The sequence below is a fragment of the Scomber scombrus genome, chromosome 5 (genome assembly GCF_963691925.1).
Source record: "Scomber scombrus chromosome 5, fScoSco1.1, whole genome shotgun sequence".
Classification (NCBI taxonomy): domain Eukaryota; kingdom Metazoa; phylum Chordata; class Actinopteri; order Scombriformes; family Scombridae; genus Scomber; species Scomber scombrus.
The window spans coordinates 25,149,312-25,258,826 of record NC_084974.1 but is presented as its reverse complement, the minus strand read 5'-3'; the positions used below and the strand labels follow the sequence as shown (position 1 = coordinate 25,258,826).

General features: G+C 41.3%; 5 protein-coding genes across 6 annotated transcripts; 3 read left to right on the top strand and 2 right to left on the bottom strand.

Annotated features, from left to right (window-relative positions):
• The first annotated feature begins 12,792 nt into the window (after positions 1–12,792).
• Positions 12,793–15,556, top strand: fzd9b (frizzled class receptor 9b). Its single transcript, XM_062419426.1, has one exon. It carries the CDS (start codon positions 13,222–13,224, stop codon positions 14,977–14,979), a length of 1,758 nt encoding a protein of 585 aa, XP_062275410.1. The 5' UTR covers positions 12,793–13,221; the 3' UTR covers positions 14,980–15,556.
• Positions 15,557–36,972: 21,416 nt separating this feature from the next.
• On the bottom strand, positions 36,973–51,684 carry baz1b (bromodomain adjacent to zinc finger domain, 1B). Its single transcript, XM_062419539.1, has 21 exons — positions 50,999–51,684; positions 49,570–49,686; positions 48,335–48,479; positions 48,019–48,211; positions 47,571–47,692; positions 47,123–47,320; positions 46,847–47,035; positions 45,413–46,697; positions 44,959–45,126; positions 44,720–44,858; positions 44,352–44,575; positions 43,982–44,099; positions 43,777–43,875; positions 43,190–43,367; positions 42,742–42,927; positions 42,471–42,618; positions 41,749–41,896; positions 41,477–41,592; positions 40,597–40,727; positions 40,350–40,456; positions 36,973–39,786 (listed from the first exon to the last, which is right to left on the bottom strand). Exons 1-21 carry the CDS (start codon positions 51,115–51,117, stop codon positions 39,120–39,122), a joined length of 4,797 nt encoding a protein of 1,598 aa, XP_062275523.1. The 5' UTR covers positions 51,118–51,684; the 3' UTR covers positions 36,973–39,119.
• An 866-nt stretch (positions 51,685–52,550) lies between these two features.
• On the bottom strand, positions 52,551–55,695 carry bcl7bb (BAF chromatin remodeling complex subunit BCL7B b). The gene is made up of 6 exons (XM_062419216.1): positions 55,552–55,695; positions 55,010–55,085; positions 54,828–54,915; positions 53,662–53,820; positions 53,225–53,328; positions 52,551–53,066 (listed from the first exon to the last, which is right to left on the bottom strand). Exons 1-6 carry the CDS (start codon positions 55,662–55,664, stop codon positions 52,995–52,997), a joined length of 612 nt encoding a protein of 203 aa, XP_062275200.1. The 5' UTR covers positions 55,665–55,695; the 3' UTR covers positions 52,551–52,994.
• Positions 55,696–56,164: 469 nt separating this feature from the next.
• On the top strand, positions 56,165–60,268 carry LOC133981020 (uncharacterized protein K02A2.6-like). Its single transcript, XM_062419907.1, has one exon. It carries the CDS (start codon positions 56,165–56,167, stop codon positions 60,266–60,268), a length of 4,104 nt encoding a protein of 1,367 aa, XP_062275891.1.
• A 3,849-nt stretch (positions 60,269–64,117) lies between these two features.
• Positions 64,118–108,120, top strand: hip1 (huntingtin interacting protein 1). Of its 2 annotated transcripts, XM_062418808.1 has the most exons (32): positions 64,118–64,135; positions 66,419–66,547; positions 83,123–83,186; positions 84,155–84,297; positions 84,470–84,526; positions 86,082–86,162; positions 88,578–88,654; positions 89,478–89,539; positions 90,766–90,906; positions 92,062–92,119; positions 92,296–92,371; positions 92,672–92,815; positions 93,405–93,502; positions 93,729–93,801; positions 93,946–94,129; positions 94,751–94,839; positions 95,050–95,166; positions 95,360–95,461; positions 97,211–97,405; positions 97,591–97,738; positions 97,847–97,933; positions 98,087–98,194; positions 100,220–100,356; positions 100,540–100,650; positions 100,832–100,890; positions 102,383–102,476; positions 103,294–103,394; positions 103,663–103,768; positions 103,955–104,078; positions 104,218–104,279; positions 105,148–105,265; positions 105,358–108,120. In XM_062418808.1, the coding sequence occupies exons 2-32, from the start codon at positions 66,431–66,433 to the stop codon at positions 105,366–105,368; spliced, it is 3,144 nt and encodes a 1,047-aa protein (XP_062274792.1). In that variant the 5' UTR covers positions 64,118–64,135; positions 66,419–66,430; the 3' UTR covers positions 105,369–108,120. The 2 variants fall into 2 exon arrangements, with proteins under 2 accessions (XP_062274792.1, XP_062274793.1); XM_062418809.1 differs by lacking the exons at positions 64,118–64,135; positions 66,419–66,547 and adding an exon at positions 73,127–73,611.
• Positions 108,121–109,515: the final 1,395 nt, after the last annotated feature.

Below are 109,515 nucleotides of genomic sequence, written 5' to 3'. Positions count from 1 at the left end.
TCTAGGTCCACTTACTAGCTTTTCCCAGTGTTTTCAACCACATATAATGGTGGAGCACTTGACATGGAAGTGAAGGGGGGAAAAAGTTGGTAGGTGGACTTTGTTTTTGGCAAACTGAATAAATCTTAATGCTCAATTTATACTTTTTTTTCCTGGGTATTTATATCTTACTGTTATTGTCGTCTACTTTAGTTGTCTCTGCACTGTTTACACAGGACGGTTCTTAAAACATATTTTTTAATTGGAAAATATTATGTGCTGCTTGAGGATTAATCTAAACATTATTTACAGCAAACGTTTGATCACATGGATTCAGAAGCTAATACAAAATGGAAAAAGTGCTTACATCTACTAAACACTACTACCATTTATAGTTAAAAAAGAAATCAAACTGATGACTAGATTATATACTAGAGGTAAGAGTCACAAGTTTTATTCAAGTTCCTCAAATTTATGTGTGAAGTGTGGGGTTCATGATTAGCTTACACACGATTGAAAAGCAATTGGATGAAAAAACCAAGAATACATTTTGATTTTTAAAATCACACCGGAGCTTTTTATCTTCCAAAGAGCTGAAACAATAAGATATTGTGTGGGATGGCATTATTTTTTCATCTCTTGTTTATGAGAAATTAATTTTAATCCACTGGTGGAAAAAAGTAGAAGCTCTTATTTGCAGATGTTAAGTGAAATATTAGGCATGAAAGAATATTTATGAATCCCTTAAAGATGCTGTGGCAGAGCTGAGGAGTGTTGAAACCAGTGAGGAACACAAGACAGAGAAGTAACCTATGATGTACATATTATCTTATACGATCTGAAAGGATATCATGAGATCGCTTCTTCCAACTAGTTAGATCTTGTAAGCAAAACCCTGTGATGGAAGACATGAAATTCAGTAAAAACAATTATACAAAAAAAGAATAATAGTTTTGTGATAATGAGAAAATGAAACCTGAGAAAGAAATTCACAGATGTCCCTCTGTAACACGACACCATGTTGGTGGGGGATCCCTCCCCTCACTGAGAGTCTAAAGTCGGTGGTGTTACGTAGTTGAGGAAAGACTTTATCGCAGTGCTCTGTTGTGTTTTGAACAGGAGTGTTGTGCTTTGATTTGTTTCCTTGTTTGTTTTCCATTCAGAGTTGCATCCATTTGCTTTTGATAAGTCACATGAAGCTATTCTGGTCTTCAGTTAAGATTTTTATGCATGATTGTGATGACATTTGACGAAGGTTGTTTGTATTGCAGGTATTCAGTTCAGTATTACAGTAAAGGATTGTAAAGGTGTTCCTGATATTTTGCTGACCACATGTTTATCACGTTGCATTGTCTATTTGATTTTTTTTTATTGAGGGATCAGTTGAATTACCATCCAAATAAAGAGCCATGGTTTGGATCTTTTTATTTCAAAGCACAGCACGAAGTATTGCTTGCAGAGAAAAATTATGCCATGCTGCTACTTTATTGTCACTAACTTATGTTGATAATGATTTGATAATGCAACACTACAGACAATTATACGCACAGGAATGTCAGCAGGGAATGCGACGTCTGGAATATCAACAACTGCTTCCTGCTGCCAAATGCATAATCAAGTTGTTTTGGCATCTACCAGCTATCTAAAGCAGCCATCTTTCAACTATCCTAAGCAGCTATCTTATGTCTCCGTCCCCTCCGACATCAGACAGGGACAAGACAGTGAGAGGCAGACAACACTGGATACACTGATAGTGTAGGAGTCTTGTTTTCCCATGTGCGTTGCCAGGATGTGATGTATAAATAGGCACCAGGCTGCTTGTGTGTGAGTGCAGGCTCGAGTTATGTGACTATAGCTTGATAGGCACTGTATGTGGCTGCGAGCGGACAACCATGGTGGGACGGGGCTGTCGGTGTCTTCTCATGTCCCCGAGATCTGAGATGCCTCTCCCAGGAGGTGGTGACGGGCGGCAGAAGGGCATGGATTCAGAGTATTTTGGTGTTAATTGAGCTTATTGGCCTGCTATTCACAGCCTTGACATGTGATTGATTTAAAGGCTGGCGTGAAACTGTGACAGAGCTGACCTCTCTGGTGGCGGCTCCTTAGATATGGCCTCAGCAACCCACAGCTGTGAGGAAATAATCCTCTCCCTTCATTTATTTATTTATTTTTTCAAAGAAGAGTGAGCAATCCGCTCTCCTTCTGTATTTTATTAGTTTTTCCGTCAGTGCAGAGAGAAGGAGAGGAGAAGGGAAGGAGAGAAGGGAGAAATGAGAGAAATGAGAAGGCCTGGCAGGCTAGGAGTTGAACCTGTTCACCATGGATGGTTTTCAGACTGGTGCACTGGTTAGACCAGCAGCTATTAAACATAAACCAGGACATGTGTACTCTGTTTATGATAAGAAAAATACTCTATTGCCTAAAACTGCTGGGTTTCAGAGGGTTTTTCTATTACTTTTAAAATGTTTGATTTGATTTGGTGTAATGAAAATACAAAACAATTTTCATGCTATTCGGGTATGAGGTTTTTAAAAATGAAATTAAAAAATCTTCACAGTCATGTCTATACAGTTAATATGAAGCTACCTCCAGCAGCCAGTTAGTTTAGCTTAGCATAAAGACTGGAAAACAGCTAACCTGGCTCAGTCCAAAGATAGTAAAATACACCTATTAGCACCTTTATAAGAAAATTAACACATTATCATGTTTGTTTAATCTGTTGCTATTTCATGAGCATGTATGTGCCAGACTGTGCTGTACACAGCTTGATGCTGAAGTCAATTTGGAGGTGCCTTTAAGAGCGATGCCACCGACAGCTGCTAGATTTTGGCTCCAACCACGCATTCAAGAAGCGTCAACTTCTCTCTAGAAACACTAATGGCGCTTTTCCATTATACAGTTCCAGCACTACTCGGCTCGACTCGACTCGGTTTGGTACCAGGAACGACCTTTTCCATTACTTCATAGTATCTCCTCAACGTGGGCGGGTTGTCATAGCACGGCTGCGTGAAACTGCCGTGGCTTTGTTTTATACGCGACACAAACACATAAAAAATGGAGGACATTGGGGCGATGGTGTACTTGTTGCTGTATGTGGCTTTTTGTCACACACAAAGCAAGAGAAGAGAAACGAATCGCTGTAACGCTGTTGACTCTTCCAGTGACGACTCTCTGACCAATCAGTGGCCGGCAGTCTGTTGACGTCACATTTTAGTATCGGCTCGGCTGGCTTGGATCCTCGGCAGAGCAGGTACTAAAACAGTACCAGGCACCAGGTACTATCCCTAATGGATAAGCAAAAAAGAGTAGAGTTGAGTCAAGTTGAGCCAAGTAGTGCTAGAACTGTATAGTGGAAAAGCGCCACAAGTTAAGATAATGTTTTTTAATGATTTGCTATGGTCTCAAACATTTATTTCAGACCATCGAGTAAGTGTGAAGGTGGTTGTTTTGGAAATCCTTGCTCCTTTAATAAGATTTGAAGACTAAGGGCCTAATTTACTAAGATCCCAAATAGTGGGTACTAAATTGCGTGCACAGTGCAATAGATTGCGCGTCTCGTTTGCGTTTTGCGGGTGATCTACTAAGAATAATATTGTAAATGAAAACAGGTGCAACAGGGTGGAGACAGCAGTATTTAAATGAGGGTTTTGCGTGTCTTTATGGAGAGTTTGGACGAGCAGAAAGCCCGCAAGCGCAAAATGAAATGTGATCAGGTTCTAGTGGAAGAGGTTAACAAATATTATAACAAAAACAAATATTACCAGAAAAACCGACATATGGGAGAGTATTTGTGACGAAGTCGATGCTGTTAGTAAAACCAAAAATATTCCACTCCAAAATGATGGTGGAAAAACTCTGTCCTGTGTGTATTCTGTCATTGTGCCTTCGTCTCCTCCTCTCCACAGTGACAAAAGTCATCTGTGCCCAGTGCGCAGCCGGTTAATACCTGCCCTTCAAAGGTATTATTTATAGACGCAGTTACCGTCAGAAAAAATACCTTCAGGTTTGGTAAATCACAATGCGCGTGCTAAATAACATATTTGCATTTTCTCCTCCCTGTATTTTGCACACTGGGGTTGAAACGCCCCATATTACATATTAATTATGGCAAACGTACTAAATGGACAGCGCATACTACAGTATCTTGCACAGTTGAAAGATGCAAACCTCAGTGCGCTGCATTAGTATATCAGCTTGCACATTTTTTGCGGGTGATGTGAGGTTTGCACACGTTTTTACACAAGCAAACCTTTATTAAATCAGGCCCTAACAGTTTTAATGTCTGCACTATGGATGTTGATTGACAGCTTTGATTGACAGCTGGCTCACCTGCTGCTCCGGGACTCACAGTCTACACTCTATGGTTTTCAGGCTTTATGCTAAGCTAACATTGCTGGTTCCAACTACATATTTACCGCACTGGTACCAATCTTCTCATCTAACTCTCAGCAGAAAGGCCAATAATCATATTTCCCAGGATGTTGAACTATTTGTTTAAACTGCATGTGAAAAGTCTAGATATTGAAACTATTTACCCTGTTTTCTCTGTATGATCTCAAGTGCATAGAGAGCAGGAGGTTTAGTGAGAATATTTGAAATCCAAGTAAATCTTTTCATATTTTTTCATTTTATAAGTGCAGTCTCTAAAGTTGATTGACAGGCCTTGACAAAATAAATAACAACTGCACGTGTTATTTCAAGAGAGATATGCTACTTGTTCCTTTAACCTTGTTCACTTCACACACACACACACACACACACATACCCCCCCACCCTCCCACCCCCAGTCCAATTTTAGTCCTTCCAGCCTGGCTGACAGTCTAAAGTCGTTCGCTAGCTGCACTTCGATCCATAGTGAAATACAATCAATCCCAGCACTTACCAGTGCAGGACGCCTGCGGAGAATTCAAATTCTGGGAAAGTAGAATATAACATCTTCTCCAGTTGTACAACCTTGGCAAACAGACATTGTTTCTTCCACTATCCACCCACAAATATTTTAACAATTCAAACAACAAAATGTCATTGTTTAGGCTCTCCTCCCCTAAAAACTTTATCTGTAAATACCTCTAAATCATCTGACCCCACTTTCCCTCTGCACAAATCCTCAGCCATTCAAAACACACCCACCCACGACCCTCTGCCTCTCCACTACGGCTGTATGACCATGCAGTGGTATTGCTTTCAACTGCATTGCTCCCCAAGGACATCTGAGAGTGGACGTGAGTGTGCCCAGAAACTTCAGCCTTTAAAAACAAAGCAAAGACTTTTAACGGTTGCAAATTGAACTATTCAGCTTTAGACTTCCATTGCAAACACACATATCCCCACATACCGCATGCAGACATGCATATGCACACATATACATGAAAAACACAATCACATCATTATATTATTTCATTTTGGATATGGATAAGCAAGGGTTGTAAATTATAATCCACATTTCCTGAGGACATACTTTGTTTTTCTCTGCATTCTCTGCTAATACATGCTGTATATAAACTTTCATGACACTGTTGATACTTTCACAAATCCCTCTGACAGGAACTGCAAAACCCCATTTATTTTTTGAAAATCTCTCAAAAATGTTTTGCTCTCTTTGGCACCTCATGCTCAGTACACATTTACAGTGGCTATGTGTGGACACTGAGTCGAGCTGAACCGGTGAAAGTGTTGACATTCAGACTTCACGGTCTCTCAAAAGTATGGATAAACATCCTGCAGTTGAAACGCAGGGATACGCTGAACGAATTTAATATACCTAAGTTTGAGGTACTGTAAGAAATATGAAAATTACTGAGGTATCCTACAAATACAAATATACACCAATCTTAAAGTTTTTTTTCTTTCCTTTGAGGACACTTGGTGGTTATTTGCTCTTCGATTCCGTTGTAAACATCTGTAACTCTATTTTTATATTTCTTTGTTTAGTTTGGTTGATGCTTCAGCTGCAGGACTGAAACCCTATAGCCCTCATTCCCACAGGGGCCATTTTGAACTTATGTCACAGTCAGGGTGGATAGTTCAGAGTAAGTAGAGGCCAGCTGTTGTGTACCAACTGTTTAACTATTATGTCTAGACGCACTGTTATTCTCTAAGTCTTATTTCACAGATTTTTCAGTTAAAAAAAGTGTAGTTAGCATGGATAAATAATGAATGTGTAAAATATTAAGGATGTTCTGGCTTTCTATGTTACTTACAAATAAGGCCAGTCAGACGTCATACATGACCTCCAACACCCGCATTTGTCTTCTTGTAGGTCTCTTGTTTTACAGATGAACATTTTTGAATATGAATTGAAAGTATCAAAACAATAAAAGATAATAAACTTATAAGTGTGCAGTTGTAAAACGGTTTATCTGTGGTGTCTCCTTTGTTGCGCCTGGCTCAATTAATCTCTTGCTGCACCGCACATACATTACGTCATTGGTTGGTATCTGTCTCAGCCAATCAACTATGGCCAAATATGAGTCCTACTAGAACCCCAACCATTTCTTTCTTTACCCATAACTACTTTCAACTATATGCCTAAACTTAACCATCTGAAGGCTTACACCTAAACATTATCATTGTTGATTTTACCTAAACTTTTCAGTTTGGAAGACTCATCACATACTGCTACCACCGATAATAACCCCAGTGGGATCACAGTGAGTTGCACTGCTTCTGGTGTGCTTCAGGTGCCCCCTCTCACTCTGAACAGGAGACTGTAGGAAATATATCCTATTTATATGGGGCATCATCTGGCAACTTGTAGAAACCTTTTTAGCAACAAACCGCCACTGTCCTTGGAAAAGAGTTGGCAACATGTCGCCTGTAGCCAGCTGGTAGCTGAGACAGACAACTTCTACATTCAACCAGCTGTTGTGGTCGTGTTTCCACAATTGTTGTTTGATTTATATGATTTCCACACTCAGTTCTGGACTGACACTAGTTTTATAAATAGGTCAGTGTAGATTGAATGTTTAGCTGCATGATATATTCTATTACAATAAAGCATACACCATGTACTCGCTATAGGCTGACACAGTAGTATGTTGGTAGTACAAGAACAAGGAATTACTATTTAACTGATTGTTTACTGTCAAGAAAAGATCTGCACCAGCTCATGTGCATCTGTGAGGCTTTGGAACAGCGCTACCAATTTAAAATCTGAAAACTTCCCAAATAGCTGCGAAATTGTTTTCCAAGGATCTATTACTTTTATTTCTGTGTTTCAAGCTGCTATTTCACTTTTTTCCAGCTGTGAGTAGCTCCGTAACTCCTCCATTGCTGTGCATTGCACTGTGGGACCATCAACAACACACTAATAAATCAATTGGCTCTAGTATCCATGCTGGCATTATTAAGTACACTTTGTAATGTTTCAAATGTGAATACAACCAATGAAGATAGCAGGTCTAATAGCTGGATTATCTTGGATACATTCTTATTCAAAACGATATAAATATTTGTATGCAAATACATTTCAACAGGACTTTAGAAACTTTGTAATGACACAGCACCATCATATGCTCATTTAATTTCAGTTGCGCTGACATTTTGAGGGTATGACAGCGGTGTCCTTCTTGCTACCTGCCACAGGCTGTGAAGGACATTATCTCATTTCAAAACACTGGAGGATGAGGAACACAGATGGGCTGAGGTGATGAATCAGTCCCATTCACTCAGTCACCTAATAGCGCTACATAAAATTACATAACAGTAAAACTGAGACATGTGTGCACACTGTTCTTTCATTACAACAAATAACAATTTCAAATAGTGGATTTGGAAAGAAGCGAACGATGTCACTTAAACAGACATCGTAACTCTGCGGCCGTGATTAGAAAACAAGAAAACTGAAAGTCCAACGGCTGCTAACTTTCACTCGTCTCCTGTGTCTGCTCGTTCTTGTAGCACGGCATAAATTACAGATTATTACTACACAACACGAACAAAGACATAATTACATGATCCAAGGCTCAACAATTCACCATTATACTCGCTGTCAAAGGCAGTACACTGGGCCAGATATATTGCTTTAAGTGTGAGGTGTCTCTTATTACATCCATAACAATCTCAGACAGCCTGTGTCTCTGGGATAGTAATGTCATGCCGGGCTGTGGCAAGGCTCTCCCATTGTTCTCCATGGGATGTTTATAGCTTTGTGCCTGATATATGATAACCAATAAGTAAGAGGTAGTAATTACAAGGCCCACACTCCAGCGGATCGCCTGATGAATGCGTGAAATAAAAGATGGGGGTTCTTTGTGGAGGCTGGTTATTACAAAGACATACAGAGGCTTGAGGTGCGGCAGTATTATGTACGAGAAAGAGTGAGTCAAGGGTAGAAATAAATAGCATATATCCATTTCTTCCACCAAATGGCAAAGTAAATAGCACTGACCTTCTTAAAACAAATCTGCTGCAAGCCAAAAAAGTCAAAATATTCAGTTGCACATATTCCTACTCTTTCACCATTCTCTGTTCAGGTCAGGAAGAAATAACATAATTAGGTGAAAAAAACACACAAAGAAAAGCACAATAGACTTCTAGAGCCCCGAACACAGAGCAGCGGTGCGGTCAGACCTTATGTCTCCTAAGATAATCAGCAGCACTGTGCCATTGATTCTTTATGGATGTCACCCCCAGGAAGGCAGAGGAGAATCAAAAGCCACCTAAACTCAATGTATTCAGTCATTTAGAATTAAACCCAGTAAATGGAATCACAATGGATCAAAGGGATACTTTGACAGTTTGGGAAAAATGCTTTCTGCATACTCTGCCTTGTTTGAGAGTTACAGCAGACTAGAGGATTGATGCCGCTCTCATGTTTGTACAGTAACAATTAACCTACAGCCAGCAGCTGGTTAGCTTAGCTTAGCAAAAAGACTGAAAACGAAGGGGGAAAGCTAGCCTGGCTCTGTCTAACAGTAGCAAAATCCGCAACATTTATAGGAGGTTATGTGCTGGACTATTTCTTGGCTGGGCTCGGTCACTCCCTGGAGTGTTGCTTGGCAACCTCATGGTGACGATAATTTACTGCAACCAGCCAAGAAATGCTCTGGCACATAAATCATAAAACCACAATGTATCATTGTTAAACTTTTTTGTATAGAAGTGCTTGTGATGGATTTTATTACATTCGGACAGAGCGAAGCTAGCAGCTTCCTTCTGCTTTCAGTATCTGTGCTAAGCTAAGCTAATCACCTGCTGGCTATAGCTTCAAATGTAGCTTTCAATCATGAGAATGGTATAAATCTTCTCATTGAACTTTTGGAAGTCCTTTAATTGATAAATTATACAAAAATATTTTTGAGCAGTTCAAACATTTCCTAAAATGTTGTACTATGAGGGTCACTGAGCTCTTAGTTCAGTTTAGTGCAGACTGAAGGCCGATTAACTATAATAAAGACTGCTTCAAGAGTCAGACCCTGATCCGCCAGTGCTCCCACCTTAAGAGGCATTGTGACTTGGATACTAATGTGCTCTGATATGTGTTTCTTACCTTGGAGTGAGATATCGCTCAGATAATAATCTTAGGCCTTCTAAGGGCACTCTCAGGCTTCTCCAGCCCTCTCCAATGACCCCACGTCTTTGAAGTGTGAACTTGAAAATTTTCAAATGGCGAGGCTGCAAAGTAGTTATGGAACTTCAGTCAAAGCATTTCTACTTGATTCACCAAAAGCCTCCGCACTGACGTACAATGAGATATCATCTCAGAGTCTGGAATGTATTTCCTACCCCGCTCGATCAGGCTTAATTTGAAGTTGGAGGCTTTTTTTTCCTACCTGACGCCAGATCTGATAAAGCAACACACAGCCTTCATCTAGCTCAATTTGTCTTGTAGAAAGCACAAGAAGAAGAGATTTCCTTTCATAAGGCAGAAGTATATTCACAGTCTGATAACATAAAGTAGAGTTTTAAGTGGCAGTATTTTCACACCTCATTGTACAAGTAAGATCAAATATTGTGGGAAGAATAAAGTTGTTTTAAAGGAATAGTTTCACATTTTGGGAAACGCTCTTGTTTGTTTTCTTGCAGAGTTAGATGAGAAGATCAATACCACTCTCGTTTCTGTACTGTAAATATAAAGCTACAGCTAGTAGCTACTATCTTATCTTAGAATAGCATAAGGACTGCACATTTTAAGCTTACTAATTAAAAAATTAGATCTTGTTTGTTAATTAATGCTTTTAGAGCCAAGAAATAGTCCATATTTTAAGATTTTTAGACAGTTCTGTACAGATTAAACTCACAACACATAATGTGTTAGTTTTGGTCTTAAGAAGCGCTGGTTTGCTGATTTTGTTAGCTTTGCATTGCATTCTTTATGCTAAGCTAAGCTAGCTGTTGGTTGTAGGCTAATACTTAAAGGAAAAACATGATAGTGGTATACATTTTTCTCATCTAACTTGCAGCAAGAAAATTGATCATTGTATTTCACAAAATGTCAACATTTCATCAATACATTTGAATTTTCTGTGTCACAGGTCATGTGCAGTGGGCAAGAACATTGTGTTAATTTCACACGTTCAACATGTCAGCATTGATGTACATTTTATAGACATGTCGTTGTCAGACCAGACTGGAGCAAAACTGTCTTCTGCAGACAGTTTTAACACAGGGGCTAATATAGACAGTATGCAGTTGACAGCCAATTCAGTCCTGCAGGGCCAGAGGCCAAAATCCTTGAGTTCCACCCCTGTTTGAGAAAAGATCAAATACTCAGTGCAACAGCTGTGGAGCTGCAGGCTCTCCCCATTCAACCACTAGATGGAAACAATAGTCCTCCACTGAGTGCAATCACTGCTGAATTCACTTGTTGCATATTATGCCTGATTCTGTGCACTGTTTTGTCTCTTTTTTCATCGTGCCAATTCAAATCATCCTATTTATGGATTCACTGTGCACGTGTCTTTGTGTTTTTTGGAGAGACCATCATCAACCGGTTCACCTTCAAACCCTTACCCAGGCTGAAGTGCCCCTAGCAAGGCAGTAAAATCCCTACAGCAGGAGTGCTTTTCTTTACAGAAGAGAGCTGTCCTGCAGGGCTCAATAAAGTTTCACATTATATTGCATGAAACGTTAGCAGAAATGGTGACAGAGTTATTGTGAGTCAGCAACTGTAAAAACGCCACTGGGAGTATCATTTTACCAAAGGAGCGCATTATTTTCTACAACCTGGAAGAAAATAAACTACTCAGCGCTTGACTCAGAGCAACAGAAGCAGAAGCTTTTTCTTCCATAGTGCCAATAATTAATTAGTAAAGGATAAAAATCATTTCAGCTCCATTTAGTCACAGTAAGAACTGTATTCAGGTTCAACTCAGAAGTATGTGTACTAGGCTATACTTAAGCATCTACATTTTGTGGTGGTTTATACTTCTATTCCACTAGATAGGAAATGATACTACTTACCCCTCTATACTATACATTTCTAACAGTCATTTTTCAGCTGAAGGTCATAAAAACCTTCAATAAGCATATACTAAAATATTTAAATGCTGGTTTAATGTTAATGCATCAAGCAGTGGTGTAAAGTAACTGTTCTTGAATTGTAAGTGCTTTTACTTTACTTTAGTATTTCCATTTTACTTGAACATCACTATATTTTAGACGGCTATAACATACTTTTTACAGCACATTATCCAACAGCTATAATTACTCATTAATTTAGAGATTTTAAAAACAAATAATAAGATGTTAATATAATGTATTGCTTCCCCTGAAACTACCAGCTACAATATTAGATTCCTGCTTACATGTTAATGCATCAATAATAATAATAATAATAATGAAATGTGTCACTGTAAAGAAACAACAAGAGTCACAGGCCATTGCACTGCTACGTATACAAAGTGCTTTTACTATTGATATTTAATTACTTACTTCCATACTTTTACTCAAGGCTGGATGGGTAAAACGGGCAACTCCAACCTGGGACCCCCTTGGAATCCAGCCCTGCTTTTACCCAACTACACATTTAAGTGAAGGACTTAATACAATACCTGTAATACTGTGGGCTATTTTATGGTAGTGCTCATGCAAAATATGTGTATGAATGAGTGATAATGATTCAACAAAGCCAGGGGTCCTTCTGCAAAAAGAATAGTGTTGGAGAAAAGTTTCAGATCCTTTCCTTGAGTAAAATCAGCGACACCACACTGTAAAAATGCTCTCAATCACAAATACAAGTCCTACATTCAAATTAAGTAAAAGTATGTATTCAATATTGGCTAAATGTAGTGACAAAAGCATAATACTCTGCAGAAAAATGGCTCTTGTCACTGTTACACTATTGAATTATTATGACTGATGTATTTATGTGTAAGTAACATTTTGGTCAGTTGCAGCAGAGCCTGTAGGCTACCTTTGGGTAGTTAAATCTATAATTGTGATTCATATTTTATAGGCTCATCAGTGTTTTGTATCTTGAGACTTAATCTATTACAAACTAGTCACTATAGCTGTCCAATAAATGTAATGGATGGTTAAAAATGACTTTAGTTTGTAGTGCACTAAGAAACCTGAAATGGGCATAACTTACAGGCTTTAAAAAGAGAGTGGGGCACTTTCTGTTTCTGTTTTAATGAATGCAGGATTGTTCCCTTTAATGGGGTAAAGTAAAGGCTCTAGTGCTGTCTAACAACTCACAGCAGAAATAGAGGTATTTGACCATCCTCCAGCATCTGTCTGATAATTTTCCTTGTGTGGTGCGCCGGGTGAAATGTGGGCGTCACGGAGCGTCCACCCCCCCTCCTCTCCTCTGCGTCTCCCTGACTCAAGTCCCGCTGAGCGGCTCTCAAACTTCAGTGTCGAGCCTGAAAGCGGAGGACGAAGAGTAGGAGCCGACAGACAGACAGACCCGCAACAAACAGCACCATAAACCACTTTCATATCTGCGTCCCCCCCGCTTCAAAACGGTCACCAAGCTTTAAGGATTTACGCGCAGCTCTCGGAGTTTGATTTTGATGATTTTTCCTCCATTGTTTGTCGAAGTTTCCGACTGTCACGTTTTAGTTACGGACCTTTATCTCGACTATCGGTGGGATTAATCGTTTTAATTCAGGACTGACAGATAAAAACACTCAGCTGCTACGTGTGTGCAGCTGTTTTTCGGGGTGTTTTTTTCTAAAGGAGCGGTATTTGGATAACCATGGGGAAATAGCGGGGATCTCTCTGCAACCGACCCCGTGCTTTTTGACTGCTTCATGCTCGTTTTTTAAAGACAGAGCTCACTTTTTTTTGACTAGAATAATGAGCATGGATGGTTGTCCGTTGAAGGTGGTGATTTTTCTGTGGTGTCTGCTGGTGATTTCTGGCTCCAGCTTTGAGATCGGCTCCTACGACCTGGAGCGAGGCAGACCAGCCAAGTGCGAGCCCATCGTGATCCCCATGTGCGAGGGGATCGGCTACAACCTGACCCGCATGCCCAACTTCATGGACCACGACGACCAGAAGGAGGCTGCCATCAAGCTGAACGAGTTTGCCCCGCTGGTGGCTTATGGCTGTGATGTGCACCTCCGCTTCTTCCTCTGCTCCCTCTATGCCCCCATGTGCACAGACAAAGTGTCGACCTCCATCCCCGCCTGCAGACCCATGTGTGAGCAGGCCAGGGAGAGGTGTGCACCCATCATGAAGAAGTTCAGCTATACCTGGCCGGACTCACTAGACTGCTCCAAGCTGCCCACGAGAAATGACCCCAATGCTTTGTGCATGGAGGCCCCTGAGAATGAAACCAGGACGGAGGGCAAGAAAGGTGAAGGCATGCTCCCCGTGGCCCCTCGCCCCAGGCAGCCGGGCACCAACAGTGGCCGGTCACCAGGCAGTATCGGCTCATGTGAGAACCCCGACAAGTTTCAGTTCGTGGACAAGAGCCAGTCGTGCGCGCCACGCTGCTCTCCTGCCGTGGATGTCTTCTGGTCCAGGCAGGACAAGGACTTTGCCTTCATTTGGATGACAGTATGGTCCATCCTGTGCTTCATCTCCACCGCCTTCACCGTCCTGACCTTCCTCTTGGAGCCACACCGCTTCCAGTACCCTGAGCGGCCCATCATCTTCCTCTCCATGTGCTATAATGTCTACTCTGTGGCCTTCATCATCCGCTCAGTGGCCGGGGCTGAGAACATCGCCTGCGACCGGGAGCACGGCGAGCTGTACATCATCCAGGAAGGGCTGGAGTCCACAGGCTGCACCATCGTCTTCCTCATCCTCTACTACTTTGGCATGGCCTCCTCCATTTGGTGGGTCATCCTCACCCTCACCTGGTTCCTGGCAGCAGGGAAGAAGTGGGGCCACGAGGCCATCGAAGCCCACAGCAACTACTTCCATATGGCTGCTTGGGGCATCCCAGCTCTGAAGACCATCATCATCCTCACAATGAGGAAAGTGGCGGGAGACGAGCTGACAGGGCTTTGCTACGTAGGGAGCATGGACTCAGGGGCGCTCACCGGGTTCGTCCTCATCCCTCTCTCCTGCTACCTGGTTATTGGCACCTCTTTCATCCTCACCGGCTTTGTGGCTCTCTTCCACATCAGGAAAGTGATGAAGACCGAGGGCACCAACACTGAGAAGCTGGAGAAGCTCATGGTGAAAATTGGCATCTACTCCATCCTCTACACTGTGCCAGCCACCTGCGTCATCGTCTGCTACTTCTACGAGAGGCTCAACATGGACTACTGGAAGCTGAGGGGGCTGCAGATGAAATGCGGCTCGTTCAACGGTCACAGCAGCGACTGCTCGCTGCAGACGTCCGTGCCCACCGTTGCCGTCTTCATGCTGAAGATCTTTATGTCGCTGGTGGTGGGCATCACCAGCGGCGTGTGGGTGTGGAGCTCTAAGACCCTGCAGACCTGGCAGGGCCTGTGTAGCAGGAAGCTGACGGACAGGACTAGTAGCAGGAAACCCTGCAGCGGCGTGAGCTGCGGCAGCACGCACTGCCACTACAAATCTCCTGCTGTGGTCCTGCACATGGCCAAGACTGACCTACACTCAGACAATCCTACACACGTCTGAGACGGTAGTGCACTGACAGACAAAAACACACACACACGGACACTGCCAAAAGCAGGCACATTCACTGACACTTTCACACAAACACACACACACACACACACACCTCTGCCCTGTGTAAGGAGCTGCTAAAAAACACTTTATACGAGGAAGAGTAGTTGAATTAAACTGTCAGTTACTCCTCTGCTGCTGCCAAGGGACACGCAGGTACAGGATGAGAAACTATCCATTTAACAGTATTCAGTGCATAAAGGGAAATGTTCAGTATTGTTACCCACATGTTTCTGTTCCTTAGTGTTCTGTGCAGTAGACATGCCCGGTGTTGCAAAGCAAAACAAAAAAACAAAAAACGAGAGGCATCTTGGGAAATATTCTCCTCCGTGAAAGTGGCATGATTAGTTGTATAAATCTGTATAAATGTTTTATTTATTGTAAATATATTTAATTTAAGTTCACCTTGGCTCTTATCAGATTATTGTTGTTTAGATGCATTTATTAAAGGTCAAGGGAAATATGGTGCCTTTTATGAAGAACTCTTCTGGTTCTGGCCTTTTGGAGGATAATAAATTTGTCAAATTCATGCTGAAGTCTCTCGCTGCCTGGTGTTGTCATTTTGGTCTCATGTGAATATTTAACTGTTTAAAGTGTTTAAGTAGTCACAAATGATTGTTATTTTCAGTCTTGCTCTGATTTCCCTGCTACACCCCCCCACCCCCTTCACTCCTCCCTGCCACCATGTGTGGTGTCTTCTAAGTGCATGCTGCATCCCAGAGGCATCCCCAACAATAATCCTCAAAGAGAATCACTGATGAATAGAGTGACAAACTGTTGCAAGAATTAATGTTTGCATCACCGCCTTTAAAATGCAGGAGCAGCCTGCGGAAGAAGATATTTCATTAATGGCTGTTTTAATCCTTCCCGAGAATCGCTGTTGTCGCCCTCGCTCTGCTTTATTTGATCCCTGTGAAAACACTCAGCACTTTGATCTGAGAGGACAAATCTGCATTGGATTTCAACCTTATTGCATGGTTTCACTGATGGATTTAAGTTTATCACAAGCACTCAAAATTGTAGATAGATTATTAACTTAATATACAAGTTTGCATGTGGTTTTTAGTTGTTAAAGGTTAAATTTGCTTATGCTAAGCGAGTGAAGCCAAATTCCATTACACAAAAGATCCAAATTTCCACATTAAAATATCAGAATTTCATAAACTAAGATTTGGCTAAAAAACATAAAAACAATGTACCTTTAATTCTTCAAGTCACTGAATCACTGACTGATTCAGAGAAAAACTATGCATAACATTATTTTCATTAAATAAATACCCCAAGTTGGGTCTTGCAACTAAGTTTTCAGTAATAAAGTCAATTTTATTATGCACAAGAGCCACCATGTTCTCACATGGTCCATAAAAAAGTGAAAATAAATAGCTTTTACATTACGGGACTTTAACAATTTAAGTGCCAGTGTAAATTGCAGCCACACAGAACAAGTCGCTTCACGGGTAAAACACAGTGGAAATTACAGTGTTTGACAGCAGTGGAATTGACTGTTTATTATGTCTGTGTGTAATTGTGTGCTGTGTCACAGGCAGCAGCAGCAGCACATGGGAGTGATAGCATGGAAAAATGTGATGACCAGGAGCTTGTTTTCATACGCGGCGTCATCACATTACTGGAACCTCCGAGTGTGAAGCAGCAGGCGTGTGCTCGCTGACATCTCCAGAGGTTAAAAGTTGTTTTGTTGTCATTTTTCCACCGTTTACATTCCAGCAAATAAGATTCATGTTTTACAGCTTGTGCAGTGAACATGTTAGCATTCATTTACTAAAGACACACACAAGGCCAGATCAAAGTTGCATTATGTCTCTGTAGTAAATTAACCACATTTCCACTTGTGTGGATCTGTGCAACGCCTGAGTTAATTTAAATTACTTATTCCTTCCTCCTCCAGAACAAGATGTGGGTTAACTACCAACATCCTCTCCTTTTTGTTTTCATTACTCAGCCATTGTAGACGTTGTCCATGGCTTGGCAGGCAATCGCTGCAAGTCCTGGACTCTGACACTTTGTGGATCACATTTAACTATTAAAAAGGGCTGTTTTGCTTGGAGAGCGCTCACGGCCAGAGTCTCAGCTGGTGGTGTTTCAGCCACATGTTCCAGTTCATGGGCGCCTGAACGGGGGCGCGTGCTTCCTCCCCAGTTTACACTCCAGTGACATGACCCAGAGAGGCCAAACACTTGCTGTGTGAGACACAAACCAGCTTGTCCCACCTGCGCTGAGCTGCGCTGATTAGATAGGAAGGAGGAAGCTGCAGAGGGTTAAGGACATGGGGGTAGTGCAGAGGGCAAGTTTGTCTTTAGTCCTCTGCTGTAATGCTTTATTTCAACTTTTTTTCTCAATTCTCAGCATTTATTTTTCAATTTCCTGCCCCTTCTGCATTTTTTACCTATTTATTGCTGAATATGACTAAAACAGGTTTTAAAATTTACAGATCAACAGAAACGACTTGTTATAGCAGTAACAGGATGTCTTTGCTGTTTCTTTTTCCACAAATATGAATTCTATCGCTACATTTCCAGGTCATTGGCCGCTATTTTTAGCTTCTCTCTTTAGCAGAGGAAAGGAATCACACAGCACTCAGATAGAGGCAAGAAAGGAGGCTCATTCCAAAAACAGAGTTTGTTTGAGCTGTGGTTCCTGTGGCGCCAGAGATGTGGCTGCCGGGAACACCTTCCCTTCTCACACACACACACACACACACACACACACACACACACACACACATAAACACACACACACATACACATACACACACCTGAGGTCTGCAGCACTGGAGCAGTGCCAGCCAATCAGTACCAGGCTAGTTCTCAACAAGAAGACCCCACCCCATCTTCCAGTAATGTCCAATTTCAGGAGTAAGTAAGCTTGGTCTCGCTCGAAAGATTTAGTTTGGCTGAGTCTCCACGCTGTTTTTCTTCTCTTCTGGCTCAGGAGGTTAAATAGTGTCAGAGTCAGTCGCACTGAGCAGTTAGTTTGTCTGGGCCAAAAGTGAGACTACTCCCAGAAAAGGCAACACTTTTCCTTATAGCTTTCTCAGGAATATTTCATTGTGTTGACCGTGAGACGAACAGCGTATTTATTGATTCTGAAGCCACACAGAACAGGAATATTTACACAGGATTTGTACAATTTGTTTTTTATAAAAAGACGTAAAAACACCTCAGCAGTTATCCCGCTTCAGCTGCTGACACCATGTTTTTGTCTCCTGAGGAGAAATCCGTCCATCTGGTCATGGGTCTGATTAAAGGCGATCATTATGGCATCAATGTGCCTCCCTCATAGACTTAAACCCCTGCCCACCCCTGAGGGGAAAAAAAGAGAAAATAAAGCATCCTTCATTACCCTGCCCTCCCTCCTTCTGCAGTCCCCCACCCCCCTTGAGCACTATCCCTTTCCTGTGCTGTTTTGATGTGTAAATGAGCGCATTGAAAACCTGCAGGCCCCCAAAGAGATGCTTTCCATGAAAATACGGCAGTCAGAGAGCACCAGAGTTCACACAGCTCGCAACCGGACTCCAATCAGGCACCCAGTCCTCGGTCGCTGCTGTCTCGCCTGTTTGAACAAGACACAAACACACACAATTGTACAGACGCACAATGACTTCTATCATTATGCAGACATAAACATTCACATGGTGACCTCTGAGATGAATCCAGAGGTAAAAGCACATGGGTGAGTGTGAGAATTTGGCTTTACAGTTACTTTTTTGGTTGAAATGAGGATACAGTGTCAAGTGTCTGAAGTGGATGAAGAGATACAGCAGCTGAAATCTGTCCAACAGCATTTATCACGTCAATGAAATGAAAGCGCAAGACAGACATTAAAAGTCTATCATTGTTTCAGAGTACATTGGATTGTTCAGTGCTTTGGTATTTCAGAAGCACAACAGGGGAAATACTTGAAGGTTTTTTATATCATTAAAAATGACATGTTCTAATTAATAGCAACACTTCTATCAGGAGTTGATGTACAATTATATAAATCAAAACCTTTCTTTGTTTTCCCTCTTTATTTTGTCTGTTAGCCGTCTTTCAGGATTAATTTTTCTTTCTCGGGTGGAAGTTTTTCTATAAAATTTCTTCTAAAATGATTTAAAAAAACATCTAAAAGTGTCACTACTTCAAAACAGGACTTTTTAAGCTGAACCGGAATAAAAATGACACTTGACTCAAAAAAAGTTCTTTGTATTAGAAAGACATGAAGCAATTTCACCTCCACTTGCAGATTTTGCTCACTTATACTTTTTTCTGCAGTGGGAATATTCTAACTGCACTTGATCTGAGCTGAAGGACGTAACTTTTCAGTCTCCATCTCCAGATATCATCCTTTCATCTTGATCTGAAGAGGTTAGAGACACGACTGGAAGGAATATGTGCCTCAGTCTAAATCAGAATTAACTTGGTGCTGAATGTTTAACTAAAAAAACCTAAAAAAAACATTATTTAAACTTGAATTAATGCAAATGTACCCTCAAATTAAAATGTGTTAGAAGGAGCACTGTTGCCGGGGGGGGGGGGGGGGGGGGGGGGGGGGGCACTCAAATCATCACATATATTTCAGAAATGAAACTGGTGGTTTCGAGTAAATGAAAAGTTTTGCTTCCTCGTCTTTACAAGGAGCCTGTGGGTTGTTTCCAAACGCAAATGATCAAAAATAGGAAAGAGAGATCCATTGTAAGGTTGAGATGTTTTTTGTGACATATCATGCCAGCACTTCCTCACATCTGTATTGTTTGTTTGGGAGAGCTGCACTTGCAGTCTTTGATGACATCTTGCACTGCATCATTTATGGTAAGTCACTTTGGAGAAAAAGCTTCTGCCAAGTTAACGTCCAAGATGTCAAAGACCAGTCAAAATGGATGCAAATGTGTCACAGCTGCTAACAGAGAAGAGTAAAGGTCAGGCAGATTATATTACGAACAGAGTTCAGGAGGAGAAAGTTTCAAGAGACAAGTTTCCAGCTTTTCGCTGTATCTTTTTTTTTCTTCTGTTTTTTCATGTCCTTTGATCAATAAGAAGAAGACAGAGAAGTAAAGCCTTCTCATCCCTCTGTACTCATTCCTGTGCTCTGTCTGCCTGTGGCTGAAGGAGAGATGAATCAGTGAACAGAGGGAGGTTCCACCGCTCGCTCTCGCTCTCTGAAGCCAACAGCATTGCTGTGATCACTGTTAATCTCCTTTGCCACTCTGTTGCCATCTCCTCAAATACATTCATCTCATTTCCAATAGTGTTCACGGCCTCTTCTTCCTTTCTAATTAGGCACCGTCAAGATTTCAGAAGTCACCCTTTGGTGTTATGCAGAAGGCGAGATCGCTCTTTGAGCTAAGAGGTCAGTGATGGCAAGTATTTGTTTGAGGGTTAAATCACAGCAGGCCTTTCATCATTTTGTTATGTTGCACGATCAGAGGCTTGGGATTATGTAGGTCAGACGTTGGAGAGTGAGAGCGCCCCTTTTGTAGCTGCCATTTTTATTCAGTTGCTAGGCAGCACCCGCTCTAATCTCTTGTACCAAAGAGTGTCTCCCCGGAGATAAAGAGAGGGAGCAGGAGTTACAAAGGACGAAAAAAAATGTGAAAACAGCATCAACAAAGAACACAAACCCGTGCAAAGACTGCTTTTAGAAACACTCTAAAGGGAGGGAGTGTAAAAGGAAAGGATGTAGGAGTCTGAGCTCGGCCCTGAAACCTGCTCTGGCCCTCCTGAACATCTTTAAACCCCTGTGGTTTTGTTTGAGCCATTGACTGGATAACCAAAGGAAGATCAACCAATCACATGAATGCAGTGCATCACAATGTTCATTCAACATCCAAATCTGCATTGCCTTGCAAATGCAGGAAAACATCATTTTAACTTGAAGATACACAAACTTAACTCCATAGTTTAGCTTTTAAAAACACCTCAAATCAAAAATTGTTCCAGTGGATCTGTGACAGCAGGATGGTCGGTTTGAGTCACAATTAGACAAATGGTTTGTCAACAGGTACTGAAATGAAACAGAACCACCCAGATCCACGGATGGGTCGTCTGGCAAGTGTGTCTGCTGTCACACCGCCACTGCACCCCCATCCTAAATGTGCTCATGTCACGCTCCGCCATCAAAGGCTCCCCCCTCGGCTCTGTGTTCTGAGAGAGGAGGCACAGCCCCCCCTCACGCACTGATTCCCCCACCCCTCCACCAAGCCCCGGGCTCGGTAAGGATCTGCTATTCTCCCTTGCATTTCACACTCTTTGATTTGGAGTTTTGAAGTTTGTTCTTGTCTGCCATTTTTTCTCCTTTTTCCGACTTGTTTCATATTGACTGTTTTGATTCATGAAGTTTCCAGATGATATGCTTCAAACTCTTCACTGCTGATGCTGATGTTGCCTTTAATCACATGTAATATACCTGCTTTTATGCATTTAACTTAATAAATCAGTAAGATTTAGAGGTGCTGGTAGGCGGATTACCTGTGCACAGCATCTCTATGCTAAATCGAGCTAGTTAAAAAGTTTAAACTAAGCTGACCAACTACTGGCTGTAGCTCCATATTTCCTGCACGGAAATGACAGCAGTATTAATCTACTCAACTAACTCTTATCATGTTGGTGCTAGATTGGATCAGCCAGAGGCACGATTTGCAAAGCTCCCAAGAGATTTGTACACTTGAGGTTTCTTCATTGTGTGCATAACCCCAACTCAACAGCTGAAATACACCAGGCATGGATGTAGATGAGGCAGAGCAACGTTTTCTACCTGCTAACAGACTCCATCACTGTCACTGCATGCATATTGAGTTTTACCAAGTGATAATACAGTTGGTTATGCAGGGTTTGGAAGCTGGAGCTGGAGGTTTCTTTAAGGATTTTTTCTGGCATAGACACCTTTATTGACAGTAGAGAGACCGGAAATTACGGGAAAGAGGGGGGGGGGGGGGGGGGGTGACATGCAGCAAATGACTCGAACTGGAGTCCACTGCGTACGTGGCTTAACCACTCGACCACCTGCGCGCCTAAAGTAGACTGGTTTAACTACAGGATTTTCTACCCCCTAATTTGATTGATATAATTATAATATCAATAATGTGCATGTAATTAAAAAAAACTTTTTTAAATTTAATGCTATGTAGTTTTCACCGTCGAGGCCCACATAGCTGCACATAGAAAAAATAGAAAGAAATAAACTAGCTGAACAAAAATTGAGATGAGCTGTGTGATGCATGTGTCTGTGCTGGTGTAATTTAGTCCGTAACTCAAACCTTAATCCTAACCCCTAAACGCATCCGCAAGAGTTTGTCCCTCTGACTGATCCAACCTAGCATTTATTCTCTCAACACGGAAGCAAAAACATTTTTTTGAGTGAGTGGGACATTTTTAGCAGTCTCAAACAGAGGAGTGATTTTACTCCACCAGACCATCTGAAGGTATAAAAGTCCTTTGTGTAGTAGCCCAGTGTTTGTATGGAGGGGTGTAATGGGCTAATTAAGGAGAAGTGTGTGTGTGTGTGTGTGTGTGTGTGTGTGTGTGTGTGTGTGTGTGTGTGTGTGTGTGTGTGTGTGTGTGTGTGTGTGTGTGTGTGTGCACTATTTCTGCTCTTAGTTTCTTCAAATGAACATGTTAATTAACTCACGTTTGTAGTTTTTGCACAGTGTAAGTAACTGGTGAGGTTGTCCAGGGTTGTTTGTACTTTGTGGACAAAATGAGACAGAAAATTCAACGGGACAGTTCGGGGCAGTTCAAACACATTTGGCCCAAGAATTTCCTATCATCAATTAAGCTCTTTTTCCGGCCAGGGCTGTTGACTCAGGCTGATCACTGTACATTAGCCAGTCCGTGTAGTAAAAGGAACCAGCTGGGGCCACACTCACTCTAACACTGGACCTTTTGTCAAGGACTCAGCCCCCCTACAAGTAAAATAAAAACCTTGTTGCATGAGAGATACTCTTTGTGTGGAACCAGACATTGTTCCTATTGTGGCATGTCAAAGCTGACATGCCAGGTCCAACACGGTGCTGAATAAACTGTGGTTTGTGTATATACTGTAACTGTAGGCTGTGGAAAAGGAGCAAGGCAGCGGTCTGTGATGATCTTGGCAGTCGGTGAGGATTTGGCATGCAGAGCAAGAGCTAGAGCAGCAGCACCACATGCAGGCCTTTCCCTCAGGATAATAACTGCTTGTGGAGCAGAGAGGGAGAAAACCTGCAAGGATCAGCCTTCCTGTTCACACCCCATCATGCATGAGCTGGCAGGATCTTTGTGTTGTTATGGTCATGAGACATTTCCTGTGTGTGTTTTGGGGTTGCATCTGGGCTTGTTTACAGCCCAGGGTTGAGCCTCATTAAGTGGAACATGGTACAAGCCGGATGTGGGGGGGCTCAAGTGCCTATTAGTGGGGCCGGCCTGTAGCCCCAAACCAGAACCCAACTGGGCCAGGTGCTCCACGCTACAGGCTGGTTTCCACAACACAGCCAAACAGGACTAAACAGGGCTTACTCATTAGAAAAGTGTGCATCATTAACTTCTACCAAAATCCCCCCTCGACAACTCTGCATGTTTTATTGTCAATGCTAATTTGTCGGATTGGACATCAGATTTAAAGGATAATGCTCATGATATTTGATATTTTTGTTTTTGTCAACAAATTCTGTGAAAAGACCAAAACCAGCAATGTATTAGTCTGTTTCTCGGTATTTTATGACTCCATACGACTTTATGACTACCTTGTCTGTGGCTCTGTTCCCCAAACACACTGGTTCCTGCTGAAGACATGCATCTCTAATTTTATAAAACAGCAATGAGCTTTGCATTTGTTGAGGACTATTTTAAGCTGCGGATTAATACACATTTGGTGCTCTCATGAGTATTTGCGACAGCAGGATGGTGCCTGTGTGTGTCTGTGTGTGTTCATCATAATGAAGGAAAATGTCGCCCAGTGCAACAGTGTGGCTCACTGATGAGTTTTTAATTATTTTTAGATAACAATAGAGCTATATGGCACAGAGGAATGTGCTATTTCAGGCATTGCATGCACAGATGACACTTGTTAGTAGGATCATTTAATTGTTTTTGGTCTTTTAATAGGTTTATCAGACAATATGGACAATATTGAATCACCAAACACATACTTTAGTGGGGAGTTTATTGCATGGTGTGAGCAGGTAAAGTTTGAGCACTGTGTGATCATGCTGAGGTCTCCTCGATTCAACCTTTTTTTCTGATTGTGCATGTGTAAGTAACCATTCCTCATTCATTTTTGCATGCATAACTATGAGACCCTTCAAGTCCACAGGCCCCTCTTGGGAGCAGCGGCTATATGAATTCTTCCACAGCTCCAGCGTGAAGTGTCCTGCAAAGACCAAAGCTTGGCAGCAGAGGACAAAGCAGAGAGGGATTAGCGTCCCCCGCCTTTCTACTCATGCACACCCACACCGTGTAACACTCAACATAATCAAACACTCACCCAGTGTGACACACAACACAACCAAACACTCTTCTGGGGCTGCGCTACTAAAACAAACCCTGCGCTGGAACCCCAGGGGCTGAGGAGAGCGGCGGAGGAGCAAAGGAGGCGGATGTGAGGGGAGGCCAAGAACTCTGGGTGTTTATGCTGAACAGCCATAGAGTGGGAAACGCACAGAACACGATCCCCATGTTTTCCTTACCCCAGCTAATCCGACAAAACGACAGAGGGAGCAGATTCCCTTACAGAGAAAGCTGCCACTTAGATATTTATCCTTGCTAAGGCAAACATCTGGCCCCGGCGGGCTCTTTTCATAGGGCGATATGAGTGGGTGTGATACTCTGCTACATTTATTTGGGTGTGAAGTTTTAATTAAAAGTGAAAGCGATGCCAGCCAGCCGACCTCCCCAGCTTTGTCTATCCTCCGAGCATCATCTGAGCGTGGAATGAAGACAGGGAGACATAACTAGAGGAAAAGAGACAAACAGATGGCAGGAAAAGAAGAAAATAGACAAGGAAATGCAGAGACATCTAGAGGAAGAGATGCAGACAGGAGATATAGAGTAATTTATCTGCTCAAGAGGTGCTCACGATGTGAATTTGTGTTACTGTTTGTTTTCAGTAGCAGTCAGATGGAACTGCCTGAGTTACAGACAAAGTGCCCGTTGCCCCCACACACAGAGAGGAGGGCGTATTGCTTACAGAAAAAAAAATCTGCTTACTCTCCAGAGTCTGGTTTTCCAGAAGCAACCTTGCATGCAAGATCACCTCCATCAACAGGCTTAGAGCGCATTAGGGATCTTTCCAACACAGAACCAGGTATCAGGGAAACTAGGGGAAAACTCCTAACATCTATCCTGTTTTGTATAATACACATTTCAGAGTTGTATTTCCTCGATCTTTAGAAATATTTTTGCAAGATATTTTTGTTAAACCTGACAATGCTGCAGCTTTTGCATTGTGGTCACAGTCAGAGCAGCAGTTTACAAGTGAGACTGAGCTCATGTTGTGTTTACCAATCGCCTCCGGATACAACCGCTAGGGCCTCATTTATGAGCTGGCACTTAGATTCCCTCATCACTTTACACAAAAAAAAACCTCATTGTACGTACACCTTGTTTATAGCAACACAGGTAATAAACCTAAACCTTCCATCTATCAGTTGTAATTGCCTCAGGAGGCAGACAGTGTGTGAATGAGCCTCGGTGCCCCCACGTGATAAATGTTCCAGACGACTTTTAATTGAGGCCGGGGCTGTTTGCTGATGCAGAGCAGGGAACTTTTTTTACATGTGTCAAGTTAAAGTTTACAAAATACAAATGTAGATTTCTGTATGCAGCGCAGATTTTGTTTACATTGTTTAGTCATCAGACCTACTGGAGAGGAGTAGCATTGATCATCTCATCTTACTGTCAGAAAGAAAGCTAATTAGCTTATTATGCCAAAATGTTGATACCATTGATTATGATATTAGATTATGGTTACATGCATATATGATCAGATTCAATTGTGAGATGGAGCATTATTTCACTCAGAACAGCAAGGGCGTAGGTTTGGTTTTAACATTGACATGGATACTTTTTGTCGGGCGGCCAAAATAAGCTGTCGTGTATGGGCCCTTGCTCTCTATCTCCTTTTTTCTCTTTCATATGCACACATAACTCTGCAAAAATTAAATATATTGGCTGTGTATTTGCTCATATAGCCTGTTACAATAAACATTACAAGACACATAACCTATGTTACTGTAGGTAAAAATCAACTATCTACTGTAAGACATCTTTAAACCTCACCTGAGATTCTGAATGTCTGTTCTTACATTTTGCTGGCAACAAATCAAGTTTAGATCAACTCAATTTTGGGTTCATTTCATAACATTTATATTATGTCAGTACACTGATCACAGATCTTCTGTAAAAAGGACCAAGATGATATCCCCAGTGTCCATTTTTACTCTTTAGCATAGCACTTTAAAAAATTACAAACTTGGCAACTCTGCATAGATCTTACCAGCAATGTAATGTGGAACTGATTTGAATGACAAAATGGCTTGGACCATTCAGCCACACCTTGGCATTGGAAGGGACATATCCCTGCCATCCAAACTCAAATCCAGCCCATCCTTACAAGAAAAACTACAGTGGTCCAAAATTCACCAGGCAAAAACGAACTACAGTTACCTTTATGCCATCTAGCAGCCATAGTAATTTTGACCCAGCTATCTGTAGCTAGTTATATTAGGAGCAGATTGGTTGGGTGGATGGCTGGATAGATAGATGGCAAAAAGTGGACTTAGCTACAGGGGAACACTGTTCGTTTCCCATTTCCAACGGAAAGTGTCACGTTTCCAAGTGCAAGTTGGGACAGTTTTTTAAAAACCATAACTTTGATTGTAGTAGTGTTTACTGTTGCCATGACGAAGAAGGTTGTGTAACTTTAGGGAAGCAACTTTAACCAACACCACGTTTCAAGTGACTGTTTTGACCCAAACCATGATCTTGTCCTAACCCTAACCAAGTTCTCCTTGTGAGGCAGCTCGATTCGGAAGATCACAATATCTTGAGATCAACCGAGAATCCATTTTGTCAGGCTTCAAGACACTGTCGCAAATCCAGCTGCCTCGCAAGGTAAGAGTCAGGTTATAACCAAAGTGGTTTTTGTGCCTAAACCTAACCAGACCTTAACCACAGCATTTTCACACCATAAAACGTCATTATTTTTTACGATTAGGCCTACTGCCAATAGAGGCAGCATGTTTGAAAACACTCCTATGAGTCGTTCTGGAGTGCAGGTACAATTGACCTATGTGGTTGTTTCATTATGAGGATGTGTTGCCCAAATCTAACCCCATGCATCTTATTTGCATTGCACTTTTAGGCATCAACTATCCGACATGCCATATTTTATTCATTACCTTATTCTTGTAAAAGCTAAAACCAAAAAACTAGGATCCTCTCACACATTGTCTTCTGCCTCATTTTCTCAAGCCTCTGAAAAAAACATTGTTTCTTGGTTGTATCGCTGACAGATGTCCAGCGTATGGATACAGTAATGAGTCTCACCCCACCTGACTGTCTGCTGAGCTCTTTGCTAGGAAGAGTCTGGACTATCATGTGTTACCTGGCCATGGCTCTCAGTGTGAGGGGATGTTAATTGGTGGTGAGGCGCCAGTCTCTCCCCACTCCTCCTCTGGCGTCAGTCAGCGCCAGGAAAGGTGGCATAAAGCCTGGCCTCGGAGCACTCCAGACTCTGTGGGTCCAGAGGGAACCAGAAGGCACGATCCAATGTGTGAAGGTCATCCTTGAAGTGTACACCTGGCTTGAACTTGTATACTTGAATGGAAAACCTGCCCAGAGCGCAACACAGGGAACTTTTTCTTTCGGGAAAACTTTGAATAAAAGGGTGAATTACTTTCAATTTAAAAGCCAGAGTGCCTCAAAGAAAACCTCCTGTCTCCTGCTTAGAGCCTCGCAGAGTTCCCTCCTGGCTGATTGGAGTTCATCCAATATGCATGTGTGTGTGTGTGTGTGTGTGTGTGTGTGTGTGTGTGTGTGTGTGTGTGTGTGTGTGTGTGTGTGTGTGTGTGTGTGTGTGTGTGTGTGTGTCTCTCCTGGCTCCTGTCTGCCGTCCGTCTGCCTCCCCTGGATTGGACTCCTGTCGCCTTCGCAGTGAAGGGCCACTCAACCTGGGTGGATATTCTTTCCCTCACATCTGCTATGAATTTACCAGAGCCAAGCCATTCAAAGGCTCCTTTATGGAGCCGTCAGCAGCCCTGTGACTGCTTCCTATTAAGACACATGCACACTTAGTTCACATGTACACCTTCACGCACACATATATACAGCGCACATAGGTTGGTACTCATGCACACATTTACACTCATGCTAACGTTTAAATAAGCACTTTTATGTGGGGTGTTTTGTGTTTTTTTTAGTCCCTTTTTTTCTGCGTTATTGTCACACACATAAATATAAAAACACATGCACACACACACACCTCCACTTTCTTACTAAAACCAAAAAATCTGAACTTAAGTCAGCCCCAACAGCTGCAGCCTTATTTCTTTTTTTGTTTTTCTTTTTTTAAGTGAATCAACCATGCATAGTGGAGCAGTGCAGGGGTGGCTATTGGGCCATTACACACTTTAATCTATTTATTGCTGTCACCCCCCCCTCACTAGGCATATGCACACTCCAGAGAAACATGAGCTGTGACAGCAGCAAGGCCATCGTGTAACTTTAGATAGATCTGATCTGGAGAGAAAGGAGAGAAAATTTGAAAGTGCGTAAACTGTGCATGCCATGATCAGAGTTCAGATCTGCAAAAAAGATGCTTTTAGGGGAATAGAATGTGGTCTGGTGTGACAGAATATATTCTTCATTTGTTATCTTTAGCTAATAAAGCAAGATTATTTTTTTAAAATTAGGTAATGCTTTAGATTACTGCATGCACAGTTTAATAATTCCCACAGTGTAACCAGTACAGTAGTTACCGATACATGCAGGGCACAAGGGAAGAAAATATGAAATAAGGGGATAACAGTCTGCATAGGAAATTAATAATAATTTCCACCACAGGTACTTTTTAACTAACTTGTACCTATTCTAACATTATGGGGGACAGTATGACCTACTGAGCAACAATTCAGCATTTGGGAGAAACTTAAAGAGAACTACTACAGTATACATTATTTTTAAGTTCCTATATTGTTACCTTCTTGTTCCCTAACTTCACAGCTTGTTCCCATGTTCTTACCAACATGTATGAAAAAAATGAACATATCAAAAGCGTGCATACTGTGCTGGTACAACGTTACATTGTCAGTTGGGAATAATTGAACTGTACTTAAAGGGCTGTAATCATAAGTATTAACAAATACAGGTCTTATTTATTTCATTTATTTTCAAACTTAACTTCATAAACTAATCAGCTGCTCGCTGAAGTTTTAAGTTTAGCTTCCTTTAAAATCAAATTTTTTGTAACAAGACACATTTTTAAGTGTAAATAAGACTCACAGAGAGAGGGTAAAACTGGATTCAGAGTACATCTGCATCAGGTGCATGTGTTGTTAGAGAGCTCATAATTTTGCATATTTTTTTTTAAATCACTCCATGTGCCCACTCAAAACAGTAGGAGGAAGTTAATTGGCTTTCTATCATCCACTGCTAAGCTTGAGAAAGAATTCAGAGATATATATATAAGCCTATTCAACATTTTGGATCAGTGGCTTGACTGAACGGTGAGATGAATCCTCAGTATGAATCATGAAAGGCTCCAGCCCACTTATTACGTCTACAAGTTTGACTGCCTTTCATCTTCCCCGTAGCGCGCTCATCCAATTGTTGTTGCTGCCATATCTGGATCCCCGAGTTCAAAGAAATCCCTGGCTGATTCTGAGATTATTCTCAATGGTAGTTTCTCAGATTGCCTTTAACATTTATATTCAGATTTGTGAATTCATGTTAATCTTGAATTAAAATATTATTGATAAAGAAGGGAAGCTGCACGTGCCGGGATACCCGACATTTACCTTTTTGATGAAAAGCCAGATGGAGCGTATAAGCACTGTAAGCAGGCAAAGTGTGCATCTTGGCACTGATGTGTGTGTGTGGTTGCAGGAGAGGATGTATGACTGATATGTAAATGCTGCTGTTTGGAGTCTGGTCTAAAGGAAGACTCGGAGTGTTTCAGAAGAGTGCAGGATCCCCTTTGGGATGAGAGCTCTGTGTTCCCAGGAGAAAAGCCATCCTCTGAACTCCTCCGTTTCTGCACTCACTCGCTTTTCCTCCCCTCTTACTTTGGTTATATCATCAAAGGGAGAGGCACATCAGTGGAGAAAATTGGGGGAGAAGGCTCTGTTTTGTGTATAATGCATTAATAATCATTTGTACTTGTATTTAAAGCAGAAGGGAGAGAAAAATGTAGGGCATGTCGCCTCTCCGGTCATATAAGTTGATTTTGGCAATGAGTTTTCAGGTCACCTTTATGCTCTCTGAATGATTATGTTACTTCTCTTCCCCTCTCTGTTCTGGCAGACTGTCAGGATTTTTCTGTCTCTTTACCCCCTGTCCTCGATTTCCCGGTGCGCGTTCCTGCAGCTGATAGACTATTGACTGAGCTCATTCTGAAGTGTGCCATGATATGACACAAATCCAGTTCACGCTCACAGCTCAAAATTCCCTACATGCAACGCAACACCGACTCCGGCAGGAGAACCTGACTCACTGTGTCATGTTGTGTGACGGCACCAGTGGGACAGGTGTCAAAAATGCAGCAAGTAGGCCTTCGTATAACCTCATCTCAGGCTGAAGACCCGTTCAAAATGTAGAATAATATTTATACAGATTTGTTCTCTCTTCCAGGATGAAAGGTAAAGATGGGTGACAAACTGATGGAAAGAGCAACTGAAAGTGTTGCAGTCAAGTATCTACAACTCTGCTGGAGTGATGAACACCATTCTTCCAAATATATTCCTTCATTTGTTGTTTTCATGCCGGTGATGGAGAGCGCTGTCCAACATGTCGCTCCAAAATCTCTTGTGACAAAGACAGCAGCAGGCAGACAGCAACCTTCCAGCAAGAATATTTAGACGAATTGTTTACACTTTGTTTGTTTGCATCAAACTTTGGGGTTTTTTTCACGAATCTGCTACAGACAATACTAGACAAGAGAGGGGCACACAAACTGAAGATGCTGTCTAATAATAGATGAATAACATAAATACTATAATCCGCTTAATGTAAAGCAAACAAGTTTCTGCTTGAATTCAAACCGTTTTAGTAACATGACTGAGACCTATTTTACCACATCAGGTTTGTTTGTCATATATTTCACAACACAAACAGGTGTCTGACAGAAATTATTAATCACTGTAAATGATTGCTGAAATAGGTCACTGGTCATCATGTGTCATAAGGTAACACAGACCATACATTTGCATGTCTTTTTTTTGCCAAATGAGTGTTAACCAAAGATGCTATAACATTTTTAGCCCTCAATAGGAAACATAACATTTATAAATCAAAGTTTATTTTTGAATAATTAAAAGAAATGGAAAAAGCAGTAAAAACATTTAGGCCTGCATTTCTACCGTGACCCCCCAGGTTAACAATAGTAGGGACCCCACATGCTCTGTATGGAAGTATCTGCATTTCTTATGTTTCTCCACTAATTTTTTGGTTTCTTTTTTCCCCTAAAGGTATTCAGAGGTTAAAAACACTGAAAGTCAACAAACTGTGCTTCAGCTAAGATAACAACTAGAAAAAAAAACACTAAAAACCAAGAAACAGTTAATTCTCTGAGGGGAATTATCTTGGATGTGAACATGAAACATTTTCAACCAGTCAATTCTAAAACTTGGGACATTTTGATTCATTGATCTAATCGGTTCATGTTCACGAAGTTACTCAAAACTCAGCTTTTTATAACTGCTTTTAATGTTTCCAGCTACCTTATGCCTTCAGTGTGTTTTCAGTTATCTCGGATCTTTTTTTAACTCAACGTGTAAAGTTTTTTTTGAGTGTCTTCAAAGTCGCTCTCTTAATAGAATGTATTGTTATTATCATTATTATTATTATTATTAGTGGTAGTAGTAGTAGTAGTAGTAGTAGTAGTAATGGTATCATTTTAAAAAGGACAAAGGAAATCTAAAACATGAAAAGAATAACAGTTACAGCAGCTTTTTAAATGTTTGAAACACTAAAGAGTATGCCATTAGATTTGATTATAGATTTGTTTCATTGTATTTGAGCATTTAACATCTTTATCGCCACTCCATGAGTACTACTAAATGATTCACCTGTCCTGTAATGTGGTCATAGTAATGTCAAATTGGACTGGCAGCACATCATGTCTGGTGGCATGAGAGTGAGAAACACACTTGCTCCCTTCTTGCCATATGCCCTCTGCACTGACTTGGACCTGAGGTAAATATTTGCTGGGTGGGTTGCTCCGCTGTGCTCCCGTGCACACACACACAGCGTGTGGATGGCCCGGTCATCCACTCACTGCTGTCAGTTTGCACAGGGTTCAAAGATTAGTCTGAGCATGGCCAGTGTTTGCTTGTTAGAGAGCGGAGAGAGCACCTGCTGCTGCTCCCGCTATGACCCCACAACTGTCAGACTTTGTGATATAAGAGCGGAGACCACTGAAAAAAACCTAAAAACAAAATCCCTATTATTTGTGTTCATGCATCTAGACAATTAAAATCAATGACATATGTCCTGAATTGACCTTATGTTGCTCAGCAGTTTGTCCTGTCAAACCACGCTGATCTGCTACTGCAACCAGTTAACACACACACACACACACACACACACACACACACACACACACACACACACACACACACACACACACACACACACATAAACACACACAAAGCAAATTATTTACAAGAATTACTTAAACCATGTGTGATTTACAGGAATATGCTGCGAGACAGATTTGGTCATCATCATCTTGACACTATGTTTCTTTCAGGTACAAAGGAGATCGTGTGAACTGAGCCTCCACGTGATGTTTAATACGAATTAGCTTATAATGTCTCTTCTTTTGAGACTCTCCAACATGGTGAGAACTTCCTTAAAGAGGTTGAATGTCGCACAGGAAAAAGTTAATGTATGATTTTATAAGTTTAAAGGGGACATATTATACAAATTTGCAGTTCTATGTTTTTATTCTGGGGTTCAGCCTCTGTCTGAAATAGGCCGTTTTTGGGCCTGTCTCGTTAAGCCCCACCTCTCTCTAAGCCCACTCTCTTCTGTTGTGTTGTGTTATGTTTTGTTCCTTTGAAACTGCTCGTCAGCAGCCATCCGCCAGTTCCTGGGGTCACATCAGCAAACCAACAAACAAACTATAGCAGTAGGATTTAACTATTATTCCTTATTCCTTATTCTTTACTTGACATGTCAATTTAGATATAACTATACATGTTCGAGCCAAAATCCGATCTGAAATGTGTGACAATGCAATGAATATATGGAACAACCACAGCAACAACCTTAGCAACCAAGAACAGATGGCCAATTCCCGGCATGCACAACAACCTGACGTCAGTTTGTCAGCAAGAGTGAAAAAACATTGCAAACAAGGGATTTAGAGCAGCTTGAAGCCCTGTTTTTTGACTTGTGTAACAAAAATATCTGACATCATAACAGTATTTAAATAACAGAAAATTACAAAAAGCATGATGTGCCCCTTTAACGAGACATAAAGTCATATTATGTCAGTAGTGAGTATGAGCAGTTTTCATTTGGTAAACATTATTATCTCTAGTTTTGCATTTTACCATTTTTCATCATTGTGAATAACTGCTGTGTTTGAGCATCAGTTTGATATCCATGCCATCAGGTCATGACGTCGCACCTGGTCCAACTGATGGAAGTAACAGATTATGTCACTCCTGCCCAATAAGAGATGATAAAAAGATTACAAGCAAGCAAAGGTGGAAAGCAAATATGAGACATGTTGTGAGCTAAACCCTGAATTACCATTCGCTGTATACAGTCGACACTATATTGATGATCGTTTGAGAATTGCATTTACAGGTTTCACAGGTTGTATTTTAAACAGATGTAAAGAGGAGTTATACATCACATAAACAATATCTGACTTGTACATGTAGTTTATGTCTTCAGTAAAAAACTGCAGCATAAATCAAACAGCATAGTTAACTCAAAAAAGGAAAAACTAAAATATGATATTGACATAAGTATTCAGACCCTTTACTCAGTACTTATAGTTGAAGCATCTTTGGCAGCGATTACAGCTTGAGTCTTTTTGGGTATGACGCAACAAGCTTTGCACACCTGGATTTAGGGATTGTCTGCTGTTCTTTTCTGCAGATCTTTTCAAGCTCTGTCAAGTTTGATGGGGAACATTGTGGACAGCTATTTTCAGGTCTGTCCAGAGATATTGGACTGGGTTCAAGTCAGGGCTCTGACTGGGCCACTCAAGGACACAGGTGTCTATTAGCCATTCCTGTGCTGTCTGGGGTGTGTGTTTAGGGTCATCGTCCTGTTGGAAAGTAAATCATCAGCCCAGTCTGAGGTCCTGAGTGCTCAAGAACTGGGTTTATTAAAGATATCTCAGTACTTTCCCTCACCCCTGACCAGTTCCACAGAAAAATACCCCCACAGCATGATGCTGCCAACTCGCTACACCGTTGGGATGGCAGGTGTTGAGCGGTCCCTGGTTTTCTCCAGACAAGACACTTTTAATTGAGGCCAAACAGTTAAATCTTGGTTTCATCAGACCAGAGAATCTTGTTTCTCACAGCCTGATGGTCCTTTAGATTTCAAAGACTTTCTTGCATCTTTCACTAAGAAGAGACATCTGTCTGGTCACTCTGCCATCAATGTTGCAGTGATGGTTGTCCTTCTGGAGGTTTCTCACATCCCAGCACAGGATCTCTGGAGCTCACCTCGACTGACCGTCAGCTTCTTGATCACCTCTCTTACCAAGGCCCTTCTCCCCTGATTGCTCAGTTTGATCAGGCGGCCAGCTCTTGGAAAAGTCTGGGATGTTCCAAACCTTTTTCCTTTTATTATGGAGATCACTGTTCTCTTGGGAACCTTTAACACAGCAGCAATGTGTTTGTAGCCTTCCCAAGACCTGTGTCTTGACACAATCCAGTCTCTGAGTTCTGCAGGCCTCGAGTCTTTTGACCTCATGACTCGGTTTTTGCTCTGATATGAATTGTCAGCTGTGTGAGAGGTGTTCCTTTGCAAATCATGTCCAATCAATTGAATTTACCACAGGTGTACTCCAAACAAGGTGTAGAAACATCTCAAAGATAATCAAGAGAAATGAGAAGCACCTAATTTCAAGTGTCAAAGGGTCTAAATATTTATATCAATGTGATTATTCAGTTTTTCCTTTTTAATAAATTTGCAAAAATGTCTAAAATTCTGTTCTCATTTTGTCATTGTAGGTTATTGACTGTAGACTGATGAACAAAACACAATGTGAAAAAAGCGCTGTAAATCAAACTGTACCTGCAGTATCGTTCTTGCTACATTTCAGGAGTGTCTTTGTGCTACATGGCAGCACATACAGTCATTGACTGCCTTGACTTGAACAGGGAGTGAAAGTTGGGTGATGAATGCGTGTCTCAGCTATGTTTCACTGCGTAGGATGCACCATGTGAGGAATGAACAATACTTCACACGTTGCATGAGTTTGGAAAGACCCAGATAGATCCACCGAATGTCAAAAAGTTAATGTATCATGCCTGCATTGCGTTATGTTCCAATTTAAGAGCAAAGTGATACATTTTTCAGAGTTCATTAGATGGTCATTCAATTCATGCAGAGTTCATTTTAGGATGTAGCAACTGTTCAGTTGGTTTTGGCTCCATTTTCCGAAAACGGCCAGCAGGTCTTCTAATAGAAATAACAACAAAATGGACGAAAAGGTACGATATCTTTCCAACAATCTGCCTTCAACTTCTTTTCTTCTGGGTCAACATCATGGACATGCAAACCTCTTTATTCTTTTAGGGCTTCAAATGCTGCAGTTACAACATTTGAAGTGGTGAATGGATGGAAATGACACACAGCATTCTTATCTCTAGATTACCTTTTAGCTTTTATACTGGGGGATGATTTGAAGTTCAATGAGGGAACATGAAGCACCAAAGTGAAACATAACTTTATGTTATTATAGGCTAGTTGAATGCAGCCACCACCGTGGTCGTCGCTCACTGTCACTAATCAAGTGCAATGTTTCCACCGACTTCTCTGACCTCTGATCCATCTTAGCCTTGTAACACCTGTTGCCAAATTACAGATGGCTCACTCGCTGTCAGCACCTCAGTAGACATTTCAGAGGATCTCGCTGTCCTACTTGCACTCTCCTCTGCTCCGGACATCACAGACAAACGCTTCATTTTGGCTGTTTACTGTGGAACTGTGCGGTTTTCCACAATTTACCTTTAAGGGCAATTTTTTCTGTTAGGAGCTCCTTGTGAAACTGGCTCGAAATCATTATTTTGGTCCATAAACAACCTTAGAAACCACATTTAATGGCAGTCTAGACATTGTAACAGCCTTGCTTAAGTATCTGGTGTTTCTGGAGTCTGCAGATTTCTACTGGCCAAGGTGGAGCTGTTCATTCTTCAGAATCGGTCAATTCAACGAAAGGATTTGAGCAACATCTTGAAAATGTCCATGTAACACTTAATGTTGCACCTCACAGTTAAATAAATCGTAATACTGGATACTGAAATAGTCACGTGATTAAGTCCAAACTCAAGCACAGACAACTTGGTCTTTTCCACAAAGTATTTGCACAGAAGTTGCTCATCCCTCTCTGTGAATAATGAAACCATTTGTGAGTTTTGGCTTCATCACATCATATTTGCAGCTGATTGTGCATTGAATTGATGATTCAGATGTTCTGAGGAAGAGTCGACAACAGAGAGAAAGAGATCTGTTTGATATTTTATTAAAAAGTAAATAAGACATCAGTCAGTGGTCACGGCTAGCCCATTTTCCTCCCCAGTGGCCTATCACAAGGTTTACATATGGCAGTGATGTCTGTCTCACCTGGGGACACTCGTTAAGGTCAACACAAAATAAAGCAGGGAGAACTACGGTCTTCGTCCATAGCCTTTATTGGAAATTCTTTACATGTGAATCCTCTGAAAACCTGCCCCAACCCACCTTTAGAGACTATAAATATATATATAAAAAAAGGAAGTGTAAAAGACTTTTGCAGTTCCTCCAAGAATAAAGAAAGCATATACAGTCAGGTCTCCTCTTGAGAAGGGCAGTCACTTTTTTGCTTGTTGGTTGAAATGTCAAGCAATTATAAGAGTGATTGTAACAACTGTGATCATGTCAGGAACAAAGCCGAATTAAAACAGAAAAAAAAAAAACTGGGAGGGGGGGGATTGACGGCAAAGTAAAATCAAAAACATCAATGATAACAGCACTAGAAAAACAGCACAACACAGTACAGACAGAAGAGGGCAAACCAACCACTGCCTTTATATATATATATATATATATACATACCAGTATATATTCACTGCTGGCAACCTCACAGAGAAACTACACAGACACTTCTGCACGTTCAAAAGTGTTTAGAGAGGTTGTTTAGTGGGTGTTGTGTCTCATTCAAAGAGTTGCTGCAGCAGTTTTCCTGCCCTGCGTGACTTTAAAGTAAAGCAGCTTTGTGTTTACTCATAAAATTACCACATCTACACAGCTTCCACACAAAGCAGCGACAGTCAGGTGTTACAACTGTGTCACGGAATCGCCTGGGAGCTGCTAGGGAATATTTTTCAAAGTGCAGGAGTAGAGCGCCACCTGGTGCCTCTGAGGAGCTGGTTTCACTTACTGTATGTCACAAAATCCATTTAAATGAACAGGGGCGTTAGGTGTTTGCTACAAAATGTACAGACGACTTATACAACTATTTCTGCTGTGACAAATGTGTGAAAAGAAATATCTGACATGTTCTCTGCATTGACTAGGAGAGCCCCAGTTGAAACTTGCAATTTATTGGATGTGATTAAGATCAACTCACAAGTCTCATTTACAATACCAAATAAAATGTGCAAAAAATATCAAATATTCAAAATGCCCATTTTCTTAACAAACATCACATTTGTTGTTTTTAAACACTGTTTACAAATGTTTATGCACATAATTTCAATAAAATGTGGTCCTGCAGCTGCTGGCATAATAGTTGCACTTTACACAAAAGAGTGCAAACTGATGGAGGGTTGAGGTACCGGTTCTTTTAAAGTGGCAGGGCACTACAGAGGAGGAAGGCTGCTCAGCTCTACACCAATAGCCGGGTCGCTGTTTTTGAAAACATCTTGGCACCAACAGCTGAGCGTGAAACTCTTGTCTAGTTGTGTCTCGACCCAGCTTTTGATAATAAAATCTGAGCGTAGGCTGGAAAGAAAAACTATAACTAGTAAAATCCTATCATGTTTATCTATAAACTTGCATTTGACCAAAAATATTCCTGGTGGCAAAATGCTTCGTACTAAGAGCCATTTTCGGGTGAGGAAAAATACATGTCAGCCATCAGCTTTGCTTTCTTTTTCTTTTCTATTTTTGAAGACAGACTTCTCAGTCTGCACTAAGGGTTTCAGCTACATCGACACCATCTCTTTAACAAGAACTTTAAGTCAGTGAAAACACGAGATGCAACATAGATGTGGATGGGACAAATGTTTTCAGTGATGGCTGTGACAGACCTCCGATTACACAGCACTGGTGTTTGGGGAAAGTAAATGTAAAAACAAAGCAGTTCACATGACATTTTTAGTCAAATTAAACACTTGTGTGCATGTGAGGTTGTCAACTTGGAACTGAAATTCAAATCAAAGAGTCTTAAGAGCTATAAAGGACCTCTCCATTATCTCAAATGTCTCATTTTTCTTGGTTGAAAAAAAAAGAAAAAAAACATCACCAATATTAAACATGTTACAAATATAAATCGTTTTTCTTTTGTCATTTTTCAAAATATGAACATAAATTCAATAACACAAAAAAAAAAGTCCTTCTGAGGATTAAGTCCCGCTGAGGGAGGAGGAGATGGAGGGCTCTTGACCATTTTTAGAAAGAGCGGGACAGAAATTTTTAAAGCAAAGAGACGACAAAACAAAAGCACCCTGGTCTTCATGAGCGTTTCAGTCTCTTGGAATGTCGCTGATGGCTGGAGCGTTCGTCGTCACTGCTCCCCCCGCCGGCATCACCCCGGCCCCCCCGCTGCCGAGTTCTCCTTGTGTCCCGCTCGCCGTCACTATCCTGCTCCCTGTAATCCTTCTTGCCTGAGCTGGCAGAGGCTCTCTTACTTCTCCTCCTGCCATCATCCTCCTCATCATTGTCGTCATCCCCCTCCTCCTCTTCCTCCTCCTCACTCTCACTCTCCTCATCCCTCTGTACCCGACCATTTCCGCTTTTCTTCCTGCTTGATTTGCCGTTCTGCATTTTCTTCTTCGGTTCTTCTTCCTCCTCCTCTTCATCCTCCTCTTCATCTTCCTCTGATGTTGCAGGAGCTTTGCTGATGCGTTTACGTGAGCGCCGGCGGAGGTAGCTGAGGCCAGGCAGCAGCTTCTGGAGCAGTTCGGTAAAGGTCTGCTCCGTCTTGACCATACAGGAGAGCACGGTGCTGCCCTGCTGGTTGTACTCCTCTGCGTTGGAAAAGACAAGTTTCATGTCTTCCAGGAAGTCCTGCGCGTGCCGATATGAGCCCTGGCTGCACTTTCCGAGGATCGTCTGGAAATCCATGGGCTGCGAGATGATGTCCAGGTAATCCTCAGCCTCCTCTGTGGACACAGGCTCCCTGAGAGAAGAGCAGAGCATTATTATTGCTGTTGTTATTAATACATTTGTCTCATCCTGAAATATAAGCGGTTTGTTTTCCTTTTAGACTGCTACAAGGAGCGCTTGGGTAGTCGACTGGTTAAATCGTGTGAAACATAATCGCAGCGTCCCTGTTTCAAATCCAACAGGGGACCTTTGCTGCAGGTCATTTCCCTCTCTCTCTCCCTGCTTCCTGTTGCCCTCTATGTCACTACTGTGCTTAAAAATAAAGGCTAAAAATGCCCCAAAAATAAATCTTTTGATTGATAAGTTGATGATATTTCAGCAAAAGGAGAAAATGATCTCAGTTCAGCAGTAGAGCAGCATCACAGTCAACTGCAGCAGAAAAGCAAACCGCTGTTTACTTTTCATTTTGTCACTTGTCAATAATTTGAACATGCCCATTTACAAACACTGTCAAAGTTTCACAGAAGTCCTGATTAAGTCTCAAGATAAACACTTGAATGAGCACTTTATTTATAAAAAATAAAAAAAAGGCTCCCACCTATACATACAAACATACAGAGTGTGTTGTGAGCTCACCTGAAAGGCCAGCTGTAGCGGAATTTCATCAGTTTCTTCAGGATTTCTTCACACCTCTCCAGCTCCAGCGCCTGCCTGCGAACTCCTGATTGGGAACTCTGACGCACCTGCAGAAACCGCACACACAAGCAACAATTAACACAGAACATTAATACAAGATGCCTGCAGGTTTGTGAAATATACATCAACTCTCCTGTACACGTCATGTCATTTTTTTAAGCTTTAAAAAAGGTGTGCTGTTTCTTACCAGTTCGTCAATGTCTGCGGGGCTGTTGGGGCCGGTCCTCTGCTTGCTGCTTGAGGACGACTGTTTCTTGGATTTACTTTTTGAACTTTTCTGCCGAGATGAAGACTGCTTATTTTTCTTCCTTGGTCTCACTGTAGAGCAAAAATAAGTGATCAGGACAAGAAGTTAAAAGTTAAAAAAAAAAAAAAACTACTGTAGAAAAAATGTTTAATGTGTGATCAGTACAATACACTGTTTATTTTATTAAATAAGTTTATTAACCAATTCTGACTCTACCACAATAGTTTATTCAATATTTTGGATATGCTGAAATTCTGCTTGTGAAACCCAGTAAAAGTGCCACCATACATGTACAAAACAGACTGTCGCACAATCACACTACAAATCACTTCTTAGATGCGTTACAATCCTCTCATGAACTATTAGGCATCGATGCACAAAACTTAATCATTGTTAAACTTGACGTGTAGGCCTGAACCGACAGATGGGATCATCCTGCCACATACTTTGAGTGAAGCCAGATGTGAGACATGGCTTCAAAGCAATGTCCAGACGTGCGCTGTGCTACATGACAACACAAAGACAATAGAGACGAGGAGAGGACAGGGCCAGAAAGTCCCCGTCAGCATTCCTCTCATTCCCAAAACCTCGGCACCAAGGACCCGTTTTCCAAAACAGTCTCACTTCTTAAAACCTGTATCCTTTTGGGAAATTACCTTTCGTATACTGTATTCTATTTTCATTTAGTGCCATGGTTATTTAAATCCCTCCAACCCAACCTGTATGGCACACAATACATTTCCAAAAAGACTAATAAATATCCATTATTGATATTTATTAACCTGAAAAGCCTTTATGATTTTCTCTCCCTGATACTCACAGCTGTGCCCCATGGCTTTATAGTCATTGTCTTCCTCATCGTCTTCATCTTCCTCAGAGTCTTCTTCTTCAGACTCTTCCTCAGAGTCCTCTTCGTCTGAGTCTTGGTTATAGTTCCTGGAGAAAAAGATGGCACATGAAAGACTTGAATGTTCATTTTGAGGGTGGGGTATGTGCTCAACATCGAGGCAGGAGATTTGAAGTCTAAGGTTACCCAAGAGCGTTGAAGCAGCTGATTGTGGATGACAGAGAACAGAGACAAACCACAGTTACCTTGAACGGGAGCCGCGTCTGGCCACAGTGGGCTGGCAGGCCGGGCACAGCCACTCGCCAGCAGGTATGCGGTACAATGCTGGCCGCAGGCAGAACAGGTGGAAGGCCTTGTTACACTCGTCACAGAGGATAAGTTTCTCGTCGTCACCTTGAAGAGATCAGAACGAATCACAAGACTGAGCTAAAGGAGCAGTTTTACTAAATGTTCTGGTCTCACGAAAAAAATCCTTCAGTATCCTAATTTTTCCTGCTTTTCACTCCCTGAAAATGTCAGACATCTCTTGTCTTCATCTTATCACTACAGGTTCACCTGTTGGCCTGCGGAGCTGCCAGCGCTGAATGTAGACCTGCCTGACACTATTAGTCTGTCTTGCTCTGAGCCTGCTGCTGCCCCGAATGGATCTAGGTCTAGACTCCATCAGATGCAGCACTGATGGAGTCTGCCTGAGCGCTAGACAGGAAGCAGAAGATGGGTCGGGTTGTGTGGGTTCACCCACACTGACATTTTATATGTCAGCATGTAATATTTAGTTATACATCAGTTGTGGTGTGTAGTTTTATTGAAATGGTTTATTACATATTAGGTATGTAATGTACATTTAGAAAAAGAAAACCATCTTACAACAGTAATCTTCCCAATATCATAGTGCTCTCATTGGCTGCAAATAACCTGTTTTATTAACCCATTTTAAGACTAAATTGATATTTGAAACATTGCTTACCTTTCTTACGGCAGACTTTGCAACGGGCGTTCTCTGCAGACATGTCCCACTTTATGCAAGCGTCCAACATTCCTAGCAACACATGCATGCGGGAAAAGGTCTGGGCCTCTCGGATAGCCGTCTTCCACTTCTCTACCGCCGTTGCTACCTAAAAGGAAAAGTGTCATTTTTAAAGAGATTATTGGAGGCTACTTGAGCTCTTTTATGGATCATATCACTTATGAGACACATACTTGAACAGAGGCACAACAGTTTAACTCCATTCTCTCACCTTGGCCTCCTCTGCCAGCCTCTTCTCCTCATCCACCTCCTCAGATTTGCTGCTTTCTTCTGCTCCTTGCCTTTTCTTCTTTTTCTGTTTTGGAGCCATGAATCCCTGCAGGAACTTTTTGATTACACAGGCCTGAATGGTGATGATGCACTCGCCAAAGTCTTTCAAGTTATCCATTTCTTTCAACTGTTGAGGGGATGAAAAACAAATTTTATGAAACATTAGCTATCTTTCCAAACAACGACAAGACAAAATTCAGGTTTTAATTACCTATTTTCTTGACTAAGAAGACTAACCTACATAATCAAAATACCATTTCCTGTTAAATCTATCATGCGTTGATAGAAAGTTGATCACTCAACCACAACCTAGACACTTCAAGTCTTCAGTGAAGGTAAATGTGAAAGATAAAACTACTAACATAATATATTTCAGAAAAACACATCACCTGATCTTCGATGTCAATGTTGTCATCCAGGTATCCCAGGCCTCCCTTTTGGAGTCGTGAGGCTACTTCCTGAATATCACTGCGCAAGTATTTGAGCAGCTCTGCGTTACCGTCACAGGTCCTGAGGCCCAATTTACCCTTACGGGTCAGATGGATGGAGTGCAGGATGTCCTGGTACCTGTGAAAGGAAGGGACAGCTTGTATTTATTTGTATATTTACTCCACTGCTACCGCCGCCTTGATAAAACAATGTTGCCAGCTCTGGACAACAAACTTTGAGCAGCTTTCAGTGTTAAACCAACACTGTAGATGTTTGTCAGTGCTTTGGTGGCTCTGTATTCAATTCATTTTCAATTTAAATTCTTCTCCATAATCTACAAGTTTGTCACTAAAGCACCAATACAACAAATGCCAATTTCAAAATAAAGGCATTTCTGTTTTAACAGGAAGTAGAAAGCTGAAACTTTAAACATCTGTTGAATCACTTCAACAGATCTGACAGCTGGTAAAACCGGACAACGCTTTAACAGTTCAGTAGGAATGGATGGTTTCATGCTTGTTAAACTAATTATAGTGAGAGTGTTCACCTGCTTTGTATCTTTGTCTTCAGTCCACTTTCTCGAACCCCCTGAGAATGAAGACTTTCCAGCAGTTCATCCAGCTCAGCTGGGCTGTCACATATGAACCTGTGTGCAGATTCAGAAGTAGGACAGTTAGTAAGCAGAGAAGACTAAAAAGAAAAGCATGAAATTAATCAAATGAAAGAAGACAGACAATGACAGAAGCTCTCACCAGAGGTTCTGTCCCTGATTTGGAACTGTAGTTTCTATACAGACGTCTGCTGCTGCTGCTCCCTGCTGGGCACTCTCACTCACAGCACCATCTACGCTGCCATCATCCTTCTCAGCTCCTACAACACAGACCATAATTAACCAATGCAAGAATTTAATATGTGCATTTTTATGACTGAAGAGCTGAAAAAGCATTAAAACTTAAATTACCAATTATGTGCATACACAAAAGACTGTAAACCAAGAAAAACTGAACAGACATGAATGTGGAAATAAATCACAGGGAACCACTTTGAAGTTGATACCAATGTTTGAGTTTTAAAAACATCTATTTTTCTGTATTTTGAAGTTATCTATATCAAAGACTGTACCTTGTGACTCCTGAGTAGCAGCCGGCTCAGCGTCCGCTTCCTCCTCCTCCTCCCCTTCGGGCTCAGCCTCAGCTGGTTTTTCCTCAGGCTCAGCCTCAGCTGGTTTTTCCTCAGGCTCTGCTGGTTTTTCCTCAGGCGGAGGGGTGAAGTTGTAGTCGATGCTTTCATGCACCCAGCCTTTCTCAATGTACAAACCAGGAACCACATCAGAGAAAAGCCAGTATCTGGACGAAAACACCAAGAAAACGCATGGTTATCATTTGTTAAATATATGTGTTTATATGTTTGGCTATTCTGTTTTTTAATTAAACAGTACACTTCAGGCAGGGGTCTTCAGCTGGCCAATGGAAATAATTTGCGGCACTAACCTGTTATGGTTTCTGTCTGTACCCAGCGGCGTCCTGCGCATGACGAGTCTGGCTTTGGTTATACCATCCTGAAAGGCCCTCTCTGCAGAAGCCCTCTGCCTACGCATGCGCTCCTCCTCAGCTTCCTTCTCCATGCGCTCTAAAGTGGGATAACAAAATATAAGAATGAGATATACCGAATTTAAAGAATGTCAGTTTTGAAATAGATAAACTGCTCCACGTCTTGCTATGACGTTTACCTTTGTTCTGCCTGTCCAGCTCCTCCTTCTCCTTCTTGGCTTGCATGGACATCAGCCGCCGGCTCTTCACTGAGCTGATCATGTCCTCTGGCTCAGGTTCCGGCTCCGGCTCCACCTTTACCTCCTTTTTGACCTCCTTCTTAGCTCCGCCCTCTTTTTTCTTCTCACCTTTGAGCACAAAAAAGCCAGAAAGAAAACTAAGAATTTATGTTTTGTTTTTAACTTTTATTTACATTTTGGGGACAATTATTAAAAAAAGACACTACCAGAAGATTCTTTTAAAAATGAATATCAAAAAATTCATATTAAAAGACAAAAACAAGCTGCCATGTGGGTATTATATAAGCTTTATAATACAAATGAGTGGGAGTCGCATTTTAAGTATTTTAAAAGTATGAAATCTTCACATTTGAGTCACTACTGCTAGAAAAGTACTCTTGTGATTCTCGCCTACCTTTGCTCTCCATCTGCTTCTTCTTCTCAGCCTTCTTGCGGTCGTTGACCTCTTTGAGCATTGCCAGACGCTCCTTCCACAGCTCGGCTGACCGTTGCTGCATTGAATCAACGTGGTCTTCCACAGAGTAGGTCATGAGGATGCGGTGGCACAGAGCCACCAGGAGGTTGACCTTCTCCTCGGGGCTAAGTTCAAACACTTCGATTGTCTCAAGCTTCTCCAGGAATTCACTGGTCACCACGTCATCGAAACCGCCCAGTGCACCAGAGGCCTCTGATCCCTGGCCGCTCTCCTCACCGTGAGCGTCACATGGCCGAAGACACAACCGAGCCAGCTCCGACACTGAATGCATGGTTAGGGGGATCTCAGATAAGGGCATGTCGAGCTCACTGTAGCCTTCTGCCAGCTCGTCCTGCAGCAGCGTCTGGAGAAGCACCACCAGCACACGGTTCAGGTAAAGGAAGCCTGAGCTTTCCCCAGACAGTGCTTCCATCAGAGCCACAGCAGTGATGGGATACTGGTCATCTGGCATCAGCAGCCCAGCATAGGCGTTAAGGAAGTCTACAACCATAGCAACATCCCCAAACAGGGTGTTGGGCAACCCCTCGGGCATGTCTACGAGCTTGAATGTCGGCATGGTCTTGCCACCTTCGATCTCCTGGTCCTCATATCTGCGTGATTGTTCACGACGGACCAGCATCTCCTTCTCCCGCCTCTCCTTAGCCTTTTCTCGCAGTTTCTCTCTGAGTTCTTCCCGCTTCTTCTTCATCTCTTCCTGCCTTTCCTCTTCACTCATGGCAGCCCATCGCCTCTTCTGCTCCAGCAGCTCCCAGCGTTTCTGCACCAGCTCCTTGAGCTCCTCAGGTAGTCTGCCTCGGTCATCTGGTGACAGGGTCTTTGCAGCCTTTGAGATGAGGGAGGAAAGGGAGTTCTTTTTGTCCTCTTTGCCCTTGTTCTCCTTATAGTAACGAAGGAGGTGGAGAGCCATAGGATGCAAAGGCTTCCCCAGCTTAGGTGTGCCCATGCCAGTACTACGAGCTCGCTTTTTAGGGCTACCAGCAGGGGTGCTCTTGGCCAGATGCAGCAGGGTCATCTGCTTCATCTTCGGTGTTTTAGCACCAGCTTTTCCATCTTTTTTAGAAGCTTTGAGGACGTTGAGCTTCTTATCACCGCTCTTTCCAGTTTTCTTTCCTTCTTTCTTGTCCCCGGACTTTCTGCCTGATTTTGGAGTGGATGGAGCCGAGCTTTTCCCGTCTCCTTTTTTAGGAGTTCCAGAGTTCTTTACCTTGAGAGGGGAACCATTCATTTTAATTTTCTGGAAAACAGACGAGATGGGCCAATTTATGCAAAGCTCTGATTTTTGTGGGATACTCCATAATCATTAGCTTTTGTCTTTAAAACCAAGTCTTCATGTGAATATACAAACCAGCTAACCTGCATGTGGCCCCAGATGGTGGGACTAAGAGGCATCCCCATAGCATCTTTCTTCTTCTTCCTTTTCTTCTCTCCCTTCTCGTTTCCTGAGTCATCGCCAGGTGTGTCAGGGGTCCTTAACTTCTTGCTAGGTTTACCCTCAGGAGATGTCAAGCTCTTGCGCTTTGCTGAGGGATTCTCTGCTAAAAACTTCAGACAAATATAAGAGTATGAGCCAAGAACAAGCAACATTGGTGAAATCAAGTAATATGAAGAAAATGACCATGAGTAAATTACCTTGTGTGGATCAAGAAGAAAGTCACTGAATTTACTGGGCAGATTAAACTTTTTCACCAGTTCATCTTCGACTACCCAGGGGGCGCTCTCTCCCATGCCCAACCTCAGAGCGTAGTGCCTGATGAAGTAGCGCATGATCTCCTTGGTTGGAGGGCGCTCCGTTCTGTTAAGACTGTCCACTGGGACATCACTGATCACCTGCGACAGAAATCAGTTAGAAAGATTCAACGTCATTTTCTTTAAAAAAAAAAAAAAAGTCTACATAAATCTCAACAGGTCATAAACCCCAATTAAGCATTTTGAAAGATCAGTTACAGACAAATATACGTATAATCACACAGAAAAACATAGGTAATAAAAACTTTCATGGGTTACAAGATGACACTAAATTGTGACTAGCAAAGAAAATTTTGGAGCATCTTTTCATTTCTGGCAACGGGATAATCACCTTGTCCTCATTGATGAGCTTCACGTCATATTTATGAGGAAGGAATTTGGGCATGACCCATCTCTTTCTCTCCTCCTTCATAGCAGTGGGAAGTTTCCTTGGTGAACGTCTTGCTCTGTCACCTGATAGGAAGCAAATTATTATTATTTTTTTTTTATATACACACACAAATATTTTTAAGGAGAATTTACTCAGACAGACATTCAGAAAACCGGCTGCCAAAAAGTTAAATGTAAGCAAAAACATGAGCACTTAAGGTCATTTTCCAAACATAACATCTGACTCTACCCGTGAAACAAATCAAATTTGTAATTCTTAACTTCTTAAACAACACTACAAGTTGTGAACCTAAAGAAAATACAAAAGATAAATATTTCTCCAGAAAGTCTGATTCTCTCTATGCTCTGTAACATTTTCGATGTGCTTAGTTGTTTAAGTTTGCACTCACTGAGACTCTCCCTCCTGTTCTCTTCCTCGCGGGGAGGAGGTTCCTTCCTCTGGTTCTCCTGACTTGCGTTCTCCTTGTCACTGGAAGGAGAGTCACAGGCACCTTCAAGTTTCTTCTCTCCTGTCTCGCCCTCTGGGTTTTCTAGTGGATGAATCTTCACCACCTTTGCTGGTAAACTTTTGTCCTTCCCCACCTGAGTTGAAAAGTGTTGAGAGCACAGGTGGTCAGCAATAAGTCACCATCATAAGCTCCATAAAAGGCGTTGGAAAATAACCGACATATGAGACAGTTTGGAGATTAAAGAAGTCAAACTGACCATGAAGTCACATTCTTCACCAACAGCGTACTTGGTGAGGATTTCTACCCATGCCATTTCAACCAGTTTGTCTAAAGACACTGTGTTGTGGTGGACCATCTCCAGGACCGGCTTCTCAAACCACTGGGGGTACTCCTCCTGAAGCCTGCACATAGAAAATGGTCAATCATTTCTAAAAAAAGTTTTAAAGATAGAAAAAACACACACACACTCATACATAAATAAATGAATAAATAATGTAGTTTGAGTCTTGCATCTTCCTCATACTGTGCTCCACTTTGTTCAGTATAAAGTGAAACACAGGTTTAACTGTACTGACAGTCTTTTAAAAAACCCTCAGCAACCAAGCCCACTGCCACGTCAGACCTAATTGGTCATGGGTGCGTGTAATCTATTCATGACATGATTTGTCACATTGTTTGGATTTATTTGATGCTCCTGATTTTCTCCGACTCCTCAATCATCATAGGGACCAGAGTATTACATAACATGGTTAAAAAAAGGGCAAGAGCAGCCACTAGGGGGAGTAAAATCTGTTGGCTAATATAATTAGACAAGAGCTTAAATGCAGTTTGTGACCCTGAGTGACTTAAGCTCTGGGCAGCTGTGCAAGGCTCTGTCTTTGCTGTGACATCTCTCCTGGCTGCAGTTTGGTTCAATCCTCTCTCTGACAGGACATACACACGTCCAGCACATGAACACCTGGTTGGTGATAAATGAACTGTTGACAGTGGTCAAAGATTATCAGATGAATTGTTTTAGTGTTTTCCCATTCGCAGATCACAATAAAAGGAACCTTTACCAGGCCATTGCTGATTCAAGGATGACTCAATCACACACCCTCTAAATAGAATAAGAGGAGGAGCACCAAATGTATCCAATCATAGCAAAGCAGCAAGCCTTGTGACCTTCACTGAAAGAGTATGACTCTTGTGATACTACTGAGCTACTGTCAAAGAAGATAATCTGCAATTAGAACAAAGTGTTCTTTTTCCTGCTGGTTATTTAGACACACAGCCAAAGTTTTACTGGACATCTCAATGCAAGCTAATGCCATCCACTTAACTGTGTATTATTCACACGTATACCGTTTCCATTATCAAATCTACAGCCAGTACAAAGTCTGGACAGTCTGTACACTTTATGCTGTAATCAGCAGAGTTGACCACTGGTTCTTATTTTACAAGCTGGATGGAAATGTGAGCATAAAACACAAATCTGGATTTAATACTAACAGTTCGGTGACTTCTTGTTCCTCCTCCCACGCTTCTTTGTGCGTCAGCTGGTTGCTCCCAGTGCTCTTGCATGTCCAGATGCGTTCACTATACCTCTCCAAGCGTGCCTCATACTCTCTGTAGACATTTTGTCAAGGAAATTACAACACACATGTAAAATCAACACATCCCCATTGTTAAGCTATTTACTTAGTAAAAAAACCAAGAGCAGGCTAAACATGTTCATTATCAACCAATTAATGCCACTGATGTCAACATGTTATAATGAGGCTGAGGCCAGGGAGCACCCATCGTTCACAAAAATTATTTCCATTACAAACACTTAAGGTGTAGTTATACACTACTAAAGAACAAAAAGGTGAGAAAATTCTGTAATGAAGAATGCAAAACAGAAAAAGTTTAGGGACCTGGGATAGAATAATGAAGAGCCACTGATAGTAGGGAAAAAAGTTCTGACAACCTTAAATTCTCGAGTTTGAAAAAAGTAAACACTCCTATGGGTAGTTGATGGGAGTTAGACTGTGCTGCCTCTGATGAAGGTTAAAGCATAAAATAAAGGAAACAAGACTGACAATTGTCAAAGTTAATGTAGATGGGAGAATGTGAAAAAGTACACATAGGCCTGGGCTTCACATACTGTAGCTGTTTCTAAAGGAAGTTAAAAGATAGACACAAATTTGTTGTGAACAACACATCCGCATCATTTCCAGTGTAAATACCCTTTATAATAACTTAGGTACACAAACATGTCTATAAATGGCTACTTTTAGCACTAGATGTGTCTTATGAAGTATTCATAACTGGCTCCATACTCTTGCTGACAGTAGCAGACCTATGACGTTTAATGTTTTCATAGAGACGCCTAAACAAAGAGGTAAAGTTACCTAACTATTACACCACAGCCAACCTATCCCAACTACCTCCCAAAATACTGTGTTAAATTAGAATGTAGTCGTGTCTGTTGTCCACCTCAGTAGCTCCAGCGTTGATAGCTGACTGTAACGAGCCGGTGAATCAGACGACGGGCTATTGTGACATAATGGGACACCTAATGTTAGTTAGCAGCCAGCTAGCATCTGACAGCGGGGCCGTAAAGGCTGAAAGTGAAATGATGGGTTTTAGCAGGTCTCTACCATTCACTAAGCGTAATAATTGTACCATGTGCCACGCATATTCACATTTTTAGCTAGCTAACTGAACTAGCCAGCTAACTACAAAGAGCGGTGTCCGTATAATAACCTAGCAAGCCTGTCATCCAAAGTAAAACTGCACATGCGGGGAAACACCAAATCCAGAAAATGTCGGGTACCATCAAATAGTTAGCGTTAGCCTGCTAATGTCTGTGTGTAGGGCAGAGGGTGAATCCAGATGGACAAAGACACATACATAAGCAGAGACTGGGCACCAGCATCATGTTTTAAAAGGATACTCTTTGTTCCTGAAGGCCTCCTTGCTGTGCTCGATGATGTAAACCTCCTCTCCCGGGCCTGGCGGCTCGGCTAGCGGCTTAGCTAGTGGGTAAGGTTTCCGGCCCAGAAGCGGTGCCATTGCAAACTCCACAAATGGCACTGGTGCCAAAAGATATAATCAAATCTTCTAGCGACGAACTAGCACTGGGATATATAACAGTATGTCCTTAGCATGTATCCAAAGTGCAACGAATTAATCAACCTCACGGTAGCACGTATCACGTTACCGCCGGCAGGCCCGGCGCTCAACGTGGAGCAGCTAGCGGAGGAGCTAGCTGAGGCAAAACAATAACAGAGCGCTTCTCCCGCCTCACCGGAGCCGTCTCCTCTCCTTTAAAAGCAGCGTCATGCTGGAGGTTTAACGCAAAGTCTTGGGATACAAAACAGGTTGCTAGACGATAGTTGATAAACTTTTTAGTTCCTCCGGATGAGCGTGATAGGATGCAAACCGCACAGTTATCAAACTCGCAGCCGAAGCAGGAGAGGTCTGGCGCGCTGTGCAACTCCCAAAGTCTTCACAAACTAGGCCTGTTGTCGGTTAAGTAATTGTCTTTGTTGCGTTTTCATACTGTCAGAGCTTCTTCTTATCAGATAACAGAGCAAAAAACTCTCACGAAAGAGTAACCGGGATCAATCAAGAGGTTAATTCCTTGTCGAAATGGCGGGAGTTTTTAGTCCACCGGCACAATTCCGTCCACCCTCGGAACTCCCGTTTCCCCGGCAGCAAGCGGCGTCGCACACATGTCCCGCCCTCTCTCGACGCTCATTGGCTCCCTCACTGAAGCACCCTTATCGAATTTATAGAACACAACCTCTCATTGGCTGGTGTAGCCCGTCTATTGTCAGTCTGGGACAGCCCCATTCACATAAACCACGCCCATCCGATAATATAAATTAGAGGTCAGCTGATGACAATAAAGATTATATGATACATTTAACTCGTTGAATACTAGAAATATATTGCAATATTTAGATTGTGTGCTCGTTGAAACTAAAGTAGCCTTTATTTATCTGTGAATCATCACATACCCCATTGTCTGGGCTCCATTTTGAACAGGTCTGATTAGACAATAGGACAGCCTACATAAAGACATGCTTTCATAATATAGGCCTTGCCGTACAACAGAATCATAATCAGTTTTATTGGCCAAGAATGCAGCATACAAATAATTTGTCTTGGCATTTGCTCCCACAAACGCAATATATAACAATAAAAATAACAAATGTAAGGTGATAATAATAATAATAATAACAATAATAATAATAATTTAAAAAATAAACAAAGTATTACCAACATCTAATGAAACATTTAAAATCTATTTACAGAATGGAAAATAGTAGTTTTGAAATGGAATATAAAGATTGAAATAAAATATTGACTGTAGGAAGGGAATATAGACTGCGCTACAGACCAAGAAATGCTAAGTGTAGAAATTGAATGTGACATGACAGTGATTTTGCCTCAAGATATTATGCTGAAGAATAGATATCCAACAATGCAGAATCACTGAATTGAAATGGAAAATAGCATTTATTATGATTTACAAAACATCTTCAGTTATAAACATGGGCAAATTATATTATAAATATAAAAAAAGCATTTTATTCTTGCATGAGATAAGCTAAAACAAGATCTGCTCCAGAAAGGGCATCCAATTTTTTATATAATGGCACATCTAAACATCGATCTGCATAAAGCTACACATTTAACAACTTTTCAAAATGTCCTGTAAAACTTTAAAAAAAACAAAAGTGATAGAATTTGCAAACATGCATTTAAACAAACAAAGAAAGATTTAGCAGTAAATGCTTATTTTTGTCATTTGCTGAAATGCAATGAGTAATATTTGCGTATTTAAGACAAGAGAATCTTAGAATAATTTTGAAAGCGTAGCTAATTTGACAACAACTGAGGACAAGTTTTGTGTGCATTTTGAGAAAGCGATTATAAATAAGCTATCTCAGAACAGCATTTTCTCCTGTGCAAATCTTCTTTAAAGGAGGAGCTCCTGATTCATCCAGTTCTTCCTGTTAAATGAGAGTAAACATTTAGACAGTTCACTTACATTAAATATGAGCATAGTTCATTTTGATTCATTTATACTTCATGTACTTAAGACAAATATGATTTTTATTTAATATCAACGTGTTGTAGTCTGTCTTTAGATCATTTTCAGAAAGTGAACCTGAGTGTCTGGGGTGCTCCGACTGGCAGCTCCTGATGAAAGAAGGTCCTCCTTGATCAGAGTGGGAGGCTCATCGGCTCCTTCCTGTCCAGAGTGTACTGGTTCTGCATTCACGAGGGAGTCAGGGTGTTATATTCTCATTCATTCAGCTTAGACAGTGAAGGAATACAACACAAAATGATAGATATGTAAACTGCTTTGTGTTTCTTGTTTATAACCATTATTATCAATTATATACAGCAAACTGAGTGAATAAATCCCTAAAGTTATGTTTTATTTGTTGGCTTGCTTGGTGATTAAAGCTGGGACTGTGATTACCTGATGACCAGGAGTAATAATATTATATGCACGAACATCTATTATGTTTACTTCTTTCAATTAATAGGAATAATGTGACACATTGAGTTAAAATATGCTTGACAGGACCATCCACATACCATCCACACTTTCCTGGCCTAGCATTGGTGGCTGAGAGTCTTCAGTTCGGAGGCTCGAGGCATGTGGAGGGCTGACCTGCTGCGAGCTGGAGGTGCTGCTGCTGTTGTCCATCTTGGACTGGTAAACGTCCGACAGAAAGCTCTGGTTGCTGTTTTCATCTGAAGTGAAGGACACAGGAGTTCTACTGAACATCAGATTATAGCTTCGACTCTTGAATGAGTTCGGTCATGAGATATTGTGTCTTTTGGCTTCTTCTACATTTACTCAAGTACTGTACTTAACTACAAATTTGAAATACTTTACTTGAGTGTTTCCATTTAATGCTACTTTATCTTTCCACTGCTACATTTCAGAGGGAAATATTGTGCTTTCTACTCCACTCCATTCATTTGACAGCTTTAGTTACTTTTCACATGAAGATTCGACACAAGAGATAATATAACAAGCTTTTAAAATACAACATACTGCTATAGATGAAACCAGTGGTTTCCAACCTTTTTGGCTTTTGATCTCTTACAATAAGCAGCATGCAGGCAGGGTCACATTTCAGATGTCTATGAGTTATTAGGGTTAGGGTTTCATTTCAATAAATGTTCAAATGATCCAATATTTCACCAAAAATTAATGGTTAAAAAAACTGAAAACTAATGTATGTATCAGAATTTAGAATTTCTCCTCATCTTCGCTTCTCCTATTAATCATCTCACGACCCCTCAGATTATCTGGCGACCCTTTGGAGGGGCCTGACCCCTAGGATGGGAACCACTGGACTAAACTAGTTAACTGTATATAAAATGGTAACATACATAGTAACAACTTACAATAGTATCCTGCTTACATAGTATAGTATGCTGCGTACACACTTATGCTTCAGTATTAATAATCTAATTATGTCATATATAATAACACATAAGTCAGAGGGACCAAACAAGTACTTTTACTGCAGATACTTTAACTACATTTTGCTGATGATACTTACTATCAATGACAATAAAATTATTTTTCATAGACGACTATGGGAGTGTTTTTGCATGCCTGTATTGGTCCTTTAATTCAGGAAAAGAATCATACTTCCTTTTTGTAAGGGAGTGTTTTTGCATGCCTGTATTGGTCCTTTAATTCAGGAAAAGAATCATATTTCTTCTTCCACCACTGCAAGACTCACCAGTGAAATCCAGTAAGGAGTTAGTGTTTTCCAGGACCACATCTTTCATTCCTCTGACATCTCCACCTGTGGATTTGGTGCGATATATCTAATAACAGAAAGTGGACGCTCAAATTAGACTGCTTGTTTTTTCTTTAAAAGCCATGGAGATTCACAAAAGTCTACATGATAGAGACCCCCACCTGCTTTGTTTCTGTCACTGGCACCCACTTGAATATGCGCAAGGATGTGTCCCCAACTGTCACCCATTTCTTCTCCCTGGGGATGATAATAGTTTGACTCATTTTAGACAGGAGCTCAGTTCAGGTGTAACACAATATAATCTGCTTTAATCTGTATCAATACAGCATACAGGATCATGTCTTCTCTGTACTCAGCAGATATAGCAGCTTATCAAATATCCTATACTGCACACTTGTGCCGCTGTGTACATTACACGAGCATGTACAGATGCTGGGAAAAGGCCGTAGGGTGTCATTGTGATGAGACTACAGAGCAGTCGTGTAATATCGCTCAGCATGTGAGGCTGTGGCCATATTGACAGCTCTCGGCGGAAAAACTCAGCTAGCCCCGCCTCTTCTGTCAAATACGGGCGCGGATTGGTCAACACCTCCGTCAATCATCTAACTTTTCCGACTGAAGTTTGTTGAGCGACGCAGTAGATATCAGACCGCGGTATACTAACACATTTCCCTCCATATTTTCCCCCACACAGCCTACATACCATTTGCGCACTTTCTCGATGGCCGCCAGCACCTTTTTAATGTCATCTTTAGCCCGACTTCGGGTCTCAGCGCGGCCTGATCGTCCCGACATCTTGATGCTGTTATGATTCATCTACAGATGCATCCGAAAACTTCAAGACCAAGCCCCAGCTCTCCGTTACAGTGGTAATCTCGCGAGATTTCTTAATGTCAGTGGGGTTTTTTTTCTTTTTCAAGCTTCACCCTCCTTTATATGCTCATACTGTAGTGTTGTAACTGTGTAATTGACATAATATGTAGATGTCTGCCAGTCCACTAGGTGGCGTTGGCTAGAGTTGTTACCTGTTGGGGAGTCCGACAGAGGATAGAAGAAGTATAGTTTATACTGAAGACTGTGAAGAAATGTGGTGACTGAGAGAGATTAAAATGTGTTCGTCAAGAATAAAATAAACCCCCATTGTTCAGCAAGAAGCCTCCCGTTGAGTTACTACATAAATGGCGACGAGGATAAAGTTTCAGCGGATGCCTCGCGGGAATCAAGACGAATGAGTAAGACTCCCTGCTAAGTTGCTAAGTTAGCATACCACCTGGACTTTGTAACCAAGAAAAAAGTTTGAAAAAAAAAGAAAAATCATGGCGGCGGCTATGGTAGGAAGCACCGCTCCTTTTGATTGCCAAACCCAGTCATGGGAGGAATATTGTGAAGTGCTCCACCATTTTTTTGAAGCTAATGAGATCGACGATGCAAGTCGACAGAAAGCTATATTACTTAGTTCAGTGGGCAGTCAGACGTACAGCCTCATGAGGAACTTAGTCAGTCCCGCCAAGCCAGGAGACAAGACATTTGATGAACTGGTCAAGTTATTAAAGGAACATTTCAACCCTAAACCCAGCGAGATTGTGCAGCGTTTCAAGTTTAATTCCAGAAACAGGAAGAATGGAGAAACAGTCATGGAATATGTTGCTGTGCTAAGGAAATTATCGCAAGACTGCAACTACGGAGACAAGTTGTCTGAGATGATAAGGGACAGACTGGTCTGCGGTATAGGAGATGACCGCATACAGCGCCGACTGTTGTCAGAGCCGGACTTGACATTCGACAAGGCACTGAAGCTGGCACAGGCAATTGAGACAGCCAGCAAAGATGTGAAGGACTTACACTCTCTGGAGTTTGCACCGCCACACTTGAGGGCACCTCAAACAGTGCACAAAATGTCAGCAAAGCAGACCCCCAGTAGGCAGCAGCACCAGCATAAGGTTTGCTACAGGTGTGGAGGGGAGCAGCACAGGGCTGGGGACTGTAGGTTCATTAAAGAAACCTGTCACAAGTGTGGTAAAGTTGGCCATATTCAGAAAGTGTGTAGGTTCAAAGGCCCAGCCAGTAATTCAAAGGCTAGAGGGGGTGGAGTTCACTCAGGAAAGCAGGGGAGAACACAGGGAGCAAATTATGTCAGACAGGGGAAAGATGAAAAAGATGGCGTTGATACAGATGAAGTCATGTTCACACTGTACAAAATAGATGAACTTGATGTACCAGCAGAAGAGCCATTTGTAGAGACATTGTCAGTTAATGAGACAGACACACAGTTTGAGATGGACTCAGGGTGTGGGGTAACAGTAATAAACCACTTGGTGTTCAAAACCTTAGGGGGGAAGGAGGCACCAAAGTTACGCCCATGTCGAGTGAGACTCAGAACATACACAGGCCATAGAGTAAAAGTCTTGGGAGCAGCTGTGGTTAAGGTGCAGCACAAAGGGCTAGTACAAGACTTACCTGTGGTAGTTGTAGCGGGTTCAGGCCCCAGTCTGGTAGGCAGGTACTGGATTAGGAGGCTAGGTTTACAGTGGAGATCAGAACCCCAGGTCCATCACATCCAGGAAGAGACCTCAGAGGAGGTACAGGGGAGACCAGAATCCCAAATCCACCATCTGGGAGAAGTGACATTGGAGGAGGTACTGGGGGAGTATGGGGAGGTTTTCAAAGATGAACTCGGGAGATTCAAAGGCCCCCCAGCCAAAATATATGTGGACAAAGAAGCAGCCCCCAGGTTTTTTAAAGCCCGGCCCGTTCCATATGCTATGAGAGGAAGAGTTGAGGAGGAGCTCAACCGTCTCCTCACCCAAGGGATCATTGAACCTGTTAAACATGCTGAGTGGGCAGCGCCTGTGGTCCCAGTGCTGAAACCCGATGACACCGCAAGACTGTGCGGAGATTACAAACTGACGGTAAATCAGATCTCAAAGCTTGAACAGTACCCGATTCCCAGAATTGAGGACTTGTTTGCCACGCTTTCAGGTGGACAGAAATTCACAAAATTAGATCTGAGTCACGCTTATCACCAGATTCCCTTGGAAGAGGAAGCAAAGAAGTACGTGACCATAAATACCCATAAAGGTTTGTTCACATACAGAGTGCTACCTTTTGGAGTTTCATCAAGCCCAGCGATATTCCAACGGACCATGGAGGGACTGCTGCAGGGCATTCCTCGTGTGACCATCTTCCTGGATGACATCCTCCTCACAGGGAAAGACGACCAAGAGCACCTGCAGACTCTGGCCATGGTGCTGAAACGGCTACAGGAAGCCGGTCTCAGACTAAAGAGGGCCAAGTGCTTATTCATGAATGAGGAAGTGATGTTTCTGGGTCATAAAGTGGATGCAACAGGGCTGCACCCAGTCCATGAGAAGGTGCGAGCAATCAAAGAGGCACCCACACCTTCAAATGTAACAGAGTTGAAGGCATACTTAGGACTGTTAAACTATTATAACAAGTTTCTGCCAAATCTGTCAACTGTCCTTGCCCCAGTGCACAAACTGTTACAAAAAGAGACAAAATGGCAGTGGGGAGAGGCACAACAAGCTGCTTTTGAAAGATCAAAAGAAATGATGCAGTCTGCTGAAGTGCTTGTTCATTACGACCCAGAGAAAGACATTGTGCTGTCATGTGACGCATCACCCTATGGAGTAGGTGCCGTACTGTCCCATCACATGCCAGATGGAACGGAGAGACCCATAGGATTCACCTCACGAACATTGAACGCAGCTGAGAAGAACTATTCACAACTAGATAAGGAAGGACTAGCAGTGATGTTTGGAATAAAACGTTTCCATAAGTACATTTATGGACGGAAATTCACAATAGTGACAGATCACAAGCCCTTGCTGTCACTTTTCAGTGAGATGCGAGCCGTACCACAGATGGCCTCACCCAGAATCCAACGATGGGCGGTAACCTTGAGAGCCTATGAATATACAATAGTGTATAAAGAAGGGAAGTATCACTGCAATGCAGATGCCCTGAGCCGCCTTCCTTTACCGGAGGAACCGGAAGTTGAGAGGCTGGAAGAGAGGGTTCTCATGCTGGAGAGCTCTGACATCACGCTGGTGACAGCTGATCAAGTAAAAGCATGGACAGACAAAGATCCAGTACTCCTGAGGGTGCGGGAGATGGTACAAAATGGCTGGTCAGCAAAATTAAAAGGGGAGGAGTTTGCCCCATATGAGGTGAGGAAACATGAACTCAGTATCCAGAATGGATGTGTGTTATGGGGCTGGAGAGTGATTGTGCCAAAACCAGGCCGAGAAAACGTTATGAGACAACTTCATCAGTGCCACCCAGGAGTGTCCAGAATGAAAGCACTGGCTAGGAGTTATGTGTGGTGGCCAAAGTTGGACAAGGAGTTGGAGGATATGGTCAAGGGCTGTACAACATGTCAAGAGCACCGTAATATCCCTGCACCAGCTCCATTACACCCCTGGGAGTGGCCGGACAAACCGTGGAGCCGTCTCCATGTAGATTATGCCGGACCGTTTATGGAAAAAATGTTTTTTGTGCTCATTGATGCACATTCAAAATGGATGGACGTGTATCCAGTGAACTCTGCCACTTCAGCCACTACAATTGAGTGTCTGCGTACCAGTTTCAGTAATCATGGACTGCCTGAGTTGTTGGTGTCTGATAATGGCACTTGTTTCACCAGCACAGAGTTCAAAGACTTTCTGAGTAAAAATGGTATCCGTCATGTGACCTCTGCACCCTACCACGCTGCCAGTAACGGGTTAGCAGAGAGAGGGGTACAAACATTCAAGAGAATGATGAAAAAATGTCCAGAGGGCACACTCACAGCTAAGGTAGCCAGAGTGTTATTTAGCTACAGAGTTACTCCTCACACCACTACAGGCCTATCCCCAGCAGAGTTGCTTCTAGGAAGGAAGCTACGTTGCACACTCGATTCAATCCATCCAGACCTGAGCAGGAAAGTGAAGGAAAGACAAGAAAGACAGATAAATGATCACAACAAAAGGGCGAAAGAACGCTGGTTCAAAACAGGAGACTCAGTGCTGACCCAGAACTTCAGTCTAGGGCCCAAGTGGATCCCGGGAATTATTGAGTCGGTGACAGGACCGGTGTCCTATAAAGTGATGCTGGGGGATGGGAGAGTAGTGAGGAGACATGTGGATCAGATTCACACTCGCCACCAGAGACCACAAGAATGTAACAACAACCAACAAGCTGCTGCTAGTCAGCTAAGTCAGGCCAACGAAAAAAACGAAGCATGGCTGGAAGCTGAGCAGGTGGTACTCAGGGGTGACAAGTTGGAGGAGCCAGCAGCTACAGAAGCTGTTGAAAGCTCAGAGACTGAACAGAAAACTCTTACAAATACAACTCCAGTAAGGAGACAGTCAAGAAGGGAAACTAAGTTGCCCAGTTACCTTAAAGACTTTCAGTTGCATTAAGAGAGACTGATTACCACTGTTGTGGGCAATTGGACAGAGTTAAATAGTTATAATGTTCCTGTGATATGTATAGAAAATGCTTAAGGGGGAAGGGATGTTGTAACTGTGTAATTGACATAATATGTAGATGTCTGCCAGTCCACTAGGTGGCGTTGGCTAGAGTTGTTACCTGTTGGGGAGTCCGACAGAGGATAGAAGAAGTATAGTTTATACTGAAGACTGTGAAGAAATGTGGTGACTGAGAGAGATTAAAATGTGTTCGTCAAGAATAAAATAAACCCCCATTGTTCAGCAAGAAGCCTCCCGTTGAGTTACTACATGTAGGTACTGTAATGATAGGAGGAACACATTTTTTTGATTATGCTTTTTTGTTATATGTTTATTTATCTGGGTTGACATAGTTTCTGTTTACAGTACAATACATGAGCCTACTCAAGTTGCTACTTCAGTTTTGAGGCTGCTTTATAGACTACATCCATTACAACAGTTCAGAGGGAAATATTGTACATTTTACTCCCCTACATGTAGCCTAGTCAGGTTCCTAAACTAACATTAACATATGTCTTCTTGCTGAATCATTCTGTTCAATCTTACCATTTGGAGATCCCTTCATAATGCATTTACAATGTAAGTGATGGAGGAAAAAATCCACAGTCATCCTTCTGTGCAAAAATGTATTTAGAAGTTTATCTCAAGCTAATGCGAAGCTTCAGTCAAATCAAGTAGATATCTTTAAACGTTACAGTCTTTTTAGTGCCCAAATCCCTCTTTTGTCACTATACTTCTGCCACAGCTCAACAGGGAAACACAAAGAGGGAATTTGGTGCTAAATAGACTGTAAATGTGGCAGCACTTTATATGACTAATTCTGACTGCTGAAGCTTCATATAAGCGTCAGATAAACTTTTAAATACATTTTTGCACAAAATGACTATACTTTCTGTACTTCCTTTTAATAGTAAGCATGAACCGGAGGAATGTTTACAGTGAGAAAAACCTCTTTCACTTTTCATATGGACACCTGTCCTTTAATTCTTTTACATGAACGTCTCTAATACAATACATGAAAAATGAAGTCTGTGGTTCCCAAACTTGGCTTGTGACAACATGCAACAGCACAGTCTGATTTGTTTTTAGAACTTTATCTTAGCAGGAAAACCTCATTGAGATTAAACATCTCTTTTGCAAGAGTGTCCGGGCTAAGAAAGGCAGCAACTTGAAGTTTCAGACAAACAATGTAAAAGAAAGTAATACATTAGTCAATTTAAAATAATAAAATCAGGAATAAAATTACTATAAAAGAGAAAATAAAAATACACCCTTAAAACTAGAATTGGGCAGAGAAACAGCACTAAAAAACCTCTTGCAATCTCACTGGCTTTGGTTGGGGCCCTTTGTCATGTTTCAGATGTTTATATGTTGTTAGCGGTCCCACTAAAGCCTGATTTCCCCTTTTCACTTCTCAGATTGTTTCATTTGTCATAATTTAAAAAGGTCAAATTTTACAGTGTTTCACAGAATAAATGGACTGCACTCATATACCATTTTTCTAGTCTAACGACCACTCAAAGCACTTGACAGTACATGTTAACATTCATCCATTCACACACACATGCATAGGTTACACTGAAGGTAGATGCTTCCATACAAGGTGCCAGATTGAACCACCTACCTTCCGATTAGTGTTCGACCTGCTCTACCTCCTGAGCGACAGCCGCTCCCAAAGCTGCCCCATAAAGATTAGATTTTTGATTTTTAACCAATACAGATTTGTGTCACAGAACTTTGTTTCTTCTCCTTCTTTCCTCCCCCATTAATCATCTTGAGATACCTCAGATTTTTCTTGAGAACCTTTGGAGGGGCCTCTATATTGGGAACCATTGGACTGAACTACACAATAAGGTAACATTGCCAACACATTGATCAGTTGAGATGCTGCTCATCAATACCTTATTAACATTGTAACAATGTAATATATGACAATATTTCAGCCAGAGCAGACACGTTTAAACAATGGGTATAATCTCTGATACTTAAAGTACATCTTGTGAATAATATTGCTCTATATTAATTAAAATAGTTAAATAAGTTAAATGCAAGAGTTTTGCTTGTATTAGAGTATTCTTACACTGTGGTTTTGTTACTTTTACTAATGGATCTTACTTAAGCAATTTCTTCACCACTTATTTATGAATCTGAATATGCGTTTATATCATTTTGTTTTGTTTCGTTTTGTTTACGTGAAAAACTAACTTGATTTGATTTTGCTATCGTATATATGGAAATAAAGCATTTATGAAAGATTTATTAGTTGTATCCAATGGATGTATTAATGGTTCATAAATCATGTGCGCATGATTTATAGATAAGTTATAATCAATTTATAATAATATTGTTAAGTTGTGACAAATCCCATTGGCTGGTTATTACATCAGCAGTCCTAAATGTTAGTAAATCCTTAATAAACAATTGAGTCATTAATAATCCACTAAGTCTTCAAATGTAAAAAATTAAGTTGCTAATTGATGAGTTTTTATCTATCAAGAACACAGGTAAAAATGTAAAGCACTATAATTACTATAATTGCTGAAACAGCCAGAGATCATTTTCATAACCTGACAACCCAAAAGATGATTCATAAAATGTTGGCTTATTATTTACTAACCATTAATAAGGATTTTGGTTCCAACTTTCATCTTATATGAAAGGTGCCATCTAAAGCTGTGAGTTATATTTTATATTTTATGCAGGAAGAAAACTTTTCCCACTTCTCTATATTTTTTAATATTTGTGAAATTGGATTGTTTTTTTACTGTCTGTATTTAGACAAAAGCTTGGTTAAATGTAAACCATGTTTTTTTTTATTTCTGGTACTCGTGTTTGACCAGCTGAGGGTAGCCTTGAGCCATGCAGAGCAAACAGGGCTCCTCCTGTATCAGATCTATTTCACACACATTAACTGAAAACGCCCTCACCACCAACCATAATATCAAATTCTCCCTCATAACTAATCAGGTTATAGCACAATAACAGGTTCACCTCAAATTCACCTGTCTGAACTGTACACATGGTCAGTCATCGCATCCCCTCCACCAGTTCTTCCAGTTACTGCCATCAGGTCGACACTATAAAGTCCTACTGACTCAGAAAAACATCTACGAAATCTCTTCTATTCCCTCTGCGATCATCAACCTGAACAAACTAAATATTGTCCTTATCAGTTGTAATTTTAACTGTGTGGGTGTGTGCTTTAAATGTGTATTGTTGAGCTTTGTCAAAGGGGAATTTCTGCTACTTTGTGACAGAAATTTCTGTTATCTTAAAAAAAGAAATTAAAATCTATCATGTTTCTTTTTTTATGGTCAGATTTGCTCTTACTCCATCCTTTAAACACACACTGTGCAGATGTAGCTAGATGATATAGTATAACCACATATATCAACATCTAGAGTATATTGTGTGTCCATACCAAACAGCGTTCTCCCCATTTTACCAGTCAAACCAACAAAGTAGATTGTAGACGCCAGGAGAACATAGTCATTGGCACAAAAATTAGTTTGAAGAGAAGAGGAAGTATTGTTCTGCCAGCCACTATTTGCCTCATTGTGCAGACTGGGTGTCTTTATTTCTCCTGAACTTTCCCCTTTTTTATATATATTTATACATTTTATGTGTTTAAATGTGTTGCTTTTGCTAACCTCCTGTCTCTTATTTCTCCTGCACCAAATTTCTCACTCAGCTTCATGTGATATCAAGTTTTTTTCCGAGGCCAGACCTGCCTTAGACTACATATTGAAAAATGAGAGGATCAGCCTTGTGTTTGTTGAAGCCACAGCCCAGCGTTTGCCATCTTCTTCCCTGAGACTGGTAATGTTTTATTTTACTAATCCATTTTTATAAAGAGCTTTATTAAACAGGTATACACTTTCACAGCACATTCCCTGTACAATTTGTGCCTAAAAACCTGCCAGAGGGACTAAAGGCTGTAATAAAAAATACTTTCAATAGTTATATGTTTTAACAGCTATTTTATTTGTACATTCAAATGTAAATTGGTTTCTATTGTTTGAGAGTGAATCAAATTCATTCTTTTTATTTTTGAAACTGTGACTCTTTAATGAACTTGTGGAGAGCGAGTCCCTCCTCTCTTTGTATTGAAATTACTGATCTCTGTGTGGACTGTGACCTGAATGTTAAAGGAAATGTTTAATTTAAGCCACTTATTGTCTGATGTAATAGTAGATGTAGATGTAGATGTTGTAGTGTTTGTTTTGTTGTTTGGTTAAATGTTGTGTTTTGTTATGTATGTATGTAAAACTGGATGTCTGCAAACTTTCTTCAGTTAAATCCAGGTAAAAGAGAGATCCCGATCATTAGCTCTCACAGTACACATGTAGATCCTCCCTTTGCCTCTTTTCCAACAACATTAATCTTCTGTCTTTGAAATTCATCTTAAGATTGTCCAAACCTGCTTTTATCATCTAAGGAACATCGTTAAAATCCATTTATATCTGAGCTTCAGAGACACAGAATCCGTCATACATGCTCTCATTTCCTCACGGCGTTTATGATCTCCTAACTGGCATAAATCAAAAACAATCCTCCAAATTGTGCAGAACTCAGCAGAGAGATCATATTACACCCTTCTAATGTCTCTGCATTGGTCACCAGTTTATTACAGAATTGATTTAAAGATTTTATGACTTTTATGACTTTTAAAGCACTTCATGGCCTCGCTCCAGCTTTTATCTCTGGATTACTCACCCCTTATCAACCTGCAGCAGTCTGAGATCATCAGACAGGAACATTTTGTGAGTTTCCAAGCAAAGGTGTAAGCAGGGGTGATTTTAGACCCCTTTTTATGGGTACTCTAGCACCCTTAAATTTGATCTCAGCACCCCTAAAAATAAATAAATAATTATTATATATTTTTTAAACAATTGCGGGGCATTGTATGTCAAATTCTCATTAGGAGCTGAGCCCCTCTAAAGGTCTGATCCTAGAATCACCCCTGGGTGAATGACTAAAAGGCTCAGAGCTTTTACTGTTCCAACACTTCAACTAAGGAACAACCTGCCTGATGAACTGTCAAAATCAGCATCTTCTTTTAGATTGCTTACAAAAACACGTCTTTCAAAAGGCTTTTGAATAACCTCTTTTAAATATTCCATATATTTTTACATTTCTTATTTTATTTGTATTGTTTTGCTTCTGAAGATGTGTGTCCTTTACCTCAGGAGTTTGTCTGCATATATTTGTTTTTTGCTTTGAGAAGTACTAATAAACTATCTTCTTCTTTTTCTTCTTCATCTTCTACTTAATATTATTGTTGGTGTTGTTGTTGTTGTTGTTGTTGTTGTTGGTGTTGTTGTTGTTGTTGTTATTATCATTGTACAACTCAAAATCCAATTATGCATGAATTAATTTATTATGACAATATGCTACATATTGGCCTCTTAATAAGCATTGTGTCAAGTTACAAAAGGTTAGCCTCAAGGCTTTAATGCTGTGGTTCTCAAAGTAGGGTCCAAGTCTGTGAGGGAGTTTAAGGGGGTCTCTAGCAAAAAAGGGAATCATTTATTTTCACTATATTTCCATACATAAGTAATATAATGACGCAATGTATGAATATTTTCCATGGGTTTCATTCAGTTTCTATAATAAAACATCTAAAAGCAAAAGTCTCATCAGATGGGGGTCCGTAGTGTCATTAAGGTCAGTTTAAGGGTCCTTGATGTAAAAAAAAGAAGGAAAAAAAAGAAGAAGAAGTCTGAAAACCACTGCTTTAGTGTATGGAGATGAATCTCTTGAACAACCAGCTGTGTTCATTTAATTTGAAGGTGAAGTTGCAGCATGCTGGATAATGAGGGCTTTATGTTGAGAGTGAAAGCGGAAGTCGCTCGCTCCTCTCAGCCTGGCTGGCTTGACTCTTCATACATGCAGGACTCTGGTGCCGCTCAGGCTGCTCCTGTCATTGACTGACTGGGGTGTTGGACAGAAAGGCCAAATGATCCAGTGAACGGGGCGACAGCATGGACAGCTGCCCGCCATAGTTAATACAGCTTTTTTAATATTTTTTTAAGAGTCTTTATAGCCTTTTTATCGGCTGAAAGTTTTTTTCCCCCCTCTGCTCGCTGTTGTGTTTTCCAGCCACAGACGACAATGGATCGAGTGAAAAGCTCCATGCAGCAAGTACCCAACGCTATCCCCAAAGTGATCCGCCGGACAGGAGGGGCCAACAGCCTGGAGCTGGAGAAGGAGAACTTTGAGAGAGGGCAGGTATGTGAGCGTCTTATTCCATTTAGATCATTAAGTGAAAGCGATGGGTGAAAGCTTGTGTGAGAAGCACTTTATGAGCTGGGAGGAAACTAATCATGTCAGGATGTTTGCTGTCAGCTCCTAAATTAATCCATGCATTGTGAACTGGAGCCAGAAAAGAAGCGCAGGAGCCATAAACATTTTTCTACTTTTTAAACATGTTTTATTTTAAATATTTTCGCAGTTGTGCCTCCAGTTTTGATAGTTACTGTGCCTGATTGAGACCATGGCTTATTTCAGTGTTAACTTTCACTGTTGTCAGTCTGTGATCAGCAGACATACCAATGAGTCCACTGTACAACAACAAAAGAGTTGTTGAAATGTAGGTCAATGGCCTTGTGGATTCAGATAACTGCTGTTTAGCCTATCTGCTGGACAAACCAGACAGGACAGAGGCAAGCTGGAGCTCTGTGAGAGCTGCATCATGTATGACAGGCTGTCAGTGCCTTATAGAGGTCACTGCATCAGGATCAGTGTTGATGTTGTGATCTGGGAAGTGCATCATTTTCAAGCCAAAGAGCTTCTTTTCCCTGTTTGTTATGTTTAGTTTTGATGCAAAGGCTGCTGGTGAATAATTAATACACAGACTTTGCATGACAGTCTCTCTCAGTGAGCATATGTATGTATGTATGTATGTATGTATGTATGTATGTATGTATGTATATATGTAGGCTGCTGTTATGCTGTGGAGCCTGCTGCTTCCTGCCTGGTGGTCTCCCCTCCCTTTCCCACTCCCCACACCAGGCACAGGGGAGGGAAAGTAGGTCAGATGATTCAAGGCAGACAAACTGCTGCAATGTGCTTCTCCCGTTTACAGCCGCCACTAAATTGGATAGCACAGTCAACACAGCCTAAATGTGCACAGCAGGTATTTGGCAATTCTGCGTCTAGATGGCCGCAGCCCCCCAAACCCCCCACGCCTCTCCCATCCGGGACAGTAGCAGCGTGGATTAGAGGCAGGGTGAGACGCATGCGTGGCATTATGTGTCCCAAACCAATCCTGGTCAGTAGGTCACTGTCATGTTCCTGAGATCAAATCCTCCTGGGAGCAACATAATACATGAACATCTTCTCGTGCCTCGTCAGTGTGTGCAGCTCTGATTTCATGAGGCTGTTAGAGCAGGATTTTTGGCTCTGACAGTTTCTTACATATCAATGCTCTCAATTACCCTGAGCTCACTTAAATGAAGCAAAGAGTTGTGCAGCTGATCATCAAGGCAAATCAGCTCACTGCTTATTAAGGAGGGTGAAAATATTCATGCAAGCTGAAACAAGCCAGTTTGATTCACTGCTTATTTATCAGTGTCCTGACATGACTAGAGTAGCATGAGACATTGAGCTGGATTGTTCTTGACTCTAATGCTGCCAGTTTCACCTTTGTACAGCTGTAATGATGTTATTACCTCCCGTTTGGCTTTTTCCCGTGGTTGATTTTTGACCAGTGCTGTGGCAGGCGGTGTAGGAATCAATGAATCTGCTGTCGACTTTACGGGGGATCAACGGAGATAATCTCATCTGATCTGTTGTGCTCTAAAGCTGCCTAAATCTGCAGTGTGGCTGGTTTTCACCTCCTCTATTGAAAAGCAACCGTCTGTTTGTCTTTAGATTTTCAGATTTCCTCAAATCTCCAGTGAAGGTGCACTTGGTAAAACTTGAATGTTTATATTGATAAACCTACATTAAAAAGGTTGTCTTTCCACATTATTCATGTGCTAAAAACTTGAAAAAAGTATGTTAAAGTGGTTGTAAAGCAATTTTCTAGAGAGATGACTGTCAGCAGTAACAGTTGATCATTCAGTAACCGTCATACCATTGCATTCAATATTCTGCACTTACATGAATTGACTACACACAGCGAGGTCTCTAGTTTCATGGCTTTAAAGCTTTAGGTGTGTGAGATCCTGAGAACTGCTCGTCTGTCTCTCAGTTGAGTTGGGTAAACAACCAGGGTGTGTTCAAAATCCTCTCTGTGACAGTGTCCACACAGGGTTATAAAAAGAACAGAACAGGGCAGCCAGATAGCACACAACGCTTGCTTTTAATGACATGTTTAGCCTCATAATAGCAGCTGACTCTTTAATTTAGAGTTTAGAAGGGGGATTTAACCTTTTGGTGTGTTTGTGTCGGGCGTTTTTTGGTTGTGGGTTCCTATTGTGCTCCCAATCGCGGTTAGAAAAACCAAGTTTGTACTGAACAACACACTTTTTATAATCTTTATCTTTAGGCTCCAAAATGTCGGGGATGTCTACTCTTTCCTAGATTGCAAAACAGTCCCAGAGCTGGCAAAGGCCAGAGGAGACTTCTCATTTGAAAGCTGGTGTAGGTAGTAATCTCTGGACCGATATGAACCATAATTAGTGCTTGTGGGAGGCTTCTGGGGCACCAGTTCCTCGTCTGGAACATGCAGCGTGAGCCACTGAGTAACACCACATTGTACATTACATAATTAAGGCCTTAAAATAAGTCTGCCTGCTAGACGTCTCTTTCCCCTTCACTTGTACGTGCGGAGGTCTCTGCTGTTTGTATGTGAATGCATGTATCTGTTTACAGTATGTGTGTGTGCACCAGGATTAGGGTCCACTCTCCAGTGCTGTTTGGTGCCCTGGCAGCTGTGGAATTCAGAGGAGGAGCGGGGCCGTGGCCCCCGGGCACGAGCAGGACTCAGCAGGGTGGACGTAGACAGGCATTTTTTAAATCTCCCTGTCTCTCTGCCTCCCTTTCTCCTCTGTCTTTTGTCTTTCTCTTCACCCTGTTGCCCCCCTCTTCACCACATACCCCCTCCATTGCTCATTGTCTTAAGTCTCCCTTGCCTTCTTTTACATCCTGCAATTCAAAATGCAGGGAAGTTATAGAGGGATATCCACATACGTGCAGTACACACACAGACAAGCATGCATCCATGAAAGAGACCATTAAAAGCACTGAGGCAGCAGAAACAGCAGGCGGCAGTTTGTGGCCTCATTGCACCGACTGGCTGTGGAATAATAGAGCTGGACATGAGTGACAGGTCAGTAAGTAGAACACAGTTCAGTGCACCGATGAGTTCCTGGCGGCGTTAACAATAGCTTTGATTTACAGATTGTTTTGGAGTTTTCTTCTGCGTTTGGGCAACATAGTAAAAAGTGGAAAGGGAGAGAGACAGAGATGAAGTGTTGCTTTTTTGTTTCACATGCAGCTGAGGTCAAAGGTCAGACCAAAACCTACATCATCTGTGTTCACATGTGGTATGCAAATTAGCCTGCTTCAATATGAGTGGCCTCATTTGAAATTATCATCCAAATGAAAAAACAAAAACCAGTCCTCTGTGTGGCCCTCTGTACCGACTAAAGCTGCAACATTACATGGACTGCTGTTAATTTATATAATACATCAGAAAGAAAGTGAAAGCTCATTTATGGCTAAAATGCACACACAGTGCACAAGCAGAATTTCACTTTTTGTAATTGCGTAGTCTGATAGATATCTGACTCTAAGCCTGCTTTAATGCAGCAGACTAAAATCAGTCATAAATGGAATTAAATACTCTTGTAGCGTAAACAGATGACAGACGTGGGTGGTTGGTTTCAGTCTTACTGAAGCACTTCCTTTTAGTATAACGCAGTCATTATTTAGCTTTTCCACCTGTGTTGATGAGGAGCCTGATGTTAACACCCTCAAACCAAAATATTTAAATGTGAAAAACTCCAAGTGGGGATCATAATTCTTTATTGTTTTGCTTTTCTTATTGGAAACATGCGTAGCTATTAAAGTATATTATACTGTATGTCGCAACATCAAAATCAGTCATGAGTCAGGGAAAGAGACATCTACGTTGGAGGACTTTAACCCCTGTGGTGAAGGTTCAGTTGCGGCTTCACTACACAGTGAAAACAAAGGAATTTATTATGGCTTGCCTTCATCAGAGCAGCTTCCGTTTTTTAGTTTATACCTTTTTCTTTTTTTTTTTAAATACAACTCGTAATATGTCATGTTGCAGCAATTCAGTGTTTCCACAGTTATGTATCACTCACCTTTTGGGTTTTTTAATGGATATCTTATCTTAAATAGACTTTAAGACTTACATTTCTCTCTTGCTGAAGCAAAAAAGAAACAACTACTTCACCATTTCATGAAGTTTGTTATGTTTATCTAGTAAGAGAACTTTTGTTTCCAGCATTAAAAGGGCATGAAGGGAAAGATGTTGGGGAGGAGATAACACAATATAGACACTGAGGGTACAAAACAAATAATCTAGCGATAGTAAATTGCACTTTTGCATAATCTGTATAGAGCATTAGAATGAACAACAGGTGTTTTAATACTTGCTACAACTGAGTTATGACAAGAAGTGTGCTTTAGTCCATAGGTGGTGTCACTTGAGAAAAGGGCTCAGGGGTTTTGAGAGGCTGAGTGAAACAGCGTGCGGGCAGAGACAGAGTGGGACTGTTGTATGTGAGAAATGCTCTGTGACGCTGCCCTCGGCGAAGGGCCCACGTCGTACCAGGAAGTGAAGAGCCTCTGTGGAAAAGAGCTGGCATTGTCTTGAGACAGACTGTTTATGTTCAGCAGCCTGAAGGTATAATGTGCAGCCCCGATGGTATAATGAGTAGCATATTGATTGCTGTCGCCAGCTCGGCCTCAGTGGGTCAGCTGATGGACTGTGATTGTATAAAAATGCCTTTTTAAAACTGTGCCTTGGATTAAAGATGGATTTTGTGAGTGCAGTGTTTATTGTGGGATCAAGAATAGCATCATTATACTCTAACAAACCAATTTACATTATAATTGGAAGATTTAATTTTAACACAAACTCATAAAATTCTCAAATGTAAGTGACATATCAGATAGATTCTAACTGATTGGAAATTAGATCTGTAGCTTTTCTTTGTTCATATAATTGATTACAGACATTTCTCAATACTTTTTTTTACAAAACATACAGTTGTCTTTACAAATCTATAGCTAGGAATAACATAATGATTACATATATACTGTACATAGCATATGGCTCTACTAGTCAGCTTTGAGTTCTTACATCTACACCCCTCACTTCATGTCCTCTAATTGGAGAAAAACATATCTATGTCTCTGATGGTCTCGTTCTTAGAAGTCAAGGCCTTGAATGCAGAAGGAAGAATTGATTTTGTGAATGATGGATACAAACTTCCCATCTCCACAGAGAGAACAGTGTCTCCAAGGTGGCCAAGGAGGTGATCAGTCTCAGGCTCATGTGTTCATGTTTAAATTTAAAAAATCCAAGAATCATTCTTTTAATGGGAAAATAGAACTTCAGTTATAAATGTTTTATCTATGTTATATATTTTATATAAGTAACGCTAAAATTATGTTTCACGATGTGTCTTGAAAATGTGCAAAATGGAACGATTCAGAGTTTTTCTGTTGGTTGAAATGTATGTTGTGAAAAAACTATAAATAGAAGACATGCATGCATCACACACACACACACACACACACACACACACACACAGAAACAGAACTGCATTGCTATGTAAACTAACCTCTGCAATATTCTGACCGATGATGCATAATTATGCAACTTTTTGTGCCTTGATTCTGTCTCAAAAATGTATATATTTTTTTTTGTCTATTTTTTATGTATTAATATATTAACCGTTTTTTCTGTAACAGAACTTCCCAGCTACTTGCATAACCTAAATTACATTAAACATCAAGAGTCTTGACTATAGAAGATTTTGGTTGCCAGTCTCAGAGAAACCAGATGGGGGCATCAGTTACCAAGAATTGCTCTCATGGTAGAGGCTGAGCTTTTTTCCACCTTTAGAAACTGGCCCTTTCAAGGCTGCATGTGTTTTCCAAAACCACAGTATCACTACAGTCTGTATGAAAACATAAACATGCAGGTATTCACATCTGAAACAGGCCTCAGCTGTGTGTTCAACAAAATGTTCCATCATGATATTTTCTTTGTGGTGTTTAGGGCTGAAAATGACAATTATCTTCATTATCAATTCACTGATCAGACGTTGGATATTCAGTTTACTATCATAGATGACTAAAGAAACCAGAAAACATCCACATTTAAGAATTGTTTTCTTTTCAACGACTGAAAATGATTAATCAATTATCAGAATAGTTGATTAATTTTCTGTCAATCTAACAATCGTTGCAGCTCTAGTGGTGTTACCTCAGCCATTTGTGGTTTGTGTTCAAGAGTGTGGTTTTGTTGTTGTGTTTGTGGCATGTGGGGGTGAGCAGGATGCAGTGGAGCTGGAGGGGTCCACACACCTTTTTCTTTCAAATGACCCTTTAATCAATCACTCCAGCAGATGTTTGCCTCTGTGCTGCAGGTGAAGTGCAGCTGTCCACTTATGAAATCATATCTGTGCTGCCTCCTATTGAACGGAGTGGAAATCCAGCTGTTTTGTCATTTCCTGGACCCCCTCCCCTCTTTCTCTCTTTCTACCTCCCTCCCACCACCACCACCTCCCCCCTTCCAAGACCCCCGGCGGTCCCCGGACCCCAGTTTGAGAACCACCGGGGGCTGAGCCATCCCACTCGGCAGCAGGCCCCATACTACTATTGTCTAACAGGAGAGCGGGCTATTTGCAAAATAAAGATAGCTACTGTTAAGCTTGTAGCCGCTATGTGGGCTGACACATGTGCAGGGTGATCTGAAGGGGAAGCAGCGCTGAAATGTGAGGGTGTTACCGGCGGCGCTCCTCCGTGTTTGTGCTCCCGGACAGTTCGGCTTCTCGGCGGTCGGATGCTGGAAGTCCTCGCCGATAAAGGGCGCACGTACTGGGCTCGGAGAGAAAGGAGAAGGGACGCGGAAGGAAGGAACTAGGGAAGGATAGGGGAGCATTTTAATACCAAATCGGGACACATGTTGAGCTAACGCCCCCCTCCTCCCCTCCTCCTCTTCTCCTCGCAAATGCATTTGTTGCCTCAATCGCCTTCCCGTTACTAATTACTGCGAGTGAGGAAAAGCTGATCTCCTCTCCGGCTCCGTGGATCCTCACCGCTTTTTTGGGGGGGGGCTGACCATCATGGATCCCACTAAAATTGTAAGTGCTGAACAACATTTTGTTTTCTTTTTCACTCTGTTACATCGCCGACAGCAACAGACAGACCGAGGCATTTTGGAGGTGGGGGTGGTGTCCAAGAAGTCCTGTTGCGCGCGCGCATTCACGCACGCACGCATACATATGAGGGGCTGTTCGCGCGAATACATGCAAGTTATGTTTCGTGCAAGCAGGGACTTGTTGTTGAATTGGGAAAAGGAGGTTGTACTTCAACAATGAGATTCTCAGGGGACTGCTAAACCCCCAAATCAGTGAACTTGTTCCAAATATAGATGAAAAGGTGGCACATCTCAAATTTCCATGTCAAGGAGGACAAATTACTAACATTTCACTTGTTTATTCGGCTCACATCACTTGTTGTCTGTAGATATTGCAGCTCAATGTGGCCGTGGGAAGTTTTGTTGTGAAGAAGAAGGCCACGAAGGTCTTAGCAGCAAGCATTATTCCAGTGGTTTGCAAACTTGGGCACAGGGTCCCAGCTACATGGAAGTCCACTGTAATGTAGTGGAAATCATTAGAATGAAACATGCAGTGTTATTTTTGCCTCATCATGCATTGTTATAATTGCCTCATCTTCACTTACAGTGAAGACAGGCTGCTAAAATCAACCAAAGGGCAACTTAAACCATCATCAGAGAACAGGTCATTATTATTAAGCTTTTGCAGCTTTAACTGGGTCTATTTTGAGGTCTGAGACATCAACATGTAGATGTGTGGCTCAGCTTCTCTTCTCTGTCTCCAGCTGGAGGCGGGTGGTGAAAGTTCAGCAAAAGACAGCTAAAATGTGACATGAATGTCAATTATAGATTGTATGTTGCAGACAAACTCAAAGGCAGATCAAATAGGCTATTGTGCCTTCATTGGATTACACAAATTCAAGGGTGAATAAAAAGTCCAATGAGGTGTTCGATTGTCTTTATCACAGCCAGACTAAAACAATATTTAACAGTGTGAACTTGAATACATATTTGCAAGCTAAACAGACTCTCACACAGACTATTTTGTGAACATTTGTCTTGGCTTTGGCTTGGGAGTGCTGTGAATGATGCGATAGAGACTTAACAGGCAGACAAAGTGTCCAGAGTGTACTGGAGCAGGTGCATATAAGCCAAAGCAACAAGACCGGCCTTTCACTGCCAACATGGATTTGATGGATGTACTTTTAGCCCTTGTATAGGTGTGGGGGAGGGTGGGTGGGTGATGAAAGCACACCCAGAGTCCTCTTTCCAAACAGAGACTCTGAGCAGTTTCTATGTAGGATGTACTGTGAAGAACAATGAAAAGAAAAGGTGCACTCTAATAGTAAAAGAGGCATTGGATGCAGGAAGTCTCCTTTGATAACTCAAACAGGAAAATGGCTCTGATCACTGAAACAAATCTCAGCTGCCTACATGAAGTCAGTGGGGGCATGCAGTGCAGACACGGTGTAGGAGTAGTGATGGAAATTCTCCACCGGTGGATCTCCATTAAGTCGAGCTGCAGAGTTTTTTCGGAAAACCTCTCTATGTTATCAGGAAACTGCTCAGTGTTTTGCATCTAGCAGAACCCCTCGAGGCTGTTCTCACACACTGGTATGAAAACAAAGTCCAGTGAGATGAAAGACTCAGCAACAGTACGTTCCCATAATGCATGTAACTTAGTGATGCGGAGTAGAGCCTAATGGATTTAAGCGGATGGAGGAACTTGATTGTGTGAAAGGTTTACAGAGATCGCTCTTTTTTTCTACAGATATCAAACATACAATAATCTTCAGTGTGGCTATTAGATTGATGCTGATACTAATACTTCCATCAGCGGACTCTATCGAGACTTGTTTATACTGTACCTGGGAGACTTTGTTTACAGGCAGATGTTCACAAAAGTTAGTCCAGAGTCCAAGCATCAACAATATCTCAACCTCAATGATCTCAACTCACATGTAAGACATACAACATTAATTTCAGATATCCTGTTCTTGCATTTTTTGTGGCATTTTTCCTTTTTATTTAATAGTTAGCGGTGGAGTCAGACAGGAAATGTGGAGAAGACGTGCAACAAAGATCCCCAGGCAAAATAATGCTGGAGACCTTGTAACTACATTATATGTAGCTTAGCTATCTACATCACAGGGACCTCCTTGCATTTTCTATGCTAATACTGGTGCTCACATTATGGTCGAATTATTTTTTTTAAAAGTGGAAAAATGTTCTTTTGTAGAAGTTAAGTTATAGTGAAATATTAACTTTATTCATTAAACATTGGCTTGTAACAAGTCAATATAAACACAAATTCATACTGATTCATTACTTAGCAGATCAGTTCAATATCAGGCATTATTTCAATATCATTGACCTCCTGTGTTATTGAGTAGTGAATGTTTCATCTCTCAATATCAGGTCTATTTCCCTCCAGGAAGGTTTCTAAGAAGACACATGTGCACATCAAAAGATCTCTTAAGCAAATTTAATAAATTGAGCTGGCAGTTGCCCAACAAACACACTGTTTACTTCAGGTGTTTTACAGTTGTGTGATGATTAAATTGGTGTTAGATAACCACACAACCCACCATTGAGTCCTCATGAAAACACACGCGCGCACACACACACACACACACACACACACACTTAGCCTCTGTGATGTTCGCGCATGTTCAGTCAGTGTTGATCAATGAGCAAGTGGGCTGATGAGCCTCGAGGAGCTGCACAGATGTTCCTTTTTATAATTTGTCCTCATGACATCACCGTTCCTGCAAGAGGTAGAGCTTCAGAGCTGAGGTTTCTTCACACAAGGCTGCAGAGAACTGTCTTATTAGGAGACCATGTGGGTGTAGGCTCGAGAGTTTAATTATGCTGGAGCCCAACCTTTGGCACATGTGTGTGTGTGTTTATCTTTAACAAGTTGCTGTCCTCCACCTCTGCCCCCAGGAACAGGAGCCTGGTGCTCTGAGGTCACAGACTCTAATTATCCTGAAGCTCTGTTTTCATGCTTTTTAATGGGCTCTTTGGAGACGGCGTCATCCCATTGGGCTTATCTGCATCATCAAATGCCCTGATATCAACGGGATAGATGATGCACAGCTCTCTCTGTGTAAAACGAGCCCATCTGCAGATGCTGCTCAGTGCTTCTCACTGTGTTGGTAATGGTACAGACTGTTTTGGTTGCGTTCAAGTAAGGCCTCTGTGAGTTTGTGATTTTTCCTTCTCACAGCTGCGTCTTTCCCTCTGTTTTGGTCAGACACACGGGGGAAAAAATAGCTGCTCTAAAAAAGACCATCTTTTCCACTACCTTCCTCTCCTCCTCAGTGCCAGCCAGGCTGCTTTCAAGAGGTGTGGAGTGACTGTTCTGTGAGACTGGATGTTCATGTCAGATGTAACACTTAAAATGGTCCTTAAACAAGCAACACAGAGGGCTCTATTCAACAGGGTGACCTTTTGAATTGAGCAGAGTTTGAATAAGTGGAAAAATGTTTGGGCTCCAAATGCTTTTCCACTTATTATCTGATTTTTGAATGCCTTTCGTAAATGTGCCGTTTCATGCTGTTGTAGCCTGTGGTGAGGGGTGTGTGTGTGTCTGTGTGTAATGCACCGTGGTAAGGCTAGCTTTCGGTTTCAAGTATTTATTTTGGTCGTGCATGTTGCACCAAGAGGGGAGCTGTATGATTTTTCTAGTATTTTAGTAGTCACACTTTCCTCTAGTTTAATATCATCCAATTTTTTTTACAAACAATACTGATGTAAACTAGTTTAAACAATCCTTGAACATGATCAGTAAACGTTAAAGCTGCTATAATCTATATTTTTTTCTTGCAGTGGATTAAATTACTATGTGTATGTGTAATTGCTCATAGTGATGAATTGAGATAATTAATACCCAAATTTGGGTTGACTGAGCAAGGTTTTTAGTTGAAGAGGGAGGGGGAAGCTGGGCATTTTTCAGCAGGCAGTCCGGAAATGGGCAGTGCAGGGTGTGCCAAGACAGGAAGCCTGACTGAGTGCCTGTAACCCCCTCCCCACCACAACTCCTACCACCACCCTTTGTGCGTCAGCCACAGAGACCATGCCTCCTCCGCTGCACCTCAGCATTCAAAGGCAGCTGTGTATGTTTCCTGTTTTCATCCCTTTCTCCATTCACCCGTCCTCCTGCACAGTAGCTGGACAAGCAGCAGCGGTGGCGTTGTGCATGATGCATGATGTTACATCTGAACCACCATTCAGTTATACTTAAATCTCAACAAGAGAAAAGTGTAATTGGAATTATTTATTACCAAGCTGTGAAGTACACATAAGAGAAAGTGCAAGTCCTTGTCCCTAGTTAGGTTTGGTGACTGTTCAAAGACAGTAGGCGGTTTTGATTGGAGAAGATAAGATGCTTACTGAGATGCAAGCATGCATACATCAAATATTGATAGAGGAAAGCTCTGCACACTTATCCAATGAAAGTATTTAATGATAGAGTCAAGCTTTTGGTCTCTTGTTCATTGGGGCAAATGTTTGACACAAGGGAATGACAGTGCTTCTAACATGCACCAATTACAGTACCTAACATTCTCAAACTTCATTTCACTCAGTCTTTAGCAAAATGCTCAAATCAGAGTCCACATTTAGACCCCCATTGTGTACATCTAGTGCTCTATTTGTCAAGCATATGCCCTGATGAAGATCTTGGTTTTATGATTAAACATTTCTCAATACGGGGAATGCTACAACAGCCAGTGAGAAATCATAATTTGACAAATGTGCTGCGCTGTACATCCTGTAAAGTTTATCATGGGTGCTCCCAGCTTCGTGTTTTCCTCCTTCTAGATCTTAATGACTGGGGTCACTTAATCATAGTACTGTAACTAAGATTAATTGCTCCACTCCCATACTAAATCATCAGGGTCACACAAGGATACCTCCCCCGCCTCCTCAACCATGAGAATCTAAATCCAGTGAGAACAAGTGTTTCCGAATTTACTCTGCCCCCCCTTTCATTTGGCCCTGGTGAGGTTCCTCCGCAGTCAATTTCTCATGATTGAACACTACTGGCTGTGGGTTTGTCTCATTATTAACGTTAAATGAGAGACAAAAATATCCTAAGAGCTCTGCTGACTTTTTATCTGCTGTCATCATGATGCGATGACATATCTCCCAGACATGGAAATCCAATTGCTGAGGTATGCATTAGTCACATGCTCACGCAACTTTGTCAGAGGAATCAGAGGATGGTGAAGTGAGTCAATGAGTGACGGATGTTTCATTTAGGACGGAGAAGATGCTTCCTCTCTCTCTCTCTCTCTCTCTTTCTCTCTCTGTTTCTTTCTGTCTCTCTCTGTCTTTCTCCATCTCTCCATCTGTCTGTCTCTCTGCGCTGGCCCTTCAGTGGACAGCCAGGCTACGATCAGCATATCAATGCCTTGTTTTCTACAGAAAGGCTGATTGGTGCTTGCCAGCGCTAACTTAACATGCTTTCAACACTGTATCAATAACACTTTGTTCAGAACTAAAGCTGTGGGGGAAAAAAGTTTCTGTAGATACCAAGATGCAAAAAGCAGTGTTGTGTTCAGTTGGGGAATCGTTGATTGAATCTTTATTATAATTGTGTTTTAAAATGAGGGACGAATTAAAAGAAGGCATGCGGGAGGATGTGCAGAGGGAGGGAGTGTAGCCCCCTGTGGATGCAGTGACATGGGTCTCAGTCCAGATAAACCAATGAGAGACCCCTCCTCCCCCCCCCGGTAGTGATCTTTGCACTTTGTCCTCATATACGCTTGCTTTTCACCTCTGATTTTTAATTTCTCATCGTTTCTCCTCGTCAGCTGCTCTGCGTGGCCACACTGCGAGGAGCCAATAGGCCATTGATGCATCTATGCCAGCAAGCCACCTCAGCCAATGCCAGCAGTCCTAGGCAGCTGGCACTTTCATTCAACCCAAACACAAAGTACAAAGTCTCACTGTGGGCTAATTGGGTCATCCTCATGTGGGAACCAGTTGCGCTGGGAGTTTCTCAATCAACCCTTGATTTGTGTGTGTTAGTGAGTGAGTGACGATTAGAAAAGGGGAAGCAAAACAACTTGAATTAACACACCCAAAAAAAAATCCAAAATGTTATTGTGATCAAAATGTGATATTAATATCCAACAGCATCTGATATCAAAACTATCTAAGTTTAGTATCATCTTCACTGCAGTGACCCTGTTTGAGTGATGAGATAATGTCTTGGTTGTTATTTTAATAGATAAACAACCAGCAAAGTCACAGGAAATGACACAAGTCACTTCCCTCTTTGCTAATGCACGGTAGACTGTCAACATAATGCTCAGGCTAAGCTATGCACTGAAGTAGCTTTTGTGAATATCCTCCACTAGTACGTGTTAAAGGTCACATTCACACACAGTCAAACTGTTTACTTAAAAGCTGGAAGGTTAACTTGGGTAGTTTAGTTCATTTGAAGGTGTGAACGATGCCAATTAAATGTATATAGCTGCACAATGTGTCCATGTTTAACTTGGCCCTCTAACAATGCACTAGTAGTGTTTATATATCAACATTTGTATTGTTGTGGGTATATCGAGTAGCATCAGTCACCAGCCAAATGCTGGTAAAATATGAACCAAGGGCAAAACGCAGCTGCAAATGTTGAGTAAAATAAGAAGTCAGTTCCTGACGTTGGAATCAGAACTGTGACAAAATCATCTTCAAGGGCCAACTACACTTTTAGCTTTTCCAGGAGCTTTCCACTTGATCTCTCTGTCTTCATCATATTCCATACTTAGATAACATGATGAAAAGATTGTGAAAAGTGGTTGAAAGCTTTAGAAAAAGGTAGTTAGTGGAACTTGAGTTACGATTATTTAGTAAATAGCAATTATGAGCCAGTCAGGTTTGGAAACACACAAGAGGTCCATTCACACATGTAAGAACATAGCAACATATGTTAAGAAAAGAAATTGAAAGACACAACGGTTAATGGCGATGGCCAATCTATAGATGTGACACCGCAAAGACAGAATTGAGTGACCATCTCTTAAAATCACAAGTCTTGAACGCAAATGTTCCTCCTGTTTGTTTCACATTTCTGATTCTATTAGCTTAAAGTAGTCATAGTGTCATTCATTATCTTACATGCCATTAAAAAAAATAATAATAATAATTGTGTCCAGTAATTGATCCACTAGTTAGTCTGTGATTTTGTTGAGAGCAGGGGCTTTCATGGAAATAAGAGATGATAATGAATTCAAACCACATGCTGAAATTCAACTTTTCTCTCGTGGTTTGTAGCAGAGGAAGCAGATTGTAGTTTCGGCACAGCGTGGACATGACGGTGACCTTTCACAGTACTGACACACTACCAGAGTCCTGGCAAATGCTGATACAACAAGACAGGTGTTATACACATTTAATAAACATCATGCATGTTTAATGACAGGTCATGAAAGCACGGTCAGTTATCTGTACAACACGCTGTGGTGACGTCTCGTCGTTGGCAGGATTACTAACCGAACGCAGACGGTGTGGAATTTTTAAAGTCAGATATGTTAAAGCAGCAGCCAGCTCTGCATTGCACCGGCTCGAGCCTGTCTTCGCTCTCTCTTCTGCTTCAGTGACTCCAGCAGACTCGTAAATTAGATTTTTTTGCAAACACAGAGCTTGTGTTTGCCAGGTCGCACGGCCGGATGATGATATGTCATACAGATGACACCGTACTTGTGTGAGGGGATATCTAAAGTGAATCGTATAGACGAGGCAGGAGCTGCATTTTAAACCTGATTCTTTGCTCTTTTTTCATAATCCATGATTCAAGGGATTCATTTTATTAACACAATATTCTCTGCACTGAGATTTGAAACACCTGGTAGCTTGTTTGTGTCTTTGCTTTTAGGACATGTTGTGTCAGAGGGCTATAGATGTAGTCATTCAGGAATTTAATCATTTTCACAGACTGATCAGAGTGACAGTGCTTCCAAGTTGTCCCTTCTCTCCTTCCCTTCATTCCTGCCTCCTTCCCTCTCCTCCCCTCCTCCTGGCTCGCTCCTGCTCCTCCTCCTCCAGTGATTCCTCACGGTGAACTTCCAGTCCTGACAGCTCACATACTGGAAGAGGAGGAGCAGACTCAGGACATCTGTGGGAAGTGAGATTATGAAACAGGCCTCCTGTCCTCTCTTGACCTCAGGCGCCACGCTCGCAGTTCATGATACCGTATCGACTAAATGCACATTTGGCTTTATTGTCTACATATCAGCATTTCAGGCACAGTTTTGCTAACCTAGTTTTGAGTTGAAAGGGATGTATATTTATTTTTTCCTTTCATGTGCAATGTGATATGCCAGCCAGATGCTGCTGCAGCAGAACACCTCGCTTTGAAAGTCATGTGAAATGGTTTAAGCTCTCAAACAATGCAGACCAAAAATTTGTAGGTTATTTTTGAAACATATTTCACCACTCGACTTTGCTTTTTTAACACCCAACACATAAAAACATTGACACGATTTTCAGCCACACTTGTGGTGAGCTGTATAAATGGCTTGTTCAGTCTGCCACTTTGATCCAGACTGAAATATCTCCATAACCATTGGATGGATTGCTATGAAATTTTGTGCAAATATTCATGGTCCCTAGAGGATAAATCTAATGCGTTTTAGATTCTTCACATTGTCTCAACAACTATTGAATGGATTATGACTTTTGGTACACACATTCATTACAACTTTATGAGTTGGTAATAACTTTGGTAATGTAGCGCTATCATGATGTAAAAATGTGATTTGTGACGAAATATCTGCAAAATATTTCAAATCAAACACCACTGCCGCAACAACTTTGTGTCTCTATGATATGGGTTAAATGATACTTTAATTAGAGTGATTCAGTTTTAGCTTGTCCTTCGCAGCACAGACAGACTGCTCTCATCCACATGCGAGTGATTGTTGGTGTAGCCTCATTTGTCTGCTTCCAGTTGTCATGTTAACATGTTTACCAAAGAAATGTGAATGAAGGCTTCTGGTTGTCTCAGTGTTGTCTTCCTGTCCTCATTCTGGAAATAAGCACTATTTATTATTCTAAGATTTAGCCAGGAGGAGGAGGATGTTTTCTTGATGGGCGCATAAGAAGCTAAAACACCCACTATATTGACATCCCTTTCCCTCTTACACGGTCTGTTGATTGTCCGTAATTTGAGATGGGCAACTGTATTCTGCAGGTAAAAGGGAGATGTGATGGTATATGTGACTGAGGCGGTAGAGCTCATCAAAAGCAGAGAGGAGCTCAGGCTTCTGAGCTGCTGCCTTGAATACCAACTCTGCAGAAAATGGGTCAATCACCTTTTACCCAAACTTTGCCGCTTCCCCTTCCCGGGGTGGTTAGAGAAGGAAAAGCAGCTCTCTGTAAGGTGGAAGGGTATCAAGTTTTTGAAATGACACACTTGACACTTGAAGGTTTTCCTGAAAGCATTGTTTAAAAAAAAAACTGTGGGCTGATTTGTGTTCTCCATCTCTCTCCTCTGTTCTCCTTTGCCCTTCCTTTCCTCCTCTCTACAGGCTGTCAGCATCAATAAGGCCATCAACACACAGGAGGTCGCTGTCAAAGAGAAGCATGCCAGGAATATCCTTATATTGTCTGTCTGTGTGTGTGAGAATGTGAGGAGAAAAAGTATGTCCAGATTCCTGTGTGTGTGTGTGTGTGTGTGTGTGTGTGTGTGTGTGTGTGTGTGTGTGTGTGTGTGTGTGTGTGTGTGTGTGTGTGTGTGTGTGTGTGTGTGTGTAGGGACTGAAGTGTTTCTTTGTAACTGGAGGGTTACGTTAGTGCAAGATCAAAACAACAAACTTAGTGTAACCCCAGCATCTACATGTGGCTCTACTTCAGTCATGTTTGACACAAAACACAAATCAGACAGAGAGGAGTGCTGTTTGGAGCTTTCTTCTATTTTTGTTTCATCAAACACACTAAAAAGCCCAAATCTGTTATTTAAAAATCCTAAAGAGAGAAGGTGCTAAACAGAATGTATACATAAGCCTGATTAGTATGATTTTTTTTTTTTTAATGTATGCTCTGACTAGATATGTGGACTTGTTGGTTTTGATGTTGTAAATTAAAAAGCATGTCATTTGGGATTTAAAAATAGTTGAACCATATTTCATACACAACTCTGGCACATAATCAGCAGCTCATTTGGGCTTTTCTCCCATTATTCTTTCATCAAAAGTCAGTCGAAACTGGCAACATACAGTAGTAGTTTCCAACTACTGCAGTTTAAAGTAATAAGTGTTTTATTGCAGCAGCAACTGTTGGTCATCTGATGATATGAAACTGGGGGAAATCAGTTCAAACACATTTTAAAAATCTATTTTTTTTTGGGGCAGGGTTGATTCTTAAGTTTATTAGGTCTCTGTTAAGACTGGAGAGTGACATAATAGGTGTCCAGACCGAGTAATAGGGAGAAACATAAATTGGGAGAAGGAAATGACAGAGGAAAAGAGATGATGATGTAACATTGGGCAGGAGTCATATTAAAGCCACATAGGAAAAATGTCCTACCATATGAGCCAGTGATCCTTGACCGTCCCTGTCACCCTGCATCTTGGGCACCCATCATGAGAAAGGCGCCCATACTTTCTGGGCGGCGGTCAACCGGCTTCCTCTCTCCAGCAACGCGGTGCTCTGCTGGAAGTTCTGCCACGTCTTCCACAAGATACTGCGAGACGGACATCCAAACGTATGTAAAGATGACATTAACACCATTTCCACTCACATAACAAAAAACAGACTGTCTCAAACTCCATCCACTCATGCTCATGCTAATGATTAATTTCAAGTTTACGTCAAACTTCATCTACATTTGGGTTAATTAAACCTGCTCCTTTCCTCTCCTGCTGCCATCCTTTCAGGTGATAAAGGACTCCATGAGGAACAAGGCTGATTTAACGGATATGAGCAGGATGTGGGTAAGGAAGGAAAGATTGTTTCATTACAGCATTTCGTCACAGCATGCAGTCGTGAGTGTGAGGATGACTTTGCATCTTGAATAATAAAAAATGAAACATGCTTGAATAACAGGAAGAGTTGTCGATGTAAAACCTTTATTTTCACCTTTAAAAGAAAAATCAATACAAAATCAAACTCCTTTGTGATACAGAAACAGTAGAAACACTTACAATGAGCACAGGCAGGTATTATGCTGATTCTCTATCAGCTCATGATGGAAGAGCAGCTGGTGGTGGACATGCTGTGGTAATCTTTAATTTCAGCTTTTCACAGGTTTTAATGTTGGCAGAGACTGCACAGCAACATTTCCATTCAAATTCAGATACGACAAGAACATTTTTATTAGCCTGTGTTGTTTACAATGCTGCCACTCCCTACATAACTGTTTTGTTTAGTGCTCAGCATAAGTGGCATGTGCCATTTTGTATGCTGAATTGAAATTTAGAGGAAATCATGGCCAACCTGGTTTTGGAGAGCCCCTTTTGACATTGAACACCTGCACTGAATTCATGTATTGGAGTGCAACGGCAGGTTTCTGTTGTGTGATTTGCCCCTTAAAATGAAAAAAAATTAAAAGGGAGCTTGTGATTTGGTTATTACCATCAGAGTAGAGCCACCAGCTGTCCTCATTGTTGTGGTCCTCACATTACAGTACAAGATTTTGTCTAGTCAGCTTACTGCTGTTGGAGTGGAGTGACGGACTATGTGTTTATTATATAAACTAGTTTCTAGCTTTTTTGTGTGGAATTCCTGCTCTCACCTGTTTATTTTTTTTCAATAATGGGACATTATTTTGTGCTATGTTTACTGCATACAATACAACAGGAAACATCTCTGTTGAAAGTCACAGGGTTTGTTGTGTAAGTCTGCATAAACACCTTTAGGCCACCAAATTTCAACAGTCGCTCTTCAGTTATGTGTTAAGCAACACTGTGTTGGGTGGAGATGCTGTAATCCAACATACTCCTGGATTTACACCGCCTACATTTTTTTTTTATTAGTCAGTTTTTGCTGATGTCACTAGGCAGGAGGATACAGGAAGTGTGGTCCCTGCGACCGGGGCTGTGGCCTCTCCTTCCTGTTGTGTCATCGCCACCCGCTCTCCCAGGCTCCAAGGAAGAGGAAGTGAGAAGTGATTGGACACATAGTGAAATGGCTATTCAACTTTGTCCCCCACTCTCAGATCATAGGCATTTTCACACAGACTAAAGTGAGCTGTACCTGCTCCAAACTCTGATATGCTTTTCAGTTTGGTAGGAGCTCATCTGACTGCTGTGGAGTAGTTCAGCCCTGCAGTATGTAAATAGCTTTGTATGTTTATTGAATGCTGCCTTCAGCCAGAGTGCCACACTGAATTTCTTCAAAATATCAAAAGATTTGCTTCCTCAGTAATGAGCGAACCTGCAAGTCTTCTTAGAGGAGGAGAGGTTGTTTCCTACCTTTGATCATGTCCTTTTTTTTATTCCTATGTCTCTGTCTCACTCTCTCTGTCCTGTCTCCCTCTCTCCCCCCCAGGGCCACCTGAGTGAAGGCTATGGGAAGCTGTGCAGCATCTACCTCAAACTGCTCATCACCAAAATGGAGTTTCACATCAAAGTGAGTTGGCCTGGCCTATAAAACCAAGCACCAGTCTCCCTCATCACTCATTATCTTTGTCTTAGACTCTCTTTTTAGTGCCAGCGTGTCTCTGCGAGGGGTTCGGCTTCATAGAAAATTCTGGCTTTTACAGTAATGGCCTCTCAATAATCTGTAATGTAGCCTTTTTATGAGACAGCTGAGCAGGAGTGGACGTGGAGAGAGTGACATGCTGTGTTGATGCAATCACAGGAAGAGGTGGTTAGTTTCTGCTCCGCTGAAGGCTAAATAAATCTTACCCGAGGGTGAGGGGTTGTGTTCACCACAACGCCACTTTAGAATCAAAGGAATAATGTGACTAATCAACTTTTATTTCACCCCTCCGTGCCCAGGATTTGCTAAATTATGTCTTTATATGCACGCACACGTCAACATACAGGTTAATCTGTAAACTGATCTTAAACAACTGTTCAGCTCACAGAGGTGGAAGTAGTGCACACACACGTCTCCTCTCACACTCAATAAAGGTCAATTAATCAACAATCAACTCCTGTTAACGCAGTCTCATATTAACTTTAAAGCTGCTGAGAGCTGGCGAGCTGAGGAGAATATCTGCCTGCATCATCTTTACTTGCAAAATAATCCCTATATAATGTTTACATGTACATATATTACATTAAAGAGTTTTCATTGGGAGCCATAAGGCATTGCAGTGGAAATGCAGGGCTATATTTTTTGTTTAATTCTTTAAATTAATTTGAGAGTATAATAGATTAATTACCCTTTTTATGATTGTAAGTGAGGACTAAAAGAGTAAGAGCTTATTTCACCACTAATTTGGTTCGTATGTGAATATACATTCTTTGTTACAATTAGATTAAAGATGTACTTTATGAGTTAATCAATTTAAGATAAACAGCAACTTGCTTCATTTAGGGATGATTGAAAGTCTGTTGTTGTTGCCTTAGATTTATTTTCTCTTAGACTGCCACCTACTTGTGCTTGTGAAGAACAGCTATTGTGATTAAAACAGCATTAGAATCCACAAATTAAAATTGAATATCTGGTGGTCTTATGAGATTTAATTTCAGCACCATACACTGTTCAGATAACACTTGCAACATGGTTTTAATTCTCTCCTCATGTGGGGGCAGTATCAGATGTAACAAGGTTATATTTGTAGAGATTTCCACAAGCATTGTAATGAGGTAAAACTTTTGATGTAATTATGGAAGTCAAAACTTGAGTGTTCATCCAGGGCCAAACACATTGGCTGGAGGGCTGGATTTGGCTCACAGGCCACTATTTGCCCACCACTGCCTTATGATGTGTAAAATATTCAGTACAGACAAAGTTACATCTTTTTTTGTCTTTTTAGTGTCCTCGCACCTGCTCACTACAAAGAAATAGCATTAAACTTTAAATAGTATTCAACTACAAAACCATTTAGGCAGAGAGAAACGAGTCTAGTTTGCAAGTGTTTGTGCTTCCACTTAAATCCATTGTGACAAGCATCCATTCAACAGCGTGTTTCATACATAACCAGGGTTTAGTTTTGATTTTGATGAACACAGACATGACATTTACTGTACATGGAGATACATTTAGAGGTTTAAAGGGTTTCATTTTAAAAACCCACCAGCCAGCAGAGGTAGAGGAAATATACAGATCTTTTAGCAGTACTGTAATGTAAAATTACTCCATTACCATTGATAGATGTGCATTGAAAATATCACTTAAATAAGTCACTTAAAAAAAAAAACATTTATAAATTCCCTTTCCCTTCTACCTCATTGAAAAATGAAGAATCAATGAATAGTTCTTAGTGTATGAGTACCAGAGGGTCCAAGTGACATCATACTTATGTAAGTTGCACCATATTGGACCACGACAAAAAACAAGTTGTGATGTCACAAATCATGCTCGTAGGTACATACTCTGATCTCTGTTTGTTTAAGTATAAATAAATCCTATTAGCCCCTGTTACTGTAATATTAGATTATTGGATTAAGATTACGGATGTACTGAGATGTAAGTACAGTGTAACTGTTATAGTTTTAACTAGGTTGAACTAGTATACTGTATACTGTTGGATAGTTTAATCTATAACAGTATATCATCATCATGTGTTTTATATGTCAAATCTGTAAAGCAGCTAGTTGTTAAAGTTACAAATAAATGTAGTGAAAAAAAGTACAATATTTATTATAAGTATTAAATAGTTCAGTAATGACATAAGGACAGTACTTGATTAAATGTATGTAGTTATATTCCACCACTTCTTGTTCGCCTGGCCAATAAATAAGATCAAATTTATTAGCTTGTTAAAGGGATAAAACATCAGCGTAAATGGACATGTGCTTGTCTCAGATGGACGGCGGAGTCGTTGAACTTGTTATTTGAGCTTAAAGCTTCCTCATCTGGTCTCTCTTTCAGAACCCTCGTTTCCCCGGCAACCTGCAGATGTCAAACAGACAGCTTGACGAGGCGGGAGAGAATGACGTTAACAACTTGTGAGTGTGGCTTGTCGCTGCTTCAGATGTTGTTGTTGTTGTTATTGTGGTAGTGGTTATGAATGAGTTTCTCAACTGTTGGGACACGATTGTGAAATAAAATGAACCTGGATGCATATTTTGATCATGACGTTCATGTATGAATAAGCCACATCAGGATCATATTACATCAGACAAGAGTTGTTTTTTTACACAAGCTGGTGGAAAAAACAGTTTGACAAATTCAAATGATGAACATATTTTTGTGTTTTAATACATTTCATAGTCATGTTTAAATGTTATGATCTCATCCAAAACCACAAAGCTGAGATAAACAGTAAAAAATAATCTTATCTAGAGCAAACATAATTTATTAGTGTGAGTAAAAAGAGAACACCCTCCAAGCTGTTTAGTTATTGGACAGTTGCAAAACAAAACAGATTTTCATAGACTTGAAGAGGAGAAAGTATGTTGTATTTTATAAAGAAAAAAAACAAACATTTGAAGAATGTCAGAAGAAGAATGCCTTTTTTTATCCCTTTAATCTTTTTGTGACCCGTTGGATTTATTCCAAGTTCAGTAACAGCTGCATTAAGCAGTTACAGGTGTCTGTTATGTGAGATCCAGCTGTGCGCATGACTCAGCAAATCAGAGCACAGGAAGGCATTTATCCAGTGTTTTGTGAGTGTCAGGAACAGGAAACAGAAACAACACTCATCTGCGAGTGGAAAATCATGAACAGAGGCCAGAATATGTGCATAAACTGGAAATCACTTTCTTGAAAATGGACGTGTGAAGTCTCTAAAAAGCTTTGATTTATTTGTTCTGTATCTTTTCTCTCCAGCTTCCAGTTGACAGTAGAGATGTTTGACTACCTGGAGTGTGAACTCAACCTCTTCTTGGGTGGTAAGTTATTCTGGTCCGTCTGACTGTTTTGCTCCATGCTACCAGCTGCGCTTATCTGATACCGAGCATGACGTTGCACATGGGCACAAATGCAGATTGATGCACATGAGTTCACACTTCGACAGACAGGAAGAACACAGTCTGACTGAAAGGTCTTCATCTGTAACGGAGCACAGAAATAGACACAGACCGTCCACAGACAGAGGTGGACAGATGATATCGGCAGTAACGTCAGAGCTCCACCTCATCTGACTCAGTCTGCTACAAGGCTATTAGCAGTTTATGCACTGTAGCCCTGTTGTTGTCTTTGTGAGTCATCCCAGGTCTCTTAAAGTATGGACAGCACTAAAAATAGACGGCCAGTATGTGACCAGGAACTCAGAAGAAATGCTGGAAAAACTACGCTCCCCTCCACATAAATGAGCGAGAGGAAATTACAGTCTGGTTTCTATTTATCTTACCTTTCATTCTGGAATCTGATGATGGCATTATCTCCTCCTCCTCCTCTTCCTCCTGTTTCCAGACAAATGAAGACATCCAGGAGGATTTATTACAAGCATTACAGTCATCTGTGTAAACCATATCTCATCATTAGTGTTCATGCGAAAAATGGGCAACTGTTCTTCTTGTAACATGGTATTTTGAGCGAGTAGGACGCTGGGTGTGATTTAATAATCCCAAAACATTACAGTCTGTGTTGGGTGACCTCACACCCCAATCTCAAAGGCCTTGTCAGCTTCTTCCTCTGGTCTGGTGTATTTTAACAGCATCACGTCAGTCAGGGTTAAACAGACCAGGCCTGAGGTTTGTGTGTGTGTGTGTGTGTGTGTGTGTGTGTGTGTGTGTGTGTGTGTGTGTGTGTGTGTGTGTGTGTGTGTGTGTGTGTGTGTGTGTGTGTGTGTGTGTGTGTGTGTGTGTGTGTGTGTGTGTGTGTGTGCAGGAAACCACACCTCTGCAGTGCACAGAGGCTCTCAGGCTTTGGTGAGGGTGTGAGCAGGGGAGCAGGGAAATGAAAGAAGGGCGTAATGATGGTGGGAGAGAGTCAGACAATCCTGTTAGTGTTCAGGTTTCTGCTCCACTTTAAACCCTTATTTCCTGCCTTTTTTTTCAATCAGCGCAAGTGGAAGGTGTGTTGCTTTTTACACACTTAATTAATGTGTGTGTGTGTGTGTTGATCCTCTATGTGTATTTATCGGTCGGGTGTGTGTTTTTCTCTCCCCTCCCAGTATTCAGCTCTCTCGACATGTCTCGGTCGGTGTCGGTGACGGCAGCGGGCCAGTGTCGTCTTGCCCCCCTCATCCAAGTCATCCTGGACAGCAGCCACCTGTATGACTACACCGTCAAGCTGCTGTTTAAGCTGCACTCATGTGAGTGACGCACACCTCTGTTGGTCAAACGGTACAACTACAGGCTCAACAGAAACAGCACTCAGTCAAAGTTTCTCAGTGTTTCTGGTGAAGACATAAATATTCATAATATATTTCTGAAGTCTTTTGAAAAGTTTCTTATCACCAGTCAGGATGATTTGACCTGTATTGACTCCAAGCTACAGGGAAATGCCACTTATTTGAATAATAGTTCACATAGAGTACATAACAGTGCAGTTTGTTTTGTCATCAACACCCCTGAACTACTAATACAAGGTTTCATTCATAAAAGTGTCATACAGGAGTAAAAAGAAAGCTGTCACAGTGCAGAACTTCAAATGTTGCTCTGTGTAATCAGCAGACAAAAGCATGACAAAAAATGCAGTGTCAGTAGTCGTATCAAAATATGAATAATTTGCCAATGACAGGTAAAAACAGATCTACCAAAATATGCCAGTTAAATGTAAAAACAAACCTCTTAAACCTCTCTAAAAGATTTCGTTGGCAAGCCACAATGATGATAATATGGTTAAAAAGAATAATTCTGCTTTAGCCTAAGTTTATTTTAGTCATATTTTATTTTAGTCAAAGAACAAAGACTATCATATTCATACGAATGGGTCTGGACCACTCTGAATTGCGAATGTTGTTCAAAAATGTGCATGAAAGAACTGATAAATGCCACGTTCACATCACTGAAAAACAAACCTGGTCATACGAGCGGTTCTTGCACAAGGCCCTACTTCTATTAATCAGTACTGGATTTAGCTGTTGAGTTTTACCTTCAGCTCTTAAACATCTTGAGGTGCAAAAAATAATGTGTGAAAACTTAAAATGACTGATACTTTTCTTTCAGATTCAGAGATGACATGCTCTTTTCTAAGTTTAAGAATTTCTCTGACCCCTTGAGCTCATGAAAGCTTTCAAAGCCCCACTGGATGAACTCAAAAATGCATCTGAAAAAGCCTTTTCTCAGTTTCTGAGAAGCTGGCGTTTTTGTAGATTTGGAGGGTTTCACCTGACAGCTTTGATATATTCATCCACAAATCTCATCATCCGTGTGTGCATTCAAGCATAGATGTATGGGCAGCACCTGAACACTCTTCATTCCCAACCACTGATGTATATGTGTGTGTGTTTTGTGTGTACTTGCAGGCCTTCCAGCAGACACTCTCCAGGGCCACAGAGATCGCTTCCAGGAACAGTTTAAGAAGTATGAACCTCCACTCACAGTCACGCACACAGGCAGAAAATCAGTCGGTCACAGTTTCGCTGGTTCTCCCTGTGTGTGACTCGGAGAACTTTTAGTACCATGTTGAGTGAATTTTCAAAGTTTCACCATTCTCCTTTTTTAATGTATGTCCTTATCTTTCCTTCTCTCTGCTTCAGGTTAAAGAGTCTGTTTTATCGCTCCAGTAACTTGCAGTACTTCAAGAGGCTGATTCAGATCCCACAATTGCCTGAGGTGAGAACTGCCCTCCCTAAATCTTAACATTGTCCACATAATAAACACACCTAAGCTCCAAGTTAACCCATGAGTGCTGATTCATGCTTCAGTTTACAAATCGGTTTAATCATTTTCCATCAAACACCTCTGCCTTTTGATTATTTAAGTTTACATACCAGTTATTTATAGACTCTTAAAACTATTTTTGATTGGTGCTTTCGGGAAACTGTATTATGCACATCCTTTTTTTAATGCTGCAAATGTTAAAAAACATTCTCCTATAATAAAAATATAAACTGTGCTGTGTGATCATTGTAGAATCCTCCTAACTTCCTGCGTGCTTCGGCTCTATCGGAGCACATCAGCCCTGTGGTCGTGATCCCGGCCGAGTCGTCGTCCCCTGAGTCAGAGCACCTGGTGGAAACAGACGACCTGGTGGACACTGATGTCCCCACACTGCCGGTAACTAAACCATCCAAGTACCCCTGAATGGTGCCTGCTTAAATGCAGTCCATCTGTTCTGTGAGCTGGTTCGCTCAAGGCTGCATGCTGTTGTAATCATCAATCAAAAATTTAAGAGCGATGTTTAGAATAGTGGGAATGTTCAGGAGGGAACAGATGCTAAGAGGGGAAAGTGGAGGAGGTAAAACAGGAAATAACCTGCCGGGAGTGTACACACTAATATTCTCCCGTTTGAAACAGTATATTTGTTTACATTCTTGTTTATCCTACTTTTGTTAGCATGTCGTGATGTTGATTTTCACATAGCTGCTTGAAGCTGAACTTGACAATTTTGTGAACATAGGATATGATGAGTTAATTTTGGACCGACAGTGCAGTCCAGATGCAAACCAGCTGAATGATAGAAATATAGTATATAGTTCATTAGATGACATAGCTACAGGAAACATATGTTGAACTTACAAATTCGAGTATGTAATGATTGCAGACATCAGACCATGTGAATGTTTTTTTTAATTTTTTTAATGTAGATATTTTCATCTGGTTTGTTTTTATTTTCCTGTTAAACATTCTTTTTTTAAACACCCAGGCTGCTGTGGAGACAAAGTTTGACGACCTGTTTGGCACCTCAGCTGCTATCGACCCATTCAACTTCAACAGTCAGAACGGCATGCGCAAGGACGACAAGTAAGGCTTCAAAATGCCACATTCCTATTTGAATATTTTTAATATTCATCACAATTCATCATCACAACTACAGTTAAAGGAGGAGAGAAATCATTATTACATACATTTGCACCAAAAAAATATACACTACCTTATCCACGTACATCAGTTTACTGCAGTATAAAATTAGAAACAAAGATCATTAAGCATTTCATTGATTGATGAGATTTTTTTCTGTGTCCGTCAGAGACCGTCTGATTGAACAGCTGACCAGGGAGATCCAGGCCCTAAAAGAAGAGTTGGAGTCTTTCAGGCTGGAGGTAAAGAGGAGAATAACCTCCCATTATTTATCTCATTATTTATTCCACCTAAGTTTTTTACACAGACACTAAAGAAATGAATGACCTTTTTCTTCACCTCTGACTCTCATTCCTATTCCTCCCCCTCACTGCGTCCCTCACCAGAGTGGTCGGTTGTGTCAGGCGCTGCGGGGGCGTGTCAGTGAGTTGGAGGCGGAGCTAGCAGAGCAGAGCCACCTGAGGCTGCAGGCCGCAGGGGAGAGCGAGTTCCTGAGAGCAGAGCTGGATGACGTGCGGAGGGTCCGAGAGGACACGGAGAAGGAGCAACGGAGCCTGACGGAAATAGAGAGTGAGTACTCCTATCAGCTTGTCCTTATCAATTATTTCTACTGTATAGATACGATTCAGGTAGTGTTGAGGAAATGTAAATTACAGCAAAATATTTTATGAGTTGTTTAAACTTTCACCCATTCATGTTGTTGTTAAGTGTAAGAAATTCAATCTGGCACAAACACTACCATGTGATAGGGGAGTGGGTTTAACAATTGTTGCTGTCCCACTTCAGCAGAACAGGGACATGATATTTACTGTCTTTAGACACACTTTCTGATTCTTCCATCTGCTTCTGGTTATATCAGTGACTAAGTTATGTAGACTGCAGATATTTAAAATATCAGTGTGTCATGGGTGGGTGTGGGGCACTTTAGAAGAGTAAATGTATTTCTAGGGAAGGCTGTTTCCTCTCAGAATTTAAATTATTTAATTGCTCCAATGTTCTCCAGTGAGAAAAAAATCTGCTTACACTCATACAAAGTTAAGACCAGAAACAAAACGGGGAGCAACAATTTAAAAATGCTCATCCTTTAATTTTTCACATAGCGGAAGTAGAAAACAAGTTTATTGTTGTATTGTAGCAATGATTTAACTGCAGTTTCCACACATGCTTCAGTCATTTACTGTCGCTTTGCAGAAAAAGCTCAGGCCAATGAGCAACGCTACACCAAACTGAAGGAGAAGTACACAGAGCTGGTTCAGAGTCACGCAGACCTGCTGAGGAAGGTGAGAAAAACAACTCTCACATCAAACATTCATAAAATCCTTCCCATCGTCCTCGTGCACTCCTATAAAAACTTTGAAGCTAAATTAAGTTCTGTCCTCGTAGCGTCCTTTTTTTCGCCCAAGCTGAAAGTCCAGCCTCTGTCCTAATTATTTTGGTATGTTTCTCTGCATGCTTGCATCTGTTTCCCATGTCCTTCTGCATGTATGCAGAACGCAGAGGTGACCCGGCAGATGACGGTGGCCAGGGCAGCACAGGATGAAGTGGACGAAGTGAAGAAAGAGATGCACGAGAAGGTGAAGGCCGCCCAGGAGACAGCCGGCAGACAGGTGAGGACGACATACATTTTATATCAGCACCAAACACGCATACTATGATGAGTTAGTAAGTACAGGTAGCATGTAACCAAAGCTTTGACAAGCAGGAAAATACAAGATAATCAGGGTTTTTTTTATGTTCACAAACGGAGCTGATGTGAGTTACCTGAAATAACCTGAAGGCTTGTTTTTTCTTTTCCTCCAGGAGAGGGATCAGCTGCAGCAGCTTCAAGAGCTCCAGAGAGAGCTGGTGTCCAGCAGGGCAGACCTGGACTCCTTGAAGACCACCATGGCCTCATCACAAGAGGTCAGTCTTCTTCAACTCAAATACATTCCTTACACAACTTGTTAATTGTGAATCTGCAAAAAAAATGATGGACTAATTAATTAAGACTCCAATTTCTTTTCCATTAAAAAGAAATAATCCTGACTGCCGAACAGATTAATGAACATAAATATAAAGATTTTCACCCTGACTAACAGACCTGGGTGCTCCTAACAGGGTACAGTCTGGATAAAATGTAATATTATGCTCCTTTCAGCATTAGAGTTCCATTTATGGTGTACGTAGCTGTGTTTGTGAAACTATGTGGATTGGCTGCTCTTGGGACCTAGTTTCATCATTTTCATCATCTAAAACCTAAAAGAAAATGTTCCAAGTCTGTCTTAAAATAGCTATGTTTACCTGTTGAGCTGTGGTTGAAGTAGCCTGTAACTCAGTAAAGACCTAAACTGAACAAATCTTTGCATAACATAATAGTACAAGAGACGATTATAGTGCAGAAACAATATTGTCTATAGGACAGGACACTAGTGCAAAAAGACAGTGTAAACTATAATAACAAAAAGAGGGACTGGTACTAAAAAGATTGTAATGTCATACACTTCACTATTCACACTTCAGACAGCATCAACAGATCATGGATCCTGATGATGTTGGAAGTTAACTTTTCTTGAGCTTCTGTCAAAGTTAAATGTTCCAACATTATCAAAAAAAAAAAACATGTTCCTATCTGTCACACTCACACAGTCCTCAAAACACTCAAAAAAGTGTCTTTGTGCTTCTTGTACTTCATAAACTCTGTCTGTCAACCTCCCTGTCACTCCCAACATTTCAGTTTTTGTCTTCTCCCCTCTTTGTCACCGACCGTTCTCCTTCCATCACCCATTTCAGAAGCTGAGATACATCCAGTTTCTGACAGAATTGATGTGCTCATACATTTCCTTGACATCAGGGATTGAATGAATTGGCTTTAACTGAAGGGGGGGTTGTTTAGACAATAGAAAAACTGTTTTCACCCTCTGTTTTTTCTATTTTTCTTTATAATCCTCTCTCCCTGCCTGCGTTTGTGGAACTCTCAGATGCCAAGTTGATGTTTATAACAGGCGGCTGAAGGCATTTATCTAAGAGAGGAGGCTTGAATGAAAACACAGAAGCTGTCTGAATCTCGTACAAACACCTCAGTTGGTTCCTGTATCAGTATCTAATCAAGAGTTAGCAAAAATCCATTTGCAGGAATATTTTTGAGAGGATGATTGATGCACCGTTCCCAGTCTCTCTCATCTGTCTCCCAGCCTCCCACTCTTTTTGTCCTCCTCCATCTTTTTAATCTCCAAGTGCCTCCAGTGTACCTCCAGGCTGCAAGTCTCTCACCTGTTTTTCTTACAATCAGAACACTTTCATGTCTTCCTTCAACACAGTAACACAATCTCCAGCACACACGATGATCTGACGTCACTGCTTGTTTCATGTTTATTACATTGCTGCACAACCGCAGCTTCCCGATGTTTGTTTGATCGTAAACTCGACCTCAAGTCAAACCTCTCTGGAGACTGCACGCCTATCCGCAAACTTAAATAGAGGCAACGTTGTTATGATCAGTGGCTGAAGACAAAGTGCTTTTTTATTGTGAGGTCAGAGCGCTTACATCATGCATTACCACATCCTGACAAGTCATGACAGCTATGTATTACACAAACCAAGTCTTCCTGTCTGATCACCGTGCCTCATTGTTAACTTTTTGTCTTTCTGTGTCTTTTTCTTTTCTCCCTGCAGTCTAGTGAGGTGCTCAGCACTCAGATCACCGCCCTGGAGTCTGAGAAGGCGGAGCTCGTCCAGTCTTTGTCCAAGGTGGAGTCGGAGCTGGCTGTTCAGGGGGAGGAGCTAGAGCGAGTCCAAAGCTCATTGGCCACCGAAAGGGAGAGCGGGGTGAAGTCAGCAGAATCCCTGCAGAATCAGCTTAATGAGAAGGTGAAGGGTTGAATGAGCTTCTTTTTTTTTAATTGACTTTCTTGATTAGTTGTGATAAACGAAGCAGATGATGGATTCAATACAAAGTGGGAGAATCCCCAAGAACAAAGTCGGCTTTTCATCACACGTGCCTCCACAATATCTTCATGAGTGTTGTGATAAGTTCAAATGTGTCTGTACCACAGGAGAGCAGGGAGCAGGCGTTGGAGAGCCAGCTGGTCGCAGCTCGCTGGTCTAGTCTGCAGGGTGCCGTGGAAGAGGCAGAGAGGATCATCCAGGACTCGCTGGCGCAGATAGACAACCCAGAACACATCAGCTGCACCAGCTCTGCAGGTCAGACATACATTTTGCTGAATGATTGAACTCCATAAAACACAGAACAATGCTGCAGTAATGAGACAGTAATGAATTAACATGTCTGGTGTCTCTCCATCGCTGCAGACTACCTAGCAGCCAGGTGTAAGGCCTCTTTGGACTGTATGGACCGGCTCCATTCTGCCAGCGAGGCCTTCTTGGCTGACAGCACAGGTAAGTTATAGATACATCATGTAAAACGATGTGATGAGGTTATGTAAGAAGCTTGTAAATATAAGCTATTTTAACTCTCGCTGTGGTGCTTCTCAATGTTTTCAATAATAGAGATAGAGTAAAGATTATTTACCTGTTTGTTTTTTTGAGCAGGTGTGTCTGATCTTGTACGAGTGGTGACCCAGTGTGGCCACCTGGTGGGTGACACCATCGTTCAGGGTAGTGCCACCTCTCACATGGTGCCTGTGGATCAAGCTGATGGTAAGAGAGAGAGAAAGAGAGAGAGAGATGAAAAGATTTTTGTCTGATGTTAATCTGCGAGGAGTCAGTCAGTCAGCCTAGACGTGTACATGTTTTGACATGTCTGTGAGTGATCCATGTCTCTTGATGTGCTGTGTGTATACAGTCAGGTTATGCAACATAAGTCTGTCCAAGGAATTGTGATTGTTGCGACGTAGTAATTAACGCAAATTAAACACAATCTCCATAATATTTGCGAGAGCTTGCAATTTTGCTAAATTACCACAACTTACCCACATCAAATATAGAAGATCCCAAATGTTCCTGAATGAGGTTGGCATTCAGTGAGTCAGAAGAACAAAAGTTGATGTTTTCAGACAGTACAGATGTACATAATCTCATAAACTCAAACATAAAAATGTGCATTTTGTAAATTAAACCATATTTTTATCTTAATGGATTTATTTTAAGGGCATTACTGAATGATTGTATTTGGTGCTAATGTTGAGGTGAACGTTTATTTAATAAAGGTTTATAAAGGCAACTCAAGTACAGTATTTTTTTTTTAATGTAATTTTGAGCCCATTGTTCTTATGTGCAGAAAATACATTTAAAAATCATCTCTGAAATATAGTTGTTTCAGTGACAGTATGTTTTTATCCAAGGAAGTGATTACATGTGACTGTTCATTGGTCGCATTATTTTCCTTTTATTGCAATTTCTCCCAATTTCCGCAGTTACTGCAATAAGAACATATAAAACAACAGTATTGTAATTTTTGAGGAAGGACACTGGACAATCAAGCATTTGTGGCAGCCATAATCACAAAAACTCTGCAGAATCCTGCAAAGATTGATATAAGCTAACAGTATTGTCTACATGTTTAATGAGATATACTGTACAATTCATTATAAAGTTCTGAAAATAATCTCATGGTGAATCTGTCATAATGCCTTTGTTCAGTATCAGTGTGAAAATCTGAAAGTCGGCAGCACTCACATTGCATTTGGAAATAGTTCTTTAAATAGTCTTCAATGCAGAGTTTCAGCCAAAACATGCATGGATAAAACAAAATAGCTGACTTCATACGGAAGTAATGTTTGCAGAATTTTCTCTCCTGGTAGACTTGTAGCAGACTAGGCAAGTCCAAACATGCCCAAATATAATGGAGCTCTGGCCAGCTGCCATATTACTGCAACAAAAAACAAGCATGTTGAATTGAAACCGGGTCAAACTGAAGCGATTCAAATGTGAATCAATGTAAAACATTTTGCTTTGACCTTGTGTGTGTTTCATAAAACATCTGAATGCAACATTTGAAACTTGTGTAGAGTTCGATGCAAATCAGCTGGGTAACGTCCATTTTCTGATTTGAATCTGAAGATCGAGCCCGCAGCTGCAGCAAAGGTAGTTTTAGCCTCTACTCCTTCTTCCTTCCATCAGAGCAGCTGTTTCAGCTGTTAGTGGACACGTTTCCTGAGGGGATGTTAGCGTAATTAACACTGCAGCTGCGGCTACTAGTGGCACTGTCACACATCAGAGTTAACCTAATGTGATATGCTGATTGAACATATCACAGCTTCGAACATACAGGAAACCAGACTTATTTGTGTTATAACTTTGTTTTTCAGTGTGTCTTAATATATCTTACTGACAAATTTCAGCAGTCAAGTCAAATATAGCGCCAGATCACAACAGAAGTTATCTCAGGGCAGATTTTTTACGATTTTATTTGACAGTAGAGAGACAGGAAATTACGGGAAACAGAGGGGGTGTGACATGCAGAAAGGTCCGCTGGCCGGGACTCGAACCGGGGGTCCGCTGCGTATATGGCATGCGCTCTTAACCACTCGACCACCTGCGCGCCATCTCAGGGCACTTCTCACATATTTCTTCTTCTATTTTTTTTTTTACAACATTTCCCCATGAGGTATTTGGTCAGAATTATTATGATATTTGATGTTGTTCATATCACCCAGTCCCAGTATAGTTTAGTAATAACAGTAACGCCTTAATCCAGTGTGTCTTTGTATCTGCCCCTGACAGCTCTGTCAGAGTGTGTGAAGACATGTGGGGCCGAGGCTCTGGCTCTGCTGGGCCAGATGAAGGGGCAGGACAGCCTGGCCACAGCAGACAGCTGCAAGCTGAAGGCAGCTCTGGAGGCCATCCTGTCCACTGCAGAGGTCGGTGCTTCTGTAATATTTGCACTCTAATGATTGTGAACCCTGTGTGGGGACACACAAAATGGGTCACAGTGTCCCACCAGTCAATTGATTTTATAACACGATATAGACGCAAATATAAAGTTAAAAGTTTTAATTAGAACTTTTTACCTTGATACTAACTTCAGTCTGTCTTCGGTTCAGAAACTGCGTCCTCGGGGTTTGGAGCTTCAGCAGGGAGAGCTGGGAGATCTAGTGGAGCAGGAAATGGCTGCCACGTCTGCTGCTGTGGAATCAGCTGCCGCCAGGATAGAGGTGCGTAATAGTGTTTGTGTGTTTGTTTCACATAGCGTCTGATGACAGTTGTATATTTAAATAGGCCGGCTGTGGTCATTTGCATGCTGTGTGAAAACGTTGCCCCTTGTTTCACTTTACAGCGGTATTAACTTCAAAGTGACTTTTTTAGCTCATTGTTTTTCTCTCTGTGTCCCAACAGGAAATGCTCAATAAGTCTCGAGCCGTTGATACAGGAATCAAGATGGAGGTCAATGAGAGGTAAAATACAGATTAGAGGCTGGATGTGAGAGCTGCGGGGAAATGGACTGGAATCACTTTTTCTCTGTTACTTAACAGTCAATTTTAGGTTGAAAAATAAGTAACAAGCATAATGACTGCTTGTTAAGTGTCTTCCAGAGAGGAGTTTGAACCTCAGATCAGCTGAATAATAATAGGTTTGCATAAGCTCTGGCCTTTTAATTCAATTTAGGAAAGAGCGAGAAATTTCAAACGAGTTCTACTAAGAAGATCTTTACGCTTACAAGAATGTTAATTTCCTTAAATAGAAATAAATATGACCCACAAACAAACATTTCTACTTTCTGTCTTTGTTGTGGTTGGATTCAAATTAAAGAAGAAACCCCAGCCCAATGAAAGTAGCTGAGCTAAGGAACCTCCAATGATTTATTTGTAAAGAAGTTTGACCACAAGATGTAAACAAAGGCAATAAACTGGAGAAAAAAATAGAGATGCTTTTCCACAAAGCAGCACAGCGGTCACATGATATTTCTGGTCAGTTGCAGACGTTCACACACTTGAGGCTCATGTGTGAAAAATGTCATCAGTTCAGCCACAAAGCCTGTGTAAACTATGAAGTCTGAAATCAGTGTGGCTCATAATGTATCTTTGAGAAACTGCTCTTTCACACCTATAAACCTGCGGAATTCTCTTTTTCCAGTGTGGATTTTATAGTTATAGATATTTCTAAGGTATCTAAATCTCATTCGTCTTTTCACGGGAGCTGCCCCACAAACTGTTACCACTGTTATAGAGGTCTTTATTTAGGTTGTGCTGCTAACAGCTCCAGGAAGTTCTCTTGATGACATTATTGGTCTGACGCTTGACTCTCTCTTAACCGACCTAGGCTAAAAGTTCTGTTTCAGGTTTTAAATCAGATCAATGCAGCTGCTTTTATTTCATACCGATGTAAATATTCATGTCGCCCAGTAATTGGGTTTGTATCTTTTCATTTTTGAATCCTAAAGACAAAGAAGCAACTCTATATTATTTATCTAGTGAAATAATTATCTTTGTGTGCAAATAAAGCCAATTAAACTTACACTTTCTCTCATCATCCCCAACTTAATTATTAATGTAAAAAAAGAAAGTTGGTTTCTCAATAACTGCTGCTGTAAGAGATTATTATGCAAATAAACAAACAACCAGTGCTGCTACAAATAGGCCCACTACATTGAGAATTTAGGTCAGTGGTGCATCGGTTGGCCACTAATTAGACTCAAAATGAGGAAACTGTCACTACAGACAGTGAGAAGGCAGGTCGCTCTCTGTTTTGAGTTGTGTCTATTAAAATAAATTAGATGTGTGTAACAACTCACAAGACTGAAGGATTTCCATTCAAGCTATTTGCAGACACAACATTTAACATGTGTCCTGATGTTTTGCTTCCTGTCAAATAGAGAGGGCAGCATTAGCAGATGCTGTATAGGAGAACATTATGTCATTGTGTCCTCTGCTCTGTCGCCCCCTGCAGGATCTTGGCCTCCTGCACTGAGCTGATGCAGGCGATCAAACAGCTTATTCTGTCTTCCAAAGATCTGCAAAGGGACATTGTGGAGAGCGGTCGGGTGAGTTTAGCTGGTGTTGACTGTGACTGTAATTAACGTTCATTTTCATTATCTGTTAATCTTCCAATTATTTTCTCAATCAATTAATTCATTGTTTGGTTTAAAATGTACGAAAAAAGACAAAGGTAACAGCCAAATGTTTAATGACTAATCAATTAATCAACTAACTGTTGTAGTTATAGTTGCATGATCAGTATAATTAATATAATTTGAAGATCTCACTTCTACTAACGGACTTTTATGAATTTGTAGCTTTGCATTTGGAATTTTGTTAATTTGTTAATACAAATCAAATCTCTATAGTCACAGAAAACAGTCGGTTGTGATGTACAATGAAATTCTTACTTTTCTTACTCCACCTTTGATCATTAAAGAGTTGAGAATTTTAAACTATAAGCACACTATGTACGAACTTTACACAATTAAAATACAGAATTAGATACACATGTAAACATAATTTGTAATATTCTCTTTACAAAGGAAGTGAATGGTTGTTACATGTATGTATTGTACTGTAGTCTTGTACTAGAAGTTCATTTTTCTAATTAAAAAAACAGAGAAAGCACCTATAAAAAAATAACAATAATATTCAGGTTCCTTACAGTATAATACAACCCAATGTGAAACTAAAAAGTTGCATCTCAAAGCTGACCAGAGTCTCTGAATCACAACCAAGAAAAACTGACCAAAAGTTTCTTCACAAAGGCTCTTTATAGTATTGGATTTCATCAGACTGTCTTACCCCTGTGCTCATACCTGAGAGCTTTTAAGCGTGTCATGAAACATATACTTTAACACTCCCTCCTTTGTCCACCAGGGGGCAGCCTCCATGAAGGAATTTTATGCCAAGAACTCCCGCTGGACTGAGGGCCTGATTTCTGCCTCCAAAGCAGTGGGTTGGGGCGCCACGGTCATGGTGTAAGTATCAGTCCTCCCCCGAGTCTCCCACTTACAACAGAGTGTAAAAGTGCTTATGTGCATAGAAATAACAGTGGGAACATTTATAGCAAGCAGCTGTAATTACTCTGAGAAACGGAAGACCTTGACAGAAAATTAAGAAAACAGGAAATGATGGTTTTGAGCATAGATGACCATTTATAATTTGTTTCTTAATGCATTTGACTTTGACATTCAAATATGTAAATCGGTGAATACCCTGCGTTTATTTTTCACTGTGTAATTTCAGGGATGCTGCTGATATGGTGGTGCAGGGCAAAGGGAAGTTCGAGGAGTTGATGGTGTGTTCGCACGAGATAGCTGCCAGCACAGCACAGCTCGTTGCTGCTTCAAAGGTAAGCAACAATTGTAAAAAAATAAAAAAAATTTAAAAATGTTTTTAAAAAAACAGGTATACTGACCTCAAAGATGCTGCATGAAATTGACAAAATTGTTTTGTTTTTTTGCTGAGCTAATACAATAGGGACAGTATCAGTATATCATGTTGTAGATCTCTTGTCTCATTGCTACTCTCTTTCCAGGTAAAAGCAGACAAAGACAGTGGCAACCTGCATCGTCTGCAGCAGGCGTCACGAGGCGTCACTCAGGCCACCGCAGCTGTCGTGGCCTCCACCAAGTCTGGAAAATCCCAGATTGAAGAGAAAGGTGAGTGAATTACAGCAGCTGTGTGGTTCGATTGTTTATAACAGTTGATTCACTGGTTTATTTGTTTGTATCTTTAAGATGTATTTGATATTATAACCAGTCATTAGCTAGTTTGAGCAGAATTCATTTTATTGTACAGATACGATGGACTTCTCCAGCATGACTCTCACCCAGATCAAACGACAAGAGATGGACGCCCAGGTAAGCAGCAAAATACACATGAAAGCCCTGTAGTTAAGTTGCGAGTCTTATAATCTTGTTTTTAACTGAATCGAATGATTTTATTCAGGTTTTCTGAGAATTAATTGGTAACAAGCAAACTCATCTCATCCATTTGAGCCATAAAATTAGAAAATGTTATTTTAAGAGTGAATGCTTCAGCTTTGTGTTCATTGTTAAAACATCCACGTTGGACTCTGAACGCATGTTGTTTTTCATCCATTGAGAAGCTGAACTTTAAACCCGTATGAACACTTCGCGCGTGTGCCCCTGCTTCCCCTCATAGTGGAGGAAAAACAAAACAGAAAGGTCTGGACCTGCTCACACACACGGTCCATTGTTGTAAGCACACACAGGCCTCCGATGTGAAGATTATTTTTAGTGTATTTTCAGTAGTTCAGCTCAATCCTGTTTATAAATAAGGATTGTTAACTACGTTTTTGAAAAGCACCCAAGGACACGAGGAAGACTGCAAAAAATACAATAACCCACCAATCTGTTTAACCTTATTTAGCCTAATTTAGACAAGTTAATTGTATATGAAAAAAATGTGTTATGTAAACATTAAATCTTTAGAAATATCTGATAGGAAATGAAATGCATCAATAGCTCAAAGCTAATGAAATTAACAGTTAATCTATTTATTTTACATTGTTTGAATGAAGATTAATATTGATTGGTGCACAGAAAAGACTAGTTTGTTCTCTCTTAGCCTGTCCCTATCTGACCCTCCTCTGACTCACAGAAATAATGATTAGTTTAGGATTTAGGTTTTTTGAGGTTGACGAGGGGGATATAAAAGGCCACGGAGAAATGACAAGTGTGTAATTGTCCTCCTGCATTTCCTCAGGTCCTGGTTTTGGAGCTGGAGACACGTCTGCAGAAGGAGCGAGAGCGTCTTGGTGAGCTGAGGAAGAAGCATTACGAGCTGGCTGGCGTAGCAGAGGGCTGGGGCGAGGAAGAGGAGGGTGAGGACCGAGGACAACAGCTATACATGTAGTAAATACCCCAAAAATGTTATTCAAAAAACCCAAAATCTGTTTTTTCTGTTCCTCCGCAGGCACAGGTTGAAAGCAGTCATCCCTCTCACCTACCAGAAGACCAGCTTCTGTCTGCCTCTTTCTATTTATACACACACTTTTCAGTCTCTTTCTCCCTTCTTTTTTTTCTCTTTTTTGTTTGTTTGTTATCCAAGCCAAATGAAAAGGTGCTTCTTTTCTAAACCTGCTTCCCCACCTGTGTCTGGAAGCTTCCATAAGGACAGTACCAAGGGCTCAGCAACAGGGGGCGTTGGAGGGAGGAAGCAATGGATTTTCAGGAGTCAGGAGGGAAAACGTCCCCCACTGCCTCTCCCCCAGGACGGTGTTGGTAAAAAGCGGGCATGAGCTTGATCCGTTCTACCAATTATTTATTGTGTTTTTCTTCCCTGGTTCCCATTTTTAACACGGAGGAGGCTCAGCAGAGACGCAACGAGCACAAGTTCTACTCAAGACATCCCAGGATGCACTGCACAGGGGCCGAACTCTCAGCAGCAAGAGGGGAAATCAGTGAATGTCTGCCGCGCCCCACCCCCCCACCTCTGCCCCCAAAAACCATGTCTCTGTGTAACAAAGATGGCATGCATGCTCTCCTACTAAAAACAAGTGTTTTTGTTCTTCGTTGTGAGCTTATAAAGCCAAGCTGCTCTTTATCTGTCGGTGCAGTTTGACGTCCTCGCTAGTTTCTTCTTCTTCTTTTTCTCACTGTGAGTTATCACCTATTAAGTCCACGCCACTCCACTGACTGGTTCACTGGACTTTCTGCCTTTCGCCTCCTCACCATTGTAACGACCGTGACTGTTAACTTGCATGGAAACTCTTAAAACCACTCTTAACTGTCAGCGTGAAGACGACTCTGGGTGTAGTTTCAAAATGGGGAAGTAGCACAGTTTGTTTTTTTCCTAACAGTCCTCTCTCTGTGGGCTTAGAGACAGCTGACTACCTCATGCTATATCTTCAAAGGTCAGAGGTGGCAGTGCATCACAGGGAGGTCGGATGAGTAGACACGGGGTCAATTTTGGGACATTTCCCCCTTTTTGACGGTCACTAAAGATGGTAGGAGAAGATCTTCTTTTTATATAGAAAAAGCTGAAACACTTTGGGACCTGCTCCCTTTTCTGCTCAGTAATAACAGTTTTTTTCTTTTTCTCAATGACAACTATTCAAGTCCGACAACAAACATAAAGTTGAAGGTATTGGTGCATATTTTTAGATACATTAGCGGCGGCAGCTTTGGAGGTGGATCCAGTCACATAATGAACTGCTACGTAACAGCATTGCCTTCGACAGACAGGTTCCTGGAGAACAGCAGGAACAACCGTGCTCCTGGTGTATTTCAGGAGACAGGACTGCCCGCTAAGTCAGATATAACAACAGAAGAAACACAAGAAAATCTTAAAACGTTGGATCTCTTTAAAAACACACTTCATGTGAGTTTTGAGGAGCTCTAAGGCCATCCAACAGCACACTTTTACTCATGAAATGTCTAAAGATTTATCTGGTTTATCACATGATCCTGCATCTTCAAGTACCCCGCGGGACTGATGTTGGACTGCTGTTTTGTAAATCCTTAATTAACTAACAGTCTGTATCTGCAGGATCACAATGGACTTTCATAAAATGATAAAAATGCAGCACACAGACTGCAGCGTTTTCAATCGCTTCCTGAAGACCACATAGCTGTGTATATAACATACAAGCCTTCTACTGTCAGTAATCGTCTTTTGCTTTCATCTAATCTGAAAAAGCATTCAGCTGCATCAATGTTTGAATCTCTACTAGTAAGGATTCAGTTTAATTGAATTAGGGATACAAAATGGTGCAAATGAAAGCCACCCATAACTAATATAAGTTGTTATTGTATTCCATAAGTGGTTATTTAACAGATTTTCCTACTGAGGCTCACAACTTGCTGCCAGTGGACTTTGTGAGAAGACTGATCATGCCTTTGGTTTACCATGAGATGAGTGGACATCCGTTCTGAACCCGACACCTTTACGCTTTCTTTCTGTTCAAAGACAATTAAGTGATGATGTTTCTTTTGGAGTTCGTCTTTCTCCGTGTCTTAACATGCTTAGTTTCGATGCTCAGCTTCAGCTGTGTCTCTTAAAATAAAAAACAGAGTTGTGACACTGGTTATTTAACAGACGTTGGTCAAATAGTATTTGCCAATAATTCTTTTAAATGTGTTTTTTAACCACTTGGTGCAACAGATGGGCGAGTCGCAAGACAGTAAAGTAGTTAAAGTTTATTACTAAATTGAGCTAAGACACCACCCATCTGCTGCTCCAGACAGGTTACAGCAAGTATTATTTGCAGTACTGTTGGCACCAGGTCTTGTATTTAATAATGATTTTAGCTGTGTTGTGTCACTTCTTCCATGCCTGGGCAAGACGGTAGCTGATTTCATTAGAATAAATTTGAAAGGAGGCTACGTCCTCTCTTTGTGCTGTTTCATTCAAGTGTCTTGAAAGATGAATTGAATGCACCTTGAGTGATGATTGGTTGTATTTTTGCCCAAATATTCTTTATTAATCTCTCTTTCTTTCTCAATCTCTCTCTCTCTTTTTCTCTCTCTCTCACTCTCTCTCTCTTGCTCGGGTCTGTGTCTGTAGTCCTACCAGCTCAGCCAGCCTTTCAAACTGCCTCACACTGTAGTCAAAGAGAAACAAATACTCACATAGCAACATTGAAACATGTCTTTGTATGATATACTAAAACTATGTTGGTGGGTTTGTTTTTATTTTTTCAGTTTTTAAAATAAATATGCCAACTCGTTAATACAGACACAAGTGTGATTGTGGTTTTATTTTGTATCCATGTAAAAGAAAAAGTTATCCTCAGATCATTCAGCTAGTGAAGAACACAGTTTTGTTTCTGTCCTCTCACCTGCTGTTTTCTATGTTCCCTCTGCATAGTATTTATTCTGGGAAAAGTTATATATTACATAACAATCACTGTTCTATTAATCCTCTTACCTGCTGATGCAACATGTGGCGAGAAACGCCTAGGAATTCTCGGAGAATACATTTTATAATTGCATTTCAGCTTTTTTGGATATACAATGTATGATGAGGTTATTTCAGTGCAGACACAGTAGGATACTCTGTGTCTGTGTGTGTGTGTGTCTGTGTGTGTGCGTGTGTGTGTTAGTTCAATAACTGCAATAACCTCACATACGTCAGAGCAGAGCTGATGGCCTAATGCACCTAATTGATTTTTGGGGTGTAGATTATTTTCCAGGAAAGTACAGACTCACGCAATTTAAAGTGCTTTGTTGGCATTAAACTTAAATTATATTATTAGAGACAAAAATAGACCATCCTACCTGCTCCTCCTGCACACAAATACACACACAGACACACATTGCGTGACATTGTGGGGGACTTGTGAGTAAATGAATCAATGTAATCTGAAACCACTGTGCTGAGATTACAGAAATCCCTAATCTGGGGTAAAGTGTGCTCCAGGATCAACCACCACGTCTTCTGATAAGAGTCTTACTTCCTCCTAACTGCAATGCAGCGGACTCCCACTGAGACAGTAACACAGAAAAACAGGAGCTACACACCTAACGGCAGGGAGTTCAAGTTTTTCAAACTCTTAATAATGTATAAGGTTTATTTCCCCTTTTTTGCGTCCTTTACCACACCTCAGCTTTAAAATGAGCCTTTTGTGAAGTTAAAAATATGTCCCTATAGTCTCAGCAGTAATGGAGGCTTACAAGCAGAAACAACTTACCAATGTGGTAGAAATAATATGTTTTAAATAACGGTTGTTGGCAGAGTTAACCCCTTCATATCACTTTAAACTGAATAGGTGTCCTGCAGGATTTTATGCCCTTCTGGCAGTTAAAGCCGCACCGCTGTCAGGTACAGACAGACCAGGTGTGCCTCGTTAACTGTCAGACTGACCATAAACTTGCAGGACTACTGACTGAAAACAGCAGTAATTTATTTGTGGTTTGGTAAATCCAATGAGCTCCGAGTGTCTGAGCAACAACAACAGGCAGAGAAATTGCTGCTGCAGAGAGGCAGCTCACTGAGTGATTAGTGACGCAAGAGGTGTGAGGATCAATCTAATGCCACTGCTGTAATCCAGAGGTTGTCAGGTCGCTGCCAGGTGAATGTAAACTAGCAGTGTTAGGGGTCAGACTAGGGACCACTTTCATAAAGTCACAC

What these genes read in the sequence shown, in the direction of transcription:
- fzd9b (XM_062419426.1), top strand. Translation starts at nt 13,222, where the DNA reads ATGAGCATGGATGGTTGTCCGTTGAAGGTGGTGATTTTTCTGTGGTGT.
- baz1b (XM_062419539.1), bottom strand. Translation starts at nt 51,117, where the DNA reads ATGGCACCGCTTCTGGGCCGGAAACCTTACCCACTAGCTAAGCCGCTA. An exon ending in GAACAAGAAGTCACCGAACT is followed by an intron (nt 48,480 to 49,569) that starts GTTAGTATTAAA and finishes TTCTATGTGCAG; the next exon opens with GCTTCAGGAGGAGTACCCCC. An exon ending in AAGACAAAGATACAAAGCAG is followed by an intron (nt 43,368 to 43,776) that starts GTGAACACTCTC and finishes TTCCTTTCACAG; the next exon opens with GTACCAGGACATCCTGCACT.
- bcl7bb (XM_062419216.1), bottom strand. Translation starts at nt 55,664, where the DNA reads ATGAATCATAACAGCATCAAGATGTCGGGACGATCAGGCCGCGCTGAG. An exon ending in CTCCTTACTGGATTTCACTG is followed by an intron (nt 53,821 to 54,827) that starts GTGAGTCTTGCA and finishes CCTTCACTTCAG; the next exon opens with ATGAAAACAGCAACCAGAGC. An exon ending in AGGCCAGGAAAGTGTGGATG is followed by an intron (nt 53,329 to 53,661) that starts GTATGTGGATGG and finishes TCGTGAATGCAG; the next exon opens with AACCAGTACACTCTGGACAG.
- LOC133981020 (XM_062419907.1), top strand. Translation starts at nt 56,165, where the DNA reads ATGGCGGCGGCTATGGTAGGAAGCACCGCTCCTTTTGATTGCCAAACC.
- hip1 (XM_062418808.1), top strand. Translation starts at nt 66,431, where the DNA reads ATGGATCGAGTGAAAAGCTCCATGCAGCAAGTACCCAACGCTATCCCC. An exon ending in TTCCAGGAACAGTTTAAGAA is followed by an intron (nt 92,120 to 92,295) that starts GTATGAACCTCC and finishes TCTCTGCTTCAG; the next exon opens with GTTAAAGAGTCTGTTTTATC. An exon ending in CCATGGCCTCATCACAAGAG is followed by an intron (nt 95,462 to 97,210) that starts GTCAGTCTTCTT and finishes TTCTCCCTGCAG; the next exon opens with TCTAGTGAGGTGCTCAGCAC.